The sequence below is a fragment of the Enhydra lutris genome, unplaced genomic scaffold (assembly GCF_002288905.1).
Source record: "Enhydra lutris kenyoni isolate GAN:26980312 unplaced genomic scaffold, ASM228890v2 scaffoldscaffold33, whole genome shotgun sequence".
Lineage (NCBI taxonomy): Eukaryota > Metazoa > Chordata > Mammalia > Carnivora > Mustelidae > Enhydra > Enhydra lutris.
Window position 1 is genome coordinate 15144598 of NW_019154117.1, and position 144179 is coordinate 15288776.

The 144179-nt window shown below is 41.3% G+C and overlaps 1 protein-coding gene across 1 annotated transcript; it reads left to right on the forward strand.

Annotated features, from left to right (window-relative positions):
• The first annotated feature begins 9467 nt into the window (after nt 1-9467).
• Nucleotides 9468-116958, forward strand: LOC111153525 (RAR related orphan receptor B). The gene is made up of 10 exons (XM_022512579.1): nt 9468-9653; nt 64559-64759; nt 69166-69307; nt 77590-77991; nt 95327-95448; nt 96983-97115; nt 100609-100716; nt 102191-102301; nt 105541-105653; nt 116553-116958. Exons 1-10 carry the CDS (start codon nt 9468-9470, stop codon nt 116706-116708), a joined length of 1674 nt encoding a protein of 557 aa, XP_022368287.1. The 3' UTR covers nt 116709-116958.
• Nucleotides 116959-144179: the final 27221 nt, after the last annotated feature.

Sequence of the window (144179 nt, forward strand, 5' to 3'; positions counted from 1 at the left end):
AAACTGTGGCTTTCTGACTAGCAGCAAACATCCGGACATCTTTCTTCTTACATCTTCTCAGCGTGGTTTGAGTAAATATTGATTCACTAGCATCTTCAAGCACTGGTGACTCTTACAGAGAATATATTTTTAATGCCATGGGCACTTTTCAGATACATGAAAAGAAAATAAGGCATCTCTTTAAAATTTCCTATTTTATTTTTAAATCTCAGTGATGGTTCCAATTTATGTTACTTGAATCTGGTATTCAGTACCTAATGACATAAATACTAGATACCAGGATAATTCTTAGCACTCACCCTTTGCAAACACACACCACAATGTATGCACTCAGAAGAGAGCTTCCACAGCAAAATCCATTTATTCACACATTTGCACAAATAAATTTACTGTTTGAGAATTGCTAGAGAGAACCTTTGGATTACTCTTAACAATTCCTTCTTTGGCTTAACACTTAGAGACCTTGGGTAGGAGAAGAGTGAATTGTTGAGACGTATCCACATCAAAATCAGAATGTTGATTAAAATCACAGAAATGATGAATTTGGTTACTGTTTATTGCCCAGCTTTTGCTTTAGCTGGCTAATATCAGTGTCAGACTTTATCATAAGAACTCTGTATCTTACGGATCAATGTGATTTTGTTTATTTTTAGAGACACTCCACTTTGTGGGCACTCACATGACTTTTAAACAGTTTAATTTAGAGACTGTGAAGTCAAGATAAGGATTATTTATCTTTACATTTCTTCAAAAAGTACAATATAAAAACTTGTCTTAATATCTTAAAATATGCCCTTCTTTAAAAATCATCTTCTTTTTCATACATTTTTTGTTGAAGCTTTTCTGTTTGTGTGTTGACCATCTAGGTCTCTTTCGGGTTATATGTGGTTGACCCATGGCTACCCTGTCAGTGAGATCTCCTAGTTTTATTCTTTATACTTAGGGATAAGTCATATCCCCTCAGGACATTCTCTTATGTGCCTATCAGAATTGTGTAATTCAAATGAAACAGCCCTGATTAGGGGCAAGTGCTCTTTGAATAAGATCATCTGATGATCTCCAATCCTAAAACTCCCTGTTAAAAAGGTGCTGTAGAAATACTTCCTGCATCATAATCTTGCTTTCAAGCACTGAGAAAGTCTTAGTGAAAAAGACCATAATCATCATATATTTATTGCCTCTCGAGGGTGGGGATATAGTAACCTTCTCAGGGGTCAGTCTGCTGCTTTTTTCTTCTGTCCTTTACCAATACCCATCAGCTCAAATGTTGAAAGGAAGAGTGAAGAAATGATAAAAAATTCACGACCAGAAATGCATAAGCCAAAATACTCTTTCCATTAATGCCTTCACACCTCTCCAACCTTTCCCAGCTTTATGAAATCCAAACTTTTTAACTTAGAATCTCAAAAATAAAGCCCGCTCTATACAACCATTGGAAAATCATGATATGCTGCCTATGCATTTCTTGTCTTCTTTTAAGAACATGTTATTTCTGCTGTTTTCCACTATTTTATTAGTGGTGTTCATTTTGTTATCTTTGCCAATACTATTAACAACAGATTTATATTTCTACAGCAGTTCCTTATACTCCCTAAATCTTCATCTTTTATAAATCACTAAGGCTTCTGATGACCCCTTCCTAAGTTAGCGGTGGGAAGTGGGGTAAGATGTAAGGCTAATAGCCCCAATGAAAACAGAGAAATCATTAGTATTTCAGCAATGGAACCATATTCCTTGTCACTTGATGCGAATTATCTGCCTATGCAGGAACCTAAAATAACTTAGAAATTTCTGCTAAAAAGGAGTTTGATCTGTGGATTTTGGTTTTCCAAAAGCTGTTGCTTACCTGCCTCATTTGGGGCAGGAATGCCTTCTATTTGACAGGACCCTCTAGTCCTAGGAAAACTGGGTGCATTCCAAAGGAGATGAAGGAAGATTTGTATGAGACACATTGAATTGGACATTTATGTATTCTTTTGGTAATCAAGCTTACATAACCAAAATAGGAAAAAGGGGAGGAAGAGGAGGCAATGGCAAGGAAAAGTAGACTTCCCCAGTGCTGTGGCTCTCAAGAACAGGAACATGATAACCGTGGTGGGAAATGACAATCAGGATCTACACAGAAACCATAGTTTTGATGGGTACCATCTTTTCCAAAGCAATGACTCATATCAAATTTAATTCAACACCATAACCTCCCCTCTTTCCGAAACTTCACTGCCAATCTTAAGGAAAATGATCGCTCTCATGAATATAAAGACTCAGCAGTCTTATTTTCAATACTCTAAAACAGCCTATCTTCTTGAGTGAGCCAGTGCTTTTATTCAAATATATTGCAAATATCTGTGATTCCTTTGCAATGGAGTGCCATGAAAGAAAACACATTTTTACCAATTACAGAGCAAACATCAAGAACTGTCAGATGACTTGTCACAGAGCTTTTAAGCCTAGTGTCATTTTATTTTTACAATCCAGGGTTTTAACAACTCAGAGGCTTTCTATATGTTCCCTAATCATAAATCTGTAATTTTTTTTTACCCTTTGCATTTTTAAAAAAATTTTTATAAACATATAATCTATTCTTATCCCCAGGGGTACAGGTCTGTGAATCGCCAGGTTTACACTCTTCACAGCACTCACCATAGCACATACCCTCCCCAATGTCCATACCCCCACTCCCCTGTAAATCTGTAATTTAAACACACTAATTATCCTGTTTAATAATCGAACATATCATTTCCATTTATATTTTCCATTTCTTCCTGCTCTCAATACTCCAACTAGATCCAAATATTTCAAACTTTTATGACATCTTTCACGTGTTAAAAGTGCAGTTTTGCTGAACAAAACAAAATAAATAGAATTCAGCACTGGACAGCACTCCCCAAAGCTGCTTGGTTGACCTGAAAAGTATTCTGTTTCTATATTGGCTTGCGGCAAATATTTATGTAAATTTTCTGAAGCTAGAAATCCAGCAAAATTATTGTGAGTTTTTTAGGTCATTACATTGGGAATAAAGAAAGATCATCTAATAATAATTAAAATTAGCAAAAAAAATATTACTATGAGAGTAGTATTCATTTCTTCCCCCATCCCCCCAAAATCTAAGATGTTTGTCTTAAAAATGTTAGATTGATTTGAATAAGCACTTTCATCTAGATTAGATAAACAGTTAAAATCCAAATCTAAGATTGTATTTCTAAATATAAATATATATTAAAATATTTATAGTTTCTGTAGGATATTTACAGTTCACAATTCTGCAGCTATGAAAATCCCTCATCATAATTTTATCAAATATTGAAAATCATAAATGTCATAAAATTTCCATTACAAGAAATACTCTCCTAAGAACATGTAAAAGATATCCCCCTGCAATTATAGTGAATGTACCAGTAGTAATTGAGTTTGTTCCTAGAATGAGTGTAAACTATTGAGATGTTATCATATGAATAAAGCATATATCAGTCTACTTAAATCACAACACAACATGCAAGTGGGAAAAAATTTTAAGGGACCACAATAAAAGGAAATTTTTGTTAATGAATATAATGACCTATTTGCCATCACTTCAAGCTTTAGCTTATAAAGTTCATATTTATTTTTCTTAGTTTTTATAACTATGTAAGATTCATCTTTTTTTTGTCACTGAAAGGACTGTATTCACAGGAATTAGGAATGTACACAGATACCTACAGAAATATATAATATTGAATGTATACATACTAAAACAAATTATATAGTGTGGCCATAGTCAAGGTTTATTAGAAATGTCAGTGCTGGAGTTGCTTGGTGGCTCAGTTGGTTAAGCATCTAACTCTTGATCTCAGCTCAGGTCTTGATCCCAAGATTGTGAGTTCAAGCCCCATGTTGGACTCCAAGCTGGGTATAGAACTTACATAAGTATACATCATAATGAACTTTAGCAAAAAATAACATTGAGATAGATATATAGATTTATATATACATATATTTGTATATGTATGACAATTTATGATGATAAAATATGATAATTTAAAAAGTGAGGCCAATTCGAGAGTGTTTGTACCATACCAAAAAAAGGTAATAACTATTTACATTGTACTTTATGGTGTCTCTGAGGGTAAGATTATTTCATAAATTTGATGTATTGCATTGAAATATCCCATAAAGAGTCTACGGCCATACCACCCTGAACGCGCCCGATCTCGTCTGAAATATCCCATAAAGACAGTCACAGATACCTTGCCTCAAAGGTAAAATGTGTTCTGATTTTGAGGCCCAATTCATTCTTGAAACAACCTGGAGATCTCAAAAATGATCTACGAAATTTTAAAATTTTGGCATTTTTGTTTATTAAGTAAGTTAAAAATACCTCAGGGAACTTACAGAGAAAACTATGTACTACATTCTTCACAAATACGACTTTCTGACAACTATAACACAAATGCAAATTTCTCGTTCTTTGGCTTTATATAAATAAAGCCAAACATCCGGCACAGTCAATAAAAAATTCAGTTATATGTTTTGTCTGCCAAATATTTGGAAACATTTTAAATTTTTATTCCATCTTTTCAGATCTTATAGAAGTTTTTGATTAGGTCATCTTTTTAATTCCCCCTCCCTCTCCTGTATACCTTAAAAAGGAATAGTATATGCAATTCCAATAATTGAAAACTTCAGTTGATATTTTTTAGGGCTAATGAAACTGTATCAATCTTATAACACCAAAGTTCTTTCTTCCTCTGAAATCTTTTTGGGAATGACATAGAGAGTAATTAACAACAACAAAAAATATGATTCCCTAGAACTTAAAATTATTTTTAGTAAAAGAGATTTCTACTAAGTTTGTAAAATAGCTTTGTTCCATACTCCCTCACTTTTTAATACGTGCCCGTATTTGTTAAATTAATAGAAACGTGCATATAGGCATATATGTGCTGAATGTGTAAATGAATATGTATTTGTCATCTTTAATGTATTTGAATTTGGCTGATGTACCCATAAAAAAAATCCTCCAGCATATTTGCATAATTAAGCATAATATTATGATAAACCATTTCAAAGAAAAAAAGGAGGTTTTACCATCACAATATGTTTACTTCTTTTAACCTTGTATATTCAGAATCCGTCTCTGAAAACAATTGGAGGTAGAAAAGATTGGCTTTGCTTCATGAAGAGAAGTAAAATATTATTTTAATTACTCTTGTGTTATGCCAAAAAACATAATTATGTAATAAATATTAAACATGATTGGTACAATTTTAAGGGGTAAGATTATCCTATCCTTTCCAACTTTCACATAAAAATAGAATTCCAGAAGGCAGTATTGATTGAGATTACAGTATAATACAGCCGTGTGTGTGTGTGTGTGTGTATGTGTGTGTGTCATAAATGTGTCTATTTCTGAGTCACCAAAGGGCCTGATAGTCAGTGTTCAGTATGTACTCGTTGATCAATTCTTACTCATCCCTGAATTATATCATCATAACATATGTGAGGTTAATAAGAAAATAGATCTTTTGAAAAGAAATTTTAAAAATCTCATTATTAATATTTTAAAAATAAATTTAGAAATGTATAAATTCTGAGAACTACACTGTAGTTGTAAATTAATAATAATAAGAGAGTAATAGATCTTGAGTGTTTGTCGTTTGATGAATAGAAAGAAAATTCATGAACAAAATAGAAAATAATTTAACCTAGGAGGAAATGCATGCATTAAAGTTCTTCCCCAGAGCTCTAAGTTGGTACTGTAGTTATTGGTGACATCGTGTGGTTGATGTTGGTATCTACAGCAGTCAGAGAGTTTCCTAACAACAGTTAAATTACTCTTATTAGTAAATTTTGAACTCTACAACAGAGTGTTATCAACTGTAGTCACCATGTTATACGGCAAATAAGCAGATCTTATTTATCTGATAAGTGAAAATTTGTACCTTTTTACCAGCTTCTCCATATTTTCCCCACCCGTCAGCCCCTGGCAACCACTTTTCTACTCTGTTTCTGTGATTTAACTTAAATGTGCTCAACACACACACACACACACACACCCCACAAAAGGTAAGTACGTGAGATGACGAATGTGTTAATTAACTGAATGAGTGAATCCCTTCACAATGTATATGTCTATCAAATCCTCACCTTGGACACGGTAAATATAATTTTATTCATCATATATACCTAAGTAAAGCTGGACAGAATTGCTCCTAAGAAAAAACAGAGTTTAAATATATAGTATTCAAATTACATTGGAAACAAAGTACTTCACCTATATCATGACTAATAATTTGTCCTTCAAATGATACACTTCTTTTGGAGTAATGTAGTATGTAGCCACTTAGGAGAATTGATGAATTATATTATGACATACAGGGTACACAAGGGCAGTATTTTGTACTATAACGTTTGCTCCTGTCCATTTAAAAGAGCTAACATTTTTAATTACTAGAGTTGGACAGTAGCTGTTTTTCTCAAAAGAAGGTAGAATTCTCTATTCACTATCTCACCTCTTTATTTGAAAAGTGTTGCCAGTATTAAAAACACTTTAAACAATAAATTTATCCTGTTTTTTCACTTTAAAAATCTACAATGTTTTCATCAAACCTTACCATTTTGGGGGAACACCTAACATCGCCAAAATTTTAGATGTATTTTTGTCATAATTCCCTTTCCAGTTCATAATAGAAAGAAAAGTGATTTTCTTGTTAACTTTGAACTTAAAAGGTCCTTAAGTGAGAATGCTGATATCTAATAGAACTTTTGTCTCTACTGTGCCCTGTAGTTTAATGAAACAGGAGGTCGCAGATGTTAATGGAGCCCTCTGTTGCCTTGGAGGACAGGTGAGGCTGAAGTACAGGGTGACCAGCACAGGGACAGTAAATGTCGCGTGCTTTCTCCCCCTAGCAGAGTGAAGGGGGGCCCATTCCTTCAGTCAGCGTTCCAGCTTGTCCCATCCCTGCACCACTCCCTCCCACCTGCCGTTCTTGCCTCTTCGCACCTTACATTGTGTTGCCCGATACAAAGCCCTCTGGGAACCTTCTGTCCCTACCCAGCGAAGGACTTCTAAATTCTATCGTATCTCCCCCTGAGCTATCAATTTGCGACTTTTGCCAGGGTTTAGTGAAAGCGGGTTCCCCAGAGGAACTCTTCTGGTGCCATGCGATACGAAACGAAAACCTCCCTTTTGCTCTCTCTCTTTTAAAATTCAAGCTACAAAATTGCACAGGGAGGGGGAGAACAGATAACATTTATTCGTATAGGCGATTGTCACTGGTTTTAAAGAAGGATGGGAGTCATGGGTACTGGCGTTAGAGAAAATGTTATTGTCAGTTATGTCTCAAGGCCAAAGTCACAGGAAACACAGTCTTCAGTTGACTACGAAAGCATCTCAAAGAAAGCGCAGGGATGAACAGTTTCTTTCCCGAGCTTGGACGACGGAGAAATCTGGGATGCGCCTGGCATGGCAGTGCGGGCTATTTTTGGAGAAAGCCAAGACCTGAAGTTGCTTCTCATCGAGAGAGATGTCCCACAGTGATATCTGGTTATTGAACTGGTGGCATTGGCAATTGATGAGGCGATGGTATCGTCTGTTAAGTGCAGGTCACAGGAGGAAAACAGGGTGATCTTGAGGGCAACGAGATACAAACCCAGCAGAACCACACTGCCATTGCCTGGAGCTAAATGAGCACCGGTAAGGAAAACCCCTTGGAATATTTTTCCTTCTTCGCTTGGGGCCAGTCTTGGGACTAATTAGATAAAATCAGCTGAAATCTCCTTTTCCCTTGACAGAATTCACTTCATTACCTCATATATTCCCTCATCCGGGTGTACCGGGACAGGGTTAGGTTCAAACAGGTCCTGGTGCCACTTCCTAAGATATGGTCCCAATTTTCTTCTCCTGTATGTGGCACAAAGGACGAGAATTTCTAGAATGTGAGGAAATTGCTTATGAAATGATTGTCTAAAGATCAGCAAATTATAGCTGAAGTTCAGCGGGTAATTTTCACCCTTCAGAATCTTCTGACTATAGATAACTAAGATCTCACCTTTTTTTGTATTAAATTATTTTGGTAACTCATCAGGAAGCCCACCTTCCCACCCCATAAGACATATAACTTGAGGTAAAAGTAACAAAGGCTTCACTTGTATTTCAATTACTGAAAAGACTGGCAAGTTTTCAAATGTGCTTTTTCCACATCTTAACTCTATCAGTCTTGCTTTTTGAACAGAGTACGGGTGCCATTTTGAACATTTAATTAACTGGTACATCTTGTAAAAAATTCAAGTGCGATCTGTAACTGTTTTGAAGGAGCTCCCCACCAGATACTGACGAGGGGCCCATCAGCCACTTGTGTCACTTGTACAAGTGGATTTTCCCATTCAATTTTGGTTCCACTCTAAGTGATGACTTCAGCGCTTGCTTTTATTCCGTGGAAGGCCAGGAAAGCACTGTGTTCTCTAAGCCCGATGGGACAACCTTCCACCAAAGGCTGAACTTTTGTTGTCAGAAAAACTGGGCCTAATGATTGCAGCAAACAGGGCTGGGATTTTATTGGTGTCCTCTCTGTGACTGTGACAGTGTTGACATTAAATCAAATTCAATTAGCATGGGCTTGCTAATGACTTACCCTGCTTCAGAAAGTGGCAAGGACAAAGCAACTTGGCAAAAATTCTCCCGGTTACAGTCTGGTTTCCAGCTCCTTTTGGTCGCTTTTCAGTGCGATAGCGAACTGCCAGCTTGTCGCCATAGATGAATGTTAAAGACCTTCACTAATGAAACTCTTGACGGTATCTGTGTGCCTCGAGAGGGAAGGGGGAGGGAGGGCAGGGGCACCTCTGTCCTCAGGTGATCCTGAAGCAATGTGGACGCCCAGCGCGGAGCGCATGGAGAGAAACAGCTACTGCGTCCCTCGAGGGTAGCTTGGCGGGACAGGGTATCAAAGCTGCGAGTGGAAATAAGGTCTGGGGTGGGGATTGGGTTTCCGTAAAGCTAGAGGCGCCCTCTCCGAATGCGTGGGAGGCTGGCCCGTTATCTGAGCAGCATTTTAAAGGAACAGAGGAGCCATTCTGATCCCCGCACCACCCCAGCAAGACCAAGACGATGTCCATTCCAGATAGCCGCAGCTTTGATCGACTGCCTCCCCATTGTGGCTTCCCGGATCGGCCAGGCAGTGTCCTCATCACACCCGCCCCTCCCCCAGAAGGGGGCAAGGACAGCTTGCGTCCACATCCAGGCCTCCCACGACGCTGTCAGCAAACAGCCCCAGCGCTGAGTCACTCTCGGGAGTCCTCCGCAAACACAGTGTTGAGTAAATAAAGTACGATCTTAATTTAGAGAGTTTATGAGAGAAAAAGCCAATCTCCTACCATGCTGTTATGTCGTTTTAATATCCCAAGCCGGCTTCCTTGAATGTTTATCTTCAAATTATCTTCTCCTTTCGCCTCATAGACGTTTTCCCTTTGTAGCTTTTTCTCTGTTCATTTAAATGGACTCTTCATGGCAACTGCATAAAGAAGGAGCATTCCAGAGCTCTGAAACACAGCCCGTGTCCGGGGAGCGCACGCAGGTTTTCAGGTGGAGAACATCACCGTCCCCCTTGGAGCACAACCTGATGATTGTAAAGGAACGACAGTCGGAACTGTGCGAAAACTTGAGCCTTCCTGGATCTGTGGTAACTGACAGATAAATTTATCATGTAAAATTGCAGCTTGGAAAACCACAAGAAAGCCCCAAACTAGCGATACCCTTGTGAATCCACGGCTACCGTGAGGAAGAAATCTCTTCATTCTCGTGACTTCTAAGATCATAAACAAGGAGAAGAAGACGGAGCGCTGTGCTCCAGAAAGGAGCATTCTGTCAGGGAGAGCCCGTGCCAGCAGCGGCCTGCTCCTAAGCTTGTCTGGGACAGAAGCCTGGCACTGGTCGGGGTCAAAGGAGTATTTGTTCAGGAAGAATATAGAAGTAAAGAATTATAAGAAATTCAGACTACTCTAATTATGTCCCGATTCCTTTTAAAAGTTGACTGAGCCGTGTGTATAAGAGTCTGGACACCTCAAATATCCAGAACGGTACAGAAAGTATGGAAAGTACCCTTCACTGTTTAATAGCAGCAAGTGCAGAATGTCCTTTTTTACACCTCTGTTCTAAAAGAATCACCTTGTCTACTCTATAATTACCCAGAAAAAAATAGATATTCTTCCTCTTACTTTACAAACAAAGAAACTGAGGCTCGGCCTCGGGGGCAGCTCTAGAATTTCTCAGGGACAATGTCCACTTACAGGAGGCAGTTCACAGAGAAAGGGAGGGGCTTCATTTGCTTGACTGTCACTTTTCACTTAAGTTGGTTGTTCATGCTCCTCGCTTAGCACTTTTCCTCCCTTAACCAGAAAAGGTGAGAAACTTTTCAAAGTCTACCCGATAGTGGCAGAGCCAGGGTGATTATAGACTGCTTGCAAAATGCTCCTTCAATGGTAACTTTCTTGACTATTACAGGCTTCCACAATCATGGTGCACGCCTGGACATTCACCCAGGAATAGGCTAACTTTCCCAAAAGGTCTGATTTTTTTAAAGGTCTGACTGGGACCAGAAAATGTCTCCCCCTCTCCTGTCCACAAGTAAGGGGTCTGCCTCCCGCCAACGCATTAACTCAGTCTCCTGACTGAGTGATCCAGGGAATATTACATTCCACAGAGTAGGAAGGACAAATTGGACACAGAATTTTGTGAAGATCAAATGAGATAAGGCGCGCGGAAGCACTTTGCAAATGAAAAGTCACCGTGAAATGTAAGCTGGTGTTATTAATGATATTATCACACAGGATTTCTCTGCCTCCGTTCTTAATGGAATAATGGTCTTCTTCAAGGTCTCTAGAAGCCAGACCAAAGGAGTGTGTTTCCAGAGAAACAAAATGTAGAGGTAATTGTGGATGTTCAATAAATATTAAACAGCCTTGCTATTTATGGGATGCTTCAAGTACACGATTCAGCAGGTGATGGTAAAGGAAACCAGCATGATCTTTAATTATAAAATACTTGTTAGGTTTGATTCCAGCAAAATGCAATTACCCTTGAGACTTCCGGTTATATCTCACAAGAGGTTATGTTCTCGAGATGAAAGCTTTTGTGGGTGAATGTTAGACTCCATTGTTTGGGACCATCTACCCCAATCCTGGCTCCAGTCTGTAGCAGCTAATCACCGTTCACCTGGCGAGCCTTGCAGGAATTCCCAGTTGTGTGCCGGCCATTCTGTGGCCCGCCTTGAAGTATGGAAACATCACAGAAGTGAGGATAAGGGCAACAGTGGCATTAGCTAGGCTCAGGGAGAAAGGAACTTAAAGGGAATTCAAGATTTCATAGTGGACAAAGAAGACTCAGTAGGAGGTAGAAAATGGAATTGTGCTTGTACATGGCACCATGATTATAATGCAAACAAATATCTTTTTTTTTTTTTTCAAAGACTAGCAGGGAAACCTCTGGATTTCATTTTGGAAAACTATCCATCAGTCTGTAATACCTTCTGTTAAACTGAACATTTTAATCAGTGTCTGCAGTTGATAGACTAAGAAAGTGCTATTTTGAAAGCCTTTTTTAAGTTTCATACCAGTAGGGTTCCAAAAGCCTTTTTATTAAGAACACTGTATATAATAATAATAGCTAGCATTTAACTAGTGCTTGCAACATGCCATGTCCCGGCAAGTGCTTTATATATCGTTAACTCAGTACTCATAATGAACCCACGGGGAAACTGAGGCACGCTAATTGAACTCCTCTCCAGGCACAGCCTAAAATGGGAGGAGTCTGTTCCTGTGTCCAAGAGGACTGTGCTGTCCTTTGCCAAACCATACTGCCTCCCAGGCTAGTGCCACGGGGGTTCCAGGCATACACAGGTTATGGGAAGGGCTGTGTGTGTGTGTGTGTGTGTGTGTGTGCGCGCGCGCGCGCGCACGCGCGCGTGTCTACATGATCTTTGTGTCTTATGCATGGAGGCAATTGAATTTTGCTGTTTTCCTTCTCTTTATATTCCTCAGTTTCTTTCTGAAATTGATTCTGTCAGTTGGGTTTCATTTCTTCACTAGGTCAAAATGGTTCTGTAGAAGAGTCCCATCTACCTCTTGAGACTGGACTTGGAGTTTTTCCCTTTGCCTTGAGTCCTCTCTGTCCTAAATTAGAGTCAGGAGCTTTAATGCAGGGTGATCATAGTTCTACTTTTAGGAATCTACCTGGTTTCATTTGCCTCATCCTACATCTGCTCTAGAGAGCAATCGCAGGCATCACTGGACGTGAATCTTCATGTGGAACACGCTAGTTCATGGGCAAAGTAGTTAGTATATTTCCATTTGAGAGAAACTAGGTTCTACAGACTATGAGGTGAATGGTAGGTCACCTTCAAAATGAAGAGCAAACACTTCCTCAGAGGAAGTTCGAGAGGATGACACCCGTTCTGGGTGCAAAGTGAAATTGAACAGACTCAGAAACAAGACAAACCTGGGTTTAACTGACAGCTTTCCAACTTTCCAGGTATTTAGTCGCTCTGATCCTGTTTCCAACCCTGTAAGATGGGGGCAATAATACCGAACTAAAATTACAACTAAACAACTAAACACTACCTCCCTGGGCATTTTTCATTTCTCTTGCCTTTTTTTTTTTTCCTGTATTGAAAGTCTTAGGCCAGTAGGGATCAGCCAAGAGCAATCCTATGTCTAAATTTTTAGCCTTGTTTCCAACGACCACCAAGATCAGAAGATAAAAATACAGGTTGTAGGAAGGTCAGGGAAAGTATGGGTTATAGTAGGCCTTCGAATGCTCATGTGAGAGAGAACAGTGACAGTTTACAAGGGGTGACTCATGTGCAATCTGAACACATTCTTTGACGATGGTTCTTTTACCTTTTATTTGGGTCAGTGGAGTGTATTCAGGTTCAGGACATGAAGGACTCTAAGAAGTCAATTACAACAACCTGGTCATATGGGTGTCTTGCAAACGGATTCTTAAAACTGTGCCATAAAAATGTAGTGAAAAATATCTTATTTTGAATATTAGAAATTTACTTAAAGATTCTTTTAAAAATAACTGATCAGTGCTGGGTACCAGTGACTTAGCTGAAATGGTACAAGCCCTTAGTCTTTTCTGCACTATTTCCAAGTGAAGGTTGTTAGGGTTAAAATCACCACGGGGGCTCCATCTTTTCTCTGAAAGCCACCTAACTCATTTGCACAAGCTCCAATCACCAATCAAGCCCTCTGCCAATTGATGTGTTTCTGCATGTCCTTATCCCTTTCCTTCTGCCCTGCTTCAGCTCAGCAGTCAGCAATTGTCCACATGTGAAAAAAAGAACATATACATACATACATACATATATATACGAGTAATTGAGTATGTCTTCCTGGCAAGCCAGTTTGTATACTGTATTCATTTTATTTATAAATATATGCATGTTACATATAAATGAATATTTTATCTGATCATTAAGTTCTTATCTTTTTGTGATTTTTCTAATGCTTATTCCATTATTTCCTCATCTAAAATAGTAATTCACATTTAGTACATAATATTTCAGTTCTTTAAGACATTTTCAGTTTTGGGGCGCCTGGGTGGCTCAGTGGGTTAAAGCCTCTGCCTTCACTTGGGTCATGATCCCAGGGACCTGGGATCAAGCCCCACATCAGGCTCTCTGCTCAGCAGGGAGCCTGCTTCCTCCTCTCTCTGCCTGCCTCTCTGCCTACTTGTGATCTCTATCTGTCAAATAAATAAATAAAATCTTAAAAAAAAAAAAAAGATGTTTTCAGTTTTGACCTTCAGCAAGTCCAGTGCATGGACATGGAACTTACAATTAGTTAGATTTATTAAGTATTGGGTAGTAGCAAAACTACTATTTATTGTTTATACTTCAACAATAATTTGCATGTTGCAATTGTGTACTTTCACTTTTTTTCTGTTTAAGTTTCTTTCATTTATTTTTAGTTCTGTCCACTTTTTTTTTTTTTAAGAGAGGGAGAGAGGGTGCAAGTGGTGGGGGAGGAATAGAGGGAGACAGAGAATCTCAAGCGGGCCCCACATGGAGCCCAACACAGGGCTTGATCTCCTGACCCTGATATCATGACCTGAGCTGAAATCTAGAGCCGGCTTCTTTAACCAACTGAGCCCTGACAGCGTCTTCTAGCATTATTAAAGGGCTGAATTCCCAAAGGCTTTCCTCCCTGAGTCATATCAGGGCTAACTGGACCCTGAGGGGTGGGCCATGCTTCTTATCCAAAGCTACAGTGTTGTCATGCGCAGAAGTTGGATAGACATACAAGATTAAAGTATTGATGCTAAATAAATTGGTAAATGAATGAGAGATGGAAAAGAAGTTTCACTTGCTGAAGAATGTAAATTGCAACCCTGAACTTGAGACGCTCTTTTCTGATTGTTCACATCACCAGAATGGGTGTATCTTACAAAACATTAAGAATTTGAAAATACTAGATTTTGATTTCAGTTTGTACCAGTCAGCCTTGGCTCTCTTCTGTCCGCGGCCGGCTTGCATTCGCTTTGGGCAGACATATTTGTCCAGAGAACACTGGAAGGCATTTCAGAGTAGCTTTAAACAAGGGTTTTGTTTAGGAGGAGATGGAAATGACACGTGTAGTAAGCCTCAACAAGAATGTGACTGGAGGGATGAGGAAATCATCAGGCAGTTTAACATTAACTTCCCTGTCATACAGTCTCCAAAATATGCACGAAATACACTGGAGTGTTCTGTTTTCTGTTAATTTGCTAAGCCAATGTTATGTCATGCCAAGATTTGCGTGAATGTTTCAAAAAAGTGAAATGATTCTTCTGTTTTTGCCCCCTACCCATCCCCAGTTTTATTGAGAGATGAGTGACAGGTAACATTGGACAAGTTTAAGGTGTAAAATGCGATGACTTCATACACATATACATTGCAAAATGATTATCACAATAAGGTTAGTTAACGCATCCTTCACCCCAGATAATTACCGTTTTGTTGTTTTTGTTGTGAAGAGAACAGTTAAGGTCTTTCTTAGCAATGTTCACATATATGATACGGTACTGTTAACTATAGTCATCATGGTGTACGTTAGGTCCCCACAACTTACTCATTTTGTAGCTGTAAGTTTATATCATTTCACCAAAATTCTCATTTCCCATTCCCATCAGCCTCTGGCAACCATCATTCTACTCTGTGCTTCTATGAGTTCAGCTTTTTTAGATTCCACATATAAGTGAGGCCACACAGTTTCTGTCTTTCTCTGACTTACTTCTCTGATCTTGCCCCTTGGTTGGGATCCAGAATCATCTTTCCAAGAATTACTGCCAGCAAGACAGTGTAAGACACTGAAGTGTTTTTGGTATACTAATTAATGGTAGCTTTGGAAAAATTAGAAAATGGCATTTCTCTTACCTGTTACTGCAGCTCCCCAAGAAGAATTCTATAATGATTTTTAAGGAATATACTGTTTTTCCAAGGAAGGAATTGAGGCCACTAAAATTTATGCATAAGGGGTGGTAGATCAAATAACTAGTTGTAGCTCCCCCTGGGGGTCCAAGGAAGCTGCTGTTCCCAAGTAACTCACAGAAACCAGTCCAATTTAGTGGCAAGAACACTCTAGGTATCCATTACTTATAATTGTATCGCTTTACCTTGGGCTGGTCACTGAAATAAACCATGCCTCAAGTTCAAGTCCCTGACATTGGTAGCAGAGAACCCAGGAGACCCTACAGAACTCCTTTGGGTCCCAAAGTAGAAGTAAGAGTTCCTAGTTTCTCTCTTCCCTTATAAAAATTCACCAGCACCTCGAGAACCCCAGCTCATACCTTCTTAAAGATCCAGAGCCCCAGAGAACAGGCTTACGCATCTCAGGGACTGAAAATGTGACCATTCCTTAGAAAACTGATCATGGTCGAAGGTGGGGCATGAAATAGGATCCAGAAGGTTTCCTTTCTCTTGAGCTATAAACAGACATTTTTCTATGTGCTTTCACTCCTGCAGTAGTGGATGAATAAAACTCACGCTAGTTTCAGGATCGAGATAAGGATCTCTGTTTGTTTGGTGTTTCCCTCTCTTATCTCAGGAACTTAAGAACAAAGGCAGACTTAGCAAGCCAGGTTTGCCAGCAATGAATTGATAGGAAATACCTCCATCTGCTTGAGAGGGCAAAGTGTGTAGAGTTCAAATCAGAATGCAAAGGAGCTAGAGGCATTAATGATAAAATGTGAGGCTACAGCCCCCTCTTCCAATACTCCACTGTCCCTACAGATGTATCTGTATCAATCTATTCAGAGGCCCCACTGTGTCTAACCTGCCGTGAAATTCTCTCATGATGAAGTAATCCTCCCAAGAGCCAACATTGTTTGGTGTTGAATTCATGACTACCAGTAGGCGTTAGGGCTTAGGACCTTCCTCTGGTGGGTTATTTGATAATATATTTTATGCTATTTCTCTAGAGCTTTAGAAACTCAGACACCTGCTACACACTTTATACATGTGTAGGTTGTTATTTTGCATATTTTTATTTTTTTTAAAGATTTTATTTATTTATTTATTTGACATAGAGAGAAAGAGAGAGACATCACAAGTAGACAGAGAGGCAGGCAGAGAGAGAGAGGCAGGCAGAGAGCCTGGTGTGGGACTCGATCCCAGGACCCTGAGATCATGACCTGAGCCAAAGGCAGAGGGTTAACCCACTAAGCCACCCAGGCGCCCCATATTCTGCATATTTTTAAAAAATAGCATTATTATTTTTGTTCTGAAAGTCCATACTCATGAAGTGAGATAAAGAATTCCTACCCATATCAATCAGTTCAAAGAAAAATCAGATTCCTTGGATTTATGGTGACAATATAAATATTCTATCATCTATCCAGTGTCTGTGTATATCTCTTCTTGAAATTCCCAGCATGGGTGAGATATTGCATTCTGTCAGAAGAAATAGCACCCCAAACAGCATTACATTGTATATGAAAAATTTGATGACCGGTTTACTTAGTTTATTAGGCCATGACATTAATAAGAACAAGGTTTGGAGTTGAAATTATGAGCTTGTTAGCCATTCTGTGGTAATTTACTCCCTACTTTCTGACATCAGTTTCCAGCTGGCTTTTACTATGTGTACAAAAAAGAATTTAGCCAAGAGGTTAAGTGGACCAGGGGAAGTTGTCATCAATATTAGAAAAATGGCTCAGAGCCTACAGCCTGTGAATGGCAGGTGAGGAATGTCAGTGTCACTTAAAAATGTGAAAAAAAATGGGGTGCCTGGGTGGCTCAGTCGTTAAGCATCTGCCTTCGGCTCAGGCCCTGATCCTAGGGTCCTGGGATCAAGTCCTGCATCAGGCTCCCTGCTCAGCAGGGAGTCTGCTTCCCCCTCTCCCACTCCCCCTGCTTGTGTTCCCTCTCTCACTGTGTCTCTCTCTGTCAAATAAATAAAATTTTTTCTTTAAGATTTTATTTATTTATTTGACAGACAGAGATCACAAGTAGGCAGAGAGGCAGGCAGAGAGAGAGAGGAGGAAGCAGGATCCCGGCTGAGCAGAGAGCCCTATGTGGGGCTCGATCCCAGGACTCTGAGATCATGACCTGAGCTGAAGGCAGAGGTTTTAACCCACTGAGCCACCCAGGCGCCCCTAAATAAAATCTTTTTTTAAAAAGTGAACAAATTATTAAACTGAAAAGGACCCAACAAAAGTTACAAATTGAAAGCCTGTTTGCAAAATACATGCAACAATTTTATTTTGTTTGACCCCCAACAGTATTTAAAAATACCCAAATCGTTACCAATGTGAAGCGAACTGGAAGATGTCACTCAAAATTTGGGGTACTCCTTGTATCTAGATTTTTGCTTCACAGCAGTCAGCTAGATGTGAGCAGCAGCTGCTCCTTTGGAAAGAGTGTGTGCCTAACAGTTCACCACAGCCCCCCCCCCCAACCATGCCCTGTTGTCTTGTGCTCCCCTCCCTTCAGCCACATATGTTACCCACCCAAGCCCGAAAAAGTACCGGAGCTTGCAACCTCCTGATGATCACATACGCATAAGATAGAGTTGTGGGATCGAAGTAGTTGATCTTTGGGCGGGGGGGGAACATCCACTCTTTGGAAGATGTCAAAATTTGCTTCCAACAGATAGTAAAGTGAAAGTTGCTATATCTTCGAGAAAGAGTAAAGATCTTACACCACTTGTGCAGATCTCTGCATGGAATTGTGTTTCCTAACGGCTCCGCCGATGCGTGAGGCAGTCATGTGGCATGTGGACTGGACCAGTGTGTAAAAATGGAAAGATAGGGAATGCATACCTAGCTTCCTCAAAAGTCTGCAAGTCTGGCCACTTCAAGAACTGACACTGACCTAGTTTCCTAATTCTAGGACTCATGAAAATGCTTCTCTTTAGAAATTTACTGTTGCCTAAGTGGATGATTTATAAAGCAGTTTATGGACTAAAGAAGACCTGTCATAGACACATACAGGCCGTTCCCAAAGTTTCACCTGCCCCAAGCATCATCTTTCCTGAACATCCAGACAGTCTGCATTGAGCCATTTCCTATTCAGGGTCCTGGCAATTCTGCAAAACAAAGGCCCCCTTTCCTCCCTCTTCAGGATTGTTTATATTTCCAGATATTTATTATCTGTGTTTTATTTGGTACGGGCAATTATTTGCCAAATCATTGTTTTGTCTAGTCACACAGACTTCCAGAAGTTGTGCCCAGGCTGCCAATCTGGCAGTTACAGAGGACAGACAGTTCAGACTCTACACCAGCTTCCTCCTTCCTAAATGCGAGAGCATGGGCTCACGGTTGAGATACAGCTTCTAAGGAGTAAATGCTACTTAGCTCTGAACCTCTCAAACGTTTGAGACGGAGCGCTGAACCCAAAGACGCTCTGTGTGCGTTCTGAGGGGCAGTCTACAAGTCAGACGTGTCTCTTCCCTCTCCAAGGCGGCATTCAGCATTTGTCCTACCAGAAAATAAATTCACTAGGAAACAGGCTCCGAATTTTGTTGGCTTTGTTCAAGTTTACGCAAATGTTATCTTTGGGTAGAGCTGGGACAAATTGAAACTTTCCCGTGAGGGCTTCTGTGATGGTGAGAAACCATTTCAGAGGATTTAGCTTGTACCGTCTCTCTGCACGCTAGTCCAGATGATGAACATTCTCTCCAATTTTGAGACACTGGCTGGACAGACTGAAAGTTAAAGACCACGGATATCGTTCAATGGGCTATGTCTGGTAGTCTCTGTGTCGCAAATCATACAGAATTTTATTCCCATCCCTATGCAACCTTATAAATTATATGAGTTTTGTCTTTTGCTTTTGCTTTTTTTTTTTTTAATACAACTCTGTCATCTCTGCAGCACTGTAGACAGTTTAATGAAGCGGCGGAGAGGTCCTTTGGAGCCAGTCTGTCTGTGTTGTTCTGGTGGCATGACCTTGGGCAAAATATTTATCTTCTCTCTGCCTCCGTTTCCTTGTGCAAAATGAGTATTGTGATAATAGAACCATCTGTGGGGTTGTTGTGAGGCTTAAGTGAGATGCTCTAGGAAACAAGACTTACTGTAATGACTGGCATGTAGCAAACACTTACTGAAATGTTAATTTCTTCTTATTCCTCCGGGCGGTGTAGCATGCTGGGCTTTCAGAGTAGTCTGGGACGTTCACAGTGCCAGTCATTGCGCTGGAAAGGTTATCTCTTTATGCAAGAGTCTCCTGTTCTTCACGCCAGCTCTGTATCGCAGAGGATAGAAGCCACGAAGAACACATTTAGCTAGACATGAGTTTATTCTATTTAAACTCATTGTTCGTTGGTCATGGAGACACGTGCTCTGCCAACAGTTGCAATTCTCTCTTCGGTGACTATGTGGCAGACCCTTAGACTAAGGGAGCTGTAAGCAGAAGCAAAGCAGACATAGAATGAATCTGGAGGCTGCCTTCAAAGTTAGATCACCAGCTAAATGCTCTAAGGCTTCTGGCAGTGGGACTGACTGTCAATGGGTGTAAAGTTGTGTTGTCACATACAGAACAACTGTCCATAATGTAATGCTGTGGGACGATATCCCCAGGGCTCTGGTGGACGAAGTCTCCATTCTCCCTTTCAATCTCAGCACCAGTGCGGTGGTCTAACCAGAGACCCTCGGGGTAACGGCAGAGCCATCCAATCTATATGTGCACCAAAGTGTTGCCTGAGGCTAAAAAATGTTATCTAGTACGGATACATGTGACCGTTTTTCAAAGGTAGATGCTGTACTGAGGGTATCGGTAGCATTTTATAACTGTGACTCTTCCCCATCAAGAGACTCTTCCCAGTTAGGATAGATCCGAAAATCTGCCCACTGTAAGTAAGCCTTGTTATTCCAAATTGTAGAAGCCACTCCTCCTAGCCTAATTTCAAAAAATATCAGGGACAAAAAGAGTAATGTACGAAAATACAAAAGTTAATGGAGTTCTCCAAGGGTTAAATTACCATGTTCTATATGGAGTTTTTGTAAAGAATATAAGCAAGGGTCTGCTCTCAGATTTTTCAGCAATTTCATAAATTATTCAAGGTTTGTCAAACTAAAGAGCTGTTGCTTTTCAGCGATCTTGCTAAGTCCTCTTCCTCGGTTAGAATTTTTAATGTTAGAATGCAGATGGCGACCATAGTCTGTCTACCCTTTGTTTGTCCTGACCATCAGGTTATGAAGAAGAGTAACTTCATTGGTACTACAGTAGCCCACCTTTTCCATGGTTTTGATTTCCATAGTTTCCGTTACCCGTGGTCAGCCACCCTCTGGAAGCAGACCATCCTTCTGAAGTATTGTCAGAAGGTCAACATTGTTCTAACGTTACGTCCCAATACCTGCGCCATTCCCTTCACTTCATCTCTTCATGTAGGCATTTCATTATCTCACGTCATCACAAGAAGGGTGAATAAGGTCCGATAAGGTATTTTGAGAGATAACTTTTATTACAGCATGTTGTTAAAATTTTACTTTATCATTAGTTATTGTTGTTAATCTCTTCATGTGCCTAATTTATAAGCTAAACTTTATTACATTTATGTATTTATATATTAAAAAAATAGTATGTATAAGTTTTGGACTCTCTGCAGTTTCCAGTATCCACTGGGGGTCTCAGAACGTATTCCCCACAGATAAGGGGGAACTAGTGTGTGCTGCCAGTTGGTCCCTTTTCTCTCCCCCATAAAAAGCTATTCAGATGCAGCTTTCAACTCATACTTTCAGACTTGTGCATCTTATCACTTAGTTCTCACCCACTCTAAGTTTATGAACACTTAGATATACTTTTAAAGATCTACACAGCAGTTCTTTGAGACATTATTTTTAGACTTTATTTAGAGCAGTTTTAAGTTCACAGTAAAACTGAGAGGAACGTACAGAGACTTCCCATGTACTCCCTGCCCCTACATACATAGCCTCCCCCACCATCAGCATCACTTACAGGATGCTACGTTATTTAACAAGGATGAGCCTGCACTGACTCATCACAAGCACCCAAAGTCCACAGTTCACTGTAGGGTTCAGTCCTGGTACTATACATTCTCTAGGTTTGGATAAATGTATAATGACATGTGCCCATTATTATCATAGGATACGAAGCATTTCCCTGCCCTAAAACTCCTCCATGCTCTGACTATTCACCCCGCCCTTGCCCAGAGCACTCTTTTTCACAGAAGATATTAACACGGAATATGTCCGTAATTTACCAAAGTGCTAATGGTCCATAGATGCCAACAGCATATGAAAGTCTGGAGCGAACAGGTAGCTTATATTGTAAAGAAATATATTTCATTTATTTTTATTTGTATTTATTGATTCAGGAAAAATAAAATTGTGTGTGTGTGAGTGTGTCTGTGTGTGTGTGTGTGTGTGTGTTGGGGTGTGTGTGTGTGTGTGTGTGTGTGTGCGTGTGTTTTCAGAGTATTTTATTTTCGGAATTCTTATTTTTGCTTCTGTGTTATACGACTCCACATGGACAGAGTTGGATCTTTTCTCGGAGGCTGGCAAATGTTTTTATTTGCGTTTTGCCATGTTCTTGAATTTCGAGTAGAGAAGAGATTGTGGGAGAAGTGCTAGCAATGGGTCCTAGCATCACTCAGGAGATTGGTCAGACTGAGCACAATGTTTAACTTTGGTTTAATTGTAAAATTAACAGCATAGCCCTCTCCTACCTATGGCAAACTAAATGCATTTTTCAATTTCAGTATCTAATGCTCCATATTTAAAAGTCATGTCTGATAGGCTCCTAACCAATGTATGCGTTTTCTTTGTACCAATATTAGCTGGAAATTCCTTGCAGAACAGACGGTTTAACTTTGGCTTCACTTTCTCCATAAATAAAATTAACAACTTCGTCTAAATGGACAGTGCTGTGATAAATTATGGGAATACTTAGAAAGTAATAAAGATAAAATAATTAAAGGAGTTCAGTCTACGTTGGCCCACAGTGCTCTGTAGGGATGGTTTGGTTTGGGATTTGGATTTGAATCCATTGGAGCTTCCTTTCAGTAAGAATCAATCTCTTCACCAAAAAACTGAGGGATTTGGGCTAAGCCTGCTTCTGACTCTGATAGTCTACAACACAGAGTGTCCAGAATATGTATAACCGTATAAAACTTGATTCTGTGCTTCAGTAAACATATGGATATATTGCTCTATGAGGAAAATATTGACCTTGGCAAACCTGAGTCAATAAATTTTGATGTTTGCCTTAAAAAAAAAAAATCAATACCCACTTTTTTATCTCCACATAAAATAGTGCTTTCAAGAGCCAAAGCTAGTGATGGAAATGAGTTTACCTCTCATCCTAATAAATGCATTATATACAATGTAATATTATTATAGATCATCATTTATTATGGTTGGGTATTCTTTGATTTAGAACAAGGATATTATACTCTTAATTCATCATTCAATTAACTTTCCTTCTGAAGGAAAGATAAAAAAATATCTCTCCTTCTTTTGGGGCCATTAGTACATGAAATAGTATATTCATTACATAAGAATACTCGGAGCTTTTAGGCTATCAATGGAATCTTGTTTAGTCAGCTAAAGTACATGTATTACCTTGTTGTATGGGTACAGAGCGATTCAAAGCAAGATATCTTTTAATCCTCTGAGGAAAACAGTTGTATATTTCTCTGGCCTGCTTTCCCTGTTAACGTTTCTTATTTTTTCTGATTTTCCTTTGGATTTGGCTCTGACCATTAGATGAGTTTTTTTTTTTTTTAAACAAGAAACCCAGAAATAGAAAGCGAAGGCTTTACATGCATGCTTGACAAAAGAATGGTTGTATCTATCATTTTTCTTTAAAATGAAACACTGGGGGCACCTGGGTGGATCAGTCAGTTAAGTGTCTGCCTTTGCCTCAGGTCATGATCCCAGGGTCCTGGGATCCAGTCCCACATGGGGGCTTCCTGCTCAGCAGGAACCCTGCTTCTCCCTCTCCCTCTGCGTGCTGCCCCCCCAGCTCCACTTGTGATCTCTCTCTCTCTGTCAAATAAATAAATAAAATCTTAAAAAAAAAAAAAAAGAAAGAAACACCATGTTGACATTTAGAGAGCAGTGTAGGTTGGACATCCCATTATAGAACATTTTTAAAAATCCCTTTCAAAAACTTATCCATCATTTTCCCACAGTTAGATTCATTCTGAGAGTTCAGTAATTTTGCACATAGGATGGGCAGAAAGTAGAAGGAAGGAGGAACTTCAGTGATCAAATGAAAGAAAAGACACCACAGGTCCCCCCCCCACCCCCCACAAACACACACACACTCCATGATTAGAGTTTTCTCTTCCAACAGGGTCTGCATGGTTCAGGGATAAGAGCCAGGACTGGCCTGGCTTCAAAACCCGACTTCGTCACCTACGTGCTCTGGGACTATGGGCAAGTTGCTTTGGAAGCCTCTGTTTTCCCATTCTTTCAATGGTTTCAAGACCTGTCTCGCACGACCCGTACAAGAATTAAACACCTTTTATTGTATGGGATGCATCTAGCAAAGTACCCTAACTCAATAAATAACTGGTTTTCTTTTTCACATCTCATCTCCACATCTGAAACTAAATTGAAAAGGAAAAGGAAAACCATAGGAAGGACATCACAGAGGTTCTCACCTGCCCCCTGCACAGACCATTCTCTCCCCTCCTCTGCTCTCTCCAGCCTCAGGGGGAGCTGGCCCTCTCTGCACTCTGCCCCAAACTGCAAGCCTCCAGTCTTCCTCAGAGAAGTAGATGAGCTTGGGTGTCCAGTTACGCAACCTTATTCTTCGCTGCGATTTGCTCCCTTGTGGTTAATTCCTTATGTAGCATTATATATAAATGGTGTTACTAAATTCAGTCGTGACAGTGACTGGCTTTCTGTGGTGGCCAACAAACGTGGACTCTGGGGTCAGGCTGTCTGAGTTCTAACTCTGGCTCCTCCACTTGATACTTGTGTGACCTTGGGCACATTACGTAATACTTCTGTGCCTCAGTTTCCTCCTCTGTAACATAAAGATGACACTATCACCCATCTCAAGGAGATGATAGAGAGAGAGCATTTAATATCATGCCTGACCTAGAGCAAGCTCTGAGTCACGGTAGCAGCCACGGAAGTAGGAGTAGTAGCACTAATCACTGATCCTAGCGCTAGGCGTTCTCGAAGCACGGGGAGTAGCAGCACGCCCTGCTAGACTGAAAGGCCTATGTCTGTGGTTCAGCACAGTCCTCAGGGCCCACGTTTGGGTCTGCCACACAGGAGGCACTCAGATATGTTTGTTGACAGACTGATGACTTTTGGAGAAATTATGAGTCAGCCTTCTGAAATATCATATACATTGTTAGTCATATAATAATAGTATTTGCTAATAGTCTGGGTTATAGTCTAAGAGTTGTAGTGCTTGGGGCGCCTGGGTGGCTCAGCGGGTTAAAGCCTCTGCCTTCGGCTCAGGTCAGGATCTCAGAGTCCTAGGATCGAGCCCCGCATCGGGTTCTCTGCTCGGTGGGGAGCCTGCTTCCCCCTCTCTCTCTGCCTGCCTCTCTGCCTACTTGTGATCGCTGTCTGTCAAATAGATAAACAAAATCCTTAAAAAAAAAAAAAAAAAAAGAGTTGTAGTGCTGGAGTGTAGTTCTATACTCTGACCTCAAACAGACCTTAGTTCAAGTCCTGATTCTGCACTTGACTTTGGGAAACTTATGTGCCCCCATCATCTTAGTTTCCTCACCTGTAAATGGGAATTGTCATGAGGATTAAATAAGATAATATATATAAAGTGTTATGCATACTGACTTACACACTCTAAGGCTCTTTCCACGATTTGCTGTCAGGCTGAGTGAGCTCTCTGACCCATCCAGCTTGTCCCTCACAAGGCACCCAGGGGTACTTTGTGAGTATGTTACTGCTTGTTAGGAACTATTTGTATTTTCTCATTGGAAAATTTCCTAATCTGAGCAATTTGCTTAATTTAAAGGAAATTTTCAGAGCCCATTGAATGGCAGGTGGAAAGGGGGAATGATGAAGACATCTTCAACCAAATACTAGAAAACCCTGAAATTTCTAGCCAAATTGAGTTCTTGTAAAATGAACTTTAATACACACTGAACTTCTATAATTTAACTAACCTTATGTTGCCTTTAAAAAGTGACCCCGATCTTGAATTGAGACCATGATAATCTGTGTATGTGAATGAATGGCTTTCCATGGTGGGAGTCAGTGTCTAGGCAACAGGCAACCCATCATGGTCTTCTCATTAATTCTCATTGTAAGAAGTCGCTTAGCTCTAAAAATATTTTAGGAGAACACAAAAGTTACACATACTCTAGTTACCAAGAAAAGAAAATTTCAGATTTATAGCAAATAAATGTAGAGAAGACATAGTCATAAACATTCTAATTTAAGGCAGGTAGCTGATACTAAATGGACATAGATCATAAAGTGCTGGTGACTGATCTGATTATTCCTTTAACTGCTCTGGAGAGACAGGCTTCAGATAACAAACAGGTGCTTTCATGGAATTTGAAATCGTTTTTCACATAAAGCATGTTTTTCTCAAGGTTGGATTTTCCTAAATTCATTGACAGCTGGGAGCCAAATGCATTCCCATTAAACTGTTTACATCACAGGGATTCCAGTGGATAAACTACACTTCATTTATTAATGTACATCAAATAGAAGAGGCCCTAACTCCTACGTTTAACCAAAGAGGTTTCTCATCATTTCTAATGCCCAGAACGTTACTGAGATATTCTGTGCGTGCGTGCGTGTGTGTGTGTGTGTGTGTGTGTGTGTGTGATGTGAGATGATGGTCGATTTTTTGTTTTGACGGTGTACCATTATTTTTGTTTTCTGTTTAGTTTAGCAAAATGGGAAGTGGATGACTATCTAGAGTGGCTCAGACTTTGATAGTTCAGAAACTGACCATAGATGTCCATATTCACTTTCCCAGGAACCCTCAATCTCCTGCTTCCTGCTGTATTTCCTGGAAACTAAATGGTGGGAATGTAGAACTTCAGGAATGACAAGATGAGAGCTTGCTTTCTTACTAGAGAAAATAAAATTCCCAAAGAAGGATTTATTAGAAAGGCAGACTCTCAAGTCCTTCCCAGACCCCCTGAACCAGGATCTGCACTCTCAAAATATTTGTATGTACATTAAGGCTTAGGAAACCCTGCCCTGGGAGGTCCCCCATACTGCTGGATACCTCCAACCCCCAGGTTTTTTTTGGAATATCCTCATGACATCGCTGTACAATTTGTAGAACTGGAGAAAAAGAAACAGCCAAGGGCCTCGAGAAAACGTGATTCTGTCACCACTCACTGCTGGGCCAGTTTTCTAGGAATAGGTGATTTAAGGGCTGGTGAACGTGTAGAAAATGAAGGACCTCGAAAAGGAAGGCAGATACTGCCAGTATGTCATACGAGAATCCAGACCCCAAGCTGGCTAGTGGTCATCAATATCATGTCTCCAAACCTGCAGGAGGTACTTTGGGCCTGTGAAGGATGCTCCAAAAGCCACGATTCAGGGCAAAGGGAGATAGGGCACTAGGGAACGCCAGTAGTGACAGGCCTGTGAAGAGTGTGCTGAACCTTAGGAAGGTCTTCCTTGTGTCTCTAGACTGTTTCTCGAGCTGATGAGGTCACAACAGTTCAAGGGCCTGCCCAGATTCGTACAGTTGCCTCAGTATAGCCCTTCATCGATCTGTAACTCAACTACTGGCAATGTCATTTCCCCAGATGGCACATCAGAAATTTAGTTTCATTTGATTTTACAAATATTGATTGATCGCATGTGTCAGGCACCGTACTCACGACTCAATTTTTTTAATTAAAAAAAAAAAATTGCAAGTAACCAAAATAGGCAACAAATTCATTGCTTAAGTTCATGTAGCTCATTCTTCCATGTAGAATCAGGATGGACCAATTCTGAGTCTATTTTTATTTAACCAGTTTAGGCTACTTTACACACAATTCCTGCAAACTCGGTTATCTGGTTTTCAAGTCCTCCATAGAATACGTAAATGGCGCAGATGGAGAGGAAGATGCTGTTCCTCCAGGAAAATGCACCAATTCAGCCAGAAGGGCCATAGATTGTCCTTAAATAAAGAGGCGGAGATCTGCAAATAGAAGACCAGAGCTCAGAAGGCACAGCCATCTGAAGCCATCTTTGTGTAGAGACCAATATTTCCACGTACCTCTCTAGATCTGGGCCATGGTGTGCTACATCAGTGCACTGGATCCTTAAAAGGGAGTTGAACATTTACCAAAAAAAAAAAAAAAAAAAAAAAAAAGAATCATGTTCAGAATACTAGTTTAAAGAAAAATAAAACTTATGTAACATATTTTAGAAGGCTCTTCATGAAAAGAGGCTCCAGTAGAAAAATCATGATGCTTGAAAGAGCAGCTGCTCATTTTAGGGGAATTTGCAAAGGCTCAAGCTAGAAAATTCTGGGTATGTGAGGCTTTAGTGTGTTTTTAAAGGGAGAAAACTTACTTGGCATGACATCAACAAATTGAAATTAGGAACACTCTCTTAGATGGATCCTAATTTATTCTACATGCCTTTTGCATGAATGAAGCCTTTTTACCAGCTGTACATTTATGAACATGGCATAGCATTTGCCCATGACACATGTGAGGACTCAGAGCTGTCAGCACAACCCTTCTTATATTTCAAACCCCATTTCCAGGTTCTTGAGGATCATTTCAGTTCAACTTCAAACAAAAGAACCACAACTCTTATTTGCCTGCTCCTTAGGAAATATGCAGAAATAGGGATATCTGAGTATCAAGGATCATGGAAATTATATGTACAATTTGTACATAACTTGTTGATATAGTTTATTTAACACAAATATATATTTTATATTATCACACATATATATATGAGAGAGAGAGAGAGAGAGATGGGAATATGCCAGGAAAAAGTTCATAAAAAATACACTCAAAACAGTGGGTTTTAGCAGTGGTTTTTCTCTGGGAAATAAGATTAATTGTGTTTACTTTCTTCTTTATATCTCTGCGTTTTGTGAAGTTTTATAAAGAACACACACACATACACATGCAGTCATACCTTTCTATATATAAATTACCAGTATTTCCATTTGGAAGGAAAGGGAGAAAGAAAGGGAAGGAAAGAAGAAGAAAGGAAGGAAGGAAAGAAGGGAGGGAGAAAAGGTGGAAAAGAGGACTGGGAGAATGAGCAAGTCAGTTCTTTGATCTGCTGAATGCTACTGAGTCAGCTTCCCTTCATCCTTCTTCATTCTGAGCTATCCTGTCCTTTTTTTTTTTTTTTTTAAAGATTTTATTTTGTTTCACTTGACAGATAGAGATCACAAGTAGGCAGAGAGGCAGGCAGAGAGAGAGGGAGGAGGAAGCAGGCTCCCTGCTGAGCAGAGAGCCCGATGTGGGGCTTGATCCCAGGACCCTGGGATCATGAGCTGAGCCGAAGGCAGAGGCTTTAACCCACTGAGCCACCCAGGTGCCCCTCCTGTCCTTTTTATTGTATGGGGCTTCCCTGTCATTGCCACAGATCATTCTGCATACCCAGTCCCTGAGAATGTCCCTTTTGGGTAGATGATAAAAACCAGCCTGAAGTCTCAAGGCCAGACATGGGTACAGCCAAAGATTGGGGACCCTCCCTCAGTTGAGTCTCTCCCAGCCCCACAAGGCTCTCTGTGATGCTCTCTTTCTGTCCCATATGCAGTCTGGTTATCTTCCTCTTCAGAAACACATCTATGAACCAAAAAAAAAACAATCCTTGGCTCAAAATGACAGTCACCCTGTCATGGGTTGATGAATATTAGGACAGGCTGGAGAAAGAGAAGACTTTGGGTACAGGCAGCCTCTTCTGGGTAGAGTCATTGCTCAGCCAACTAAGCAGGGCATAACTCATCTAAGGAGGTAGTTTTATTTTTTCTCTCCAGCATGCCCTTTCTTTATATGCTGTTTAAGACTAAAGAGTATAAAATGGGATTGACATTATGTAATTACTTGCCTTTTACACTGTGCTAACTTAATTTGCTTTTCATTCTCAGGTATTTAAGAGATCATTATTTTCCCATCAGACTTTACTGTCTGCCAATTAAAGTGTTAGATGGATGAGGTAGACCATTGTTCGGGAAGGTTTCAGGTGGATATGGTGAAAACAACAACTTTGTATCACTTTCCTTTGGTCAAAGACAGAATTATTTTGCCAGCCTATCAGTTTACATGATACTCTCTGTGCATTACTTGGTGGTTTTTTGGTTCTACTTACAAATAAAAATGGCGTGGCCATCATATGAGTTCTAGCATTTACAACTAGATACACATTAAGTCTCCTATCTCTGGGAAGAATAAGCAGATGGGGACCGGGTTCAGGAGCTGGAGTTGTCCTGAGGTCACTCTGAGTCCCTTGGCTGCGTCTGTGTTATGAAGCACGTTGCGATGAAACCCAATGGTGCGGGGAGCTGTGCTGTCCCTCTGTTTCGCCTGGTCCACTTCATCAGAAACCACATCCCGGTTCCACAGGACCCACTTTAGTCACATGATCAAACAGGACTCATGTCCAGGGAATCATGGGATCTAAGTTGGTTTAAGAAAGGTGTGTTGGGGCACTTGGGTGGCTCAGTGGGTTAAGCCTCTGCCTTCAGCTCAGGTCATGATCTCAGGGTCCTGGGATGGAGCCCCACATCGGGCTCTCTGCTCAGCAGGGAGCTTTCTTCCTCTTCTCTCTCTCTGCCTGCCTCTCTGCCTACTTGTAATCTCTCTCTCTCTGTCAAATAAATAAATAAATAAATAAATAAATAAATAAATAAAATCTTAAAAAAAAAAAAAAGAAAAAAGAAAGGTGTGATGAGGGGCACCTGGGTGGCTCAGTGGATTAAAGCCTCTGCCTTCTGCTCAGGTCATGATCCCAGGGTCCTGGGATTGATCCCTGCATCGAGCTTTCTGCTCAGTGAGGAGCTTGCTTCCCTCTCTCTCTCTCTACCTGCCTCTCTGCCTACTTGTGATCTCTGTCTGTCAAATAAATAAATAAACTCTAAAAAAAAACACCAAAAAAAAAACCTTTAAATTAAAAAAAAAAAGAAAGCTGTGATGATTTGAACAACAACAACAACAAAAAATCTAAGCCACTTTTCTTCTCATCCTCTCTCATTTTAGGTAATAAAAGCCATAGCACCAAGGATTTTTCATCTTAGTACCTGAAAACACAGTCATTTTCTTTTTCTCTCTGTCTTATGGAAAACGCTTGTGCTTTGGAAGTGTAAGGAGACCATAGTAATTGCTCAAGAACTGCGCAAGGAGAAAGGGTCCAGAATAAAGGTGGGGACATTTGTCAGCTCCAGAAAGCACTTTTCAGAAAAGAGAAGTAACAAATAAGAAAGGTCACTGTAAGCACAGCCAGATTGCCTGGACCATTAAAAAATTAATAGACTGTCAGTTATGATAACTCAAGGGCCAAAGGAAGAGAACAGCTTGTGCAGTCATTAATTACAAAATAAGATTATGGTGTCATGGCCTCCTGGTCAGAATCTGTGGTTCTACTTTGGACCTGGAAAAATAAGCCCTTGGGTCTTGATCAAGCGGAGGGCTACAGTTTGTTTTGATTACCATAATCCTGGGTTTAGAACACACACGGGTTGAGTGAATCCACTTCATCTCTCTTCTAAGAGAGTAGCCCTGGAGAAGGCAGGGCTGTTGCCTATCAGATTCTACCTCCGAGTTAACCCTGAGCTCACTCCAGGTTTGGGTCAGTGATCCTGCACAGTTACTGAACCCCATGCCTGTCTGTAAGAGAGGCTCATTAGATAACGACTAGCCACATGTGGCTAACTAAATTTAAGTTCAAGGTAAGTAAAATTAAATAGAATTTAAAACCTAATTCCTTGGGGCACCTGGGTGGCTCAGTGGGTTAGAGCCTCTGCCTTCGGCTCAGGTCATGATCCCGGTGTCCTGGGATCGAGTCCCACATCGGGCTGTCTGCTCTGCAGGGAGCCTGCTTCCACCTCTCTCTCTGTCTGCCTCTCTGCTTGCTTGTGATCTCTGTCTGTCAAATAAATGAATAAAATCTTAAAAAAAAAAAACCTAATTCCTTATTTGCACTTGCTACGTCTCAAGTGGTAGTGGCCATGTGGCTGGTGGCTGCCATATTGGACAGTGCAGAAAGTTCTGTTGGACAGAATTGTAGATTAGAAGCTCTTGTTGTCTTGGCACGCCCCCTCCCCCCTACCATGGAAAACCTTTAGACCTATCGTAGTAGTGTTCAAGCTTGAACATGAATCTGAATCACCAGGAGGGTGTGAAAACACAGATTGCTGGGCCCTACCGCCAGAATTTCTGACACAGTAGGTCTAGGAGGTGTCCCTCAGATTTGCATTTTTAACAAGTTCCCAGGTGATGCAGATGCTGCCATTCACTGGACCATACTTTGAGAACCATGCTCTGTATGTAGCAGGAGTCATACCAGCTTAAGGACAGGGCTACAAATATCAAGCCTCAATTCTGGAACTGAAAAGGAGTGTTTCTGGAGCTGCAGTGTCCCATAAAGCAGCCACTGGCCACATGTGGCTCATGAGCCTGGAAATAAGCACCTAAAAATGAAATGTTAATGCTATTTAACTTGGATTAATTATAATTTAAATATTAAAACAGCGTAAAATGTTTTTCCATTTATTTTAGCTATCTTGTTTTGGCAGAACTATATTTAACTTAAACCATTAAAAATGTAACATCCAGATTGAGATGTATGTGTAAAGTGCATATCAGATGTTGAAGATTTCATATGGGAAGAAAGGGTAAACTATCCCACTAATAATTTGTATACTGATTACATAAGGAAATGATAATGTTTGGTACCTATTATGTTAAAGAAAACATATTGAAACTAGGTTTACCTGTTTCCTGTTACTTTTTAATGTGGCTACTAAAAAAAATTTAAGTTATATATGTGGTTTGCATTATATTTCTGTTGGGCTGTGCTTACCTAGAACTTATTCACTCTCTTGAACTATTAATTACCTACCAGTTCTTTGTAGTTGTAGGTTGGAGGGGAGGAGTGGTAGGTTGGTGATCTCCAAAGTCCCTATAATACTCTAAAATTCTGCAGTTCCTACAAGATGAACTGCCGGGAGATCATCTTTCTCCCCTGCAAAACACTGGGCTCCCAACTCCAAAAATTCTTTCCATCAGACACAAAAGCCCATGAATTGAAATGCCAGCTATTATTCAATGTCCTCCAAGGTCAAAAATAGGGAATTTACTTCTACCACATGTACATGAAAATTTTTTTTTAAGATTTTATTTATTTATTTGACAGAGATCACAAGGAGGCAGAGAGGCAGGCAGAGAGAGAGGAAGGGAAGCAGGCTCCCCACTGAGCAGAGAGCCCGATTCGGGGCTCGATCCCAGGAACCTGGGATCATGACCTGAGCTGAAGGCAGAGGCTTTAACCCACTGAGCCAGCCAGGCACCCCATGTACATGAAATTTTTAAAAATGAAATCAATATACCATGTTCATAATAGCCCTATTCAAATAGCCAAAAGGTGGAAGTTACCCTAACATCCACCTATAGATGAATGGGTAAATGAAGTGTGCTATATACACACAATGGAATATTATTCAATCTTTAAAAGGAAGAAAATTCTGACTACGGTTGGATCTTGAAGATACTGTGTTAAATGAAATAAGCTGGTCATAAAAGGACAGATGGTATTTGAGAGGTATAGAGGACCTAGAGAACCAAATTTATAGAGACATACAGAGGGGTGGCTTCCAGAGGACCCCCCCCCTTTGTGTTGTAAGTACTATAGCTACATCGAGAATTAAGATTCAGTGATATGCCCAGGTCATAATGGTGGGTTGTAGCAGAGCCAGGATTCTGCACCATCTGGGGTCCTACTAGCTGCCCGGTGATCATCTCTGAGCTAGACCATGCCAAGCAAACTTCAAACATCCCAGAAACCCAAGCTACTTTAGAAACTACTAGTATGGAACTTCCCCAGACCAGTTAAAGACTAGGACCAGCCCTAGACAAATTGTGGAGGGGTTGAATTTTTTTCTTTAACAAATATCTGATTTCACTTATCCTGACATCTCCTGGCTGGTCTCCTGTCATCTCATAAGGTAGCCAACTTTGCCACTGCTTCCTAAAGACTACTTTTCAGCGATGGCCCTTGGGGAAGCTCTAAACACATCCCTCAGCCCTTGTCCATTAAAATTTACCCATACTGGGTCTCCTTCACTTGGAGCTTTGCTGAGCTCCTGACCCGTGAACCATTAGTTCACATTCAGAATCACAGTGGCCCTTAGAGGTGGTTTTATTCTTAAAAGTAATTCCTTAGAGATAGCAGTGTCTTCAACAAAGAAATAAGTGATCAAATGGGAAGTTTCAGACACAAGGGAGACCAGAAATGAAGTATTTTCAGACTTTTGGTGGTGTCCTTAGTCAAATTATGGGAATTGTCTATCTATAGGTGAAGGTTGTATTCAGAGTTAGTTAAAGTAAATCTCCCTGTTCACCACTGAAATGCTTTGCCCATCTACCCTAAAGTTAGTCAGGATACAGAAACCTTCACAAAGGCCCTCCTGAGGATCCTTGGTGTCCCTGAGATCACTAATGGACCAGGCAGACTGTCACTCATGGTCATTTCAGATCATCCCCTGAACTACAGATAGTCAAAAACCTGTCATATGGGGGCTCCTGGGTGGCTCAGTGGGTTAAGGACTCTGCTTTCGGCTCAGGTCATGATCCCGGGGTCCTGGAATCGAGCCCCACATAGGGCTCTCTGCTCAGCGGGGAGCCTGCTTCCTCCTCTCTCTCTGCCTGCCTCTCTGCCTACTTGTGACCTCTGTCAAATAAATAAATAAAATCTAAACAAACAAACAAACAAAAAACACCTGTCATTTGGTGCAACATGAACTGAACCAGCTCCAAGATCTCCTGTCGGCTCTGGTAGAGTTTTCTCATTGAGATAGACTCAGATGTTAAGATAGTAAAAGATTCCAAAGATGAATTCCAGAGCTAGAAACATCCATAAATGAAAATCTTCTGTTGAAGTACAATCCTATTGTATAGTACAGTATCGTATGCATTGCTTATCCAGTGAAGAACTAAAATTGTGCAGACTTTACCAAAATCATGGGAAACCTAAAGACTATTTCTAGCCAGGCTTAACCAGACTTCCTTTAAAAATTATAATTGTCTTAAAAAAATAAAGTAAAAATAAAATTATCATTTTCTTAGGCTAATGCTTTTAGTAATTTGCATTCCTTAGATACAAAACATATAAGAACCAAAATTTCATGTTAAATAGTACATAGAAGTCATTCTAGGGTAAATATTTACTGTATTATAACCCTGAGATATCGAGAGGCCATTTTTAACCTATTCCATTAGCAATTACTGTTTTGAAATATTAATAATATTATCAGAAAGAGTATAAGGAGATAGGCATGCTCATAACATGCTCACTGTTTCAAAGAACCTTTAAAATCATTATGCACTTTTTCTTAGCTGGTCCTTTAATGGGAGTCTAAAAGAAGTAAGCAGAAATATGCATTTTATTTTAGGGAAAAAGTCTTAGAAACAACTTAAATACCCACTTATGATAAAATCGAATGAATTAAGGCAAACTATATGAAGAAGTACTACATATCTACTAAAAAATTAATGTTTATGTGAGAATTTTTTTAAAAGCTTTTTTTTATCTATTTGACAGAGAGAGATCATAAGTAGGCAGAGAGGCAGGCAGAGAGAAAGGGGGAAGCAGGTGCACTGCCAAGCAGAGAGCCCAATGCGGGGCTCGATCCCAGGACCCTGAGATCATGACCTGAGCCGAAGGCAGAGGCTTAACACACTGAGCCACTCAGGCACCTTATCTGAGAATGTCTTAACAACTGTTTGGGTTTTATTTTATTTTTTTTTAAAGATTTTATTTATTTATTTGACAGAGAGAGAGCAATCACAAGTAGAGAGAGATGCAGGCAGAGAGAGAGGAGGAAGCAGGCTCCCTGCCGAGCAGAGAGCCCAATGCGGGACTTGGTCCCACCACCCTGGGATCATGACCTGAGCTGAAGGCAGAGGCTTAACCCACTGAGCCACCCAGGCGCCCTGTTTGGATTTTATTTTAAATTTTAATTGAATTTAATTTTGCACAGGAATATCTGAGTAATATATACACAATATTTTAATGGTTCAAAAGGTATTCTGCTAAGTGCCCCCTCCACCTCTAACCATCTCCCCAGAAACAAACAGTAATACCAGTTTCTCATTTATCACATCAGAGATATTTTATGCATATACGAGTTCTAACAAGTGTGAATAAAATGTTTATTTTCCCTTGAGGACACTCATGTTAAATTTGTAGCTTTAAAAGAGATTACTTCTCAACTCTAAGTATCTCAAGTCTTACTATAAAGCTTCCTATGAGATTTCCAAAAGTTATTGTAGAAGAAGGACTTAATATCATGTCACATTGCTAGAAATCCTATTTACCCACATCTCTATAGAGACCGGTGATCAAGAGCAAAAACATAAGGAGTTGTATTCCTGCAGGCACTTTCCCTCCGGACTCCCAATAACCTATTATAGTTCGGTGGGAGAATGAGAGTGGATGAGTTTTCTTTCTCAAGCCCAGGTTATGGCCACCGGAAGACTATATGTTTAGTGTAAATGTGCAATTAACCGCCCCCCAATCTTGGCACAAGCTATAGTGACAAGGAAGAAGCATATTGTCCCCTTAGAAGCAGGACTAGACCTTGAACTTGGCTTCGCTCATGGTCAGCAGTATGCTGGCCACCCAGCACCAAGTACTCCTGCTCCACGTCACGCCGACCAGGATCTAGTTCCATCATCACAGCACATCTGACTCCCAGCCTGGCCTTCCGTCAGTGCCACCACCCTCCCTGTGCCTACAGGAAACCCCAGAGCCTAGAGAGCAATCCTCCCCATTGTTTTTCCAGGCAGAATAAAATATCTTCCATCGTGGCTTTATGCTGAGACGTTGTGCTTTTCCCTCAGATTAAAATCAGAAGATAGAAAACTTGTTCTATAAGCTGTTGGTTGAATTCCTGAGCCCAGCACAAAGAAGCATTCAATAATTTTTCAAAGAGATGCCTAAATGAATGAATCTTGTATTGTTTCAAAGAATACTGTTTTTAAGAGGCATGCATGATGCCTTTTGGCACTGTATATTATGTTAAATAAAAACAGTGTGGGGGGAAGTTCTGGTGGCAAGAAAAGAACCTGTTCTGTTGTGCTTGAGAAAGATTTGTTGCAGCATTTGGTTCAAAGGCCTTAATGATGACAGGATGCACAACGTGGCGACAAGTGTTGGCCCACCCTTTGCAGCTGGCCTTATTAACAGGCTGTTGGGGCCCCAAGCTGTTTCATCTGAACCAAGCCAGCCATGCAGAGGGGTAAAAATGGATGATCCCGGTATTACCTAGCACCTTTTGTGTGTGTGTCTGAACAACTCCACTGTTCAGGCAATAATTCCTTTCCCCATATCTGGTTATTTAATACCTTTCCTCCTGTTTTGCCAAGAAATTATTCATGATGTAAATTAGTTTCGTTTATAAATGGTGAACATTTTCAAATTTTAAAATGCACATAGAAATGTACATAAAAATGTGCCATATAAAGTATTGTTATTTATGGTAACTATTATTGCTGTTATAATTAGTGTAAGAGTGATAGTGTTTATAATGTTCTCCCAAAATAACAGGCAACTTGTTCACTGCATAACTAGAGAGTGTAAATGAGTACTGGCCTAGGCAGTTAGTATGCATTTGGTAGGAATTTATTGCTGAATTAATCAGTAGGTGTAATTTTTCTTGTCAGGGGATTATAGGGAGTAAGAGCTAGCTTGGGAGGTGAGGTCCCGCCCTCGGAGGGAGGAATGCATGGTCTGTGGGACAGCTCTTCTTGAAGTATGATGTGCCAAGTCATAAGAGTTTCTCAAGTATCCAACCCTCAAACATACGTGTCCCCAGTGGTGGCCCTCTGGGAGGACCCTCCATCTCCAACAGTAAGGAAGCTGCAGGTACTACCCAGCATGCCTTGGGTTGGAGCTCAGCTATGGGGTGGGCAGTTTTCATGCTTAGTAAGGACCACCATATGCTGACCACGTTCTGTGTGCCAAGCATGGACCAATGACCTTACTGCAGGATATCATTTTATTCTTTCAGCAACCCTATGAGGTAGGAGTCATCACGCCAGTTTGGTAGCGGGAGACCTAGATGCAGAGAGGTCGGTCATCCTGACAAAGTATACATCTCCTGGGTGGACTAGGACGTGAGGGCAGGTCAGGACCCACGCTGCCAACCAGCGCGATCACACTCAGAGTGTGATCCTCGATTCGCTGGGAGGGCCAGCCTCGAGGCCAACCTCTAATTAAATATTACGGGGCCTTTTTATTTTCAGTTCTTGTAATAGGCAAATGACAAGTCCACAGCGCTACATTTTTACGTAAGACTAGTTACTCACTTAGTGGATCACAAGGAGCTGTCAAAATGTTGACACTCAAATTAATCGATTTTAAATTTTAAATAGTTCAATAAAAAAGACTATAGTGCATATAATATATAATAAATATATACAATATAAAAATAAAAATATTGAAATTTGGATATTCAGAAACTAAAATTAACATGTGATTAAGTACTTATAGATGGCTCTAATTTATTATTCTGTAAGAAATTCAGACTAACAGATCACGTTGTAAAGTTGCCACTTTACACATGTAACCACAAAGATGATCAGAAATCCACTGGAAAGTGGGAGAGGGTGGCATGGCCTAGGAGCCCTGAGGTATTGGTCTGGCCTAAGTGTGTTCCAGCTTAATAAGGCTCAGTACCACTGTCCTAACCGGTATACTAGCATGGAAAGGGAAAGAGGCATGTCAGTGCACGTGGGCGGCTATAATGAAGTACCATAGAGTTTGCTGGCCTAGAAACAACAGAAATTTGTTTCTCCAGGTTCTAGAAGCTGCAAGTCTGGGACCAAAGTGCCAGCATCATTGGATTCTGGTGCTGGCCCCTTTCTGGGTTGTAGACTTCTTGAATCCTCACATGGCAGAAAAAGAATGCTAGCTAGCTCTCCGGCCTCTTCTGCGAAGGACACTAATCCCATTCACAAGGATTCCACCCTCATGACCTCATGACCCCCTGAAGGCCCCACCTCCTCATACTACCACTATCATATTACCATCATCTCATATTACTATCATAACCTTATAGGAGGTTATGAATTTGGGGGAGACACAAATGTTCGGTCCATTGCAAAGAGTTCATTCCATTACATGTGACCAGAACAGAGCACGCTGGTATTATCTTCATATACATGGAATGTGAGCTGAAGCATCAGACGTTATTTTGTTGTTCACACATCCCTATCGTTTATGTAAGATAGGATCTTTTTTTTTTTTTTAAGATTTTATTTATTTACTTGACAGAGATCACAAGTAGGCAGAGAGGCAGGTGGGGGTGGGGGAAGGGAAGCAGGCTCCCTGCTGAGCAGAAAGCCTGATGCGAGGTTCGATCCCAGGACCCTGAGATCATGACCTGAGCCAAAGGCAGAGGCTTTAACCCACTGAGCCACCCAGGCGCCCCAAGATAGGATCCTTTTTTTAAAAAAGTCCCATTGTTATTTTCAAAACAAATGATCTGGAATCTCAAATAAGGCAGGACACATTCAGTACTGATGAGCTCTGTCTTAAGTCTCACATTGATTCTTTTTTTGAGTAAATGTTTGAATCCTTTCCTGTTTTAAGGTATCCTAACGATTCTGTGTCTTTCATACCCCAAGCAACATAAACTCTTCGGCTAGGCCATTTAGTCTCTTTACAGAAAGTCAGAATAAGCACTTTTCGGAAACATACCTAAGGCAGCTGCTTCTCCAACACATCTCCCATCAACTGCCTTTAGCAAACAAAAGATAATTTTTAGATTCCGAGCATTAACTATTCTTGGACCCATTAGCTGCAAGGGCATTGGTAAATTGGGTTATATTCACCCTATGAGCGTTTTTGTCACAAAGTTGAAGATCTGTATTGTCCTTTATTTATTGAAATGTCCCTGCAGCATTCATGCCCAACTCATCTGAAAAATTCCTTAGCCGTTGGGGGACAGTTTTTAATTTTCAGCCAATAAGACAATAATTCACTCTTCATTCCTAAAGATCACCCAGTCATTATTTGTTAGTAAGTGTGGTGGGAAACAGCAATTATTTCTACTTGGTGATTTTATCTCAACCCAGGAAAAAAAAAATTGCCTAAATAGGCAAGAAAAGAAGTCTTTAATTTTAAGTCTTTGATATGACATTTATCACTAAAAATTCCCCAGGCTTTGTTGACCTCCCAAACAGCAATATTTTGATAATGCTTTTCAAGCAGTTTAAAAATAACTGTAATTGACTACTTAATAGTGCTTGAGACAGCTACTTGCACACCTAATAAGTATTAAGGACAAAAAAATATATATAAATGAAATGGGAGGGCAGATGCTACTGCATTCACTAAGTGGTATCCCCATGCATTATTTTACCCTTTGTTGTGGCAGAACAGAGTAAGCCTACAAATTGTATACAGTAACCCTTTAATCCTAGGAAGCAAAGAAAGATCTTATCATAAACATGTATTGCTTTGTTTCCCTTTCTTTCTTCAGGGAGACTGGAGTTTAAATCTTCCTTTCACTCTTAAAGTAACATTCCGCAGGAAGTATAGTAAAGGTACTAATGATACTAAGTAAAAATAGTTGTGACAAAAGTGCCACCCCAGCCTAATATCATGATTAAAATGTAGAAAGAGAAAATAAGTCACAATTCTTTTCTCATTCAGACACACAGTTTGATGACAGGTTATCAAATTTCCTGAGGGCTAGGAGGATCCTAGATCATCTCTAGGACCGAAAGCTTAGCGCTACTGTTGGGTTAGTAAAACCTCCTATGGGCCAGTGAGCATTGTCCCCAAGAGAAACATTTTGTGGAATTTTAACCCTGACAATGGTGACATGCCCCGTTGTTCACATTGTGGGCACTGTATCTACCATGGCGATCGCCAGTTTGCCCCCAGCAAGAAGATAACCCCATGTCAGTTTGCTCCTTAAAAATAAAGAGGGGAAGGGTGCCTGGGTGGCTCAGTGGGTTAAGTCTCTATCTTCGGCTCAGGTCATGATCTCAGGGTCCTGGGATCGAGCCCCGCATCGGGCTCTCTGCTCAGCAGGGAGCCTGCCTCTTCCTCCCCCCACCCCTCTCTCTGCCTGCCTCTCTGCCTACTTGTGATCTCTGTCAAATAAATAAATAAAAATCTTTAAAAAAAAGAGAGGGGGGGAAGGCTTGCATAATGTGCAGCTTGTCCTTGTTCGGCGGAATCATCTAGGCCTACTGAAATTGCCAAGGCTGGAAACAGGCCTTCAGGCCTTCTTGAATAGAAGAAACAAGCAATGCTTAATACTTAACAGTAAAAAGTGTGTCTCAATTGTAGTGCTCCTAATATCACTCACCTTTGTGAACAAGCTTATAGCTTATGTATGTGATTTAGAGCATGGGCTTAAATGTCCAACCAGAAATGGACCCACCATTATTGGGCATGTAATATAAGCCATGGTCCTCAGATTTTAGCAGTCATTAAAATCAGCTGGAGGGCTCCCTAAAACACAGATTGGTATAATGTTCACTCCCGTAGTATTGGGAGCACACCTCAGGAGATCCAAGGTGTGCCAGAGAATGTGCATTTCTAAATACGTTACAGAATAATGTACAGAGGAATGGGAGGTAACACTGAGGCTAGCCGTCTGTGGACCACATTTTGAGACCACCACTGTAAGGTTCTCTTCCCAAGCCCCACTGTGCCTCAGTCTCCTCACCAGCTACCTGGCAGTACTCACGCCCACCTGCCATAGTTGTTGAGATGATAAATAAGATAATGCAGTTAAAGCTCTTTTTCTTTTTTTAAGATTTTATTTATTTATTTGACAGAGATCACAAGTAGGCAGAGAGGCAGGCAGAGAGAGAGGCGGGGAGAGGAGGGAAAAGCAGGCTCCCTGCTGAGCAGAGAGCCCGATGCAGGGCTTGATCCCAGGACCCTGAGCTCATGAGATCTGCTGAAGGCAGAGGCTTAACCCACTGAGCCACCCAGGCACCCCACAGTTAAAGCTCTTAACACGTGCCTAACATGAACTAAGGTCTCAGTCTATTCTAGGTGTTACTACATTTTACTTTTGGGGACCTTGGGGAGGGATTCTGCAAATGAAAACAGTGAATGGCTTCATATATTTGCCTTTCAAATAAAGATTTTATTTTTAAGTAATCATTATACCCAGTGTGGGGCTCGAACTCACAACCCTGAGATCAAGAGTGGCATGCCCTACCAAATGAGACAGCCCAAGCACCTCATTTATTTGCCTTTGATCACTCCTCTGGATTTTCTGCTTTTAACTTTAGATCAGACTAAACTGCTATTTTCACTTTGAAGTTAGGAAAGATTTTGTTCTTCAAAGATGCTAAATCTACTTTCAGTTTACCAACATGTGATTTGTTTATGTGGTTTCACACTCTCCATTTGTTTCTTATTCTGTTCAATAAAATATTCATGATCTGGTTGGCTGTAAGAAGTGTAAGGTGTCCCAGGATGAGTGAAGGAGAAGAACCATACACAGTTCTATCTTGTAGGATACTTTAGGGACAGATTTCTTTGTACGAATGCAAACTTGGATTGCACACAGAGATAATGCTATCATTCTTGGACTTTCTACATTTTTAAGTAAATTTGCTGTATCTGGTTGTTAAGCTGTCTCTTGGCGAATATGTTCCTTAGAAGATACGAGATGAGAAACTCAGCTCCTTTGCCGATTTTGGAGCAAAACTGAGTTGTCTTAGCTCTTGTGACTGTACCTGAATTCATGTAAATTACGATATCTTGTTGGTGCCTTTGTACAGAAAGGGGAAAAAAAGAAGAATCTAAACAATAGCGATACATGACAGAGCCTAGAGATATAGGGCTAAAGATCACTGATGTTTATAAAATTATTTTTTTTGATGACCACAGTGCAAGAAGACCAGGTTCTTAAGAAGTAAGGATGGTTTTGCTAGAAAATCCTGAGCTGCTGTGGACAAAGCCCATGGAAGAGTTCATAGTAATACAGGTCCCAGGTGCAGCAGCTGGTAGCCATGTGTCCTGGATTAAAATAATCAAAGCTCGTCCTCTGATGTTGCGTGTTCAGCAACATGCAGAATTACTGCTGTCTCTCATGGCACCAAGTAACGGTGGTCTCCATCACAGGCAGGCTTATGAGGGGGCTTATCTGAAGCCGACTTCCAAGTGATGATACCTTGGCAAACATTCTCATGGTATCAATCTTTTTTGCATATTTTTAAGAATGGTGTCTCTTCTACTCAGGAGAATGACTTTTAGATTGGAAGGAGGTACAAGAGTCAGGAAGGCAGAGTGGAAGCTCACCAGTGAATAGAAGGTTATGAGTGTGAAGTTTGCCACTTTAAGTAAGGACAAGTCTCCAGATGAATGCTATATTGGAGATTACAGATTGTTTCTTCTTTAGTGGTAATCTTTGAGATTCCTGGCAAACTAAAAAGCTTCCCAAAGATTAGAAATAACTCAAATGCCCCACATTCAGAAACAGGCAGAGGAAGACGAATTACATATAGGCAAGTATTTATACCATATAAGTATATGTATATAGATATGGATACTTGTATACGTATATATGCGTATATACACATATACACTGAAAACCCTCAGTAGCAAGAACTTAGAGCAAATGACAGAGTAGCAAGAACTTAGAGCAAGTGACAGAGTAGCAAGAACTTAGAGCAAATGACAGAGTAGAGCCGTAGAACTTGGGAGGTAAATCTGTATCACTGGCGTTCATATTGAGACACCAAAAATTAAGTAATGACATGCTAACTCCAAGCACTTTTTGATAGTGTTTATAACACTGATTAAGACCAACTGGACACCAGAGGAATCCTACTCATATTTATGCAAGGCTTGTGGACATCCTACAATATGTGGGCTTTAGGTAATCATGCTTGATTAATCAGCAGGAGAATGCAATCGTGAAAGTGGTCGTCTTGCAAAGTCCTGAACCTCCCATCATTGAACACCACCAAACAGGTGCCACGTGAGAACCAGGGAAATCTCTTGGCTCTTGCACCATTCGCTTACATACCAGGAGTTCATACGGGAAGGTATTCATTTCACTCAGTTAACCAGAATTTAGGATGCCCTCAACACATGTGTTTGCTGAATGAACAAATGTCAAAATGCAAGAAGTTGGATTTCAGCCGTATCCTCGCGTTCAAATGTCATCAACTCCTAAGGCTTGGATTTCTATTGAATTAGATAGTGTTTGCTTAATATCAAAAACATTAAAAGCAAAACAACGGAAGTAATAAAAAGATCAGAGGTTGCTTAAGGAAGGGAGGGGGAGATGAATAGGCAGAGCACAAAGGATTTTTAGGACAGTGAAAATATTCTGTGTGATATTCTAGACACACGTCATGATGCATTTATCCAAACCTCTACAATGTACACCACCAGGAGTGAACTCTAATGGAAATTACGGCCTTTGGGTGATTATGATGTGTCAATACAGGTTCATCTTTGTTTTAAAAAATGTACCATTCTGGCAAGGGATATTGATAATGGGGGAGGTTTTGCATGTGTGCGAGCAGTAGGTATGTTCAAAATCTCTTTCTTTCAATTTTATCGTAAATCGAAAATGGCTCTAAAAACATAGTCTTTTAAAAAAAATATTCAGCGCTTTTTTATGCAAAGAAAAAACTAGTTGTTCTCCAAAGTCTACCTTATGTATTTTATCGATCTAAGAAGTCCTATAATGAAAGGAATCTATTTTCCAGAATACCGGGAAGTTATTCCTGTTCATTTTCTCAAAGTTTAAAACATGATATTTTGGAAGGAAGCTTAGGAATGTGTCAGTGTATGAGCAACCAAGGCTCAGAATTTCTGCCAGTTTAGTTTTGCGTTCTGGGACCGATGTCATCATCCAGTAAGCATATTGCTAGTCTCTTTGTTTTTGATTCTACTGTCTATATAACTTCCCTTGAATGGAAAATAAATAGGAGCACTGTAGGGAAAATGCTTGGACATGTAAATGGTTTTTATAATACAGGTTTGAACCAAAATTAAATATTTACAAGCTCTGTCACCAGAATAATTTAGCTACTGATTAAAGCACTGATCACTACTGTACGGTGTCTAAAAAGGAAAGTGTTGAACTTTCTTAAATGGATTGTACAAGGTAAGCGTCTTCCAAGGGATATTGGGCAAGATTTGGAAACCCTTTTGACTGTGACAGCTAGAGGGTGATATTGGCATCTAGTGCATAGAGGCCAAGGATGTTTACAAGTAGCGTAAATACTGCATTTACAAAACCTTCAATAGGTTAACCATTCTTTTCACCTTCTGGAGAACGTATAGTTTGACTACACTAAAGTGTATATATTTTTAAGTGTGTACTTCAGAAACTTCATTTTGCAAATGCAACTTTGACAGAACAAAACGTCTTCATGACTGGAGAAACACTTTCCACTGTTTCCTTGTCAGTTTAGACAAAATGATGCCATTTGAAGTACACGCCCATAAAGACAGAGTCGATGCCCACCTTGTTTCCTACTAATGTGATTCCTACTTTACGGAACTAAATGTTTCTTGCATGCCTTCCGTATGCAAGATGGATATTGATGTATATGCTTTCACATTTTTGAAACAAATACGTGAAACGGTAACTATTTTCCCCACATTACAAAGGACAAAGCAGTGGTTTGAGAGGCTAAGTCACTTCTTAAAAATGCAGAGCAGCAAAAGGGTGGAACAACCCTGCTCCAATCCCGACAGGCTTCTGCTCTTCCCTCTGTCTTCTGCACCAGCTGTAGACCTTAACACGTATACAAGTATTTAGTCATTCTGGTTCATTACTCAGGGGACAGATTGATGAATGGATATACAGCTTGTATGTAAAGACTTCAAGCAAAGAGTTTTCTCAGGTTTTTTTGGCATCAAAATAAGACTATTGATATATCTGCATCAATATAACATAACACATGCACATGCCGTATATATGCATATATAAGAACATCACACACAGGCACGAATAAATGATAGCTGACATTTACTGAATACGTAGTATCTTAGTACGCATTCAGGGTACCTCAGCAAAGTGGCATGGACTGGTGGCTTATAAGCAACAAATAGCTCCCAGTCCTGGAGGCTGGAAGCCTGAGATCGGGGTCCCGGCAAGGTTGGATCCGGTGAGAGCTCCCATCCAGGCTGCAGACTGCTGACTTCGCATTGTATCCGCATATGAAGAGAGAACCAGAGAGCTCTCTGGGGTCCTTTGAGAAGGGCACAAATCCCATTCATGGGGATCTAGCTCATGACCTAATCCTTTCCCGAAGGTCCCATCTGTTATTACCATCACACTGGGAGTTAGGATCTCAGCATCTGAATTTGGGAGGACATAAACATTCCGACTATAACACCTACCACACTCTAGATACTGTTCTCAAGGCTTTAGATGCATTTTCTCTTCTGTCTTTGCACAGAATCACAGAACTCTGTGAGGTGGGTGTTATTATTACCTCCATTTCATAAGAGTAGAAACCGAGGCCCAGAGGGGTTGTAGCTTCCTCTGATCAGAGAGCTGTTAAATAATAAAGCCTGGGTCTGTGTCCAGACACTGAAACTCGAGAACTACAGTTATCAACTGGGGGCTACTTCGTCCCGCAGGGGATATTTGGCAACATTCGGAAACCTTTTTGGTTGTCACAGCTGATGGATGATACTGGCTTCTGGTGGACAGAGACAAGAATGTTTACAATTCACAGAAAAGCTCCCCAGAAAAAAAGAATTTTCCAGTCTAAAATGTCAGTAATGGCGTGCTCGCTTCGGCAGCACATATACTAAAATGTCAGTAATGGCAAGGTGGACTGCTCTAGAACCTATGTTTAAGCATTTCTCTAAACTTTTCTGCCAATGCACTGGGGCAAAATCATGGAAATAATGAATATGACATCTGACTTTACAGATGATTAATTTTTACCTGCATTTAATCTCACACCTCTTTTTCATGGCAATATTGAGTTTAATATATAACACTGTTTTACAGTGTATATCAGAATCATCTGGGACACCTGGGTGGCTCAGTTGGTTAAGTGTCTGCCTTGGGCTCAGGCCATGATCCCAGGATCGTGGGATCGAGCCCCACATCCGGCTCCCTGCTCATCAGGGAGCCTGCTTCTCCCTCTACCTGACGCTTCCCCGGCTTGTGCTCTCTTGCTCTCTGACAAATAAGTAAAATCTTTAAATAAAACAGAATCATCTGGGTATCTTCTGTGAAATAAAAGTAAAAATGCCTGATCTCACTTCCAAAACTTCTTACTGAATTAGTTTCCAGTGAGTCTCTTGGGAATCAGATATTTTTCTAAAAGTTTCCTCCAAGTGATTTTAATGTGCAGCTAGTTTCTGAGACAATTTGTAAAAACAAAGAGTGGCGCTTTTTAAAGTACAAAACCCTTCCCATTCTCCTCTAAAGTAGTAACAGAGCAAGGGCGCACAGTTACCGAGCGCTTATTTTGTGCTTGGGGACCAGGCTGAATATAGGAATCATCTCATTATCTCCCTTTAAATTCGTCCGCACTTCCCTTAGGTGAGTGTTCTCACGGCCATCTTACAAGTGATGCAGCCGAGGTTTTAGAAGACTTCGTAACTGGTCCGAACCACACAGCCAGTCTGGGACAGCCCGCAAATGACCTCTCCCTCCGCCTGATTGGAAAAGCCAGGCTGCACAGCCGTGGCTCTGAACAGGAGTGTGCCCAGGAGCACCTGGAGGGTTGTGAACACGTGGAATTCTGGACACCCCTCCCCCACACACGCCAGAGATTCTGATTGGGTAGATCTGGGCAAGGCCCAAGAGTTCGCGTTTCTAACAGGTTCCCAGGTGCTGCCGCTGATGCTGCTGGTCTGGGGAACCACACTTTGAGAACCACAAAGCTAAAGAGGGATAGTTGCGTATGAAATCAAGCCATTTCTCTTTTATGACACTTTTTTTGTTGAAGAAGCTTCATCTCTCACCTCCTCCCTGAATTTTGGGAATTGTCTTGTGTTTGTTTGTTTTGGGGGTTTGTTTGTTCTTTAAGATTTTATCTGAGAGCGCGTGAACGCATGTGCGCGTGCGCGGGGCTCATGGGCAGGGGGTAGGGGTAGAGGGAGACGCAGACTCGCCGCTGAGCAGGGAGCCCTATGCCGGACTCCATTGCAGGACCCTGGGATCATGACCCAAGCCGAAGGCAGACTCTTCACTGACTGAGCCACCCAGGTGACCTGTTTCTTTGTTTTTTAAGAACTTTTCTGTGCCACTAGCTTAATGTCTTGTGATACCAGGGACAGTCTAAGTACACGTTAGTGTGGCAGGCGTATAATGGCCTCTGCCTACCGTGGGGTGGGGTGGAGGGAGAGCCATCCGGGAGGAGAGGTCAATTAATGATAATACTTATAACCGGAGAAAAAGAGATCCACCAACGGGACAGAAGAAAGACGGAAACCAATGGGACAACGGTCCAAAGAGGCAATTAAATGTCAGATAGAGGGGATGAGGGGAAGAGTAGTAGATTAAGGGGAAAGAGGAAATTAAGAGAATTTGTTTGTCCCAACCTCCTTGCTCCTATGCTGAGAACCAGTTGTGAGTAAATAAAGAACAAAAAGAGGGAAACGCTTTTTCTTCTTAACCTTCTCTCATTTCCACAGAGGAGGAACAAGCAAATAAGCTCACTGTGGCCCAAAGATGAGCTAGAAAGGTGAAGGAAACGGTGGGAGTAGACAGACTTCTGTATGGTTCCCCTCTCCCCCGACGGTGGCTTGCTGCTGTCACTGATGGGCTCCATACATTTTATTGACTCTCTATGCTAGACACCTTGAAACGCACAGAGAGTCCTTATCCCTAAGGAGCTTATAGTCAAGGTGAAATGTAAGCACCTAAAAAGGATTAATGAAGAACACTAGTATCCATGAATGGTGGAGAAATAGGAACCCCGGGGTGGGATTCATGGTGGATGAAGTGGTCAGTGATCTAGTGGGTACGTGTTGTGATCTTATTTTACAGATATGCAACCTGAGGCACAAAAAACGTTAAGTAATTTACCCAAGAATTCAAAAGAGATGCTTTAATTCCAAGTCCAGGGTTTTCCCCAAACTAATTGTTGCAAATGCATGAGCACTTATTAGCATAGCTTCCCAAGCTCCTCTTCAGAAGATCCAGACTCAGTAATGGCAGGGAGTCAGGAATCTATACATTTAACATGTATCTCTGGTGACTCTGAGGAACATTCCAGGGGCTTCAGTCCTGGCTGCCCATTAGAATCACTCTAGAAATGTTAAAAATTCCAGATACCTTGGCCCCCACACTGAACAAATCAACGGGAGATAAGACAGAAATCCTTGGGCATTGATATTTTTAAGTTCTCCACATTATTCCAATGGGCATCCAAAGTTGGAAACCAGTGGGCTCAGCTCCATCACGAGTAATATCGACGGGCTTGGCCACAGCCTCCCCAATCCACCTGACCACTCCTTGCCTTTCTTCCCGCTGAAAAGCATTTTCCAGTACAGTGTGGGCCAAGAAAAAACACAGGTGCTTGAGAAAAGAGAGGAAGAGAAGGGAGGGAGATCAAGAAACCATTTGTGACAGGTGATTAGAGAAAAGAAAATGAGAGCCGTCCCAGGTGGTAGCAGGAGTTGACGGGTGAAGAGAAAGCATTGCAGTCCATCAGTGAATCCATATGGTAAACCTAAGCAAGGGTTAAATAAAACTGCCCCTCGGGAGAGCGTTTTGCTCATGCATAAAAATAGTGCTCTTTTCTGTAGGAGTTAAAGCAGTTTTTACCTAGCCATGATAGTCATGAAGTCAGAAATTTCTGTCCACGTGTCTTTGTCCTTCTTATTTTACAAGTGGGAGCACTGAGGCATGCGGGGAAAATGAAGTCACTTTAAAACCCAGGGTTGAGGTCAGGTTAGGGTTAGAACACACTGTTGCCACGGGCATGGTGTAGGGCACGTGTGTTTTCTTCTGTAAAATGCCTGTAGGCTGTTTTAAGTACTCCGTGGACAGCTGGGGTCCCGCATTTGGAAGAACAGGTCCATCCTTCATCCCTGGACCTCCAGAGAGGGTCTCAACTCATGCGAGCAAAGTAATTCCAAAGAAAATGTACATTATACTCTTATAATCACAGAGATGACCCTTGTTACATGCCATGGGCCTCTTGGATCAGCTTCCAAGCGGTTGAGAACGAAGGAGAATTTCAGTGCAGAATTAACAGTTCTGGGGGCTGGATGCAGGGGGGTGTGGGGAAGGATACGCAGCTCTTAAACTGTTGATCGTGATTTAGCAAACGCTGCCTTACCTCCTGACTAAGTAGTATCCGAAGGAAAAGCCAGTATTCTCCCTGCTGCCTCCCTTGCCTGGGCAGGCCTTCACCCTTCACTTAATGAAATGGAACAGTTGATACCTTTAACTCCCTCCTTCATGTAATCTCATTAATGCAGTCTGTTGGGATTCTAGTTGTGGAGTAACATCAGGGCGGTCCTCAGACCTCCTGGGAAAAGTGCAATATTTTTCAGTTAGCTTGTAATTGCTACGTCAGAATGTGTGAGAACGAGCCCAAGAGTAAAGCTGACGCTACTGGTGAGTTTTGCGTTTTCTTCTCTCTTCAGACGCTTAGCTGTACCAACTGTCCTTCAGGCAAACAGGAAGCGGGTAGAAGCTCTCGGCAAAATAAATTGATGGCTAAGGGTGGGAACAATACGTATTTTCTGACTTGAGAATGTCTGTAATAAAGTCACTCAGGCTTTATTTTCCCCTGGAGAACATATTTATATGTGAGTGTTACCATATCCTATATTACCAAATGCATAAGTTTTGAGAATGAATTCAGGTAGTCACATGACCCTAGCATGAGGTTAACTCTGGGAACAGCCTTGTCACAGTTTTGTGGCTCTGATTTTAGTCATTGGCATTACTACCGTTAGGACCATTTTACTTTCTCTGATTTTTAAAAAATTCACGTTATGGTTATATGATGCCAGGCAGTTTCTCATACGTAAGAAACCTAGTTTCCAAAAAAGGAAATCTATTTGGTTGAGTGATTACTAATAATAAGGTTAATCATATTTGAGTTTTTCTCCTAAATTTTTTTGTAAGTTAGTACCTCGTTCCCTGAATGCATATTATCTCATCGTGTTTTGAGATTGGTTTTGAGCATTTGTTTTAAAAACATATCAGGACAAATATGATGGATAATTTGCTGTACTTCTTTCCCTAGGACTAGAGAGCAATGAACAACAGTTGAAAATATGAAAATGTAAATTAACACAATTATTTGTTTCAAATAATACAAATCTTACCACCATGCAAAAAAAGTTACTAATCAAACTAAAAGTCCTTTGGATATTATGTAAACTGAAAATTACATCTTTGCCTGTCTATAGCTTCCTGGTGCTTGCAATTTTAGAAAAGAATGGATATTATTTTAAAGCAATTATTGACTGATTTCAAATGTATGTTTTTAAAGACCGTCTTGGTGAAAGAAGCCATTACAAGCAGATTGCAGTTCTGACATCAATGGATTCTTTAAACACTATTTATCCTTACTACTGACCGATTTACTCAGGATATTGTTGCTATTGTTGTTTAGAAATTAATAACAGTGGACATATTAACGTCTATGCACTTAATCCTCTTTGCGTCTGAATTAACAATTAGCAGCGGCTGACAGGTGAACAGAAACGTTCCTTTCTCTCCTGATTTGGTGGGGAAAAGAACAGTTTTCCCCTCTGTTGCAAAATTACAGAAAACACAGTGTTTGATTTTAAGAGTTTACGCGTGTGTTCACACACATTTTTTAAATAAATTATATGAGCAAATGTGTATTTACGTTCTGCAAAGAGAAACAAATATTTTACTTTCCTTTTCAATTTTAGTGGAATTAAAAGGAATATGCTAAATTAAATCTGCAGCTTCTTTTAAACGTTACTACCGTAGAATACTTAGTACTGTGCTCAGCAATCTGTAGTTTTCACCAGTCTCTTTCCTCTGTTATTCCCCCCCCCCCCAAATAAATATCTTTGCAGCTTCGAAGTAATTCAGACCTCTAAAGAAATGACAGGAAAAAGGAAACTTCCCTTTCTCCTACTGATTCAGTCCACTGATAGCCTCAAAAGGCCTAGGGTATAAATTAATGTATAAGAAACACAGCTAACAAACGGGCCGACCGTAAACATCTCCATGCAGACGCTGTCAAAAAACTATCAATGATTGTGAATCTTCTGGTTGTAGGAAAAGGAAAAAAAAGACAACAACAAAGGAAACTTGTTAAAGTGAAATTGGAAAATCACGGTATTTGTTCTTAGTACTTGGTCACCTTTGTTCCTACACTCCTTTTTGCCAGCTTACGTAAACACTGAGTAAAGCTGTGACAGATTACATGCAGCATGCTGGATCTGATGAGCTCAAAAATAAGATAGCTTGGGTCCTATAATATTTAGGATTATGCTGGTAATCTCTTTAGGGAAAGTGTGCAGTATCAGCAGAACGGGCATTCGGTCTTCGAGGGAGCTGGGCACTCCTAATTCTCCATTTGCTGGTCGCTAAACCTTTGCCTACATTGACAGAGGGCTTTTGTGATGTTTGGCGTAGGGGGAAGTTATTAGAGCTTCGAAAGTGACATCCTGAATTATCATTTGACCTCTAAAATAATTTCTGGTGTGGCGTGAAGATGCAAACTCCTTCCTTTAAAATCTGCATGTCTCCTTTTTTTGGAAAGGCTATTTATGTAAGGATGAAACTGAGCCTATACCTGCCTTGGCTAGGACATACATGATATGATGATGTAATTCTCAGCACAGAAACTTGCAGTACATTTTGCGATGGTAGCATTAGCTGTTAAAAACAAAGTCAGAGCTCTTGCAGAGAGGGCCTAAAATGAGGGCCTAAAATCCAAGTTCTTATAGAATATTCAGTGACGGCATTAAATGGTTCGAAGTGTTTATCCTATAAGCTAAAACTGCCTCATGTCATATTGGAGTGTCTCTTCAGACAAATTTTTCACCAAATCAACTGTCCAATGGCAAAGCAAGTCTTCGTATCGACAATTCCTTTTCCATTTCACTGTCTCTGCCTCTCTCTGACACACAAAACAGACATAAAACTCTCATGTATGTCCTAAAGTTTGCTTATGTAATAATTTGCTGTATTAACAGCTAGGGGAATATAAAAAAAGATATGTTTATAAATATGAAAGAGTTCAGTTTTGGGCCATCGAAGCAAATTGTAGCACATTATGAGCCAGTTAAATAAGATTATGGCACCAGGGGAAAAAAAAAGTTAATATAGTGCTAACATTCTGATCTTATGTGGACATTGTCTTCTTGCAGGACAATAATCCACCCAAATACCTTACAAGAGGATGACATGCCATTTTTATTTTATAAGGTTTCTCTTTTCCAGAGCAAAGGCATTGAAATTGGATTCTGATCACTGCCTTTTAGAATATAACCTAGTTCTTCTCCCTGTGGTCCTGCCTTGTCTCTTTTTAAACATACTTCAAGAGATTTAGCCTTTTTTTTTTTTTTTTTTGCCACCAAGCAGAGAAAGATGTATTTTTCTTCCTTTTGAACTCACTAAACAAGGGCTGAGAGCTTCCAGAATGGTCTCTCCTGCTTTACCAATGAAGAAAACGAGAAGTAGTATTGTGTGGTTTCCATCCCAAACTTCAGTTACTTGCAGGGGATGTGTGTCTTTCTGTCTGTGTTTAATTAGTTAGTGTTCCTGTTCCAACCTTTGAATCTTCTATCTTCAGATACACAATAGGTTGTCTTGATTTTCATATTCATCATGTATGTCCCTGTTAACTGGTCTCTCCAAGTATTGTTGAAAAGAAAGTAGCGTACAGACCACCTCTTAGAGCACTGAGCCATACTACACGAGCCATATGAAACTGCCAATCCTGCGTGCTCCCTTGCACACAAAAAAAGGGGCAATTTCGTGTAGTTCAACCAGATGCATGTGACTACAGATAGAAAGCCTAGCCGTATGATAGTTCTAAAAGCATTCTGTTCTACTGTTCACTTAACGCCAATAACTAAGCCCCCAAGAAAAGTTTAAATAGCTCATCTAGAATTTTACTCTCATAATTGGATTTTCCTCTTTCAATCTTTAGTCACCAATTTTAACTTTGACATTTTCCTACCTATTTACCACTTGAAGTTCTGTTCACTATCTAAACCACCTCACCCGCCAAACCTTCCCAAGCGTCTCCTACTTGAAATCAACATCTTCTACTCCATATTCTTCTAGCACTCTCTCAGTCTGCCTTGCATTCAAATTATTTAGACCTCTGTGAGGCTGTACAATCACTGGATTCATTCTGAAGATAGAAACTTGGACTTGCTTGTATTTGTGGCCAAAAACAAACAAATACTTGCAGAATTATTTTTAAAGTATTCCTTGCTTGTCTTTCTGGGGCTATCTCAGAGGATCCTGACCACCTCCATCAAAAGAAGTACTTTTGGGGGCACCTGGGTGGCTCAGTGGGTTAAAGCCTCTGCCTTCGGCTCAGGTCATGATCCCAGGGTCCTGGGATCGAGCCCCACATCGGGCTCTCTGCTCAGTGGGGAGCCTGCTTCCTCCTCTCTCTCTGCCTGTCTCTCTACCTACTTGTGATCTCTGTCAAATGAATAAATAAAAAAATCTTAAAAAAAAGAAGTACTTTTGTGTAATTCAATCATTTTTGATAATTAATAGAATTTTTAGTGCACTTACAGATGTGCAGAGCAGTTGAATAGAGTTCCATAGATGTACTGACCCCCTCACATGCAGTTTCCTCTTTATTAATGTCTTGCATGAGTGTGATGTATCCGTTACAAGTGATGAACCAATACTGATACATTGGTTTTTTTTTTCTTCCTTTTCTTTTTTTCTTTTTACTATTTTTAGATTTTTCTATTGTTAGTTTCAGAGGTAGAATGTAGTGATTCATCAGCTGCATGGAACACCAGTGCTCATTACATCAAGTGCCCTCCTTACTGCCCATCACCCAGTTACCCTCATCCCCTCACCTAGCTCCCCTCTAGCAACCCAGAGATTATTCCCTAGAGTTAAGTGTCTCTTTTGGTTTGCCTTCCTCTCTGTTTTTATCTTACTCTATTTTTTCCTTCCTTTACCCTATATACATAAGTTTTGTTTCTTAAGTTCCACATATGAGTGAAATCATATGGTATTTGTCTTTCTCTGACTGACTTACTTTGCTTAGAATAATACACTCTAGTTCCATCCACATCGTTATAAATGGCAAGATTTCATTCTTCTTGATGGCTGGGTTTTATTCCATTGTGTGTGTGTGTAAAGGTATATATATATCTATATACACCTACATACATACATACATACATACATATACATCTCATCTTCTTTATCCATTCATCTCTCAGTGGACACCTGGGTTCCTTCCATAGTTTGGCTGTTGTGGACATTGCTGCTATAAACACTGGGTTACCGGTGCCCCTTTGAATCACTATTTTTGTATCCTTAGGATAAATACCTAGTAGTGCATATTAGGTATGCACTATTACATAATTACGTAATATTATGTAATATGTAATATTACATATTATGCACTACCACTACATAGGGTAATTATATATTATGCTACATAATATATAGGGTAGCTCTATTTTTAAATTTTTGAGGACCTTCTGTACTGTTTTCCAGAGTGGCTGTACCAGTTTGCATTCCAACCAATAGTGTAAAAGGGCTCTCCTTTCTCTTCATCCTCACCAATATCTGTTGTTTCCTGAGTTATTAATTTTAGCCATTATGACTGGTGGTCTCTCACTGTGGTTTTGACTTGTATTTTCCTGATGATGAGTGATTTAAGCATTTTTTCATGTGTCTACTAGCCATTTGCATGTCTTTTTTTTTTTTTTTTCATTTTTATGTCTTCTTTGAAGAAGTTTCTGTTCATATCTATTCATATCTTCTTCCCTTTTCTTGACTGGATTTTTTTTATTTTTTTGGAGTGTTGAGTTTGAGAAGTTCCTTATAGATTTTGGATACTAGCCCTTAATCTGATATGTCATTTGCAAATATCTTCTACCATTCTGTAGGTTGTCTTTTAGTTTTGTTGATTGTTTCCTCCACTGTGCAGAAGGTTTTTTATCTTGAAGCCCCAATGGTTCATTTTTGCTTTTGTGTCCCTTGCGTCTGGAGGCGTGTTTAGTAAGAAGTTGAGGCAGCCCATACTGATACATGATTAACTACAGTCCATACTTTATATCAGGTTTACTCTTTGTGTTGTATCATTCTATGGGTGTTGACCAATGGATAGATATTTATGCATCATTAGAGCATGCATAATAATTTCACTAACCTAACAATTCTTTGTTTCACCTATTTATATTCCCCTTCATCCCCTGAATCTGTGGCAAGCACTGATTTTTTGTTTTTTTACTGTCTCTATTTTGCCTTTTTCAAAATGTAATATGGTTGGAATTACACTGCCTTCTTTCACTTACCTTATGCATATGTGATTCTTCCATGTCTTTTCATGGCTTCATAGCTCCCTTCTTTTTAATCACTGAATGATACTCCTTGTCTGGATGCAATGTAGTTGGTTTATCCACTCACCTATTAAAGAATATCTCATTTGTGGGGCAAGTATGAATAAAGTAGCCATCAACATTAATGCGAAGGTTTTTGTGTGGCTGTAGGTTGCCAATTCAGTTGCTGGGTCATATGGTCACACCATGTAGTTTTATAAGAAACTGCCAAACTTCCTTCCAAAGCTGCTGTCCCATTTTGCATTCCCACCAGCAACAAATAAGCATTCCTTTTGCTCTGCATCCTTGCCAGCATTTGGTATTATTATTTTGTTTTGTTTTTTAGATTTTAGTCATTCTGGTAAGTGTGTAGTGGCATCACATTGTTGTTTTAATTTGTAATTCCCTAATGACATACAACATTGAATATCTCCTCGTATGCTGATTTGCCATCCATACATCACTGCTGTGGTGTCTGTTCTGGCCTTTTGCCCTTTTTTTTTTTGAATTTTGAAAACTCTTTGAATATTTTGGTTAGAAGCCCTCGGTCACATTCTTGTTTTCTAATTTTTTTTTCTGTCTGTAATTTGTCTGTCTTAATGCAATTTGATATTTAACATAGAAAAGCTATATTTTTTTCATCTCCCAGAAAGAGGGGGTTTTGCTGTTTTTGAATTTTTATCAAGGGAATGAAGTCTGCCTGTTCTCTCTGAGTCATCTGTGTGACTTGGTGTGTGGAGTTCTCCATTCCTGTTCTCCTTCAGTGAAGGGGGTGCTGCATAAACATGAGCTTTCTGTTGAAGATTTCAGCTAAATGAAGACTAGAGAAAGAGGCTCAGGAACAAAAGAAGGAACCGCAGAGAGACTGGTTTTTCACTGAAGCAAAATAATCGCTGTTTTCTTCTTTATATAACTGAAAAAAATTAGCTCTCAAGAATACACATCTCCTTTTAAGTTTTTAAAATTTATTTAAGTAATTTCTACACTCCCATGTGGGAATCAAATTCATGACCCTGATATCAGGAGTCACATCCTCTTCCGACTGAGCCAGCCAGGGGCCCCATGTCTTTTTTTTTTTTTTTGAGATGAAAGTCTCCTCACATGGAGTTGTGGTTTAGGGGTAGACACTCTGAGAGTTAAATTGTAGAATACCTTCTCCTTCTTTCTTCCAGAACTTCTCAAATTTCACTGTGGGTATGAATCACGGAAACATTGTTACAGTGCAGATTCTGATTATCTTGGTCCAAGGTAGAAGCTAAGGCCTGAATTTCTAGCGAGCACCCAGGACATGCAGTGCTGCTGGTGAGGGACCACACTTTGGTGGTAGGGCTCAGGATAGCGTGATGATCGACGGGAGGAAGGCCGTGAGAAGCCATCATGACTACTGAGCTCTGTGTTAATGAATACGGCTCCTCCAGATGGGGTAGCTTTCCGAAGGTATCCTCTCCAGAATTACCACAGAGAGCTGAAATGAGTTCATCTCTTTGCAAATATTGTTTGACCTCCTTATCTCCACCAAAATGGAGTAAACTTTGTGTAATTAAAAATTTAAAATAGAAAAACTCCTTTTAAAAATCTCCTCAGAAGGCTTTTTTTGAAGAGCATCCAGTGAGTGAGCTAGTAGTGGTCAGACCCCAAAAACAGGTCCGCAGAAAGTGGGGGGAGGACATACTACCACACAGGGTTACAGTGGGAAGAGATGTAGACCCAGCTGACAATCGTTAAAATCTGTAAAGGAAACCCGGTACACCGAGTGTTAATTACAGTAATGCAAGATGTTTCTGGTCATACACTGGCTTCTCTTTCTTCTGCCTTGTCAATTAATGACAAGGGTTTTTGTAACAAACTCTTCGAGTGTCCTTCCTCCTGCCTTTTGAACAAAAGAGAAATACCTAACAGACAACAGCAGAAATTCCTTTGCCTGAGTCCCATAAACTTTTTAATTTCCCTTAATGCCAGAGAAATTAAAAATTCCATTAGTTCTCAGAATAGCTACAACTGTAATTGCCTGGACATCACCGGGCACTTCTTCTCAAACCTGAACGCTGTCCTAGGTAGTTTGTTAAAAAGCCAATTCTGATTCGGTTGGTCTTGGGAAAGTCTTGATTTGTGGCATTTCTGACATGCCCCCAGGTCATGCCAGTGCCACTGGTGTGCAGACCACACTGTGGGTGGTCACCAAAGACATGACTGCTTTTATCCTGAATGATGTCAGGTCCTACACACACATTATCTTGTTGTAATTAAAACTCTGATAGGGTAAGATGTAGCTAATGGGAATCAATTCATAAATAATGAGTTTAAAACCACTATAACTTCCAAGGGATAATACTCTAAGTAATTGCTCAGTAATTGCTGTTGATGATGACGCTAATTGCTCCTACTGTCCTTTGTTGGTCTCATTCTCGTTCTCTGTTGTTTCGGTCTTTTGAGGAGTTAGAGTCGGCAAGCAACTCTTTGGGGCTGAATGTTCCTTTGGAAGATAAATCAATGCCCTTCATGATCATCCTATAAATCAGGCCTTTGAAAAAAATCATTTTTTGCCATCCTCATATGACGGTCATTTTTTCTTACTCTTGCTCCTGGTGACATATGGGATATAATAACATAAAAATAAATGTTACCTGCAGGTCATTCAGAAGCTGTCTAAACTGAATGGAACCAAAGGCTCACACAGTCTACCACCCAGAATATTACAGAGGAGAGTTTAAGAAGAAAGGGAGATCCCAAATGCTGATAGAGGAATTAGAGGAATTCTAGTAGGAATTAGAGTGTACTGAGCTGCATGCACTGTATTTGGTATTTAAGCAGGAAGCTGGGATTAAAGATGCTGTGTGCCCCATTGAGACATACGTGAACGCATACCTGATCCGACGTCAGGAATCTTTTAGAGTCACCACATAGCGTGATGTAAAAGCTCAGAGACTTCTGCTTTTTTCCTAAGGGTCTCATTTTTCCACACTTCCGCTCTTTTCTGATAAATCAGAGTTGCAGTGAAACCAGATCTTAGAAATACTCACTTTATCTCGTAGGTTTGCTCTTATGTGACATCAGAAGATTGTATGCCTAATAGAGGTAGAAACTTATCAGTCTGCCAGTGAGAGAGGGAGAGACTACGAACAGGGATTTTTAATTAGGACTTGCCACAAACAGTAGGTAAGCTGCAACTTACACAGCTACTGAGACCATGTGCAAAAGGAATTTTAACCAAAATAGTCAACCTTATTGGAAGTTTTGTATGTGCAAATTTTGCTTCACTCCGACAGTAAGAGTTTTTCCTGCTCTACCCACTTTTAGCATAACTGTAAAATTCTGGGAAACAGAAACTGAGGGGTAAACCCAGTATCCAGGAATGGAAGTTATTGTAGATGGGGCAAATGTTTCTTATTTCCCTTCAGGTAAAGAAAAATGGGGGTGCATGGGTGGCTCAGTCCACTGGGCATCCAACTCTTAATTTCACCTCAGATCATGATCTCAGGGTCCTGGGATCGAGCCCTGACCCTGGCTTCACTCTCAGTGGGTCGTCTGCTTGAGATTCTCCCTCTCTCTCTGCCCCAGCCCCCCTCAAATAAATGAATAAATCTTTTTAAAAAGAAAAAGAAAAAAGGCAGAAAACAAAAGATACTAATAATATACCCCAAACCAAAGGTCAGCAAACAAATAGAAACTTCTTGGTCACTCCTTAGTAATTTCAGATTATAGGCTTGTCCCTGGGCTTTATTTCCTTTGCAGGTGGTTCACATGCTACAGAGAATTCCTAGTTCACAGATTGATTCATTTAATCCTCAATGGGAGGGAGCCTTACAGTAGCAGAATCACTTGCGGATCTATTCCAAAATATAGATCCACCCCAATCACAAGATTCTGATTACTTCTCTTCAAACATGGGAAATCTGTATTGCTTAAAGCCTTTTTTTTTTTTTTTTTAAGATTTTATTTATGTGAGAGAGAGAGAAAGAGAGAAGGAGAGCAGACTCTCCACTGAGCAGGGAGCCGATGTGGGGTTTGATCCCTGGATCCTGAGATCATGACCCAAGCTGAAGGCAAATACCTAACCAACTGAGCCATCCAGGCACCCCTGCTTAAAGCCTTTTATTTTATAAAAGGGAATATGTGGAATCTCTTGGTCGTACTGAAAGAAAGAAAATTAGGACTACTGCTTTTAGGACTTACACAAATGATCTTTGGTCTCAGTAGAAAATTTTTTTTTAAAAAGTCCTGAGGCACCTGGGTGACTCAGTCAGTTAAGCATCTGCCTTTGGCTCACGTCCTGATCCTAGGGTTCTGGGATCAAGCCCCATGTCGAGCTCTCTGCTGAGCAGGGACCCTGGTTCTCCCTCTCCCTCTGCCTGTCATTCCCCCTACTTGTGCTCTCTCTCCCTCTCTGTCAAATAAATATATATATATATAGAGAGAGAGAGAGAGATTTTTTTTTTTTTAACCTGGACACTCTCCTCCATGGACTTAAAATGCCCTGACGATAAAAATGGCCAGGTTGAGTTGTAGGAGTTGGAGTGGGGAACTGAGTGCCGCAAGAACATACTCAGTTTCCTTCAACCAGACAGTACCCGACAGTCCACTACTACTACCGTGCCTGGTGGATTCTTTTAAGAATGAAGGTATTTTGATGCATCAAAGTGATGCATTTCCTAGTGCATGCATTCGCTTGGATTAGTTAATCTAACTTCACACCTGCCTTCAGCAGCGGGGGGGTTCTGAGGGAGCAGAACAAAAGACACGTACATTTTGATCATCAGGAAGCACTGAACACACGGTGACTTCGTGCGATGCTGTAGTAAGGGGCTCTAAGCAAGGGAGAGCCTTTAGGAGGTACCGGGGGAAGGGGGGGAGAAGAGAGAACTGCCATCTTCAAAGAAGAGACCAACTGTGACTAGTTGATAGTTGTTGAATAGGACCAGCCTGCCAAATCAGGGGGTATTAAACTAATTGTACTTCCTAATGTGATCTTATATAAGGTAAAACATCAAATTCTTTCAAATCTTTCATGATATTCTTTGATATTGTACAAATATCATTTCCGAAATACTATCTAGGATTGCTTTTATAAACAAAAAGATCTAGTTGGTAAATAAAATTTTAACTTAAGTCTCCACAGAGGATTGCCAGTAGGAAAATGGAAGTGAGCAGAAGATGTAAGAAATGGGGAAACTGGGGCACCTGGGTGGCTCAGTGGATTAAAGCCTCTGCCTTCAGCTCAGGTCATGATCCCAGGGTCCTGGGATTGAGCCCCACATCAGGCTCTCTGCTCAGCAGGGAGCCTGTTTCCCCCTCTTTCTCTCTGCCTGCCTCTCTGCCTACTTATGATCTCTGTCAAATAAATAAAATCTTTAAAAAAAAAAAAAAGAAATGGGGAAACTGTGAAATGAGCACATCTCAAGCTGTCTCTCAGGGCATCTCAAACATTCCTCTGTGTTTGTCTCTCAGAAAACACTATTGTTGAATTAATCCTCGAGTCACACAAAAGCAGGACAGTTGAACTCCCCCTTCAGTTACCTTAGAGCGCCTTCACTGTCACAGCTGGTATGGTCCAAGCCAGCACATCCTCCCTGGACGTTCAGCTTGGACCCGTGATAAATAGCATGTCCGCAGATCTGCGTTCACTGCAAGACACGCTTTATAAAATACACAGTACGAGTTGTGATGTTGTAGCACAGAAGCAGTTTATTTTAAATGAAGGCAAAAGAATAGAATTAGTCCTTTAAATTATTTAAATTTATCTTTACCTATAATACGCCTCAGATGACCTGTTCTGCCATGATAGGTAAAAACGGTCCTAGGTTTTCCAAACTGATAATCCCTTCCCACACATAGCAACACACATATACCCTCTTCTTTCTCTTTAAAAATACTGTTAAAATGTTTATGGTTCTTCAGGATTACACGTTGAACTGGGATAATAAATATGTATAAATATGCAGATGCTCTATCGAATCACTCCTTCTCCCATTTGTATTTTCCAAGTTGTATAAGATAACCTTTGTGGCTTTCAAAAACATCTTCTCACACCCTGGGGGGCAAATTACCTCTATTTTCATTTCCTTTAGAGTTAGATCATTTTATAATTAAGAACTTATTGAAGCAGATTCTCCCCACGTGTAAGTTACTCCCTGGGGAGTAATTTATGCAAAGAGTGCCTCTGACTTAATATCATAGACGCCTAACAATTGTACAGTGGATACCTGTTATTTTTAGTCAGTTTTGTAATCATTATAAAGAGTCCCCTGTTTGAAAGGTTATCACTAAAAAAAAAAAAAAAGTACAAACAATGTATAGTGTCACTCTTTTGAGTTCCTTAAATAAGATTTTTTTAATAGAGGAATAATAACGTGGTCTGTCATAATTCTTGTCCAATAGCATTAGAAATACCAGCTAACAGTAATTCTGATGCTGATGAAGACATTTTGTAGTTCTTTACTCTTTGCAAGGCACTTCACATAAAATATCTCATTTAATCCTCACTGATCTATGACGTTTGTCAGCTAAACTTGATAAACCAAAGAACATGAATTTGGTCTTGGCCGTGGACCCAATCACTAACAGATTAAGGACAGGAATCCAGGAAAAGAGAATAGAGTTACATCAAATCTCACATTTTTCCCCCATCACAAAACCTTGAAAACAATTACCAGTTCATCTCATTTGAAAGCTAAAGGAACAGAACTAATATAAATACTTAGGCTAATAACTATTTTAGTTGACTTTGTCTCATCTCCTGATGTTTTTATCATTATCTCTTTGGCTGGTGCTATTGGACTAATATAGGAATTCAAAATTGCATTCATATCCGAACCGTGAGGTAGGCAGGGAAAGGGTTACTGAACAAAGTACTGGGAAAGCTGGCTAATTTCTAGTTGCCGTCTCCCAAACCAGCTCGAGGGCATCATTAACCACTTCAATCCTCAGTTTTCTCATATGAAAAATAGGGCCATAATGCCGAATTTTTTGCTCATAAAGATGACTTGAACTTACCATGAAATACTTGGTTTCAAAAAATTGAATACACTCTCCTAAAGCTAAGTATTCTCTTTTTAAAAAATGCAAAACAATAAGAGAAAGAGGGTTATGTCTTACATTTATCTGTTTTGTATATTCCAGGGTGAGAAACTGTAGAAAAGCATCCAAACGGCAGATTGATGTACAAAGCATTTTGAGGCATATTTTGCATAATTATTTTAAATTGGGAACAGGAATAGCAGCTCTTCCTGGTGTGTACAATTTTAACAGCACTTAGAATACTACCAGAGACATAGGAATTACTATATTCTAAATAAAGTTTATCTCATGGATTCATCCATAACCTCAATGCTGATGACTTAAGATCATCTTTCCAAAAGTTTCCATCTACAGGTGCCTACCCGTGCACACAGGCAAGTTGGAAATCCCATGCCCCGCCACATTCCACAAAGTAGTTGCCTTACCAGCAGCCCCATTTGTGTCAAACCTGCTGTTGAACCTGACCCTCAAGGGTGAAGCTGAAGTCACCTTTGATTCTCCATCCATCTCCACCTCTGTGTCCTTTCTTTTGTTGATCCTGATTGAAATTCCTATTTGCTTCTTCCTTTCCCTTTCTCCTGCCACTGATGTAATCCATACTTTGATCTCCTAACACCAGCTTTGGAATAGCCTTTGAATTGGTCTTCTGCTTCATTTTGTTCAGCTGGCTGAACCCATCCTTCTAAGGGACCCAAACCACCACTTCCAACATGTCTTCACCTTATTCCCTTCCTTGAATCCTTATGGCCAGTGGCATCAGGTGAAAATTCCTCTACTAACTCCCAGGAGCTCCATAATCTCATATCACTCCCTCTACCCAACCACATGGCCCACGTTTCCAGTAGAGCTGAGTTGTCTGTCCCAATGATCATGAGCCATTGTCACTCCAGACCTCTTCTGTTCCATTCTGCTGGCAGAAATGCCCTTTGCCCTTCACATCCGCCTAACCTCATCGTACACAATCTTCAAACTTGGCCCAGATGTCTTCAACCCCATGAAATTACTTTGTTTGTGTTAAAGTCATAGTAGCCACCTGTTTTTATCATTTTCCCCTGATTTCTCCATGGATTAATTTTGTTGTATTAGTGAAATTATTTGTGTCCTTAATTTATCATATCTTGTGTTGATAACTTTTATTAGTTTCGTGGTCATGTGGAGTATGATCAATAAATATTGTCACCGTTGACATTTTCACTGTAAACATCCAGTCACATCATGTATAAAGCCGCCATCCCTTCCAGTTTTGCTTTATTTACTTATTTAAAATGCTGTTGAAATGAGGCATGGGATAGCTCTCAGTGACCTCGTGTTTGAAGTGCAAAATAAGAAAACCAAAGCCACAGGTTCAAGGGATTTTTGAGTCAACTTAATAACCAGGTCAAGCTTAAAAAAGAGGAAGCAGTGAACTAAGTTTAGAAAACTTCTGATTCCTGCTTATATATTTCAGTTTTAGAAAAACAAAGCAAACGGTGGTAGATGGCTGCCCTTTCTCTCCGGTAGTGGTGGGCGACCCCACCCCAGTGTCCTCAAATCCTAAGGTCATGCTGGGAAGAGGAGGGGAGGGAGACAGGAGAGCAAAAGGATGAAACTCAAAATGTCTCTTTTCCCATTTCAGCACAAATTGAAGTGATACCATGCAAAATTTGTGGCGATAAGTCCTCCGGGATCCACTACGGAGTGATCACGTGTGAAGGCTGCAAGGTAGGGGACTTTAACACAGCACTGGCCAGGCATCGTGTTTGCCTCAGGCATTGGTGTACCTCCCCATGCACGTGGTGACATCTTTTCAAAGAGGGCTGAAGGATGCTTGTGCCTGCTGCTGACACATGGGAGTTTCTGCTTGGTGTGTGGCTGGGTTGGTTTTCTGTTCTTTGGCCTTCCAGCTTTTTCGCGGTTGCCTACCTGGTCAGCAGCTGCTTAAAAATGGATTGTTATTTAAAAGCTTGACTTAGTCACATTTACAGAGATAGAAATACAGCTTCTTCCTGTTTTAACAGTACTGTCTTCAGTAAACTCAAGGGTGTTGATTACTAGGTGAAACTACTAAAGGTTAAAGATTGCAAGCCAATGGCCTAGATTTATTAATCTGCTTGAGAAAGAAGTCACAGGTAACAGTTGCAGTATGCACAGGGACATCTTTTATTCTCACATTCCAGAAAAATAAAAGTAGAAGCATAGAATGTCAGAAGTATACCAGACTCTAAATTAGTTAAAAATTATCTGCCCCAACCTCCTCATTTTTCAATGAGTGAGGTATAAACAAGATCACGCCATTTGGCCAATGTCACTGATCTATTTAGTGACAGAGTATGGCCAAAAACACAGGATTTTTATTCTTAATCCAGTGTTCTTCTCCAAGGAGAGATTGAACCAACCCTTCCAAAGACAAATTCCTATGAGCAAGTTGCTCTTAAAATACAAAGTTGAAAATCGCAGTTAACACAGACCTAATCTGAAATAAGAGAAATTTGAAAGTTCACAGTAAGTTTTTAAAATTCTTCCTTAGAAGGGGGAAAAAAAAAAAAAAAGAGTGAGAGGCAAAACACCATGGAGGAAATAAAAAACAATTCTACACCTAATTTCAAAGGGCAAAGTGTCACCAGAACACAGAAAATGTAGCTACACTCTGCAAGTGAAAAATGATATGTTGGCAAAGTTATTGGCAAAAGCAATCATATTTTTGATCAAAGATGAAAGCAGAGAGACTCATTAATTAATTGAAGATTGGTAGACGGGGGCCCCTGGCTGGCTGAGTCGGTGGAGTACATGACTCTTGATCTCAGAGTTTTGAGCTCGAGCCCCACGTTGGGTAGAAAGATGACTTAAAAATTAAAAAAAAAATTTTTTAAATCTGTAGACTGAAGGAGAGATAGGTACCACAACCATAGATTCTAAGAACCAGCCTTAATCTTAACAGACTCAAAAACACGTGAAATGAAACTCACCGTAACTGTCAAATAGTCGTAGTATGTGAAAAACTGGCCATGTCTTCATAATAGTCTCAAAAAAGTATGATTCCTGGAACTGAAACTGGGACGAAGAAAAGAAAAATAAATAAATGAAAATAAAGTGGGAAAAGGATACAGAGAGGGGAGAATAACATGAATGCAACTAACCCGTCGATATACTGACCTGCTTTAAAAGTGGTTAGTGATGATCATATTTGAACGTCATGAGATGCTGCGTTCTGGTCCTCTGCAGACCTACAGCTGAGAACTGCATGTTACCCAACTTAATGCAGTTGTTTCCAGCTCATGAAAAGAAACAAGCAAAATTACAAATCAGCGATTTTTTATTCTCCTTAGACAAATAGTTTTCTTCGTAACATGTAACGCTAATAATTTGAGAATCTGAACCCTCCAGGGAAAGCATTCCCACCACTGTGCTGGTTTATTATGCAATTTTAAGGCCTCTGGTCTAGTTTACAAAGTAGCCACCACATACATTTTTTTTTTTTTTTTACCAGTGTCAAAGTGTGGATGTTTTGTGTTTCAACATATAAGCTCTATTAGGAAAACGCCTGATTTCAAAATATGAGTGTATGTTTATGTTAAAAAGCAAAACATTTTAAACAGTAATTTCCAGAAGATTTGACTCTGAAACAAATATATTCGAACAGGTCAATAGCCAGAAACAATTGTGTAGGTTCCTGTCATCTTTTCTGTTTAAAGGAAGAAGATCCAATACTAGAAACTACATTGCCATTCAGAACCATATTCTAAAGGTGTAGCCAGAATGACATTGTACACGACACTACTTTTTTTTTATGTCCTGGGAAAACCCACATGTGTCAATCTGCTGCATCTTTCTCCAAATAGAAAATTCAAGAAACTCTGCTTAGAATAAGATGTCGGAATCAGTACATTCACTATCAACCTCTGAATTTTCATAATACAGTTCTTGAGTCAACATAAACAACCCATTTCAAATAACATCAATTCAGCTTGTGCACTTATTCAAATTTCTCCTCATTCAATAAAATTTGAAACAGAATCTCTTTTTTATGCCAAAGACCTCATTTGCAGTAATGAGCAACAGATAAGCAAGAAATGCCTTGTAATTAATGTCAAATTGGTCTTAAATTAGGACTGTGGCTATGACTTCAAAAGTCTTCTCTGTCAGCTCTTTTGCTAAGTGGCACTAAAGCATCCAAAGATAAAAACCACCAATTCTTTCTTAAAATATAAATTCAAAGTCCTCTTTTATCAAGACTGATGGGCCGAAGTTATGGCTTCTGACTGCTTTGATGGTATATATCTTCCTCAACCTGCATAGGGGTTATGTCCCTACAAACTGAGGGTGAGTTGAAAATACCTGAAGTCAAAAATGCATTTAATACACTTAACCTACCAAACATCGAGGCTTAGCGTCACCCACCTTAAGTGTGCCCAGAACACTTACATTAGCTTATAGTTGGGTAAAGTCATCTAACACAAAGCCCACTTTATGATAAAGTGTCGAGTATCTTATGTAATTTATTGCATACCGTACTGAAAGTGAAAACCAGAATGGCTATGAGTATAGGAGATTGTTGGCCCTCGTGATTGCCAAGCTGACTGGGAGCTGGGGCCACGGTCCTGCGCAGCATCACAAGAGAGCACCATACTGCCTCTCACTAGCCTGGGAAAAGATCCAAATTCGAAGTATGGTTTCTACTGAACGCGCACTGCTTTCGCTCCACCTGTAAAGTCAAAAAATCATAAATTGAACCATTGTATGTCAGGAACCATTTGTGTAGGGAGTACATCATTTCGATCCCTGGGGATTGGATGTGAGCTCCATTTTAAAGGGCTCCATGAATTCATTCGAACTAGACAATTAGATAGCTCCTTCTGCCACCACTGGTCCATTATGTAAGCAATACACGTGGGCCTGTGGGCACCAAAGTCGTCCTTGTTTTGAATGACTTGGAGCTTACAACACAAAACTGGTTGGCATTTTTACTCTCTAAAAAGATACGGACCACACATCCATTTCTGAAGTTCTTCACAAGAGTGGCTGAGCTCTCTTCACGTGCCAGGCCACGCTGTATGAGAGCCCCAAACTGAAAGAAAATCGATAATCTTGATCCTCTTTAAACTTTTTGGGGCATTTTGCATTAATGTTGATTCTCAATATATTGTGTTAAAATATTACTTATCCTGATTAACAAGTTTTTTGGCTCCTCTTAAATTTTGTGGCCAAGATGGGTGCCTCACTAGTGGTGACCCTCGACCCAGCCCCACTCTATCCTGCTGTTGATAACTGAGGAAACACAGATTTTCCCCTGTAGGGTTTTCTAATTAAGGCAAGTGGTGTCCAAAGAATTTTTTAAATGATTAACTCAGCTGTGGATTTATTTAGAAGGGTTATGTGTAGTCCATGGCAGTTACGTTTGTACCAGAAAGACCAAGACCTACTTGTATGAAAACCTCCTACATCTCCCAAGCCTGAGGCCAAGCAAAGAGCACGTGTTCAGCTTTTATTTATTGCTGATTTTTAGTGAACAATGTATATACCATATTTCCTTTATTTAGAGATGAGGTTAATTATAAGGGACATCACTGGTATAAAAAAACAACCTTCCAGATGCATTCTGGCCAAATTTAAAATTTTTCAAATAGGTAAATGTGCATCTTAGGAACTATAGGAAGGTGATGATACACACTGGGCCCACCCTCCTCAGTACAGCTATTATGACCAACAGCCCAAGTTCTTTTCCCCGCCCCCCAGCACTTGCCATAAGGTTGCATTATTGTCCCCATCATGTTTTGTCACATTTGGCTTGGCAGTGACACTGTCCTTTGCCTCTCCTTCCCGACTCCCTCCTCTTTGAAGGAAAGAGCTCTGTTCTGTTTATCTTTGCAGAGATCAGTACAGGTCACAGACGTCTTAAGTAAACATTGATTAAATGAATGAATGAAAGACACCTTCATCTTTCTGCAGATAGTACACATTTTCCCCAGTGCAAACATCTGTAAGCTAACCAAGGAGAAGTGTCAAAAAAAATTTTTTTTTACTTAAACTCAGTTCCAGTCACTGTAGAAAACATAGCAAAGGTATATGTTAATTGTTTCCATTTTCCTTCTTATAGATCCACCTCCCTCCCTTTCTCTTTTTGCTTCTAGGGATTCTTTAGGAGGAGCCAACAAAACAATGCCTCTTACTCCTGCCCACGGCAGAGAAACTGTTTAATCGACAGAACCAACAGAAACCGTTGCCAGCACTGCCGACTGCAAAAGTGTCTTGCCCTAGGAATGTCGAGAGATGGTAAGACACTGTGTTCCTATTTCTTACTTAAAGGCTTTCACATGGATGCTTTGCTGGAGTCTGTTTAAGCCACCGGAAGGATTCTAGACAAAGGGAATTGGGGATAAAAGAAAAGAAAACCATGTGCTGGTTGTACATGAAGAAGATAAGAAAGTATAAAAAAACTGTATTGCCTCTGAAATAGGAAGAAAGGAAAGACTTTCCTGTTGTTCGTGGAGCAAACTGTGCTAACAAGGTTTGGTGAGAGCCACATAGGCCTAGGTTGGATCCTATCTAGGTTTGCCTGTGCAGGAACAGTTTCCTAGGATGTGAGATTTTCAGAGCCAAAACCAGGGACAGTTTCAGGCAAACCAGGACCATTAGGTCACTGGGTAAGTCTGACAGGTGCATAGGTTGCTTGGTACCTGCAGATGCTAAGGAACGGCCTGCGTGTCTGTAGGAAGCAAAGTTCTGCTGTTGGGCATGGACTTTGGGAAAGCATCATGAAAATTGCAAAGGCTGTAACAGAAGTCCAAGTCTTAAAAAAGGCCGTACGGGTGGTGTCCTTCTCATAAAACAGCCCAAATGGGGCAGGTGGGTCCCCAGCTAAATTCCACAGATTAATGAAACAGGACAAATAAACTCACACAAAGAATTTCATCTAGTATTGCTTTCATTTTTAAGCACTCATCTCAACTAATTATTTCCCCAGTGACATTGGCCACAGCACTCCTATATCAGGTTGTGAGCAACCCTGAGTCCTGGGGGCATTTCTCTCTTGTTCTCACTGTATCCTCGGAGTCTGGTTAAAAGCAGGCACCTAAATGTTTATTGAATGAACCATGGAATTCTCTTTTACCTAGAGCCTGACACACAGGCAGTTCCCTTGGTACTTATTCTCTGTGTGTGTGAATTGTTGTGGATTCTCTGCCTCTGGTCACACCTAATGAAGGTCAAGGTACTATGGAAGGAAGGGAGGGAGGAAGGCTTCCAGATTTTAAAGAAATACAGGTAACTGGCATGCACTGTCTGTTGGTATAAAGGGATTTTATGAGTTATTAAATCACCATGAGCCTTTTACTCATTTGGATGAAATCAGTTCTCCATGAGTCTTGGTATCTAAACATAAAAACTGCTCAGTTCTTAGCTTGCGTTCTCAAAATACTTATAATTTTTTGTTTATCTTTTTCTACTTCCCAGTACACCTAACTTTGCCTTGCATAAACATATACCTAGGAGACCAATTTGACCAAAAAAAAAAAAAAAAAGAATCTGACTTTGAGCCTTTCAGTTTATAGGTAGCTTCTAAAGTTGCAGAGATGTAAGTTTCCAAAACTCTTCTGTTAACTAACTGACTTTTTGTTTGTTTTTCTTGCTTTTTTTTTCTTGCTTTTGTTTGTTTTTCTTGTTTTTGCTTGTTTTACTTGCTAACTGTGTAGCTTACTCCTAGGGTAAATTGATTACACTGTGTACTTCCACATAACTAAAGTGAAGAAGGTAGAGGGTGGGGATTTAGTAGTTTTAAGGATTTATTTAGTGAAATTATATGGGAACTTGCGTTGATGATTTTATATTTTATTTTCACCATAGTGAGGCAACATATTAATTGATAGTGTATGAAGGAGAGCATATATTAATAATTGTGCAAAAAAAATAAGTCGTTAGTTATTTATCTTTGTTACTTCTTCCTACAATAAAAGAAAGTGCCTCTTTTGGAAGGCAGGTCTTAGGAGTCCATGGTGGTGAACAGAATTATGGGCAAGAAAAAGGCATATGGTCCAAAGTTCTCAAAATCTAGGAGATTGTCTGAATCCCATGGCATAAAAGAAATGTGTTGGGGGGAAGGGTTATTTAATGGATAAAGTCACAATCTACTCTCAAGGGGGAAGAAATTCACCACAGCACAAAAACTTGCAAGTAAAAGCAATACAATGAAAATGTCTTAAAGACACTGGGAATTCAGAATAACGATCCACCTTAATTTTAGGTCCAGAGACAATCCTGAGGCAGCCAGAGATGTCTTCAAAAAGATGTCCTAAACATGTTTTATGTCAAACTAATGATGAGGAGAAATGCTCGGGAGTGGGTATAGTGGTTGGGAATAAGGATAATTTTGAATGAGGCTCCAGCAGAAGCAAAAGATGATTCTTTCTAAGGGAAAACAATTCTTCTTGACTATGTTATATAGAGGAAGTTTCATCTGAACCTTGATTATAAAGGGTACTTTGTAGCAAATAAATTATATTAATACCAAAGTAGCTGACTAGGTTTAATCTCCTGTTGATATGTAATGCCTTGTTTGTGGATTTCAAAAGCCCCAAAGTTATAGTTGATTACCTATGTCTAGTAAGGACTCAAGAATGAGAAATGCCACTAATTTATTATACTTACCTTCTACTGATTAGGCAAGTACTTTCAAGGTCCTTTAGTGGTAGTACCAGTAGCCAAGGTAAGATGCCCTCACACCTAACTTCTTTCTGTATACACCTTGCCCATTTTCCTTCAGACAGAAAGTGCCATCTTCATTTTGATATTTGCGTTTGCTTTCTGTCAGTTATACATGGCACCAAGAATGTTTATTTCACCATACCTAGTCAGCAAAGCAACATGGCTATTTATGGATAGTTTGATATAACTGTTAAAATCACTGAATTTTCATTAATTCCTGAATTTCCATTCTATAATGGTTTAGCAGCCATGGCACATATATGAGTAGACAAAAAAACTCAGCAGGAACAAATTTGTTCAAATTTATTTGGGGTAAAGACTCAAAAATCCAATCCACTTGGCATGCACACACACGTGTTTCTGTGTCTAAAAAGGCGAGGGCACGCATGTTTATATGTGTGAGAGTTGATAGCATGTATACGCCCACCAAATCTTCTCCACATTCTTATTTATTTTTCTTTTTAATGGGCCCTTCACAAACGTTAGTTTCAGGAGTCTTCAGGATAAACTGTTTCCCATTATACTACTACAAACAAACAAACAAAACCCAGAAAAAAATGCTTGGTGTCAGCAGGAAGGTGTGGGGCCCCAAAGAAAAAGGATGATACTCACCTTGCAATAATTTGGGCGTGTGACCTCCTAAATGACATCCATCAATGAAAAAGCAGCAGCTGCCCTACAAGAACAGGCATCACAGATTAGGCTTCTCCTTCTCCAGAATGGCATTGTCCAATATCCAGAATGGTACCCACATGTCACTATTTAAGTTTAAATTTAAATTTGTTAAAATTAATTTTTAATTTATTTTAAAATTCACTTCTTCACTCACACGAGCTGTATTTCAAGTGCTCAGTAGCCACATGTGGCGTGTGGCTACCATCTTGGAAAGCATATAGAACATTCAGTCATCACAGGAAGTTCTGCTGGGAAAGGAGAGGGAGGAGAGAGAATATTTTTAAATTATGAATAGGGTTGGGTAGGTTGAATCTGATCTTTTCTACAAAGCTTAGAGCACTATAAAAAAGGCATATCCTTGAAATTAAAAAGAGTTAAATTAAGACCGGTTTCCTTGGTAAGCAGCAAGATGTAGGCATAGAGAACTTTACAACCAAAAGATTGTAAGATAAAATAATTTCCAAAATGACTATGGTAGTTCTACGATTGGGTTCTCTTGAAGCCAAAAACACATCTCTAGATGTCATGTGTTAGTAAATACAAATCTTCAAAGAATCGATGACTTTGTTTTATAATTATTCCAAAAACTTCTGTTCCATTTAGAATCCCACAGTCTGGGGCGCCTGGGTGGCTCACTCATTCAGCATCTGCCTTGGGCTCAGGTTGTGATCCCAGGGTCCTGGGATCGAGCCCCACATCAGGCTCCCTGCTTGGTGAGAAACCTGCTTCTCCCTCTGTCACTCCTCCTGCTTGAGTTCCCTCTCTCACTGTGTCTCTGTCAAATAAGTAAATAAAATCTTTAAAAAAAAAATCCCACAATCTAAATAAATATGAAAAGATTCCCAATATTTTGCATAAAATTATTCTTTGCTAGTATGGGATCAAAATGAGTGATAAGAGCATATCATAAGCAAATATCATCACTGAATATTTATAAAGCACTCTGATGTATACAGAATCGTGCGAGTTTGAGAGCTAGCAGTTTAACAAGTGGCTGCCTCTGTACTCAAGTGAAAATCATTAACAGAATAATTCAAGTTTGAGAGGGGCAAATGCTTAAAATATGTGCCATTCTGATTAATGAGTAGTGGTAAGAAAAATGCTAATACTTGAAAATATAATAGTAATTCAGCCTTTGTTAGAAATAGGCCTATGAATATAACAAACGCTTTTACAAATGGTGACAAGGAATTTTTTATATGTATAATATACATCTGTCTGTCAGGAAAGTTTTCAGTAGATTTACTTGTTCCATGTACTAGGATCATTTCCCCCAAATATAGCACGACTTTTGTTACAGGAAGGGGCACAAAACTGAAATACTAGCTCATCAGTGTTTCTGAAATAAATGGAAAATTTATTCTAAAATAGTATTATAGTAATTGTCAGCGAAGTTCTTGATTTAGGATGAAGCCAGATAATTCCAAAATGTAGGAGAGCTTTAAGTTGTCTCTGAAAATATTTCGGTTTGTTTGGTGACCTGGAAAGGGCATAACTATTCACCATTGGGTTTTCAGGTGTTTACTAGGGCAGAGGTCTGGACAGCATACTTACTTGACCTCATTCGCTTTGATTATGAGATCTGTGGTTAATAGCACATTTCTGAACCTAAAATTATTTAATGTAGGGTCTTAACTGGGTTCACTCATTCATCTGCCTCCAGCTATAGGTCAGTCTGTGCCTCTGCCAAAGGCAAACAGCCTTGTTTGGAAAGACCCAGAAGACTGGGGCGGGGCTTCGCAAAGCTTATCCTCTAGCAAGCTGGTTTAGGCACATCCTTTTCCTGGTGAGATGATTCAGTCACACAAGTACTTCTGAAGCCTCTGTTTGTCACATGTCAGTCTCCCATTGGCCCAAAGCAAGTCACATGACCCTGTGGCAAGTGGGTAGGGCAGGGCGGCCTTGCCCACAATGATAGGGTGGTGTGCATTTACCCTGGGAATAGGTATGAAGAATCAGGGTCATTAAAGCAATCAATCCACCCCAATGTATATTTCACCTAAAGGCAGAGTGTATGGAAATCTGAAGCAAGGTTTAAACAGAAAGGGTTTTAAAAAGAGACGTTGCATTTATGTCTCCGCAATGGAGGAGTTTCTCCCCAGTTTTTATTTTTTTTCCTCTATAGATCTTAAACACAAAAGTATTCTACTAAAGTAACTCAGAAAGTAGATATACTCCATGGGGCACCTGGGTGACTCAGTCGGTTAAGCAGCTGTATTCAGCTCAGGTTATGATCCCAGGGGTCCTGGGATCCAGCCCCATGGGATTCCCTGCCCAGGGAAATTCTGTCCCCAGAAAGCCTGCTTCTCCCTCTCCCTCTGACCCCCACCCTGCATGCTCTCTCCCGCTCTTCCTCTCTTTCTCTCTCAAATTAAAAAAAAATTAAAAAGGTAGATCTACTCCAGCCAAAATAAAATTTTAATCTACAACAATAGAAATTTTTTATCCATCTGCATAGCTCTGTAATAAATGCTATTCTGAACCTACATGAATGCAAAGCACAGGTTAGCAAATAAAGAAGGGTGTCACTTAATTTCTTGGGGGAAAAAGTTCTTCTTCCTGAATCCAGAGTTATCACGGTTTATTTTTTCTTAAACAAAAAAGTTTTTCCCAAAGGAATTTATATATTATATAAAATATATGAATTTATTAATAAATTTATGAAATTATAGTTAAAATGTTATATATATTATTTGTAAAGATACAGTATAAAGGTACACAGGATGCTTTCCCTAAAATTTTCTTTCGAATTTGGTCCATGGACAAACTGGAAATATAGCACATAAATGTATGTCTGAGATACAGAATCTAAAAAAGAGTGGTGTCTCTACCAACAAAATTAAGTGCAGTGATCTGAATGATTCCAGACTCTATAAAAATGACAGTTGAGGTGGAAAGGGGAATTTGGTGTGAATTAAACATGTGAATTGTCTTCAGTCAGAAAACTTACTGGGTACTTACCCCTTTGTTTTTCTGCTTAGGCAGCACCACAATTTAGTCTTTTAAGGAGGACTAAGGAGAAACAGGAAATTTGGGCTGCTCTAAATCCAGCCTTCGTAGCCACAACCTCCCAGCAGGCAGGAAGGAGGAAGACAGCATGTCCCCACTCTCAGAAGTACATGTAGCCTTTCCATTTACTTCCTGCCACCCAGAACTTAGTCACAGCAGCACCTGCCAGTGAGGGGGGCTGGGAAATGTGGTCTCCATTCTGAACAGCCAACGCTTAGATAGAATTTGGTAGCTCTGTAACCAACAGAAGGAGAAAATGAACATTGATGGAACATGGCAGGGGACGGGGGCGTTGTGAAATGGCAGCTCTTTCACAGCAGGTATCTCTCTGGGGACTCTCTGTTCTGGAGAGTTCTTAAGCACTTCCTTATTTAGTTTTTCTCAGAAATTATGTTCACCAGCACTAGTGACTAAATCCAGGAATTGGGCCTGCTTCTACCCTCCACTTTCTTCTTTCTACATTCCCTGGGCTTCCAGTACCAAAAGGTGATTGCGGGAGTGGGGTCTGGATGTCTCGGTCCATTAAGCATTTAACTCTTGGTTTCTGCTCAGGTCATGATCTCAGGGTGGTGAGATCAAGCCCCAAGTCGGTTCCACGCTCAGCAGGGAGTCTGCTTGTCCCTCTCCCTCTGCTTCTCTCCCTGCTCATTTGGGTTCTCTCTCTCTTTCTAAAATAAATTAATAAATAAAAATATTTTCTTTGAAAAAAGGTGATGGGAACATTGTTGGGAAAGAAAAGAAAATGGAAACTCAGAGAGGAACCTCCGTGTTTGTCACAGTCCCCACCATGAACACGAACTGAACGACACAGTGTCTGAGGATTCAGACAAGGTGGTCCCTTGGTTTCAAATACTCGCTTGTGAGGAAAACTGTCAATATCCCCAGCAGTTCAGGAGGTTAAGCTCTTCTAGTTAAGAAACCGTGAATTCAGATCAAAACACCCTCAGATCATTCTGTGACCGCTTACAGAGCCTCTTCCTTCTTTTTCCTTACAACGGCTCAGGGTTTTTCCTGAAGAGATAGGCAGTATAAAACCTGGGGGTGGTAGAACAAGAAAGGAAGGATAACGGTGGGCTCACTTGCCAAGCACTGGGTATACAAAACTTCTGTTTTCCAAAGACTGAATTTGGTCCCAAAAGCCAACTGAAGTCAAATGCTTACTTCAAATGGTGCTTATTATCCTTGGTCTCACCAACTGTGCTGTTTAGAAAATGTGAAATATGGGATGCCTGAGTGGCTCAGTCAGTTAAGCATCTGCTTCCAGCTTGGGTCATGATCCCCAGGTCCTGGGATCGAGTACCTCATCGGGCTCCCTGCTCGGTGGGGAACCTGCTTCTCCCTCTGCCCCACCCCTGCTTGTGCTCTTTCTCTCTCTCTCTCTGACAAATAAATAAAATATATTTTTTAAAAATGTGAAATAATAGGGTCTTCTCCAACAATCTAGTAACCCTAGTGCTTAGCCCAGGAAGCTAAGAAAGAATATTGGTTGACATTTTTTTTTTAATTTTATAAATTCTTTTTTTATTTTATTTTATTTATTAATTTGACAGAGATTGCAAGTAGGCAAGAGAGGTGGGCAGGGAGAGAGAGAAGGAAGCAGGCTCCCCGTGGAGCAGAGAGCCCGATGTGGGGCTCGTGACCTGAGCCGATCATGACCTGAGCCGAAGGCAGAGGCAGGCAGGAGGGAGAGGAGGAAGCAGGTTCCCCGCTAAGCAGAGAGCCGGATACGGGGCTTGATCCCAGGACCCTGGGATCATGACCTGAGCCAAAGGCAGAGGCTCTAACCCGCTGAGCCACTCAGGCGCCCCTTGGTTGACATTTTAAAAGCAGGCGCTATTTGGTAGCTTTTGGTTTGTGGATTTTCCCCTGCACAGAAGAAAGAACCAGGAACTATGCCTTCTAACTTCATGGCAATAAGAGATACATACGTAAGTTTGGACATTTCTTCGAAGCTTAGATTTATTTCTCACTATGCACATTTTAAACCAGGACGGACCCTCCCTAGTCTGACTTTTCCCCAGATGCGGGGGGCAGGTGAAGGCACTCTTGGGCGTCCGGGTGCTGGGATTCTGCACATCGATGTGGAGGGGACAAGGACCCAGGACCCCTTGGACTTGCCGAAATGATAACGCCAAGCCTCTCTCCTGCCTTTCTCTCACCCTCCCCCACAGCTGTGAAGTTCGGCAGGATGTCCAAGAAGCAGCGGGACAGCCTGTATGCGGAGGTGCAGAAGCACCAGCAGCGGCTGCAGGAGCAGCGGCAGCAGCAGAGCGGGGAGGCCGAGGCGCTGGCCAGGGTGTACGGCGGCGGCCTCAGCAACGGCCTTGGCAGCCTGAGCAGCGAGGCGGGGGGCACTTACGCCAATGGACACGTCATCGACCTGCCCAAGTCCGAGGGTTACTACAGCGTGGATTCCGGCCAGCCGTCCCCAGATCAATCTGGACTTGACATGACTGGAATCAAACAGATAAAGCAAGAACCCATCTATGACCTCACGTCTGTACCCAACTTGTTTACCTATAGCTCTTTCAACAACGGGCAGCTATCGCCAGGGATCACGATGACCGAAATCGGTAAGTGGGAGTCGCCTCCCAGCTCCTTTTTGGCAATTCTGCTCTGAAGTCCGTCGTCTTGGTCCTGCGTAGTGTGGTCATGGTTGCGGGTCTAGGTTCGATGGCTTGCGTGCATGGCTTCTAGTGAAAAACGCTATTTGAGTTAAAAATCTTTTTTGTGATAAATGTCATTGGTCTCCCAGTCCACAAAATTTGATGCTGGGCAAAGGAAGAAAGAGGACATGACCAACAGGAAGGTGCTGTGTATAAAGGTGCTCTCTGTTGAATTTGGGTTCATCACTGAAGGAAAAATGTTATTGGCATAAACGAGGATTTCAGCAAGTATTCAGAGTGATGCTATTTAAAATAAAATAGCTAAAGGATGTAGAAGCAGTTTGTAATACCTGAATGAACAGGGCTCCAACTCGTCCTGTAAGATAACTTGGGACAAACCAGAAGCAAACAGTACCTCCATTTCCTTCTTTTTAAAAGCAGAGGAGTAGACCAGAGACCTGCGTAAAGATCTGTGTCTCTTGTAAGTCTGAATTCAAGAATTCTGCATGGGAAGAGAGTCTGAATTCCTGGCGTGGAAAGAGGGGAGTCTGGAATGTTACAGAACGTATGAGCAGCCAGTAAGTTACCGGGAAGAGGGCGAGTTACAGGCACGGACCTCCTTCGGCTGCGGCTGCGATGATCTTTGATCCCTTAGGGAGTGGTCCTCGAAAGTGCGCTCTCCTAGCCATGCTCCCTTCTGACCTGTTACAACTTTGTTTTACCCTGTTAAGCTCAGGAGTCTATTAACCAGTGGATCTCGTTAACTAACTGCCATAGAAATATTGATGTAGGTTTCACATGAGCCTCCTGGGTCACGAAGTTGCCCGTTAACAGTAGCCTAGAAGAGCTACCCAGACAGTGGCTCCATCCGACTTTATTGTGGTCTTAGGTATGGGGGGTGGGAGGGAAGCAAGCTGGGCCTCTGGAGCCTTGGAGGAAACGCCTGCTCACGTCCTGCCTTGAGAGGGTCACTAAGCCCCAGGCCACCTGAGTTCCAGTGCTGACTCTGGCTTATTATTTAAGCTGGAGCAAGTTTCTGGATCCCAGTTTGCTCATCTTTATAAAGGGAAAAGTATTAGTTCCTAGATCACACGGTTGTAGTAAGAATTAAATGAGTTCATACTTGCAAAACAGAGCAATGTTCGACACTCAGCAAGTGTTCAATGGTTATTATTTGCATGCCAGTCACCTTCTCTGTCTAAACTATGAGTAGGAGCCCCAAGCCTACGAGTGTTTTAAATAAAGCTGATGTGCACACATAATGAAGTCCAGGCCATATGTATGTTGGCTACTTCCACCATCTGGTTGAGGAAGGAGCGATGTTACGCAGTTATAAAACCTGAAACCTTATCTCTCCTTTTAGCAGTTTAGCGTGTGACGGTAAGGAAGTTGTTGACAAAGCACCTGCAACGACATTCATAGCCGAGAGACACAGACGACTAAGCATCAGCCATCGTGACAAAAACCTTCACGATCATCGCCACCCTTAACCTTGGCTTTTTAACTGTGTCATAGGCACTTTACATGCATTTAATTTCCACAAACACCTCATAAGTAAAAATATGATTCCCATTTTACAGATGTGGAAACAGAGGCTTAGGGGTGTCTCGTGGCTTTTCCCAGGTTTTTCAGTTCCATCTAGGCAGTCTGATTCCAGTCCTTTTGCTTATCCATTACTCTGCTACCTGCTTGGGTTTAATATCCACAAACTGCACTGTCAGCCAGAAAGTCAGTCTTTCAAAGTGGAGTCACTCCAGGTGCTTGGGAGGCTCAGTCAGTTAAGCTTTTAACTCTGAATTTTGGCTCAGGTCATGATCTCAGGGTTGTGAGATTTAGCCCCACATCGGGCTCCACGCTGGGCATGGAGCCTGCTTAAGAATCTCTCTCTCTCTGCCCCTCTTCCTTTTCTCCCTTTCTGAAAAAAAATGTTAAAGTAAATAAAGTACAGTCACTCAGTCTTTCCAAGTCGACATATTAAAAAGAAAAAGAAATGGGCACCATTTTTTGCTTTTATCCTCCTTCATATCTAAGTATCTGAGTCTGGTCTTGATTTTGAACATACATATAAAACGTAGGTAAAAACTCTTTATTTTTGGGCAGTCCTCTGTCCCATACCCCCAAAGGAAAGGCTTCTAAGAATTCAGAAACCACAGTTCCTTTGTGGTTTAGAATCAGTCGGAAGTATTAGGGAAAGAGAACTACAGCCAGAGCCATCAAGTCTGGACCTCCGTCTCCCAGTAACTTTTCCTCTCTGGCCCTCTGTCTATTTATTTATGAACTGATGAGTTTGGACAAGATGATTGCAAAACTCATCCAGATTTTCTATAGATATCAACACCCAGATAAAAACTAGCATGTATTTTTTCTGATTATTTCTTGGTACCATTAGTCTTTAGAGATCTCTAGCCGAGCTGTAAAGTCGGGGGGTTCCTTCCATCAGACTTTCAGGGATCCACCTGGCTTGTCCTGCTGCTGTTGGCAAATTTATCAGGCCCCTGAACGGAAGTAGCGACTTGGTTCACATTTCATTAAAACAACAATGCCATCTAGTGGACGCATACTCCCGCTATGCGTGTCAAGTGCATATAACCTATGACAAGCCACAGTAAGGCGATACACTGTTCTTTCTTGCACCATCCAAAGAACTGTCCCTCATTTCACTAAAACACCGTGTCCACAGCATTCTCGTTGAGCAGAAAAGCATCTGTGGTATGGGATGGTGGTGAAGAATTCTTTCCAAAGCTGAATAGCCTGAGTTCAAATCCTAGTGTGCCTTTCCCGTACGCAATTGACCTGATCTCCTTGGGTCTCAGTTGTAAACCTGGAGCAGCAGTAGTCCCACCAGAGCGTGTTGATGAAATGAATTAATACTAGTAAGCTCTTAGATCGGCACCTACCAAGCGTAAGCTGTATTATTATTGTTATTAATGTAATTGATATTGCAATGTGATTCATATCGTTATAATTAATAATGTCAGTGGTTATTACAAGTAATATAAGTACCTTTTATTGAGCACCTACATTGTGCTGATCAATGTCCTCCATTTATTCTTATAACAATTGTATTATGCCTGTTACAGAAGTAGGCGTGTGTCCATTTTACAGATGAAAAAAAAGGCTCAGAAGTTACAAAATTTATAAAAAAGCAAAATAAGCATGTGAGCTCAGGTCTGAGTAACATCAGAAGCCATTCTTTGAACCATTATCCTGTATGTCCTCCCACCAAAGGGAACCCCTCACAAGGTCTTCGGCATTTGCACAGCAAAACATGCTTAGTGTTTGCTGCCTGCCTGCCGTCCTTCTAGTTGCTACAAAGGAGCACCCAGAGTGAGAAAGCTGACATTTTGACCTGCCTTGATGAATGAGCATCTATTCTAATGTGGCTGGTAGCAAGTTGTCACAGAGAGAACTCTGCGCAGACAAAATACAAAGTCTCATTTTAGCCACGTTCTCACTGGGTGAATTGAAAGTGATATGACACTGAAGAATTTTTGAGCATCACTCTTGGCTATTAGAAGCCCTGATCTGCTTCCCCTGGTTTCTGAAGGAATAATGAACTGCGTACAAGCACGACATTATTCTGGTATTGAATTTATCATAAAAGCAGCTTCTTCTTTTTTTTTTTTTTTAAACCAGTTTGGGGAATAGTTTGTGTAGAATATGGTCTTACAGCTTGGAGTTAATTTTTAAAAACCACATGTTTCAGAACCATGAAACAACTGTGTAAACAATAGCAGGGTCATCCCAAAAAGTGAGTTAAAGGAATGTCATGAGAGTCAGGAATATTCCCCAGAAAATCCAAGCTTGTCTTTCTAAAAATGTACCAAAGAAACTACAAACTTCTTAGGTTAAGGACCTAATAATAATAACTTACTTCATGGAGAGAAGTGTAGAAAATGCATGTTAGCCATTTTGATCCTCACACCAATGCCTTCAGCTGGATAGTGAAGAAATCCCATTTTGCAGATAAAGAAATTAAGGGATTTTCCTAGAGTAGAGTTAGTTAGGTGACAAAGTTTAAATTCTGACGTAGGTCCTCAACTGCCCTAGACTACCAGGCATTTTTTGAAAATATATTTTTGAAATATGCCTGGCCTTCAAGACCAGCAGACTGTGGCTCCTACCGTCATTTGCTAAGAGCAGACATGAAAACAAATGATAGTAATTCAGTGTGTCATACATTATAAGTCCTGGGCATGATGCTACCACAGACCCTCGGGGAGGTGAGGGAGGTGCGGGGGCAGGTATGCTTACTTTGAGCCATAGCTCTTAATAGGAATAGTTTATTCTCGTGGTCTTGGAAATAGAGAACAAAATGTGAGTAAACAAACAGAAAAATATGAAACGTTTCAAGAATTATATCCTTGGGTTTCTCAGAATCCCGTAGGAGAAAAAGCCGTGAAGTAAGACAAAGACGAAAGGAAGCAGCAAATTAATATTTAGGCAGGAGCATTAAGTGGGTTTAGTTGGAACTTTACTTCAGGCTGGCATAAGGCTGTGTAATATCTTTGGAGATAAAATTTTGCAGTGCTTGGTGGCAGGGAGAGGACGCTGGCTAACAGGTACCCAGCGAGCGAGAAAAGAAAGGAAGGGAGGCTTCTGTATGTGCTCTTCTCCGCAGCAGCTATCAGACGGGTTGGGGGACCCAATAGGGCCAGTACTCTTAAGGAAAGCTCATTTAAGCTCAAAGACGATTGACAACATATCTGCAAGGTACTAGACAACAAGACCGTTCAAATAGCCAAACAATATGCTTTTAAAATCGGGGGTGGGCGGGTGAGCATCCATCAAATTCGCTGTGAGACTAAGGGAACGAATTACCTTTTACACACACCGCCTGAATTTGCTGTTGCTTTTAGTAATTTTCCTCTCTAGATAAAGAAACGTGAATTCCTTGGTCTCCCTATATAATCTTAAATATAGATTTAGTTTCCTGTTTCTTGTGTGTTCCATTTATGGAGTTTGGAAATTTAAGCCTAAAAACTAGACATAAGCCTTTTTTTTTTTTAAAGTTACCTGTTCCAGAAGCTGAGTAGTAATAGAGGAGATTGCAAAGAGATTGGTATGAAAGTGATCTAGTCCCCTTCACTACTACTGATTCTATCAAGTCCACATAGAAACACAGAAGGTCTCACTAGCATGCTTTATTTGGGGGAAGTCTATCAATATTGGTGTTTCAGTTTTTACTTATTGAGAACCCAAAGCAGGTGCTACGGTCTTAAGGTGGCACGTTTAATGACATACGCTTCTGCAGATAAATCTTTTATAACTGCTTAAATCCTTCTATGCATATTCATATGTATATTTAATATACATTTCTCTGTATGTAATTAATGACTTATTTGGAAATGGTACAGAGAATAGAATTAGTTCTAGCTGCATATCTCCTTTGTCCCCCATTGGCACTGGTGGCAAACACAGGCAGGCATGTGATTTGAGAGCAACTGTCTAGTAAGTCACTGAAATAAATAGGAGTAGACCGAATTAGTGAGAAAAATCATTCAAGCAGCACGGGAAAAACAGACTTTTCCCAAAAGTCAGTGTCTTTTGTTCTCCCTTTCTTGCTTTGAGGGAAGACATCTTGGGAACTTCCACTGTCCTCCAGTACCTCTTGTTCCCTCCCCCCAACCACAGGCCCTTTGCAGGCAGTTTAGGGACCATATGTTGAGGTTGAGAATCCTTACTCCACATACCAGTTGTGTGAACTGAGGTTCAGTCTCTTTGTTCAGAAAAATAAAGTGGGTTGGATTAAATGACTTTGAAGGATTATGGTTCTCCCACCTCCTGTGGGAGGTTCAGCCCTCTGTACAAATACTCCCTCTGTTACAGCCACTCCCCCAAAGAGAAGGGTAGGGGGGTAGACAGGAGGGACTTGCAAGCAGCTAGGCTGTTCTACAAGGTGCTCAAGCTCTTGCCTGGGGCTGTAGCCAACTACACCTCCCTCATGAGGAGGGGGACCCATGTGCTGGGCTGACCCTAGTGGTGATAAAGTTGGGCTGACCCTAGTGGTGATAAAGTTAATAACCACAATTAGACCAGAACTCGGCACCAGCCTTTTCTCTCCCATCCACACTCCTGAAACAAAACAAAATAAAACACAAGAAACTAGGTTAAAATGAGCATCAAGGATAACCAGAGGCTCGAGAAGAGGGTGGCAAGTAATCTCCGAATACCGGAGTTCATGTTCATTCAGTATAAAGGATGGGATGCTGTGCAGATGCAAGTTCAGGGTAAATCCACCCACCCTCACTGGCCCACTCCAACCTGACTACCTCTCTGAGCCTCTCTTGCAGGAAGAGAGGAGACTATAAAATGAAGATATGTTCTTGACTGCTAAAGGGCCTTAGCCCTAGCCCCAGGCCTACCCAGTTACCTCAGGCACTGGAGAGAGTCTTACTTGACTCCTCTGAAATTTTTCACACCCCCTCGTTCTTTGCCACCTACAGAATTGGCTGCCATTTCTAGAATCCTGCTTTCTATCCCAAGAGAAATTTCCCAGATATGGGGACTGGTCTAACCAACTCCATTTGTCACATTTCCCGGATCTCTACCATGGCCACACTCTTGTGTTAACCAGTCCATGGCTGTGCATTCCTCTTGAGTGTCCTGGGACAAAGAACTACAGTTCTTTGCTAGGGTCATTCAAATCCGTATCCTCCTAGATATCCTTTAATAACCTCACAAAGATGTTCCAAAATCACCTAGTGATATGTTGTAGCCACTCTAGTATCAAGCTCTGTGCATTTAGTGGAGTCAATGGCATAATGTATACAGAAGCGCTCTGTGACCAGCAAGGCTCCAAACAAATACAAAGATGGCTTACATTATAAGCAATACAAAGGTATATGCTCAGTTCAAGTTCGTGTACATGTTTGCATATTTGTCACGACATGCTTTACCTCTCTATTAATACAGCTTTCCTAATGTGCTAGCATTCACTCCATTAGGTAAATATCTTAACTCACCTTTTCTGTTTTGACTTGAAATTGCACAAAACTGATCTTCCTCACTGGACTTTTCCTAGCAATACTAGTTCGGGATTAATTTTTGACTCAGAATTCACAACTTCGTAAGAAAACTCTAAAATTCACCAACCAAAAAAAAAAGAGAGAGAGAGAGAGAAAGAAATGCTGTTCAGAAGCTGTCAATTTCACTCAATTTCAAAAGCCATAGTAGATATGAAATATTCTGCAGTAAGGAAGAGGAAAGGATATTTCAAGAGGTTCTGCCTACAACTTGCCGAGAGGGGGAAATGTTTATGCTTATGAGATAACCTCTGAAACAGCCCCCATGGTCGAACAGCATTTTGAGTCATTGCAAAGCTTTGACACTGGCTCTTGGCAAGAGCCCTGAACTGCTTTTCCATGCACGCATCTTGGGAAGAGTGGGTTAGGGTCCAAGTACCACGTGGGTCGTCGTGGAACACAGAAGTGTCATTTGATGGCCAAATCACTGGAGGTTAATGCACTTCAGTGTTACTGGTGTAGGATACAACCAGCTTGAGAGGCTGTCCCTGTCAGTGAGCTCAAGATTGACTTCCATGACATTTATGAGTGTGGGGAGACCTGTGGGAAAAGTTCCTAGCTGGAAAGACTTTTTTCTTTATTTGTTTTCTTATTGTTTTGATTTTATTTTTAGGATCTAAACTTTCCTGAGGCAAAATACGTTCTACCTTAAGGAGAAAAAATGTGCTATTTAAATTTGAGCCATGTTTCTAAGGCCCATTGTCGAACTGCTTTCTTGTTCTCAGACAGGTTTGTTGTAGGTTGACTTAGAGCGAGACTATATAGAAAATACTTATTTTATTTTGTTTTTATTTATTAATTTTTTTTTAGAAAACACTTGTTTTAAAACAGTCCACTAAAGGTATTATTTAAGGAATCAAGTTACTTTCAAAAATTTGGATTTAATGTTTGGAAATGTTAAAAGTTTACCTCCCAAGATTTCCCTTGAAATAGTTCCTCCTTAAGGTCAGAAGTACATTGACTAAATTTCCAAAAGGGGGAGGGGGATTTCTTCAGTTTAAATTCACAGTCAATCCATAGGTCAACAAAATCCAAATAGTAAAAGTCAATGCTGATGATGGCCCTGAGCAATTTTCATAATTAGGTTTTCATCATTTGTGACCTGCTGATTGTCCTTCGGGTGGCGCGCAGAGGTGCCATCTTTTAAAGAGTGTAGGGAGAGATCTTAATGGGCTCTGGGTTGCATTGCTCTCGTCTTTTCCATCTGAGAACACCCTCTGTAACTCTGCGAGACTTCTCCCTCATGAGTCGGAACAAAGAGAAATTCCCATGTAGCCCCTCAGACTCAAGTCGCCATGCTTCACACAGTCCTTAGAATATGTCTCTCCTGCCAAATCCTTCTTTAGAAAGAAAATCAAACCCAAAGACACTAGGGCTTTAAGTGACACTAGGATGTTAAGTGACTTCCCAAAAGCCACAGAGTAAAAATCCAAAGGGGTCCATATTGGCTTCCTCTGTCTTAGAAGATAGCTCCCTTAGAATTCATCACTTCTAGGACATTGAAGTAAGTTGATGTTTCCTGATTGTTCTGTGAAAGAGGTCTTTCACTATGAAAGTTAATGTTGAAATGTTTTTCATAAGACTCTTTCTCGATTGTATTAACTAGTTTGAAGAAAGGGAGCTGTAATTTCCCAAAAGTTAGACTTATACACTATCGCAATAAAACAAAACACCTATGAGCCCAAATGGCTTTCCATTATTAAAGTATTAAGAAAGCACCCTCTTACATAGTTCATCTGTTTTGCTGCTTTGTGACGCTTTGTGGTTTGCCTTATACTCTGCTTAGATATGAATGCTATAGAGTTTCTTCCAGTTTTTCCTCTTTACATTCTGCTTTCTTACTTGTATTTAAAGTGCTTTTGGGGCACCTGGGTGGCTCAGTGGTTAAGCATCTGCCTTTGGCTCAGTTCATGATCCCAGGGTCCTGGGATGGAGCCCCGCATTGAGCTCCTTGCTCAGCAGGGAGTCTCCTTCTCCTACTCGCTCTCCCTCTGTGATCTCTCTCACTCCCTAATCTCTCTCACTCTCTCTCAAATAAATAAAATCTTTTAAAAAATTAAAAAAAATAAAGTGCTCTTACCTGAGCTTCCTAAAATTTGAGGAAATAGTAACCATTTTTATTAACCATCCATTCATTCAGTCTTTGCCCAGATAATATTATTACTGGAAGTAATAGTAATCTAATTTTTTCATTGTTTTACTGTGTTCATACTTCAACGAACTGTGTTGATCACATTTTCATCATTTTTTATAGTTAATTACATAGTCTCATATTTTGTTAATATTTTTCTGAAGAATTCTAAGAACATTTTGGTTCAGGTCTACATGAAGTAAAAATCTGTTATACCATTTTTTATATACTCATCAGCAGTAGAATTTGTATGAAAAGGAGACTGGAAGCTATGTTATTTCACTGGTGAGGGAGTAGTGAGTGGTTAGACCGTGAAACTGAGCCAACAAAGGAGTTATAGGTTATTTATGCCCCCAACTCCTTCTTAAAAGAATTTAAGAAACTTAAATGCTAAAAATATGCGACTTTCCTGTTGCGGTTATGCATCATTAAGAGATGGCTGTTCTAAGCTTAAATGTTATTGATGTTTTTATGCTGATAGCACAGCTCTATTTATGCTTAAAAAATGAGAAGCTCTAAATAGAGATTGGAAAAATCAGAAAGGTCTTGAAATTGATAGTCACCTATTAAACCCCAACCGGTGTACTTGTTCTATTCAGTGACAGGAAACTTACAAAACTAGTAGTCTGCGGTCAAAAAGACGAAATGCACACTTGGTTAAATGCTTCGCCTTTCAAGCGGTTGTTCTACTATATTATAGTTACTGCCTCAGAGCATGGATTCTGAGGAATCCTGATATTCTGAAAACCTAATGCAGGTACTTAAAACTTGCCTTGAGCAAGTCCGTGGAGATATCCTGGCATTAATTCAAAGTGAATCCCCTAAGAATTCCACTTTCACACCAGTAATACAAACGAAACAGAGACTTGAGTGGTTTTCTAGATCCTTAAGGCAAGCGATAAATTAAAAATTCATTAATCATTTTGATTGAGGCAGAGATATAGTATTTTAGGGAGAATACTTCCAAGTTTAAAAGAAATCCCTTGTGGAGGAAAATGAATAGAGGGTATAGTTCACCAGGAAGAAACCATCCTTTCTTATGGAGCAAAAAAAAGGGGGGGGGAAGAATTAGGAAGTTCAGATGCACTATATATAGCGTGGAGTCTCAGCTTTCTCTCCTTGGTACAGTTGGGCCACGGGTGCTCTTGGTAATAACACTGAAAGCAGCAGTTTTTAAAGATATACTCAACTTTCCCCGCTCCCAGGATGTGGGATTCTAATGAAACCACCTGTATAATCCGTGTCAGAGATGCTGCAGCCTTTGGAGAGCACCATTTGCTGAAATGTCTAGTGAGAGCTAAAATAAGCCCCTTTGGTGGAAAAAACCCGCTGAGTGGTTGAAATCAGAGCTGCAGAAGGTCACTTGCTATTTTAGAAGCTGCAAGCTGGTCCTCGTTTTATAGCATTACAGTTAAAAACAAGGAATTGTCACCTTACTTGTCAGTTTACTTATTTCTCACTGAAATATACACACATAACCTTTTTTTCTACATAGGATTAGGTAATTTGGATGACTTGTTTCCCAACCTCACTTTACTCTGTGGATCAGTACGTATGCAAAATTATTTTCCATGTACGTCTTTAAGCATTACTTCAAAATACTATTTTTACATTGGGCAACAGGACTGATCTTTAAAACTCTACTTACCTTTGTGAACTTTATCACACACGTCTCAACCGTTTCTAAATGCCTTAAGGAAGGAGTCCCTGCCTACTTCTTAGATTTATTCAGCAGATCACAGTGAAGATTGATGAGGATGGGGGAGGGGTGTGGAAGTCCTATAAGTCTCAGAGAATAGAGAGCCGGTTCACTTCTGAAATTACTTAGATACAGTCCATTTGGAAATGGAAGAAGGAGGTTAGTTCCAGTCCCAGGGTTCTATAACTTTTGCACACACTGTTGAGAATTGCCATCAATTTTATTCTAGATTTCCCTTCAAAAATTTAATTTTTCTCTTCTTAACGCCCATATCGTAAGTGGATTTAAGATTACCCCTAAGAGTTCCAGGGAAGTGTGACAATTTTAACAATATTATTTGGTTGTTTTTGTTTTTTCATCAAAAATGGTTAAGTAGGGACGCCTGGGTGGCTCAGTTGGTTGGGCAGCTGCCTTCGGCTCGGGTCATGATCCCAGCGTCCTGGGATCGAGTCCCACATCGGGCTCCTTGCTTGGCGGGGAGCCTGCTTCTCCCTCTGCCTCTGCCTGCCATTCTGTCTGCCTGTGCTTGCTCTCTCTCCCTCTCTCTCTGACAAATAAATTAAAAAAAAAAAATGGTTAAGTATATTTGCTTTATATCACTTATTTTCTAAGCCTCTTTATTGGGGTATGATTGGCATACAAAAAGCTATGCATACCATTAAATATACAGCTGAGTGAGTTTGGAGATAAGTGCAATCTGTTAGCCACAATCTGTGCCATAAATGTATCCCTGTATCAATTATTTAAAATTTTTCTGGGATTATGCTTTCACTTGTATTGGATCTTGTGTCTCATAAAGTTACTTGATATATGGAGTTACAAATTTTGCCAGTCAGTTATAAGTCTTGTGTTCCAACAAGCCTTCCTTCAAGAAAAGTATCAGAGTCAAAGTCCAAAAACAAAACATCAGTTTTATTGGGGGAGAGGGGCGTGGAGAGAAAGCAAGAACAAGAAGTTGCTTGTGAAATTAAGAAACAGAAAACAAGGCTCATAGACTTGACATTAACCTGTAATTACACACCCAGTTTTTCCTCACAGCATCAGTGTTTGTGTTTTACCTCATCGTGATTGAAAAGAAATGACTCGACGGAGCATGTAAGATTGTTTTTCTCATTCCTTGACATCACTTTATTAGCTATCAAAGCAGCTCGTGTGCTCAGAGAACTGGACAAACCTGTGTCTCGCTGAACATATATATACTGAGCCTTAACTCCTGAGAAAATGTAGCTGCGTCTTTACATCCACTTAAGAAACTTCCATCCTCATCCCTGATCTCAGGAAGAACAAGGTAGAGTTCAAGGACCTCGTCCCTAAAGGTGGGAGACCTTCCCCTCTGTCAGCCATCCGGGCCATATCCCCGTGGCAGCCCTTATCCCAGCTGGGCGCGGTGGGCTCCCGCTTGGACCTGTGCCGCCCGCGGCCCGGGCTGGTTAAAGAAGCGGACAGAAAGGAGGCTCCGACCAGCGAGCGCCGTCCCAGCCCGGGAAACGGATGAAGGGTGTGCGATTGCCCGGAGAGATTCCGTGTGCTCAGCTCCTTTACCTCAGTCTCTTTGTCCGGACTGCTCATGGGGTCGGTCCCTGGAGGGGACTGCGTTTACTCTCACCCTTTCTCTTTTTCCAGGCAAGGGCTCTTGAAAGTTCCTTTGGCTCCTAGCGGGAACGTCGCCTCCTGTATTCTTTGTCGCTCCCTTTGTCCCTTCTTCTGAAATCCTTCTCCCCTTTACACAACCGCAGACTCTCGGTCCGGGCAGAGCATCTCGTCTGACGGCCGCGTGCCTTTCTAATGGACAGCACGAGCCCTCGGGCCTGCTCCCTGGGGCAGAGTCTAGTGCACCCTGCGGTGTGGTGACCCGCGCCTCGAGGGGCCCACGGCGGGTCCTGCGCGCGGCTCACCTTTGCAGGGCGCGCCCGCGGGAGCGCGCGGAGCAGGGCCGCGCTGTGCCTTCGCCTCGCGGATATTCCTGACTCTTACGTCAGATTTACCTTTGATTTCTCACCGAAAGGGTGTGAGAGTAATGGCGCGCGTTCCATGTTTGACCTCAAAACCGCTGGGAGTGCTTAGGCTTTAAGATCCTCTAGCACGGGGACGCCTGGGTGGCTCAGTTGGTTAAGCGGCTGCCTTCGGCTCAGGTCATGATCCTGGGGTCCTGGGATCGAGTCCCACATCGGGCTCCTTGCTCGGCGGTGAGCCTGCTTCTCCCTCTGCCTCTGCCTGTGCTCACTCTCGCTCTCTCTCTCTCTGACAAATAAATAAATAAAATCTTAAAAAAAAAAAAAAAGATCCTCTAGCACGGGGTGGTATAAGCTCCCTAGTATCCTTTGTGAAATAATGTATCTTCCAGAAAATGGAAGACTAGTGAGCGGAGGGAGGGATGGAGGGATGGACGTTTTCAGCATTACCGTTACTAACTCAGCACTGGTTGAGTACTTTCCACATTGAATGCTCTGTCTCCCGTCCCTCTCTCTCTCGCTGCCACACCCCCGGGTCCCGTGCACCCTGCTTCGGAACTGTCCTGGAGCCAGAGCCTCCTGCTCTCTTGCTTGACTTCTCACCATGGTCTGATTAATCTTGGGTACACCCTCCTGCACCTGCCTCTTCTTTGCTATGGCCAAGGTCACCTTCATAAAAGAAGAACCCCACCAGGTCACTCTCTTGCTCCACAGCTTCCACTGGCTCCCAGTTGCTGTAACATAAAAAACCCATATTCTTTTTTTTTTTAATATTGTATTTATTTATTTGACAGAGAGACACAGCGAGAGAGGGAACACAAGCAGGGGGAGTGAGAGAGGGAGAAGCAGGCTTCCCACCAAGCTGGGAGCCCGATGCGGGGCTCGATCCCAGAATCCTGGGATCATGACCCGAGCCGAAGGCAGACGCTTAACGACTGAGCCACCCAGGTGCCCCAAAAACCCATATTCTTTAGCCCCGGCTCACTCCGCTCTTGGGTTCCTGGTGCCGGTTTCCATCCCAGCCTCGTTTCTCCCATCTCTCCGCGCACTCTCTGCTGCACGCGCTACAGAGCTCTTGCCAGGAAAGACAGACCTGATTTCAAATCACCATTTGCTGGCTCTATAAAAATGGCTCTAGAGGCACTCAGTCTCTCTCTTGGTAAAAGGGAAATTGGTGGTAAAAGGTAAGGCTTATAAGGAGCAGAAATTATTTATCTCCTAATAGCTTTCTATCTGTGCCTTTGTAAGGGCAGCCCCTCTCCCAGAGGTGTGTGCCTTTCTCTTCTCCCCATGACAAACCCCTGCTCAGACCCAGACCAACAGGCATCTTCTCTATGGCTATGTTTCTGCCTCCCCCAGACTGAGTCGGAGACATTCTCCTTCGGGCTCCCAGAACAACTCAAGGGCATTTATTACATTATGATATGATATGTTATGATGTATGATACTGTAAGACCCCTTAAAAAAGACAATGTCCTATTTTAAGAGATCTGTACCTTAACCTGGTATAAAATAGCTTTTCAAAAAATATTTCTTGAATGAGCGTGTGGAGGCACTCTGCTAGGCTCCGCTGTCCAGTTCTTGAAAAGCACACACACACAACCTCGAAAGGTCTGGAACAGACCCATCCACACAAATAACCACAATCCAAGTTTAAGTGGAACAGGGCTCTTCAGATGTGGAATCACGTGTAACAGCAGCCGACCCCTCCACCTGAGGACACAGGGAAGCGGGGAAACCTTTGCAGGGAGTGGACATCTGAGCATGTGTGTGGATTTTACTTCCGGTTTTGTTTAACCCGTCTATGTATTTATTATGCCCACCTCTCCTTATTCCCCATAGGACCCCAAGCTTTGGTGGCAGAAGGCTAGAGAGTTTTTAAACCTTGGCCAGTAGTTCCCAGGAGATGGCATAAAGGGACAGATAGAGTTTTCCATAATGCAATTTTGAGTGGCAGTTGCAGTTTTGCTTATAAACCCTGAAGCCTGTAAATTACTGACAAATCAGCATATCTTTGAAGATGAAGACAGACTACAGCAAGAAGATAAAGGTTTAAAAACTAGAAAGCCATAGAAACCTTATGTTTTCATCATATTCTTAGGAATAGATTTTTTTTTTTAGATTCTAAATAATTAGACTGCCCAAGTGAAATTGAAAAATGATGAACCGTGACATACCAATCTATTTTAATATGGTGTATAAAGTAATTCCTGCCTTTTTTATAACATCGGAGGATATTCAATAAAATTTTGAATATAGGATTTTTTTAAAGAAAGGATTTTAGAATATGATAAGCAATGGGAGTCTAGAAATTCATTCAGTTCAACTGCAGAGAATAACTGTGATCATAATTTAGCATTTTGTAGCATCTTCTACATCTAGCACTTAATGGTTCTGATTGGAAAACTCTAAGAAATATTGAAATATCTTCCTCCAGTGGCACTGATTGCGAAATAAAATCTCCCTGTTTGGTGTCCATTGGAGTCCTCACGTAGCTTCCCTGATGACAAATTCTATAGAGTGTCCTAATAATGATCAGTGTGGCTAGCATTTACTCAGTGTTTATAGTATACCAGGCAATGGGCTATACAAGGTTTTTTATTTGGAGAGCTCACTGGAGGCTCAAGCGTACATGTCTTTATTCTCTACATCACCAAAACTCAATATATTTCATGCCACGTGTCCCAGAAGCTTAGCGAGATAAAAAGAAGGTGCCTCAGCACCACTCTGGGAGTTATCCTGGAGGAATGAAATATGGCCATTTAGAAAGAACAGAAATTGCATCTGAAATTGCATAACCTGAGACACTAGAAAAATTCTATTCCTGTATGAGCCAAGAACAGTTATTATGTGGAAAAAAAGATTTGGTCATATTCATTCTACTCATCCCGCTTATATAGAATCCCTGGGTACTTGTGTTGCCGAGGTCTCATGCTATTCGTATGTTCAAATAGCTGAGGGGATTTTGAGGGAACCTCCTACCAGCTCTGTCTAGCTCTAGGAAACTTGTTGCAGGTTTTTAAGGAGATCTGTTATGTCTGGTTCTATTGTTCAACTGCCATACCTCCAAACCCAGAATGTTCGGTATTTAAGATACAATACCAGATACAGCTCATTTGAGATGAATGGCCCCAAAAGACTGCTTTTGTTTGTTCCTACTTTTTTTTTTTTTTCAAGAGTTTATTTATTTATTTGACACACAGAGAGAGATCACAAGTAGGCAGAGAGGCAGGCAGCGAGAGAGAGAGAAGCAGGCTCCCCACTGAGCAGAGAGCCCGATGCGGGGCTCGATCCCAGGACCCTGAGATCATGACCTGAGCAGAAGGCAGAGGTTTAACCCACTGAGCCACCCAGGCACCCTGTTCCTACTTTTTTATGAATGTAATCATCATCTCATTTTTAAAAGAAAAATTTCCTCTTATGAAAAATTAGAAAGGAGAATATAATCCTCACCATGGCCCAACTTCAATAATTATCACCTCAAGTCAATACTGTTTCATTTATATTCCCTCTGCCATTATTTATCATGTAAGATATTTATATGGTTCCAAAGTCCAATCTACAAAAATAATATCAGAGCATCTAGCCTCTACATTGTCCTTCTACTCTCTTCTCTTTTCTCAATAGAGAACTTATCTTTTTAGATTATTGTTTTATCTTCTCTTTAAAAATACAAGCCAATAACATTATATTTAAATCCCCCCTTTCTGAGATAAACAATTGGAGTCTGATGATTTTCAAAATATTTTTAAAGTCTTTGGAGTGAAATATCAAGCGTGTTACTGGTCTTCTAGGCCAAAAAGCAGGAAACATGGTCATTTGTATTTATTTTAAAAATAATTATTTGAACACTTTACAACTTGTAAAGCCCCGGGTTTGTGACCCAAAAGGGGGAGGGAGTAAAAGGCGGTATATCTTGATTAAAAGACTAGAAATTGAGGGATGCCTGGGTGGCTTAGTCAATTAAGTATCTGCTTTTGGCTCAGGTCATGATCTAAGGGCCCTGGGATCAAGTCCCGCGTTGGGCTTCCTTGCTTCTCCCTCTCCCTCTGCCTGCCGCTCCCCCTGCTTGTGCTTTCTCACTGTGTTCTCTCTCTCAATAAATAAAATCTTAAAAAAAAAAAAAAAGACAATAGTTAGGAGATACATAGATAGATAGTAGGGTTAAAGACACTAATACAGAGGCTCCTGGGTGGCTCAGTGGGTTAAAGCCTCTGCCTTCAGCTCAGGTCATGATCCCCGGGTCCTGGGATTGAGCCCCGCATCGGGCTCTCTGCTCGGCAAGAAGCCTGCTTCCTCCTCCCTCTCTCTCTGCCTGCCTCTCTGCCTACTTGTGATCTCTGTCAAATAAATAAATAAAATCTTAAAAAAAAAAAAAGACACTAATACAATTGGAGTGTCTCCAAAGGGATTCCTGTAGTAAACAGTAACAGCTAGTTTCTTTGCAGAGCGGGAACTTACTCACAGACCCTCTAACTGATCTTCCTTCTCACAGATCGAATTGCACAGAACATCATCAAGTCCCATCTGGAGACGTGTCAGTACACCATGGAGGAGCTACACCAGCTGGCGTGGCAGACCCACACCTATGAAGAAATTAAAGCCTATCAGAGCAAGGTACTCTAGGAAATCATGAGACCATTTTTCTTGGGATTTCTCGATTTCTGGCTTTCTTGAACCTCAGCATTACTGACAATTAGGGCCGGATAATTCTTTGTGTAGGGACTGTCCTGCACGCTGGTGGATGCATAGCGTCATCCCTGGTCTCTGCCCACCAGATGCCAGTAGCCGTCCCCTTACACCGTCATGGCAATCAGCTGCCTCCAGATACCGCCAGATGTTCCCTGGGAGCCCAAACCACCCCAATTAAAAAACACTGCCCTATTCAAGGGACCAGGGAGACTGTGCCCACATCAGATGACTTTAAGACCTCTCATGGTGGCTTCCTGGGGCCAGGCAAGGAAGAGAAACAATTGAGAAATTGTAGCAGTAATAATAGTTGCAAATTTACACTATAAAGATATGCCATAAAGCATCCTAAATGTTTTTTCTTGTCCTACATGTTAAAAAGGACCAAAGAAAAAAAAGGACAACTCACCTCGTGTTATAATAATTTATTATTATTATTATTATCATTATTATTACTTTGTATCCACTAGAGAAGTTTTTAAGAGAAGGAATTTGCTATTGTTATATAGTCACATCACTTTTCTTTGGGATGGAGATCTACAATTACAAGATCTACCAGTAAATGAGATTTTAAATAAAATACATAAATGGGTCTATATCTAAACATATGAGGGTCGCCTGGCTTGGTCAGTCAGTAGAGCATGCTTGATCTCAGGATCGTGATCTTGATCTTGGGATTTTGAGTTCGAGTCCCATGTCAGGTGCAGAGATCACTTAAAATCTAAAAAAAAATATGTATAAGTCAATAAATACATTATTATAACATTGGTTTTTCTCCACTGGCATAATTAAATCTTACCCCTTTTATATAAATAAGACAAAATCATAGCTATTGTTATGATCAATAAAAAGCAGAATTCACACACTTGGATTTATGTCTCCTGTTCCAAGGAAGATAATGCAAGGGTCAAAAATACATTTCGGAGATTCTAAATTACTTAAAAGAGTGACTTGATGGTTTGAGGTCTTTCCCCATGAAATTCTTTTTATAGCAAACAGCACTCTCCTTAAGTTCTGGAAAAAGAACACAATGTAAAAATCTTACAAGTTCAGTGTTCAGTGTTCCTTAGGTGCCCACGAACATGACCAAATAGAAGCCTGGGAACGAAATCACTGCTCCTCAGTGCGAGAGTTTTTTTTTTCCCAAAACGGACTAAGAGCCCAAGTTTGTTTAGGGGAAGAGGAGGGGAAAAGAGCAAAGAAACTAAACATCTATCTTTACACCTTAGTGCAATGCTTCTATTATTTTCGTCTCAGTACATTAATCATGTATCAGGGTTCGAACAGGTCAGAACAATATGTCAGAAAATATTGTCATTGTCTACCTCTTTCAAAGGAATTGGGTACATTCTGGCCTTGGGCCCCCCGTGACAGGGGAGCACCAGGAAGGAAACCCTGACTACGTCACTGACTCTCCACATTGCTCTGGGCCCCACATTCATTCCGTGGTTCTCTCTTGAAGTCCAGGGAAGCGCTGTGGCAACAGTGCGCCATCCAGATCACTCACGCCATCCAGTACGTGGTGGAGTTCGCGAAGCGGATCACGGGCTTCATGGAGCTCTGTCAGAACGACCAGATTCTACTTCTCAAGTCAGGTAGGCCGGGAGGAGATTCATGGGGGCCTGTTGGCAACCAGGACGCTGTCAACCCTTGGCTCAGTGTTGGTTCTGGAAGACCTTCCTTCCAGGGTGTAGTTCGTATTTACCACCCACACGGTCGGCCAACTCCCAGAGGAGACTCCCGGTAATGGAAGTGCCCTGAGACTCGTTCCGTTCCCCTTTGAAGTCAGATACAATTTTGCTTATTGAAAGTGGAGCTATTAATTGCGGAGGTTGAGATTCCCCAGCCTGACAGGCCAAGCAAGTCATGAGCGTGTCAAGGCGGCTGAACTGCTGAGCTGCTCTCAGACGCGCCACGTGCCTTCTCTCTGGGGGAGACACCCAGGCTAGCAGTGCGTTGCCTCTGTGGTCACTCCGCGTCATTTTAATGAGGATAGCCTGCAGCCAGTCTACACCCGGAGAAACCCCCTGAGCTCTAATCTCCCGTCCCCTACTCTCATACCTGCTCTCTGACTCGCGCAGTCACCTAGGAACGTCTGCGCGCGACGGACTTCCCAGATGCCGTTACCCAAACAGGAAACGAATTTGCCTTCTTGACCCCTGCCCCCCTTTCAAAATAGAAAATAGGAACCATCATGGTGTATGTTAACCTTCCTGGACCTGGGCCGTAATAATGATTATATATACGTGTGTGTCATAACATACTTTACGTATGTTCATGTTTACTCACGACATCTCACTTGGTCTGGGGACATTGGTATTAATTCCCTCTTAGAGGAGGAGGGGAAGATTCAGGAAATGAAGGGCTGCGTTCAATGCCCCAAAGCCAGTGTATGGTCGAGCTGACCAGATAGAATAGTTATAACATCATTGATGTTGCTCCCAAAGCTACCATGTGAGCGGGTCTCAGCTAGGGACGGCTTGTCTCTTTCTCCATGTGGGGTTCACTGAAGCGACTTGGCTGAGGACAGGAGGATCCCCTCCCTTGGCTGCCAGTGTGGGCTGGTTGAGTCCAGAGTTCGGCCAAGGCTCTGGACTGTAGGCCCCAGTTCCTATGCATGCATGTCAGCCTCTCAACAGAGCGCTTGGACTTTCTCGCAGCATGCTCGCTAGTTTCAGAAGCTAGCACTCCAAACGCCCAAGGCCACAGTGCATGACATTTTTCTGGCTTAGCTGTGTTATTTCCTCCTCACCGTGTTAGTCAGGGCAGCCATGACCGCGCACCAGGACTCAAGGGTAGAAGACATGAATCCTTCTTCTTGATGGGGGAGTGGTAAGGCCCTTGAAAAGCATGTGGGATGGAAGATATTTTTGTGACTCTCTGAAAAAAAAAAAAAATCTGCCACATTTGATATGTGACCTTGAGCTAGCCTCTTGAGATGGCAGTTTCCTCATTTGCAAAATAAAGAGATGGAGTAGAAATAATGAATTCCAAACTTCCAGTTGCACTGCAGCATTGGAGGAGCTCACTGACTGTTCTGAGTCGTGGGCGTCATCCGAGGCCCACAGATCTGAGTCTTTGAGAAGGGAACCCAGGTCACTGCATTTCTAAGTCTCAGGTATAACGAGTCCATAGACTGATACTGGAGAACCACTCTACCATATGACCTTCTAACATCTCTGCCTGCTGTAAAAACATTGACTCTAGTATAAAGGGCAGACAGAGTACTTAACCCCTTAAGTCTCCCGTAACTCACCCCTAAAAAAAAAAAGGGCTAATCAGACTCACCTGAAATGGTATTGTAAGGAACAAATAAAATAACAAATGTCAGGGGCCAAGGAATGTGCCTTCCCCCTTATAGATACTCAATAAATGGTACCTATTATTATTTTTGTCAGAAAAACACACTGTTTTGGGGGGTTTTGTTTTGTTTTTAAAGTTGTTATTTGACAGTGACAGCAGAGAGAGGGATCACAAGCGGGGGGGGGCGGGGGGCGGCAGGCAGAGGGAGAAGCAGACCCCTGCTGAGCAGGGAGCGGGATGCGGGCTTGATCCTGGGCCCCTGGGACCATAACCTGCCTTCCCCAAAGGCTGCCGCTTAACGATTGGTACCCCAGAAAAACCACTGTTTTAATTAAGATTTACAAATCCCCTTCTATGTGTAAGCCCCTATGCTGGGTGACATATAAGGGAAAGCAGAGAGAAATCAGCAGACCAAAAAAAAAAAGTAAGACACAGACATAAATATTCAGTGGCAAGTAAGAAAGGCACCACAGATACCCTGGGGAAACCATGGGCTTAGCCGATTCACCTGTACGGTGGTTCCTCAGAATGTCCATAAATGTTCAGAGGGCAAAACAAAGGCAGCAAACTAGTTCATTCAACAAATATTTAGAGGCGCCTGGGGGGCTCAGTCAGTTAAGTGTCTGACTCTTGGTTTCCGCTCAGGTCATGATCTCATGGGTCATGGGATGGAGCAGCGTGCAGGGCTCCTCATTGAGCAGTGAGTCTGCCTGAAGTTTCTCTCCCTCTGCCCTCCCCCCCCACCCGCATACTCTCTTCCTCTCTCAAATAAAGAAAACTTTACAGAAATAATAAAAATAAGTAGTTAGTAAGCCCCTACTAGGTGCCAGGAACTTTTTTAGGTCCTGGAGATGTAATAGTGAATAAAGTAACCACGACTCCCTAATGTCTGCAGACACAGGTCCTGCCCTCTCTGGGCCAACATTGAAGTCATAGAAACGCTAGTATCAAGGCTGAACAAGTTCCTTCATGTTGAGGCTTCCCCAGGCCTTTGACTTATGAATGCTGATTGTAACTCGGAAGTGAGATCATATTCAGCATTTTGCCAAAACTCATTTGACCAAGAAAACCTCATTTCAAAGACATCGGACGTCTGTGGTGCCCTTCAGAAACACCCTGAAGGGGTCCCTATGTAAAGTCGTCCTGTGCTGAAACCTAACATAGACTATGGTAGAAATTGAGGCCCCTGCGGAACTTCTGCAAAAGGGAACAGGTTGGACTTGCCTGCTGCAAAGCTCCTTGTGGATTCAGGAGTTGGAACCACCTATAATATTAGTAAAAGAGAGAAGGAAGGAAGGAGAAAGAAGAAAGAAAAGAGGGGCGCCTGGGTGGCTCAGTGGGTTAGGCCGCTGCCTTCGGCTCAGGTCGTGATCTCAGGGTCCTGGGATCGAGTCCCGCATCGGGCTCTCTGCTCGGCAGAGAGCCTGCTTCTCTCTCTCTCTCTCTCTGCCTGCTTCTCTGCCTACTTGTGATCTCTGTCAAATAAATAAAATCTTTAAAAAAAAAAAAAAGAAAAATTATGCTTCCCAAAAACCATATTGTTGCTGCCTTCCATTTTAACCTCCTTTAAGGTCTATTTTATCTTTAATTCCTCACACAAGCACGAAGAGAGCTATTTTTTTTACTCGGGAAGAGATCCTGAGGTATTTCTGAATGGGTGCAGCTATGTGCCTGCGTATATGTGTGTGTGTTTTCAAGGTTTTTTTGGAAGTCCCCAGCCTTTATAATAATAACTTCTTTATTATTGCACATATACACATATTTCCTTTATTTTTTTATTCATAGGTTGCTTGGAAGTGGTTTTAGTGAGAATGTGCCGTGCCTTCAACCCATTAAACAACACTGTTCTGTTTGAAGGAAAATATGGAGGAATGCAGATGTTCAAGGCCTTAGGTGAGTTTACCTTTGATGATGACACAATTTTCTTAGCTGCCATCAGTTTCTCCACTGAGAAGTTGGTAAATGAAATGCCTTGATTCTTGAATTTGAACTAGCATCTCACTTGACAGGGGCTGGACCAGTGTTATCTAGGATCTTAAGAGTTGTGCATCCTAATATGAAAGGTGGGAGAGAACCACAGACCCCTTTGAGATCAACCACACCTCATTCAGAAATCAATGGAGACCGGTTCCGAAAGAACTGAGAGACATTCTAGATTATTCTTTGTAAGATCAACTTTTATTTTCCCTTCTAGCTTACTGCCTCACAAAGTACATTAGGTATACCACTGGTGGTCCATGGGTGAGTGATCTCTTGGTGTCTTCTGTAAATGCATAATCGTTAAGATATTTAATGAAAAGAAGAGCTCCTTCACTTGCTTCTCTCCCATAACACTGACTTTCTCCCTGTTAATCCATGAAGTTCTGGTGGGAGCACAGGAAGAGTGGGTGCCAACCTGCCTTCCCATGACCCCCAGACCTTTCCTGTGGGGGGGCACACACAGAGGCAGTCTTTGTAAGTGCTGGGTCTCATTCACATCCGGCATCGGTCGCAGAGCAGATAAGAATGTTAGCGAAGATGGGCCGATGCCAGGAAAGGTTTTAACGATTGGCAGTGCCATTTGTTCCATACGTGGCCACTGGACATCACAGAGGCCAGTGCCCTTTCACCTTCTGTGCTGTCAGTTGATAGGGCGACGAACGGCACGTCCGTCTGGCTGGCATTGTTTGCCTTCTGCCGCTGATACACATCCATGTCCTCTACAAGGCTAGACTTTCAAGAAAGGAGGAAAAGCCTTGGCAGGCAACTTGGGTATATTTCCAGCCTCATAAAATAAACATTTACCAGGGATCAGTGTAGGGACGAAGCATTCTTTTGCCAAAATTCACCATTGCTAAGCAACTGACCTACAAGGGATCCGTGAGAAGGTAAAAATAAATGAATGCCTGCCCCTCAGTAAGATTTTCAGGGAAGTTACCCACTTGAAAGCTACCTCCTCTTCGTTCTGTAAGAAGTTTGGAACATCTCAGTTTGAGGTTCCGGGGCCACTAAGACCGATAGCCCTTATGCGTGATGTTTTTGGTTTTCTGTGTATGTTCTCTCTCTACTGAAGGATCCCCAAAATCACTTATTTAAATATTTTTAGATGCAACTAATTTCAGACTTCCAAGATTATTTTTAGTTTCTATAGTCCCAGTTGAATACTACAGTGGGCACACACCATCCCCATTGGCCCCTCATTGGTGTAACGTTAATTTTCAGTGCTTGATTGAGATGTTGCCCAATTTCCTCATTCTGTAATTACTAGGAACTTGGAAAAATTTTTGCCTAGTGTGCAAATCCCTGAACACCGTCTGGATTATGGGGCTTTCCTTACTATTGCCCCATTCCATTCAATTATTCTCATTTAATTGGCCTTCTTTTATAGGTTCCGATGACCTAGTGAATGAAGCATTTGACTTTGCAAAGAATTTGTGTTCCTTGCAGCTGACTGAGGAGGAGATTGCTTTGTTCTCATCTGCTGTTCTGATATCTCCAGGTAAGGAGGTCTGAAGTCTTGTCTTAAAAAAAAAAAAAAAATTTTCTGTCTTTAACATGAATTACATCTACCCAAGCCTATGTACTCAGGAGAAATTTAAATTTCCTTAAGCAAACTTGTGATATTTTTGGACAATTCAAAAGAAAGTAGCCTTAAATTAATTAAAATGAGCCATTTCGCCCCACAAGCAAGAGAAGGGTGTGTGGTAAGGCTTACTCCAGATTTAGATAAGCGAAAGTATTCCTTAACAGATTAATGAGGGCGGATGGTGGCTTGAGTTACAGCTAAGTTCTATTTCGTAAGTTCTATTTCGATTGTAAGAATAAAGGAGGTTGAAAACAAATGTCCATCAAGGTGAGACTTAGTAGAAATATATTTAAATGAAAGATCCAGCATGAGGACAAAAGGAAATAAAATGTACAACCTTCTCTTTAAACACCTCCTTTGTTGGCTCTTCCACCAAGATTACCAATATGAGGGGCTTTGAAAAGCCCCAATATGAGGACAGCAGAGGGAAAAATGATTCCCACTAAAGACTGAGAAAGGGAGAATCTCCAATGTGGACGCAGACATTCCCATAGGAGGACGTGTCATCACTTCTGTGACCTTAAACACTTGACACCCCCCCCAGAGCTTTAGTCTCCTCATTTATAAAGTAATAAGTGTGGACTTCATTATACTAAAGATCGTGGGGTACCTGGGTGGTTCAATCAGTTAAGTGTCCAACTCTTGATTTCAGTTCAGGTCATGATGTCAGGGTCATGAGATCAAGCCCCGTGCCGGGCTCACACTCCACTTGCTCGGAGTCTGCTTCAATTCTCTCCCTCTCCCTCTGCCCCTTCCCTACCCAGCATGCTCTGTCTCTCTCAAATAAATAAATAAATCTTAGAAAAAAATGAAGATCATGTCTAGCTCTAAAATGCAATAACATACCAAAATTTTCAAAGACGATAAGGTGTAATGTTTATAGATCCAATAGAACTCTAGCAGCTGAAATGCTGTTTAAAATATATGGCAGCTTGAGAATGTCTAGAATCCTAGTAAGTACATGGCTCCTTCTTCAACCAGAATGAACTCAGAGTCACTCAGCTGTCTGCTCGGTTAGATTTTGGGTGAAAGGATACCGGTGTCATTTATAGTTCTCTGCTAATAATTTTCATGGCCACGAGACTCATTCTTTCTATAAAATTCATCCTAGGGACTAGAGCTCTTTTTATTCCCTAACATAGTTTTCAGTGGGACTGTAAGAAATTAATCTTACCTGTGATTGCACACACTGACATGTCATTCCAGCTGTATCTACCAATAACACCAGTCTCTATACTTTTTATTTGATCTTATCTGGGAGGGAGAGTGAGCAGAGGGAGAGAGAATCTTAAGCAGGCTCCATGCTGGGCACTGAGCTTGGAGTGGGACTTGATCTCAAGACTCTGAGATCATGACCTGAGCTGAAATCAAGAGTCCAACACTTAACCAACTGAGCCATCCAGGTGTCCCTTAGCCTCTACGTTTTTTATCAGTGAGGCTTTATCTTTTTATTGTTAAATTTTATGAAGACTTTTAAATTTGCTTCTCTTTTTTATTTAACCATGTTATCAAAAATAGAAATTATCACTTGGCATGTTATTACTAACAGTTTCTTCTGTGGCTCTGTCTACAATCAAGTTTTTCCTCTAGGCCTTTTTTGTTGTTGTTTTTTGTTTTGTTTTAAACCCTCCAAAGTTTCCCAGGCCTGGAAGCACAAAGATAAATGGGAGAAGTGACAAGAAATAGTTATTTCTGATAGCAACCACATGCCAGATAATTTTCCTCCTACCATTTTCTCATCGCATTTGACACTTTTCTTGGAATATAGTTAAATAGAAGACTCGTTCTAAGCCTGTGGGTCTAGGATGAGGGAGGAGATTTCACTCTGCTTCCTACTTGCTCAAAGGAAGTTTTGCAAAATACACTGTGCTTATTAGGAATGTCTGTGGTAAGTGAGTACATTCCTAGCAGCGAATACGTAAGACATGGCATAACTCACCTAAACTATCTATGAAGGTAACTGCCCAGACCTAAGGTAAGCCTGTTGTTTATGGATCAGAAATCAGCTGAACTGTGAGCCTATAGCCATCAGATTCTGCAGAGTTTGGAAGCATGACATTTGGCTTTGTCTACCTAGCAAAGAATCTTCCAGCCCAACTCAGGGGCTTCTGCAGCTCCAGATACTTTGTTTGCCATCCTGGCCTAGTGCCATATTCAGAAAAGAGAGGAAAGACAGATGTCCAGCCTCTGCAGGCTCTGTTCATGCCAGACCCCACCCTTGAACCCCCAGATCTTGTCATAAAAGCCACGGTCTGTTCAGCTCCAGATAGATAGAGAAGGGAGAGGGAGAGAAACCTAATTTATTCGGATTGACAATTGTCACTGAAGGCTTTTGTGCTCACTTACGTAAGGGTTTTGCTTAACCAGTGGCTAGACTTGTCCTTACTCTGTCTAAGATTACAGAATTGAGTTTCTCACCTGACCTGAACCGTGTTCAGATGGACCATTTCCAAGTTCTTTTCCATGAGTATTTGTTCAGCATTTGGAGACTCTAGATGTCTCTTCATGGAAGCTCCCACCTGAGGCATTGATGCTGGGCTGCATTTTTGTCACCAGACATAAAGCTTCTAGGAAGGAAGGGGGTGGTGAAGAGAGAGATATAGGAAGGAAAAAAAAGAAAATGTAGGATAGGGGAAAGGAAAGGAGGGATTGTCCTACCCACCACTTAAAAATTCCATGTAGAAAAAGAGCACACAGGATTAAATTTTTAGAATCGATTCATGTTTATGCTTTGCATTACAGCTTAGCTTATAAAAGGGAAGGGGCATCCTGAATACCAAAAATATTCCTGTGCAATAGATTTTCTTCTAGAATTCATTTTCTTCACAAGTCATAAACTTAGATTCTTTCAAAGTAGAAGTTGAAGTCCAAAAAAAAAAAAGAGAAAAAAAGATATGTAAGTTGTCACAGATAATACGAAACATGCTGGTGTTTACTAGAACCATTGGGTTCTTCCCTCCATCCTTCTTTCCTGGGTCAGTGTATCTGGCATTACTCTCATCAGGGTATTTCTTTCAAAGTATTCGTGTTTTATATAAATAACTATATGTCTTCGGAAGCAATGAAATGGGTCTGAAACTCAGCACCTATAAATGCGGTGAAAGCTAACATTCCCCCCCCCCCACGCTTACCTAATTCTTTTCCTTTGTCAGACCGAGCCTGGCTGATAGAACCAAGGAAGGTCCAGAAGCTTCAGGAAAAAATTTATTTTGCACTTCAACATGTGATTCAGAAGAATCACCTGGATGATGAGACTTTGGCAAAGGTATGTCCTGGGAGAACAGACCTAATGTCACTGGAAAAACACAGTGACTAGTTAGAAAGCAAGGGCATTTCTCAGCAGTATCAGTTTTTGGAATTTACCAAAGATGTATAAAAGTTGAGATGCTGCTTTAAAAAGGAGATCAGTAAATTATAACAGATTGAGAGGAGAATGACTTTGTGCTGGAAGGGGTATTGACAGATCTCAACCTCAGGCACGAAAAGACCAGGGAAAGAAACGAAGGGTGTTTTATACGAAGAACAAAAGCTTAAAGCAAGGAATCAAGTCTTCAGAATTGACAGGTGATGAACGAAGAGACTTTGTGGCACTTCAGAAGTCAGATGTGGGCCAACCTTAAGAGTAGGGAGATTTGTATTTAAACTCAGAAAGAACCGTAAAATAAGAATTGCTGTACAAAGGTGTACACCATTGTGAGGTAGTGAGCTCCCCGGCATTTGTTGTATTCTAGTAGACACTGCTTGGTTTTTTGTCAGATGTTTTGTAAATCAGAGTCCTTCCCAGAGTAGAAGATTAGACTGATTACCGGTAAATTTTCCTTCAATTCTAATCTTTTCATACACGATTTATCCAGGGGTTCCTTCAAAATAGTAAAGTTTCCCTAGGCCAAAATGTGTGCAACCTGCCATCAGTGTCTTTGTTCAGCTTACTTAAGAATAGTGATCTTTAAGAAGAGTTCTGAGAAGAGATGTTTACCAGAGTAAAATGCTTATAGGGGGAAGAAGTAATTTCCTAATGATTGAAACTAAGCATTATTTTAGATCTTGAAGTATCTTGGATTTCTTAAGAACTGGAATTTTTTAGAGGGCAAGCAACTGGCAAATGAAGCATATTCTCAGTTGAAGACAAGAGGAATCATAGTCTGTTTATAATCATTAAAACCTTCCCACTGCTTTTAAAGTTCCTTATTTTTTTAAAAGGGGAAAATTCTGTCGGAGGTATTACCACATACTACTTTGCAAATACAGAAACTCCTATCTATAAAAAAAAAATCTATAAATTACATATGCTGTTTCATGATGGTAACATTTTTGTTAGGATGAAGGCCTCACTAGGAGGGACATTTTTACACTATAGAGGGATAATTCTCTGGTAGAAATTGGTACTTTTTATATGGCCCAGGACAAACCACTTGCTCTCTGTACCTCGGTTTTCTCCCAGTCAAGACAAAACTTCTGCATGCTTTCAGATACACTGGGCAGAAGAGATGGTTATGGAAACATACACCTCTATAATTGCTCTGCAGAATATACAATAAATACATCTGGTCAGTTAATGCAGGGGGGGTGTTTCCTGCATTTTGGATCTCCCAAAGACCTTGTCCCCATATCTGCCATCCTAAAATTGAGGTAGGATAATGAGGATTATCTTTTTTTTTTTTTTGGCATCTGTATGGTTGTTTTGAGGTTCAAATGAGATCCACAGTACATAAATTCTCCTGCCTACACCATTTCTACCTCCTGGTGTCCTGAGGGTGGCCATCAGAAGTGTTTGGGGTAGAAAGGAAACAAGAGAAAGTGTTAAAAGAGGATTGTTTCTTGTATAGAACTCCCTGGAGCCAGATGACGAGCATTGCTACCCTGGGTTGCGGGTGGATGTAGGTTTCTTGTGTGGACCCCTGCTTGTAAGCCAGCATTTCCTAGGATGCTCTGTGAAGTAAGGGGGAGGGACCATGAAAGAGAATGAGCTCTGGACTCTAGTCAATCCCAGCCCTGAACTGCGTGGCTTTCGATGAGTCACTCTATTTGTTTTAGATCCTAAACTGTCAAGTGCTGGAGATGGAGGGGTGGGAATGGGCAAGTATCTCGAGTTCCCAACCACTTTAACACAGAAGGACAATGGTGCCATCGACATACAGGCACTCTCTCTCACGAAGCCCTTACCCCCTGAAAGGAATCATTTCATTTGTATCCAGCAAACACTCTTCTATCCCACCACAGACTCTCATCTTTTCAGAAATGCTCCTTCTGCCCCCATAGTCACAGAGCTCGTCTGCCTCTACGATGCCTCTCAAACAGTGGCAGCCATTCTTAATACTTGTAATTTATAGACCCCTCGGGGAATCTGGCAGACATCCTGAAACCTCCCTCTAGAAGAGCGGGCACACACCCGACTGTGGTATTCAAGTCCAGGGGCGCAGGTAAATCTGCGGTCCGTGGGGTGGATCTGCCTTCTGGGTAACGCGCAGGGACTATTTATAGTGTGACCAATTTGCCCCTGAACGAGTGGAATGGACATCAGGTGAGAGGGGTGGGGCTCAGACACAGTCACTGGACTTGATCCTGAAAGAACAGGCTCCAGCACACTTCCGCCATGCCTACTTCCTGAAATTGAAGTCCAAGCCTTGTACTTTTGACCAAATTTGGATGTGCGGAAGGTGTGAAGATTAGGAATTCTGTATCCATTAACTAGAAGATTTCAAACCCAATATATGAACCTGTTTATTTTTTAAAGCCTTATTAAAGATTCTGGTTTCCTTTCCTCATAGCATCGTGATAATACGTAGCATATTTATAATAATCATCAGAACCACTTCCTAGCTGAGTGACCGTGGAAAAGTGACTTACCCTCTCTGTGCTTAGGTTTCCTCATTTGTAAAGGGTGACTGAAGACAATGTCGAGGTTCTGTGATTATGTTGAGGATGAAATGGTTTCGGTATCAGCGAGCGGCGTACTCTGTAAGGGGTCTAGTATGTGAGTGCTGCTGTTGTGGACAGAAGTGCATTTCGGCAGGGAAATTTGATCCAAAAGGTGGTATATTTGAGTTAATCACTAATGGATGAGAACTATTTCAAAAAAAGGAAGTTGGAGGGCTGAGGAGATGGAGTGTGGCCTTCCAAGTGATGGAGGAAATGATAAGAGGTAAGGAAGTATAAGGTATATTTGAGCTACGAATAACAGGGTGGGTGTATATTTGAACCGCCACGACTGGCGACAGTCTGGTTCTCTGGCGTATGGACTTCCTTTATCACCAGTCCAAGAATCTGTTCTTCCTGTTGCTCTGGCCAGAGGACAGAGGGCAAAGGAGAAAAAGGAGTCAATCTAGATCGGGCCGGGGAGGGGCAGCATACTCACGACTGAGGGCAAATCTTGGATCTAGACATCTTGCTCACATCCCAGGCCTTCCTTCAGTGCAAGCTCTGGGCCAGGGCCACAGCTGGAGGCCTGTCTGATAAAGTCTTCTCCAGCCTGTCCCCTCCTGTCGCAGCTCTTGGATAATCAGAGTCGTGAAATTTTGGTAGCTAGTCTATTTATTTGTTCCTAGCCCTCCTGCAAATACATGCGACCCTCCTGAGTTCTTACCCAAATCTTTACTGAGAAGTTTAAAAGTAGCAAACTCCATACTGACCCATACCTGACAGGAAGGCCTGGAGGACCCGTGGTGGGAGTCGGACCACCAGCTGCTCGCTCCACCATATGCAGAGACTAGAGCGAGTGCTGGTACTTATTTTACTACAACCGGAACACTTCAGGGAGTACCGAGCCTTTAATCCATTTCTCCAAACTATTCAATTGCTTGTGCCTGGCCGTGCACTACAGATGGGCCACACCACCCTTCCAGGTGTTTGTAAACACACAGTTCTGTGCTAGTGGAAATTCGAATTCTTCTAGATATGGAGGAGTCTAGGGATTATGCCGAAGCTCAGACTCTCTCTCACGCTTCTCTTTCCTCTTATTCCTGGATGGCCAGAGGGTTATTACTTGTCCCCTATGGCTCTCTCTCTTCAGGTCACTTTTTTTAAATTTTTCTATTTAAATTCAATTTAATTAACATATACTGTATTATTAGTTTCAGAGGTAGAGTTTAGTGATTCATCAGTTGCATAGAACACTCGGTGCTCATTACTTCGAGTGCCCTCCCTAATGCCCATCCCCCAGCCACCGTTCCCACATCCACCTCCCCTCCAGCAACCCTGTTTGTTCCCTAGAGCTAAGAGTTTATGGTTTGTCTCCCTCTTTTCAGCTTATTTTATTTTTTCTTCCCTTCTCCTATGATCCTCTGTTTTGTTTCTTAAATTCCGCATGTGAGTGAAATCATATGGTATCTGTCTTTCTCTGACTTCTTTTGCTTAGCATAATACCCTCTAGCTCCTTCCACATCATTGTAAATGGCAAGATTTCATTCTTTTTGATGGTTGAGTAATATTCCTCTGTGTGTGTGTGTGTGTGTGTACACACACATCCCTCTCCCCACATCTTTATCCGTTCATCTGTCTATTGACAACTGGGCTCTTTCCATATTTTGGCTATTGTGGGCATTGCTGTTATAAACATTGGGGTATATGTGTCCCTTTGAGTCACTATGTTTGTGTCCTTTGGGTAAATACCTAAATAGTGCAGCTTCTGGGTCATAGGGTAGTTCTATCTGTAACTTTTTGAGGCACCTCTCTCCTGTTTTCCAGAGGGGCTGCACCAGCTTGCATTCCCACTAACAGTGTAGGAGGGGTCCCCTTTCTCTGCATCCTCGCCAACACCTGCTGTTTCCTGACTTGTTAATTTTAGCCAGGCGGCCAGTCACTCTTTCTAAGCCTTTGCTGCCTGTGAAGATGTCACACCACATCCCTTCGTCCATAAGTATTACTCTAAAGTTGTACCATGTTAATGAAAACACGGTGGAGAACTCAAGTCAGGTGTGAAAAGAGACTGTCCTAGGCAAGAAAAATGGCTGCACCGTGTGGTGACAAATCTGGTTCTTTGAGGTTCATCTCCTTAGCTCTGGAAGCTTCCGGCCTTCCCCAGGGAAACTGTGATGGGTTGAGCTGGGAGAAGTACAAGCCAACTGATACACTAACTTCTTCATTCCTAAGTCCGTTTCTAGCGTAACAGTAGCAAAAATGTCTCATCGACAGAGAGGGAAGTTTCTTCTGTTATTAACAGAACCAAGTTACTAAATGGAGGCTTACAAAATGTAAGGCTTAGACGGCCCTATTTCACATGCTAATAAATTGAAATTTTACTGGAAAGAAACCAGCCCTGGTCACTGTGACATTAATGGTGCTCTTTTGATACAGATTTAGAAGAAAAAAAAAAAAAACTCACCCTGTTGATTTTCTGATGGACCCTGGAGAGCAGATACTGACCAAGGGATCCGTGGAAAGGGCACAGGGTCATCTCCATTGATCTTCATTGCTTTCTCAATGAGGTCAAAATAGGCTATGTCCCGATTAGCAATGGAATGTTTAGTCTAAAGCCCGCTTTCTTGCAAGACACTGGGTGTCATACTAGAATTCTCAGTAGGTGGCCTGTAGGGCTGTGGAGTCCACTGTGAGTGCTCCAAGAGCCCCTGCCCAGGTGATGAGCCTCCCCATAATTGGTTTCATACTTCAAACTTGCTATGCTTTTCAAAAGCAGAACTCATGCTGAAGAGTTCTTAAAGGGTAAGTAGATAGACTGCTCCAAGAATGATCACAGAGTTAACATAGCCACTGTCCCGATGAAGCTGGGCCCCTGGAGCCCCACTCAGGCTTCTCGGGCTTCCTCATAATGGTGTTTATGCTTTAAAATCATTCAAGGAGAGGCAGAACTATAGAAAACAATTCAGCATGTCACCCACATTTATAAGTTCCGAGTCCATACCCAAGAAGCATAGCTTTGTCCTGGGGCCGTTTCCTACTTCAACTCAGGTTTCTGGTGGAGTGTAAGCTCTGTGCCAGATGCGAGGGGGAGATGGTGGTCCCATATGGTCTGGGCCAGTTTCCTTTTAGAGTTACTGTGAAAGACGAGATTATTTTGGTTCATTTTAGCTGCTCCAAGTTTGCTGGCATACACTGCATGTCCACCACCCAGAAATTCCAAGGGTTCTCCATCAGACTGATGGTCTGTAAGTAAGAAGAGAGGTCTTGGGGTGCCTGGGTGGCTCAGTTAAGCATCTGCCTTCGGCTCAGGTCATGATCCCGGGGCCCTGGGATGGAGCCCCACATCATGGTCCCCGCTCAGCAGGAAGTCTGCTTCTCCCTCTCTCTCCCTGGCTTGTGCTCTCTAATAAATTTAAAAAGAAAAAGAGAGACCTTGATGTCACTCCTCATGCCTCAAGTCAGAAGTCGATGTCATCGTTAGAACTCTTTGGTAACAAGTAAAAGGAACCAATTCACACTAGCATAAGCAAAAAGAAAAAAGAATGGAGAGAGATCTCCTGGAACCTAAGGATGAAAATGCAGCCACCATTCAGGAAGGCACTAGGACAGGAATCAAGACACCTTCCTAATTTTCCATCTCACGTTTCTCTCTCTTTAGGCATCTCCTTAACTCTTCTCCCTCCCTGAATACCAGCCAACCCTGCTTCCCTGGTCCATGTGGTGAAATATGGCTAGCGCGTAACTTCTCCAACTACATTCTTCAAGTGTAGTTTCTACTAGATTTAAAAAGTAACCTGTTGGCTCTCAGTCCAGTCCCAGCTTCCAGCCTTGGCTAAATCCATGTGCACTCCCCCTGTACCCAGTGGTTCAGCATGGATGCCAAGGATGGGGTCGGGGTGGTAGGCTCACAACCAGACAGATATCTCAAGTTCAGTATTACAATTCTAACCCAAGTGTCCCGAGTTTAGCCAGACAAACCCCCGAAAAAGAAAAGTGAATAGGCATGCAAACTAGGTGTAATTGGCCTCACTTGATGTGCCCGGTTTTTATCAGTGCTTCTGAAGTTTCCTCCACTTCGGTCAAACCGTTGCTGGCTTCCTGCCTCAGGTTAGAGGGCATCTGGATGTCCTGGAAGCCTCTGTGAACAAGATCACTCGTCTTACCCTCTGCATGTTCCATTTTTCCACATCAAACGTACTCGTTACAAAATTGTGGATTTTCTCATAAAACCACCTTCTGGAAAGAAGCATTGGATTATTAGCTCTTCTCCAACAGCTGCTTTTTCTTCTCGTAGACCCCTGTAGGTATAAGCTAAAGCTTCCTTCTTATAAGAAATGCTTGTCATAAGAGAGAGATGAATGTGAAAGTGCCTTTTTCTGGACCCTCTGTCTACTGCTAGGGGGATTATTTAAACATGAAGAAATTTCATGATGGTTTGAAATCGACTACCCCCTCCATCTCCAAGTGCTTCTGGATCACTTCCCCAGCTGTTTAAAAAGTTGTTGAGCCATTAACTGCCGCTGAGGCTGCTCTGAGCTCCCTTTGAAATAGGGGTCCCCCAGCTGCAGTACATAATATTAATGAGCAGTAAGTGCCTGCTGCTTCCTCCACCAACCCCTTCTGGGCTCTGACTAGCGCTGTTGCTGCCTCTGCATGCCCTCCTGGCCCTTCGTGCCTCCCAACTGATGGATGCCCCTGTCAGCATTTCTGTTTCCACTGACTGGGTGGCTTTAAATCAGCCTCCTCCAAGAGCACACAGGTTAGGGAAGCTCCTTGCCTTCCTTGGTGCCCTTTGCTCATGCGGCCCCAGTGTTCTTCACAAAAAGCAGTTCTCATCATCTGACCCATTGTACAGATGAGCAGCAGGGACAGGATCCAAATCCCATAAAAGAGGGAAGAAGTAGGTCCTGAGTCCTTAAACCTCAGTTTGCAGCGGGAAAGAAGCAAGGGTCCATATTCACTCCCTCTAAAACAAACACATAATTAAGTATTCCCAAGGCAAATAAGCAACTACAGAAGGGTTGTCCTCTTATGCATTTAATGACAAGTAAATGCATGAGAGGACATTTCCTCCCCTTCCCAAAAGGAGCAAAAAAAAAAAAAAAGCTTTAAGAATTGTAGTGTATAGGATTCTACTTTATAAATCAGTTTCCTAAGTGAGCAGGTTACTTTAATTGCTATAAGAAAATGAAAATATGATTTTGCTTTTTCATTTCAACAAAAGGAAGTGGCTGATTTCCGCAGCATTAACACATGACCCAGTTTCCAGTGCTTGGTTAAGGGTTAAGTTGGGATCTTGCCCCCTGGGTCGTTGGGTTGAACAAGCGTGGCCTTGACTCTTCCTCTCCTTGAAGGAAGCATTATATGGGAATGGAAGCATAACACCTAACACCTGTATTGCCACCATGTGCCAGGCACTGCTCTTGACAGCTTGTGTCGACGCAGTTAATTAACCCTCACACAACCCTCTGAGGGAGGGACCATCTGATGAATAACGAAGCTGAGAAGTGACTTGCCCAAGATCACACAGCTGTAAAAATAGCAGGTGCAGAATTCAGACCCAGGCAGTAGGGATCTAAAACCCATAGGTTTAGTTTTGTTGTTGTTGTTGTTGTTTTTTAAATCACTAGGTGGATCCTCTCTATGGTGCATTTGTGTCCCATAGGGAACTAGGAATTCTACTTCTTGTCCCCCACTACGCTAACAGAGCTAAGCAGATGGAACGTCTCCTCTCTGAGGATGACCAATTCTGTCTCTATCTCCTGAAAAGGAGCTAACCTTCCACCCAGCTCCCAGGACTGTTTCAGAGAACGTACCGAATTTGCGTTGCAACTCATAAATGCAAAAAATTTGAACCTCCACGGCCGCGGTCCCTCAGCCTCCCGAAGGATGTTTTCTCCAGCATGGAGGCTGATAGGCCACCTAGACTTATGGACACAGACTCCTTAAGGGTAGATCCCAGGAATCTGGATTTCTAGGAAGCGCCCTGGTGATTGTTACACAGAGGAGAGGTTGACAGGCATTACGGATTGCAGCTGGAAGTTTTCGGAGCTCCGAGGTAGCATCCGCTGAGTTGCAGGCGATCACAGAAAGCCTTCAGAGCCTCTCTGCGTTCAGTTGCTCTTTCAGGGAGGCTGTAATATGTAAGAAGTGCTCCAATTTGCTGTAGCCTCCATCTTTGTGAACCAGCTGGTTGAGAGAGCTTGGATAATTTCCCAAGGGACTTTAGGGAAGTGGACCCTGGTACACCCTTTACCTATGAAAACGTAGAAGACACATTGTTTTCCACCCTGGACCCAAAGTGACTCTTTCAGAATGTGACTCTGATCATCTCTTTTGCTGAAAACCCTTCCAAAGAGCCTTAACATCAACTTGTATCTACTGGCCATGCCCATCCCTCCCGCTTTTCCGTCAGACATGCTCACTCACCGCTCCATTCTTCCTATGCACCAAGTACCGCAGCATCATTCCACGTGGCTCCGGGGCAAATCCTGTACCCCAGCATCTGATCAGCTCCCACTCTTCCTTCAGAGCTCAGCTTAAGTGGCGCTTTCTCAAGGAAGCCTTGAGAACAGAACGTTCTGTTCTCTAGCACTTCTAGCCCATTTCTGCATGGCACCCACCACGGTTTTCCAGTCTCCTTTTGACAGTGGGATGCCGTTATTCAAGTCCGTCTTCGCAAGCAGGTGATAAGCAAGAACCATACTGCCTTGTGCACTTTGGTGTCTAGCAGAGCGTCTGCTGCAAGTTCAAGTAACATCCTGTAGGAAAGAAGGTCTTGATTCTCAGTCTAAAATTTAACATGCATTCTATAAACAAAGATGTCCCATTTTTCATTTCTACCCCTGTCATTAAACAGCCATGGAAATGGAATGTCTGAACCCCAATCTTCGTGTGTTCTAGATCCCTTTAATGAATGTGTCAACAGCTCTCATCCTGATGCTATTTTTGAATTGCTCCTAGCGTGGTTATACAGTCATTAGTTGTTAAAGGGAAACTTAATGAAAGTGGAAATTTCTCATTTTGAAGAGCCACAAAGTAACTAATTATTTATTTTCTCTTTTACTTCAAAGGCTGAGATGGTTTCTTTTCTTTTTTTTTTTTTTTTTTTTTCCTGAGATGGTTTCTTACTTTTGAGTAGGATAAGGAGCACATGAACCGAACTGGTGATTCGATGGGTTTTATTTAATTTTATTTTATCATCACTTTCAAGTGTACCTTTGGTCAGCTCTATGAACTATCGGGCTTATCTTTTATGAAACACACCTTATTCCAACAGTGATTTGATCATGATGACGTTTGGTTTTAAGCTAATTTTGACATGAGATGATAAATTCTAGGTGTCCCCACATTACAAATCTGTTAAAAGCTAGAATTGTTCATCTCCTAAGACCTACGTAGCATTTCACAAACTGTGGACATTTTAAATTATTATAAAACCCTGTTTTCTGGGTATTTGAACTAAAAAAAAAAAATGACATCCCACATGATACATATATGTCAAAATCTAGCAATTATAAGTGGCTGTTTCCCCACGAGTTTCTTTAAATGCCTCCCTGAAGAAGCTAGTGCCAGTGACCTCCCAGGTTCTCTCCTGATGAAACAGAGTCTCATTTTATGCATTAGAGCAGAAAAGAACGAGAAGGATTCAGGCAGGCTAGTGAGCAAAGCAGCCCCGAGGATTATGGATCACGCCTCATACAGTTTAGATCACACCTTCCTCGCGTGGTCGCCTTCCAAAAACCAAAAATCTCACAGTCATATCAGATAAATCTGTGGGAAACGATAGATAATATTAGCTAACAATGGCGTTTCATGCCTACACTATTCTTACCACTTTTATATGAATTACCTCCGTCCACACAACAAGCCAAGGAACTAGGAACTGTGAGTAAGCCCACTTTACACACGAGAAAAACCAAGACAGAGTTTATCCCAGCCACACGGCCGTTGAGCTATTTTGGAACCAGGATTCTGACTCAGTCGGCCTGGCGCAAAGCACCCACTCCTACCGATCAAAGTCGACTACCTCCCAAACACAGTTTTATTTAAAAGCAGTGAAATCAGGAAGCTTGGCCCTGCCTGCGTGCTTTCTCTCTTTCCCCTTTGGAGGATGGGGGTGGGAGGCACATTTTGTTTTGTTTTGTCAGAAAGAAGAAGCTGAAAGTGAGCCTGCTCTCTTCCCGAACGTCTTTTCCCAAAGCCATTGCCTTCGTCGGAGGCCAGGAAGGACACTGATTCAGAAGACAGAGCACTAATGAGCTTCCTTCCCGCTTTGTCCCTTCCCCTGTCTCTCCCCACTCTGCAGTTAATAGCCAAGATCCCCACCATCACGGCGGTCTGCAACTTGCACGGGGAGAAGCTGCAGGTATTCAAACAATCACATCCAGACATAGTGAACACCCTCTTTCCTCCATTATACAAGGAGCTCTTTAATCCTGACTGTGCCACCGTCTGCAAATGAAGGCGACCAGAGGACTATCTCCTAGTCACGGAATGCATCACCATTAAGACAAAAGCAATGTGTTCATGAAGACTTAAGAAAAATGTCTACTGCAACATTAGGAATGTCCTGCACTTAATAGAATTATTTTTCACCGCTACAGTTTGAAGAATGTAAATATGCACCTGAGTGGGGCTCTTTTATTTGTTTGTTTTTGAAATGACCATAAATATACAACTAGAGGACACTGGGTGTTATCTTTTTTTTTTTTTTAATTTTATTTTATTCGGGTATGTTTTGGGAGACAACTGTTTATAGAATTTTATTGTAGATATATACGAGAACAGAGCGGTACTTTACATGATTACTTTTCCTGTTAATTGTTCAAATATAATTTAAGAAAACTCCACTGAATAGGTTTACCTATTTCTATGTTTTTAGATAGTTGATGCATGTGAAAATGTGTAGCTGTCTTGGAAAGCACTGTGCAGGTATGTAATAAGTATATAATATCCGAGAATATTATATATGATTATTACTTACACCTGCATGTGCACTGTGGCTTAAAACACCATACCCACTAGTGAAGGAGGTTCAGTCAGGCTCCCTCTTATTATTTCCCTTCTGTGTTATCTTTATGTTAGACAATCAGGATTTTGTTTTCCCAGCCAGCTATCGTCTACAGCAGGATGGTACCGATTCAGAGATAAGTCTGTGAAGGAACAAACGTAACACCCAGCCTCTGAGTAAGAACTCTAGCTCTCTCAGTGACATCAAAGCCTTGTCAGGATGGTAAATATTGTGGGGGGGAGGGGGGGGAAAGGAAGTATTTGGAGCCATTTTCCTGTTGTAAGAATTAGGCCACAGATAATATTGTGGAGTCCAGAACTTTTTTTAACCAAACAATCACTGTTTCCTATTTTTCACCAAGACACGCAAAACACTTTTTTCTTTGGATTTTAGGCTGGGAAAGAAACTGATTTTGGTGCTCATTATATCTTCAGCAGAGAAACACAGTCTGTAGGTTTGATCACCAGCAATTTTTTCTAATAAAATTAGAGTCAAGGCAGAAATCAGAAGCCAGGGTCCAGATGCCATTTCATGTCAACATGTCCTCTCTAACCTGTTTTGGTTTGCGTTTTTTGGGGCGGTTTAGGTTTTTTGTTTTTTGGGGTTTTTTTTTTTTTTTGGTGTGTTGTTTTTTTGGTTTTGGCAAAGAAGAGGTAGAAAGAGCACCTACAAAGTATAGAAGTATTTCTTTATATGCATTCCCTTTGCCAAGTTTGTTAGAAAAAGCAGCAATAAAGGGGGAGGCAGGATTTTATATGTCCTAGTGTGGGGCCTCTAATTTCTCAACTCCAAAATGCTACACTGTAGGCACAGAGCAAGAACTTGACAGATAAGGAAAACACATCTGAGTTATTCTGTACAACTAATACACCCCAAAGCCAAAACTATTTCCCATGTGGTTTGAAATCGCATCATCCATCTAGCCTGGGCTTAACTTTTTTTTTTTTTTTTTAAGCAATTTGTGCAAAGCACAGAGTGCAAGAGGCAAGACGAAGCTTAGTGAATTCAGACTTCCTAGGACAAGCCTCCCCTCTCCACCTGCTCTCCAGCCGAGTACCAGGAAAGCATAAACCCCAAGCAGCTTGTTCGGCTTGGGCTCTGGAGGCCGGATGTCTTGGGTCTTAGTGGATCCAAAACAATAGTTCTTAAAAAGGAAGCTAGAACTAAGCTTTGTGTAAAAGACAATGACACGCACCATGTCCCGGAAGCATAGCGCAGCTGCCCGCTCTCGAGGCCCCGCCCTCTCCTCCTCGGCAAACGCACCCGCACGCATGCGCGCACACCTGCTTTGAAAAGTTTCCATCAGTGGAAACTTTGATTTCCTTTTCACCTCCGACGCTCTCCTAAAGTTACACGGGCTTGAGAGCCATCTCCGCGATGCCACCGCACCCCTCCTTGATGATCAGACAGTAGCGCTAGTCTTTTCTTCTAGAAAACAGAGCCTTTTCCCACCTCATGATTGATGAATTCCAAACCAATGGGGAAAAACAAAAAGGCTTTAAAATAATGCCTCTCTTTCTCAACTACTGTTATATTCAATTAATTTAACTACATTGAACCAAATTACCTTCGGTGTCTAAGAAGACAGCTGCGCACTGCGTGTTATGCTGCTGCGGGGACTTGGTTGTTTCTGGTGTAAATGTCACTCCTGCTAGCTCTTTGTATAAAGAATTAATTCCAAGAGTCATATTTCCTTCTAATGGAAAGATTACTTTACTGATTGCTAGGAAAACAGGGTAATGGAAGGCACTCAATTAAACCAAGCCGTTTCCAAATGCAATGTATGTTTTATGATTGGCTTGTGATAGGCAACGCTTAATGTATCTACTTGGTGTTTCCCTTTGAGCTTTGAACTTATGTCAAACTTTGCTTTCATCGTTCTGTCGGCCTCGTGTTTTCCGTTGTTGGCCTGTAATTCCTGCTCCGTTGCAAAGGGAATCATTTGTTTCCTCCGGTCTACCTTCGAGGATTTAAATTGGCTCAATTGATGAAGTGGCTGAGAATTTTTTCCTCCCTCGTCCCATGGGCGATGTAGGAAAAGGATTATTTCCCACATGTGCCTCAGGAGGTACCAGATTTGAATTTGTTTGTCATTTCTACCAGTGCGAGCATTTCACTGGGACAGCAGGAACCTTTTGAAGTGAGGGCACAGGAAACAGCAAGCGACTGAACGAGAACAAAACAGTGGCAACCAGTACACGCTCAGGCCACTTCAGCTGAGAAGAGAGATTTCCATTTTGCGCCCCAGTTGCCAAATCTGTCCCTGAAAAGAGAACCAGGTCGTATCTTCGGTGGCGACATAGGCCTTTCCAAGCTGCCTTTTGAACATCTCCTATGACCACATCTCAAGGTATTTTGAAATTTGGTTGAGAACAACTTTGTGTACCACATGCAATTTTTGTCCCTTCCCTGTGAAGACGCGCAGGGGTCCCCACCACCTTCATGATACAATGCACACTGGACCAGAGAACCCACGATCTGTACTCTTCACTTCATGCTTCGTAAATGACAATCACTGCTTGGTGCAAATAGTGCACTGTACCCACTCAGGGATGTTTCATTAAAAAAAAAAAAATACATCACGAGGTGGGGGGGAGTAAAACAGGAAAATGACAACAAAATGTAAACGGCATAAATTAAATATGCCAATAAGAGAACCTCTCTGACAAGGCTTTCAGAACAATAAGCAGTAACTTCGTGTCGTTAACTGTGGACTTGCTGGAAAGTTGCGCACGAATAAGGACAACTTGGTCTCATTTTCTAAAATCTGCTAAGAGCCAAATAATCGAGCTGCCCTGTTAATAGGAATATGTGTCTCCCGAGCAAACCCAAGTTTCCTACACAGGTCCTGAGTGGGGAGAATACAGAAATCTAAGTGGCGTTAGCGGACTCTGCCAGGGGAGGTAAAGCTGTGCGAATTCAAATTCCAGCATATCTGTGATCTGGAAGAGGAAAGGCAAATTTTGGAGGGAATATAGGAAAAGAAAGAGTTCCAGATCTGGCTTAGTCCACCACACATACTCCTACTGTCCACAACTTGGGTCATCTTAGTATCCCTAATTCTGTGCCCCCCGCCCCGCCCCAGAGAATGAAAGCTGAGGGTAGAGATGTACTATGTTCTCTCTACAAACATACCCCTTCTGGATTTCCCTCATTTGAAAACTGTCTTCAGAGCTCTGGAATAAAGGAGCACTGTGTAGGTATAAACAGAATATAGTGGTCTCTAGGGTAATGCGACTTCTTGGGTGGAATCTGCGACACCTTAAATCACAGGGAACTCTGGACGTTAGTAGCAGGAGGTTCCAGGGACAAACCAGTACATTTCTCGCTGCCTTGTTCAACACCTAACTTCACAGCAGTCAAGCTAAACTGTCCGTAGAAAACCACACACATGGCTAGTCCACTCACGCTCACTGTCCACAATCCCATGTGTACCAGGCTTGAATGCAAAAGTGATTCTTTCGTCCCAAGGACAACCTAAAACGTAACCAGCTTTTTTCAAAAACATCAGATGCAAATGATGTCCGTTTTGTTGCATTTGCTTTGTTTCCATGTATTACAGAAGGAAAAATTCCACCGCCGTTGGAAATTAGAAGAAATAACTTTTTCCTGACTCTCTTTTCTCTGTAAACATTTGCTTCCAATGAAGTTGCCACAGTTGGCAGCAAATTCAGGCAAGGATGCCTGTGCCTGACAGAGCCGCCCTTCAACAGAACAGCAAGAGCTGGAAAGTTTGCGTCTGTAGTGAACCTTTGCACAGAGTCCCCTGGACCAGGAAGACCAGAGCACACCATCTGCTTTAGATGAAGCGGTATTTGATTTTTTTGTTTCTGACTGCCGATGAGAGCCACAGCCTGGTATGGAAAACCACGTGGGTCATTAGACGGAAGCTGACAACCTATTTTTTGGGAGGGGCGTGGGGACAGGTCTCGGGACCCAGAGGTACATGTTCATTTGAAGCAAGGGTTAAAAATTCCAAAGCCTAAAAGGGCCAGGGAGTTGATGCAAATGAGCGAAAGCAGTCCAGCCGCCAGCTGGCAAGGAAGTGCCCCATCTGAAAGGGGACATCCGATGGCCGGCTAAAGCCCAAGTGTCACTAACGCTTCTGAATCTTACAATATCTCTCTGGTTGGAAGGGATGTCACTTGACTCAGAGCTGAGAACAGACCAAACAAATACACCTCCGAGCAGAAGAGGGTCCACTTTATAACCTCTGGTTTAAAGCAAAATTGAATCTCGGGTCCTGTTTCCTGGAATAAGTTTGGCCAGACAGGACTCCGCATGAGAGGGGCGGGGGTGCGGAGCTCAGTGGGGTTTCCACATCTGACTGTCACTCCCAGCAAGAGTTCAGCTGGAAAAACAAAAGTAGTCGGAAAAATGCAAACGATCCCATTTAACGATGGCTCATAAGAGACATCTCTCTTTGTCTCGCCCAAACTCCTAGCTTCCTAGAGCCAGGTGGCTCGATCTCTCACCACTTTTTTCTGAACACCAAACGCACGATTTTTCCGCTTTTCAGTCTTGATGTGTCTCTTCTGATGTGTGGCTTCGATATCTGTGGCACGTTTTTACTTTCCCTTAGTTGTGTCTGCAGAATGTATTCATGGTCATGATCACGCAGTCCCCCGTGTTCTGAAGTGCGGGACCCGGGATTCCTATGCAGCAGGTGGAGGTCGTCTGTTTGTGCACTTTTTGCCTAAGCTGCTGAAAATTCTCCGAAGTGAATTGCCCATAGTAATCTTTGCCTCCTGCATGACCGTAAGCCCGACCTCCAGTGGATCAGAAAAAGCAGCTCAGTGATTGTTCTCATGGCCAAAACTAAAGCACAAGGGGACCGGCATTGAATAGACCCAGTTGAGGCAGGCGCAGGGTGTCCACACCCCAGCTGGGCAGCATGATCCTTCTCTTGAACCCTGTTCTTGTGGCGGTGGCCGTTGGAGGGCATCTGCATGGCTCTGTCACAACCACAAGCAGACACACGTTAGGTATGTCTGAAAAGCTACAGATCGCACATCCAAGCACAGTACTGTCTGCTTCATCTGAGGAACACACACACACACACACAGAGTGCAAACCACACCCACAGAAAACTGAGTACGTATTGTAGAAATGTAGAGGAAAAATAAAAATATTTTTTCAAATGTAATTACTTTTAATATATGCTTGTGGAAGGTCTAATACAATGTATGCTGTCTCTGTAATTTTTGCTGTAAATAACTGGAGACAGTGAATACACTGATTTTTCTATGTCTCTGTTTAAGCTTAAGACTTTGTAACAATTTTTTTAGAGGGGGAAAACCAACAAAGAGCAAATATGTACTTGCTTCCTTTCTGCGTGTTATGCGTGTTATGTACTTCTCAGAAACTGGTTGTTAACAGTTTAAGCATCTTGACGGGTCATTGGTGTTAAGTGTATGCTTCTTTTCGTAATACAGCTGACAAAGGGACAGGGCTGTCCATTAAATCTGCTCCAAAGAATTTGTATTGAAGATTGGCCCAAGACCTGCAAACACTATCTGAACTAGCCAATGTGAGGAAAGAAAGTTTAAAAAAAAAAAAAAAAAAAGAAAAAAAAAAAGAAAAAAAAAAAAAAAAAAAAAGAAGTTGCCTGAGTAAGTCATCTTTCCTTGTAGCAAGTGGCTTTGTCCAAATCCTTTCTGCATGGACTAGCTTAAGGAACACAAACTGCTTTCTGATGAACAAAATATTTTTGTACACGTTGATTTCTTATGAATAACCTGAGGTCAGATCACTCATTCGCTGAAGCCATAACTGACCTTCACCAAATAAATGTTGCAGAGAACCTGGGGGAGGGTTGGGGAGACACCGAGAGGGAGGAAGATCGAAGGTGTCCTGAGCTGTAACCACACAGGCAGGAGCAAGTCCGATGAACCTGATGCTTTTCCTGCATCCCAAATATGACTTTAAAAGGCTAGTATTTTATGATGATCGATTTATAATAAAAAAAAAAAGATATTTAGATTTAAATGAGACTTTCCAATATTTTTTAAGTCCCTGACAATGCTTCCCTGCTTTTAGGATTGAGAGAAATGATTTTCATCTACTTCCAACATTCAGAGATTTGATTTTTATGTTAGCTCCAGCCTACAAGTGTAAAGTGAAGAACGACTCCAGGTCCTCCAGTGGTTGGAACCATGGGCTGCCAGGGGCATGGGGTGGGGATGAGGGGTGGTGCTCAGCTGTGCCTACCAACCAGGGTTGCACCTGGAGGGGCAGCCGCAAAGTGCAGTTGATACGTCTTATTAGCATGCACAAATGTCGGCGACGCACAAAGGCTGCATGGCCAGACACATGTAAAATAAAAGCATTCACTCTAAGATGCTTTTTTAAAAGAATACTGCCTCCTATAGTCACCATGGATTTTTCTGGAGCTTAATCACATTACTGCCATGTATTATTATTGGCCCTATAGAGGCAAAAAGCAAACTACAAATAAACCCCATGACATCTAGTTTTAAAATCTACGATTTTTCTGATCTCTCTCTCCTTGTTTAATATATAAGCCCTAATTTCTGTGTACGTGAGTAAAACTGCAGCCTGAGTCATTTAGGAAGTAAGCATTGAGTTGTTTTTTATTATTATTATTATAAATATACTAGAATAAAACAGCACTCCCTAACAATTAAAAAAAAGAGTTTTATATTACTTTAGAATGTAATAGGTTTTTGTCCTTATTTTATGTCCTGTAAATTATTAGTTGAATACTGTTAGCATTCCCAGATAATGCACACATAATTTCTGAATGTTTTCTGTAAATGACAATCAATGTTTATGAAGTTCCCTCCTTTAATGCTGAACAAAATTAAAAGAAGAAAAAGAAAAAAGTCTTGCCTAATTGTTTTCTTTCCCTGGACAGGGAACCAGGAAGGGATGAAGGAGCTAGCCAGATTTGCCTTTGTAAACATTTTCGCAGGGGCTCTTACCTAGAGAATTGCCCTTTTCCAGGATCTAATGGATAACTCTTTTCCACAAATTCCTGTGTCCTCATGGACCTGGCCTGGGTTAGAAGTGCTCATTGAGACTTGAAAATGAGAAAAGACGCACCTTCACTGCAGCCCAACAACTCACTGAGTTGCAATTAAACTAGGAGCAGAAGCTCTCAAAGATGGTGGCTCTCCTTTTCTAGAACTTTCATAAAAGAAGACCGCAGCCAGCAGAGCCATAAGCAACGCCTCTGCAAACACGTTGTTGGAATAAGTTGCAGCAGGTCCGCAGAGAGATGTGATGATCCCTACATCTTGTGAAAGCTTTCAGATAATGAATAATTGATGATTAAGTCTCTAGGTCTGTTTTTTCTTTAACCAAGCAGCACCAAGCTGCTCCACCCCAAAATCAATGCCCACCATCATAGGAATACTCTTTTGAGTTTTATGTGAAGATGTAGTAGAAAGTCACTGAGGATCATCACAGACTCACAGAGACGCTAGAAAAGGGCAATTCTAAGAGAGGCTGGTGATTTTTTGCATGCTGGGAGGTCCTTGCGGGTTGGCATCCCTAGAGCTAAAATGCTCCACTAGGAGTCCAAAGCAAGATTTAACAGGTTTTAAAACTAAAAGCACTGGTCCACACAACACGATGAGTCTCACAAAGCCTTATGTAAAGTTCCTCCCAACTTCAGTCTTTGGAGCCAGTGGTGTTTCAGACATCCAGATCCCATGTGGCCCTGATCAGAGAGCACAGAAACAGAGAACTGCCACCATCTTTCTGTCAGAGCACCATTTACATCCCATGCTTTCTAACCAGGTCCTCAAATGACTGGTCAGAGACAGCAAATCTATGATCTCAACTTATCCTGGGCTCATGTCATTTGCCACCAACAACTGATCACAAAACCCTTGACTGTAAAATTATCTAATTTTTTTTTTCCCCAGAAACCTAGATCTAGGCAACACTGAAACATAGAACGAAACCACTTTTAAACTCTGGTTGGACCACAGAAGATGACAGTTATTAACCTTTGATAGGATTATCAAAAATCATGAATGAAGCCACTTTTATGCCCAAAGCATTGTTCCATTCCTAGATCCTCTTCCCTAAGAGTAAGAACTGGCAGCATGTTCCCATAATCACACCAAGCTAATGTGCATGAGACATTTCAGATATCGAAAGAGTACCCAGTGTTTGGCCCCACACTCCACGTGGCAAACCAGCTCCCTGACCCAATTAGGGAAGAGGTAGAAGTGAAGTAGACCCCCTAATGCTATCTTGGTGGAGGAGGGGAGTATCTCATAGGACCAAGCCTCTGTGCTATACAAGTTTTCTCTCACTGTTGCCTGCACTTGAACTTGTGAAGTTCAACTGGTTGAATAAATATTACTATAAAAAAGACACTATAAAATTCTTTATAGCTTTGTCTCACAGATCTTTAAACCTCCCAAGTTCATGAAGCAGGGCATGGCGTTGTATAAGTACTCAGTAAATGTATCAACTACATGTACTGAGATCCAGTCTCCTTTTGTAATTTGAGCTTCCCAACTAGCTGCTGTCATTTCACTGGTTTTACCCTGGACCCTCGTGAAGAGGCACCAGATCTAGACACGTCTTTTTACCATAGCAGTGAGAGGGGAAATGGATACCTCCTGGCAAAAGGCATGGGAAGAAGACTCTTTCCTTCTCTGCTCCAAAGATTTAGCCAAAAGCAATGAGAGAAGGAACCCGAGTGGTTAAACATCACTTTCTAGATTTTCACAGAAGACTCATCCAGGCAGGAAACAAAAAAATAGAGAAATTGGGGAGCTCAATTTATAAAACAAATTGGACATAAAAGTCTGGTCTTGACATATCCCTCTCAAATTCCCCGCCTGATCCGATCAAGTCCCAACGTCTCAGTCAAAAGAAAGAGCATCTGGAGAACTGATCGCTCCTTGTGCTATTTCACTGCTCAAGTAAGAAACTTTAGCGATGTTACTGCTTTTTAAGAGATGGAAGTTATTGGGACACCTGGGTGGCTCAGCGGGTTAAGCCGCTGCCTTCGGCTCGGGTCATGATCCCAGCGTCCTGGGATCAAGTCCCACATTGGGCTCCTTGTCCAGCAGGGAGCCTGCTTCTCTCTCTGCCTCTGCCTGCCACTCTGCCTGCTTGTGCTCTCTCTCTCTGACAAATAAATAAATAAAATCTTTAAAAAAAAAAAAAAAAAAAAAAGAGAGATGGAAGTTACGATAGTTGTACTCATGCATTCCTGATGCAACAGTCAAAATGGGGAGCCCAGTGTCATCGTACGTGTCACCTGGATACTTTGCATGTGGCCAGAGGATGAGACAAGCAAGAAAGAACATTTGAGTAGGTCTGGCCGGGGTAGCCTGATCCACCTCCCACCAGTCGGAAGTAACCCCATGATGCCACATAACAGCAAAGGTTATGGGAATTGTATAGTCCACTTGTGTGCCCACAGAGAAGAGACACCAGGTTTTTGGAAACACTTAGCAGTCCTCACACAAATGTGGAAACTCCGAGAAAGTCTGTAATTTCCTATCAGGTACAGTAACAAGCATTTATCCAACAAATAATTACTTCCGCTACATGCCAGGCACTGTTCAGGGAAATCCAAATCATGAAATATGACAGCTATAGACTCTGCTCTTATAGTCCAAGAAAGGTGGAGACACAAGAAGTCAAAGGCAAAGATAAGTTTTATTACAACCACTACACTAAGTACAAAAAATATTAGCTGTTCCTATACATGATCATTTATTCTCTACTTAACTCTACTCTTTGAACTCATTATCACTCATCATTCACCCATCATTGCTTATTCTGCTTTAAAAATTTTTTTTAATTTTTTTAAAAATTTAAAAAAATTTTAAATGTTAATTATTAAATGTTACTTATTATTATTAAATATATATATGTAAATATTAAAATATATAATATATATTTACTATATATTATATATTTAATATATTTAATATAAATATAAAATATATTAAAATATAACATTATTATTAAATGTTAACTATAATTAATTTCTTAATAGACAAAATCTTCCTCCACCTATCTTTTACACTGGTTCTAGCTGTTTCGGCTGGCTCATTGAGACTAAGCAGAGAAAGTGTGTGTCCAAACCTCTTTGTCCTGTCAACACCGTAAACAAAATCTATCTTGCACTCCTGACTCCCAGTCTCCCTTTTCACAAACTGAAAATTCTCAGTGATCCCAAACATCTCTGACCATGTAATCTGCTCACAGAGACCAGGATAGTTCATTTGAAGAACCTCTTCAGAACGACCAGCAACACAGATCGGTGACGTGAGGGGCGATTAGGGATCCTGTCTCTATCACCCATATCGGTCGTCTGCATTTAGGACATGTCTTTTACAGACACGTGTGTTTTTAAAACGTAGGTTTTGTTACTCTTCAAGTACAACGAGGCCGACAGACAGATCAGGAGGTGATTCCTACTGAAAGGAGTTTGCTGTGAACAGTTTCCAAGAGAGTGGGGGCACTCATGCAAGGCCACGTGGGGAAGCACCAGGTTGGTCAGGAGGCAGAAGGAGGGAGGGAGAAACCCAGGAAAGAACTTTTCTTGTGGTTTCCATGGTAAAGAAGGAACTAATGAGGTAAGGTAAGCAGGTTTAGGGTTGGCTAATTTGGGTAATTGGATTTGGATTATTTTAGTGGGCTCTGGGATTTAGGAAGTGTCTCCAGTCCTTCTCCATACCTGGCCCTGGAGTGGCTGGGTGGGGGGATAGTGAGCAGAGTGTGAGAGATCAATCAAGAACGGAAGAGGTTGGGACAGGGACTCTGCAGTGGTCACTATGCATTTGCAAGAGGTCGCTCAGGGGCTTCATTTACTGTCCTAGGAACTGGTAGCCCAGGGAGGGCGGGGGAGTCTTTAGTCTTTGCAGGGTCAGCAAGGCCCCGAATGCATCATAATAAAAAGACATGCTTAATATAAATTGATTTGTGCATATTGACCCACAAGGGAAAATGCTGGATCCCAAATCTTATATGTGAAGAACAGAACAATTTCCATCTTTTGTGGAAAGACATTTTTTGAGACAATCATCTGTGTTTTTCCATTTTCCCTCCTCTGGGTTCAGACTCACATCTTAGGTTTTTGTAATTCCTTCCTTCAAGGATTTTTACAGGGTCAAAAGCTGAGTCCCAGGCTCCTGAGTCCCAGTCCCAGCCAAGATTTTTTCTGTCTCACAGAGAGCACCAGAGAAGAGAATGATCATTTCCAAGGTTTAGATCATGAAGAAATATGCGGTGATAAGCTGATTGGAACACAGTCTCTAGGCACGACAGAGACCTCCCCTGGGAGGGGGACACCGTGATTCATTCATTCAGCTCTTACTTATTAAGCACCTACTGTGACCAGACAGCCTGTCAATCATGACAATAACAGTGTGCTAGGGCTCCTGTGAGAGAGTGCCCCCCCAAAACCGGGTGGTTTAATGACAGAAATGTATTGTCTCCCAGTTCTGGGGGCTAGAAGTCCAAGATCAACATGTAGGCAGGGTGGGTTCCCTCCAAGGGCTGTGGGTAAGAATCTGGTCTGTGCCTCTCACCTAACCTTTCAGGTTTTCTGGAAATCTTTGGTGTTTCTCCGCTTCTAGAAACACCATCCCGATTTCAGTGTGTGCATCTGTATCCAGATTTCTCCCTTTTAGAAGCCATATTGGATTAGGGCCCACCCTGATGAGCTTTACTGCTATAAAGCCCCTCTCTCTAAATAAGATCACATTCTGAGGAAGGAGGGGGTTAAGACACCAACCTGTCTTTTTCTTAAGGGACACAATTCAGCTAATAAAAACCAGGGAAAAAGTAATGAACAGACAGACAAGTTTCTTCTGCTCATATAGTGTACATTCCAGTGATCTTTGTAAATTCCCGGCCATTCAGCAAGAGGATACTCTAATGCAATCTCAAAAAAATAAAGGTTTGGGGCACCTGGGTGGCTCAGTGGGTTAAAGCCTCTGCCTTCAGCTCAGGTCATGATCCCAGGGTCCTGGGATCGAGCCCCGCATCGGGCTCTCTGCTCAGCAGGGAGCCTGCTTCCCCCCCCCCCCTCTCTGCCTACCTTGTGATCTGTCAAATAAATAAATAAAATCTTTTAAAAAAATAAAAAATAAAGGTTTTTCTCAAATGTCTATATGAACCAACGATACACACACCACACAACTTGTTCATAATGCAAAGGAAAGTGGTCAAAGCAGCATTAGAAAATAACGGGGCAGAAGGGAAGAGATAAAGTTGTCTAAAGAATGTTACAGGAGGTATTTAAGAGGTAAGTGAATTAAGTGGGAATGTGGAGATTGAAACACGGCCACCCAATTCCAAACCTGCCACCATCCCTCCAAGCACTTTTCCCGGAGAACAAATGTCCCACTTCTCATTTCAAACGTGAACTGAGAATTTATACTTTCCCACAGCCACCTAAGAATGTTTAACCAGGAGTGTGGAGAATGGAATTAACAATCCCTCTACAGCTCCACGTGGCCATAGACAGGATCTGCCAAGTGGCAGGGAGGTTTTACCGGAGCTGTGATCCATGCGGGTTCAACTTAGTATCATCTAGAAAGTGCTCCCCACTTCCTGCTTGGTACTTTCCATCCTCACTGCCCTTTACAAACCTAAAGCCCTGAAGTTTTCTAACACACTTGGGTAAAATGCCACTTTACTGACTAAGGATTGAGGTGAGGAAGCGGGGAAAGCAAAGTCAGGAAAGACTTTGCCAAAATAAACAGGAACTCTCACAACCCTCAGTCTGCAGAAACTTTCCTTCCACAGGCCCCAAGTCCACATCACTGGTCAGGGAATCCTGGTTCGTGTAGCCTGGAAACTCCCTGTGCACATACTAGACAAGATAGAAACATGACACGCGTGGAAACTGCTGCTTTTATTTGTTTGTTTTCTGCTTAAAGCCATTGAGCTCTAAGATGTTTCTAGTCTTGGGAGAAAAACTCAGAAAAATATTGGTTATTAAAAGAATACTCCCCTGCAGAAAATCCCTTGGTGTACATCTTAATTCTACATCATCCTGCTAAAAACAAAACAACACACACACACACACACACACACACACACACACACACACACTTCATCTTTATTGATTTTTTAAATTAAAATTATTCCAGGTTCGTGAGGGGGAAGGGGCTTTAAGTTTTCTCTCTCTAAATTCTCCTTTCCAAAACACCATCCTCCTGCCCTCCAGAAATTAAGAATTAAATTCCTGAAAGTAAGGTTACAGGAATATGTGGAGACTCATCCCTCAGATGGTTAAATGGCATCATGCTATGGGAAATACTCATCTAATTTTAGAATTTAAATCTCTTATCCAGACAGATTCAAGGTAGCAGTCAGGTTGCTCTTTCTAGTTCATGTTATGGAGAGGACACCCAGGTGTGATCTAGAAGGTTCCATCTTGTGTCCAGCTTTTACCTTACTCAATCCTTCCCCTTCACGCCACGAGACCAAATGCCTGTCCAACTGCCCTTAGTGGACTGTGCAGTGAAATATTCTTTAAAAATAAACTCTTCAGTGAAAGAGGCCAGATATTTGCTCAAAATGACCAATAAATTGTTTTTTCCACACGAGGTTTTCACAGACATGGTATTAGCTATTTTGCTTCTAGTCCCCAGAGGTCAGGGATAAGAACTGCCAAAAGGCAAGGCATTGTGATCAAATGTTAAAAACAAAAAACAAAAAACCAACAATCTGAACAATACAATAAGCAGATTGAAAGAAAGCCAAGCTCAGGCCCCACATCCTGAAGTCATGTCTGTCTCCCTCATCCATTCAACAAACACTGAGCGCCGGCTATGTGCTAAGCATTACACACCACACCGCAAGGATAAAAGACAGTTAACACAGTCCCGGTCCTCAAGGTTCTCACAGTGTAGCAGAGCCGGCAGAAGGGCAAACAAAGGCAGCCGTACATTTCAAAACAAGTATTTACAGAGAGGATTCTGATCACTGTGAAGAAGGAGTCACCTCTATTTGGAAATAGCTGCAGGAGGAAATGGGGAGATCTAGAGAAACAGCGCTGTGTGAACCGAGCCCTGAAGGGTGACAAGGTGTTTATCAGAAGGAGGAGCATTTCTGGCTGGGGAAGAGGCCGGAGCAAACAGAAGGCGACAAGTCTAGAACACGGAGCCCTGTGGCTGCATTCTGAGTGTCACCCCGGCCGTGTTTTGCTCGGGTGACACTTCATTAGTAAAATCTGTATAAAACTGGACTCTCCAGAGGCTTTTGCAAAAAAATAGAAGATCTAGCAACATTGTGCCCATATGCCCAGCTGGAAAAACTGTTGCTTTTAGACAAGACATGTTTTCTCTAGTTTGGCTCTTTTACTCCTTTCCTGCCCTGCCTGGCTCCTTAGACAAGTGAGTTCCCGGCAAGCAATGACGGACGATCAGTGGAGAAAAGTCAAAAGTAGGCCAGTTACAGAGGCTCTGGAATGCCTACCTGAGCAGCTTATTTTTAGCTCAGTGTTTCTATGACTTCCTCACAGAACTGGTCACCCACAAGCTGGATCAAATGGCTGATCTGTTTCTCCTTATAATTTTTTTTTTTTTTTTTTTTTTTTTTAAATATTGGGACTGGTTGCCACTCTTCTGTGCCGGTGTATTAGGAAAAAAATGTCTGTTACTTATAACCACAACTTCCTGCTCAGGGAGGCAGTTTCTATTAAACAGAAAACCCTCAAGAGAACTGAGTTTTTGGAGGATACAGACGTCCCAAGGCTCTCCGAGACAAAGGTAGGACACGAGGAAAGAGTGGGAGAAAAACACCAAGAAAGGAGTCAGTGAGACCATGAAGCTTGGGCACCAGTGGGCCAAAGGATCAATGAGAAACTCTCTGTGGCAGAATGTCCCAAACGGTTTTTAAAGCAGGGATGGTAAATGTATGGTTTCAGGTTAGTTGCTGCTCAATGAACAATGTGGGACACACATACCCCACCCCCTCCCATTGATGTGGCTTCTGATTTTCAGTAATGTCAACCTCAAAATGCTTATGTGGCCTTGAGGACTTAGCTATCCAGATACTCCCAGAAGTCATTAGAAGAAGTTTAGACTTCTTTAATTAGGTATTAGACAGACACATGGAATTGGCATGCTTTAAGCTAGATCTCAGAAAGGAAAAGCTCTGGCCAATACTAAGTTAATAGTAGAACTTAATCACTGATGAAATAATACTTAAAATAATGTTTTAAATTATGACTAATCTTAATATTTGATAAAAAATGTCTTATTTTTCTGTAAGGAGCAACATGAGTCCCAGCAGCTTGGACACCCGAACACATCTGCTAAGGATGAAGCAAAGACAAGACTCTCTAAGGCTCTCCCATTCCTGGTTGGGAGATGGTTCATGGAACTCAACCTAGGAGAAGCCAGAGGGTATTTTCTCCAAGTCTCCACTTTCCACAAGGGAAGATACTGCTCTTTTATGCAAATACCCTTGCCCTCGCAGGCAAGGTTCCTGCCAGCTTGCCTGATTGCCCTTTGCTCATGAGCCCAACTCTACCTGCACTGGACCCAAATCACGAAGTCTCACCAGCGGGTGAAACAGCTTTGGTCTTTAATTCACTTTGGCTCCTGGTCCTTGTGCCCAATGGATGCAAATCCCCATGCTACCCATTCCAAATGGTGCCTCTAGTCCAGCTTGGGTCTCACGGTAAATCATCAGCTGCAATGAATTGTGTCCTTTGGATTTCCCAGTCTGGAGACTCTTGACAAGACAACAAAGGCCTCTCAGGTGGTTGGGGCTCAAGCTTCTGCTCAGCTTTGTGTTTGACCAAAATGACCACAGGGGTGCACGTATTCCACAGATGTGTTGGCAGAACCAACAGAAAAAGGAGAAGGGGGGAAAAAAAAAGGACCCTAATGTCTGACTTTAAAAGGAAGCTTTATGGGCTGCCTGTGTGGCTCAGTGGGTTAAGCCTCTGCCTTCAGCTCAGGTCCTGATCTCAGGGTCCTGAGATCAAGTCCCACATCAGGCTCTCTGCTAGGCAGGGAGCCTGCCTCCTCCTCTCTCTCTCTCTCTACTTGTGATCTGTCAAATAAATAAAATCTTTTTAAAAAAAAAAAAAAGGAAGCTTTATGTGGTAATCCATTTCTAAATAAAAATTCCCACAGATCTCCTATGTTCCTGGACACAGGATCTCATATGCCTTTCAAAAATGGCACAGATAATTAAAAAAGGAAATATGTGGGAAAAGTGGCCAAGTTAGGGATCAAATTGAATCAGCACATTCAGACTGAGCACCCACTCTCTTAATAGTGCCCAACCACGGCAGAGTTCTTGACACCTTATGGTGCCTCTCACGTACGTTCTTCACTTGAGCATCACAACAGCCCATTATGCGGAAAATAGGCGTTACGGACAATCATCCTATATTTGTAATCAGTACTTGCAAAATTTAGCTACAGAATGCAAAATCATCCTTATAGTCTACATAGTATCTAGAAAATCCAAAAGACTACTTTTCTAAAATCTATTCAAATTAAAAACATAATTTCACTAGCTTCATGGATGATAAATATGCAACAACCTAAATTTTAAACTTCTATGTCAGTAAGAAATGAAATGGAAAAAAAAATCTCACTCACTACAGTACTACTTACTACAAAATTCAGTGAACAAATTAGCAACAAAAGTACAAAGCTCATATGAACAAAATTATGATCTTTCTCAATAAGGCAGAAAAAGGGATTCAACAACTGCATTCCTAGAGGAAGAATGAGGAAAGAAACAACAGAAGGCATATTTGTAGAAAACATAATAAAATGACTCAAAAAGAAGTTTGTGGTAGTAATAATTTATAAGAGATGTGTTAGTTCCCCTTTTTAAAGGTAGAGGCACAAATCAGGTTCTTGTAAAAATTTAAATATATTGTGTTTTAAGAGAGCTTTAAAACAAATTGACACAGGAATGTTGCAAATTTAAAAACTTAAAAAGATGCCCTAGATAATGCTGACAAAAAGATGATTTAAGGATGTAGAAATAGTAATTAAACAAAAAAGGATTCAAGAGCATTATAGTATGGACTACTTAGTGTTTTTTTTAAATTAAAAATTCACCTACAGGGGGCACCTGGGTGGCTCAGTGGGTTGAGCCGCTGCCTTTGGCTCAGGTCATGATCTCAGGGTCCTGGGATCGAGTCCCACGTCGGGCTCTCTGCTCGGCAGGGAGCCTGCTTCCCTTCCTCTCTCTCTGCCTGCCTCTCTGCCTACTTGTGATCTCTCTCTGTCAAATAAATAAATAAAATATTTTTAAAAATTCACCTACAATATTCAATAGTCATTTATTTTTTAATGTACCTATCAATGTAGTTTGGAAATATATACATCAAAATCTACTAGAGTTCCCAGCAGAAACTGAAAAAGCTACAGTGAACAGAAATCACACAGATCTCAGATCATACATCAGATTTTTTTTCAAGGAAATTTAGAGAAGATTTTAATAACACAGTTAACAACTTTGATCTAAGAGATAAATATTTAACTCTGTACACAATAAACAAAGAATGCACATTATTTTCAAAAACATGGAATAGTCATAAAAACAGACTATATTGAGTCACAAAGATACTCTCAATAAATTCCAAAAAGAAGAAAGTATACACCACAATGGAAAAAACTAGAAGCTAAATAACAAAATAAAGATACTACCACCACCAAGAAAGAAAGAAAGAAAGAAAATGAAAGCATGTAGAAATTTAAAAATAAACTTCTAAGTAATTCCTTGATAAAGAGGAAACCAAAACTTAAATTACAAATGGTTTAGAAATGAAAATAATCTAAGCTTTAAATATCAATATTTATGGGATGCTATAAAAAATATATATATGTAATATATATTATACATAATATGCTACATATCATAGAAAGCAATAAATACATATGTGGATATGTATTCATATGTTTTAAAAGACAAAACTAAGCTTTCAGCTCAAGAAATTAGAACAAAATAAAGTTGAAGGAAGAAATAATGCAGACAAAAGCAGAAATTAATCAAAATTTAGGAGAGTATATCAAGAAGACAAAGAAGTGACCCTAAAAAAAGCTATAAAACAGACAAACTCCAAGAGAGGCCTCTCTTGCCAATCCACCTACAGAAAGGAGCTCCTCCATGTCCCTCTCTATCCCCTTACCATGCTTTATTATTCCTCATTGCATTTACTGTATACATATTGGTGTGCAGTGAAGAATTAACCTCTCCCCTAAAAGAGGTCTGGATTTTGCCCTTGGCTACTGGGAGCTGAACAAGAGGGCCCTGTAATGTCCTAATAGGAATGTCTTTGTCTGGGGGTCCTGGTCCAGGGAAGGTCTAACATGGTGGGGGCTTTGCACTGTGCAGCATCAACCAACTTCCAGAAGCATAGAGTAGGAGCCCAACCTCCAGGAGGGGCTAGAGACTGAAAGACAGCAAGACAGGCTACATAGGCAATTGAGTCCAGTAAAAACTCTGGACACCAAAGTCTCAGGTGAGTCTCCTGGGTTGGCAGCACTCTGTGCAAATTGTCACACACTGTGGTCAGGAGGAGGTAATGCCACCATGACCCCCATGGAGAGAGGACAACCAGAAGTTTGTATCCCTCTAAGAATCTTCCCTATGTGTCTCTTCCTTTGGCTGGTTCTAATTTGTATCTTTTCCCTATAATAAATCATATCCATGAATACAATAGCCTTTAGCAAGTTCTGTGAGAACTTCCAGTGAATTATCAAATCTGAAAGTGGTTTTGTGAATACCCTAAATTTATAATCCGTCTAAGAAGCGAGAACAGTCTTTTTTTTTTTTTTTTAAGATTTTATTTATTTATTTGACAGAGAGAGAGATCAGAAGTAGGCAGAGAGGCAGACTGAGAGAGAGGGGGAAGCAGGCTCTCCGCCGAGCAGAGAACCTGATGTGGGGCTCGATCCCAGGACCCTGAGATCATGACCTGAGCTGAAGGCAGAGGCTTAACCCACTGAGCCACCCAGGTGCCCCGAAGCGAGAACAGTCTTATGGGAACTGTTCCCTCAGACCTTGGATTTTAGCCAGTTCTGGGTAATTTACTCAACTCTAGGTATTGTCTTCCTCCCAACCCATATTCCAACAAAGTTGTCAGCTTCACCAGCTTTGGTTCACTGTTATATACCCAAAGCACGTAACTATCTTATACATAGAAACAGCATAAGAAATATTTATTGAACTGACTAATTAATCTAAGAAGATAAAACAATTCACCTTCAAGGGACAAAAACTGCATTGACTTTTGCAACAATAAACGCTAGAAGACAGCAAAACACTATTTACTAGTTTTCAGGGGAAAAAAAATTATTATCCAAGATTCCCACTCCACCAATTTCTTGTTCCTATGAGATGCAAAAAAATAATATTCAAATATGCAAGATTGCCAAATAACAGTAACTATATACTTTTTCTAGATAAAGAAGAAGACACTTTCAAAACACATTTACCAAAACACTGGAAGATAAGCCAAACACAAAGAAAACAGAAGATAATAATAGTTAATAGTGCTTGCTATATGCTAGGCACTCTCTCCTTGGTCCATATAGTAATTCACTGAAGTCTTTTTGTGCAACCAGTGAGGTAACTATTACTATTATTCCCCATTTCCAGTGAGAACAATACATCGAGAGGTTCACTTTCCTGCTCAAAATCACAGTCAATAAGAAATGGTACCAGGATTTGAACGGCAGGATTCTGGATTTGAATTTCAAACTTACAGACTTTACACCTTACTGCTTTTAACAAGGCTGTGAACATGATCACAGAAGTTAATCTAAATATGTACTTCAGCTATTATTACAAAATTGAACACTAGAGAAAAAGCTTTTGTTTCAAATGATACAAATCATTTGAATGTACAGAATACAATGCAGAATCCCCCCCAAAATTAATGAAGATTAAAAAGTAGAGAACACATCTTTAAAACAAAGATACTAACTCTTGCCTATAAAGAAGAGTCAAAATTAACTGTTTTTGATTTTGATATTGATGACTGGATAGATACCGGCTTACAAATTTTCTTTTTTAGGGGCACCTGGCTGGCTCAGTCAGAGGAGCGTGTGACTCTTGATCTTGGAGTTGTGAGTTCAAGCCCCATATTGGGGGTAGAGATTACTTAAGTAAATAAATAAACCTAAAAAAATTTTTAAATGCGCTTTTTTAAAAACTTTGATGTAATCACTCATAAAGTATTTAAAAGAACGTCTACCTATGATTCAAATCAAACTTCCATGGAAGGCATCTGAAATGTTAAATAGCGGACAAGTCAGGAGCATCCGGACAGAAGGAACCCCTGGCCCAGGACCCCTGGAACGTGGGGACCAGACTGTCCTGTCTGGAGTAGAAGTGACTCAAAGATAAATCACTTAAGGTTCTCGTCCAGGATGGTGACATAGGAGGCTCCTGAACTCCCTTTCTTCCATGAACATACCAAGTGTACAGCTACACATAGAGCAAGCAAATTCCTTTGAAATAAATCCAAAAACTACGGAAGCAATACCTACACATCAAAACGGCAGCTGACTGCCATCCTTCCCAGAGACTGGGAAACCAGCAGATGCGTCCTCCACCTTCTCCCTCTAGCCCAGTCTAAATCACCAGTAACTACCTGGAAGGGGCTTAAACATATGTCTGTGCCCCAGCTTTTGCAGTTGCTGCCCAAAGGATGGGTCCCTGGATCTCCTGGCTTTGGTAGCCAAGGGGGCTTGCATTCACAAGTCCCACAATACTATAGCAAACAAAGAAGCTATTCTTTTTTTAATATTTTTTTATTTATTTAACAGAGATCACAAGTAGGCGGAGAGGCAGGCAGAGAGAGAGGGGGAAGCAGGCTCTCTGCTCAGCAGAGAGCCCTATGTGGGGCTCGATCCCAGGACCCTGAGACCATGACCCAAGCCGAAGGCAGAGGCTTAACCCACTGAGCCACCCAGGCGCCCCCAAAGAAGCTATTCTTAACAGGTATAGGATCATCCCCCCCCCCACAGCTCTCCACCCAGGCCAAGGAGAGACAAAGTAGGCAAAAATACCCACATCTCCCTATTTCTTCCTGGAAGGGGCTTAACACCATAATTTTCCAGCTATTGTTTAAGCTCCCAGCTTCTAATCAACTTGCATCTAGGTGCTCACTGCAATCCTCCCCTTTTGGACCCTGGAGGTCTTGGCACACCCTCAATAAGAACAAAGGAAGTGGCTTGGACAGTCACAAAGCTTTGTGCAGATAGCCAAGAGATAGTACCAAGCTGATTGACAAGGTTCATCTCCCACATGAAAACACTCTGTCAGGAATGAGAAAAGTGGCTGTCTTATCTAATGCATAGAAACCAACACAGAGAGGGAAAATAAAGAAACATAGGAATATATTCCAAGCAAAATAACAAGATAAAACTCCAGAAACAGACCTTAATGAAGAGAAATGATTTATCTGATAGAGGATTCAAAAGATGGTTATAAAGTTGCCCAGGAGAGCAATGCATAAGCAAAGTGAGAATTTCAACAAAGAGATAGAAAATATTAAAAAGTACCAAACAAAGTCGCAGGACTAAAGAACACAATAATTGAATTGAAAAATTCAATACAGGTGTTCAACAGCAGACTAGATCAAACTGAAAACAGGGTTGGCAAACACAAAGACAGGACTGCAGAATTCATCTGATCAGAGAAGCAAAAACTTAAAAAGAATAAAAAAGAGTGAACGTGGCTTAAGGGACTTATAGGACCATAAACTGGATCAGTATGTGCATTATATGAATCCTAGAAACAGAGCAGAGAAAGGGGCGGAAATCTTATTCAAAGAAACAATGGCTGAAAACTCCCCTATCCTGGGGGTAAAAAAGAGACATCCAGATCCAGGAATCCTAGAGAATTCCCAACAAGCTGAATCCAAAGAGACCCACCCTGAGACACGTTATAATTGTTAAAAGTTAAAGAAAAGGAGAGAATAGGGGCACCTGGGTGGCTCAGTGGGTTAAAGCCTCTGCCTTCGGTTCGGGTCATGATCCCAGGGTCCTGGGATTGAGCCCCACATCGGGCTCTCTGCTCAGCAGGGAGCCTGCTTCCTCCTTTCTCTCTGCCTGCTTCTCTGTGATCTCCGTCTGTCAAATAAATAAATAAAATCTTAAAAAAAAAAAAAAAGAAAAGAAAAGGAGAGAATCTTAAAAGCAGCAAGTGAAAAGCAACTTGACTATCAACATATTTTTCATCAGAAACTGTGCATGCCAGAAGGGAGTGGAATGATATATTCAAAGGGCTAAAAGAAAACACTGCCAACCAAGAATATTCTATCTGGAGAGACTGTCCTTCAGAATTGAAAGAGAGAGTTTTTTAGATAAGTCAAAATGCTAGATAAAAGACATAAGATGAACTGTAAGAATATCTGGCTAACAAATTATGACTAAAGATAAATAGGACTAAAAGACAGCTATATAAAGTGAAATTGACAAAAATAAAGTACTGGGACTTCATCAAAATAAAAGCTTCTGCACAGTGAAGGAAACACTCAACAAAACTAGAAGGCAACCTTCAGAATGGGAGAAGATATTTGCAAATGACATATCTGATAAAGGGTTAGTATCGAAGTCTATAAAGAACTTATAAAACTCAACACCCCAAAAAAGAATAGTCTAATTAAAAATGGGCAGAAGACACAAATAGATATCTTTTTCCAAAGACATCCAGATGCCAACAGACACATGAAAAGATGCTCATCATCCCTCATCCTCAGGGAGATGCACATCAAAATTGCAATGAGAGACCACCTCACATCTGTCAGAATGGCTAAAATCAACAATTCAAGAAACAACAGGTGTTGGTGAGGATGGGGAGAAAGGAGATCCCTCTTACACTGTTGCTAGGGATGCAAACTGGTGCAGCCACTCTGGAAAACAGTATGGAAGTTCCTCAAAATGTTAAAAATAGAGCTACCCTAAGACCCAGCAATCACACTACTAGGTATTTACCCAGAGAATATACAAATGCTAATTCAAAGCGATACATGCACTCTGATGTTTATAGCAGCATTTTCTACAATAGCCAGAACATGGAAGCAGCCCAAGTGTCCCCTGACTGATGAATAGATATAAAGATGTGGGATACACACATACACACACACACACACACACACACACACATATAATGGAATATTACTCAGACATAAAAAAGAATAAAATCTTGAAAAATCTTGCCATGTGCAACAACATGGATGGAGCTAGGGAATATTATGTTAAGCAAAATAAGTTGGTCAGAAAAAGACAAATACCAAGGATTTCACTCATAAGTATAATTTAAGAAACAAATGACCAAAGGGGAAGTAAGAGAGAGAGGGGGGGAGGCAAACCAAAAAACAGACTCCTGAAGCAGATGGGTGGTTCAGTCGGTTAAGTGCCTGACTCTTGCTTTCAGCTCAGGTCATGATCTCAGTGTTGTGGGATTGAGCCCCCTCCCCTCCCCCCAAATAAATAAATTAATAAATCTTTTAAAAACAAAAACAAAAAACAGACTCTTAACCATAGAGAGCAAACTGATGGTTCCCAGAGGAGAATGGGTGAAATAGATGATGGGGTTTAAGGAAGGCACTTAATTGTGATGAACACCAGGTGATTAAAATAAACTTAAAAAAAAAAAAAGGAAAGAAAAGAAAGAAAAAGAAGAAAAATGAAAGTAGATATTTAGGGGAAACAAACAAAAATAATCACACTCATGAGTCAAAATTCAGTAATGACAAAACATCAGCAAAATAAAATCAGAGATGAGGCATCTAATTCAATCTTGTTTGGGGAAGCAGGTAAAACTTTCTTTAAAAGTTACAATGTTTGCTTCCTGTTTGCTCATCTCCCCCACCCCAGTCCATTCTCCATCCTTCGCTGTGCCCAGTGAATACCTCTGTTAATTGAAATTTAAATGATTGCTTTTAAGCCCTTTTTAAACTCCTTTCACAAATGTAATTGCTGTCAGTACACACACACACACACACACTCATGCCAATACCCGAAAAAGTTTCACAAAACTGTACTTAACCTTACCATGTAGGAGTCTCTCTGATGCATTCTATGATAATTTGTTCTACTTGTGGTTCCTTTTTTTTTTTTTCTTTTAAATGTGGCTTACAACCAACAAAACTGATTTCATGACTCACCATTGGACTAAACCTGTAGTCTGTAAAACATTGGTGTAAAGGAGAAATAAGCCAGTATGCATCGGAAAAGATTTTTAACATCATTAGGTAGCAGGGAACTGCAAATTAAAACTATGAGATACCACTACATACAATATTCATGTCTAGCAAAAATACAATAAAACAAAACTCTTTATACACACAATCACACAGAAAAAAATCCCCCAAAACATGTTAAGCAGAACCAATCAGACACGAAAGGGTATATATCCTGTGATTTCATTTATAAAAAGTTCAAGATCCAGCAAAAAATCATCTACAGTAATAGAAATCAGTACCAAGGTAGGGGCTGGGAACTAACCGAAACAACACATGAGAAAGTTTCCTGGGGGGATGGAATTGTCCACTATATTGATCTAGATAATATGAGTAATTTGTCAAAAGTTCAGTCTGTACGCTTAAGATTCGTACATTTGACTACATGTCAATAAAGAAATATTAGGATTTTTGAAGGCTAAGTCTCAGCCATCAAAGAGAAGTTGGTGAGAGAAAGCTCCAGGCAGAAGGGGCAGCATAGCAAAGGCAAGAGGAAGGAAGGAAGCAGGAGGAAGACAACACGGTGACCTGCACCCAGAGAGGTAAAGGGGACTCGCGTGCGACATTAGGAAGATTGGGCATTATTACAGGTGCAGTAGAAACCCTTTGGTGGGCTAGAAGAATGGTATTAATAATATTGCCAGATTTCCATATGTGCTAAGTCAACCTGGTAACGATATGGGAGACTGAAATAAGGCATTGGGGAGGCCCGTCGAGTGTCTTGAATATGTGTTTGAGGAGGAGGTAGGGAGTGTGGGTTTAGGGAAGGATGGGCGTTTGCTGTAACCGAAGCATGGGACACAGCAAGGGCTTCAAGGTGTGTAGCCTAAAGAAGCTGGGTCACAATGTGAAGGTCTTCTGTGCCACGGGAAAGAGCGTGACACTATCCCAGTTAAATAAATGCACGGGAGCGTAAAAATAATTACAGAGCACCTACTGTGTGCCAGACTGTTGCTACGGAGTGTAAATTCTCTTAATTCTTCCTGAGAGTCCCAGAGGATAAACTTTCCTTACCTTGCTATACTGAAGAAGAACCCAAGAGACTCAGAAAATCAGAGTAAATTTCCTAAGGCCACGCAGCTAGTAACCATTATGACTAACATTCAAACAAAGGCCTATCTGGTGGTAAGTACCTGCTCTTTCCAAAACACCCCACTGTCACCATATTTCTGAAGGCCATAAAAGCAAGTGACATTCCTCAGAGGTAGAGTTTCATCACATTGCAATCGGGAGTCAGAGGGAACGACGTGCAGGCTACAGTAGTCATCCGGGTGAGCAGTGATGCTGGAGAGGGAGGGCAGTGATCATGGACTGAATATGTTTGTAGGCAGACCCTAGATCACGTGTCAGTAAACCGGATATGGGGTGAAACAAAGAAGAGGAATTAATGATGACTCCAGAATTTTTGACCTTGGCACCCAAAAGGATGGACGGCATTAACTGAGATGTGAGGGAATGCAGGAGAAATAGATTTGGGGGAAATCAGGGGTTTAGGTATTAAATCATTTAGGATGTCTGCTAGATTCCCAAGCTAGCACTCAGGGTCAAGAAAGCATTGAAACATAGGGGACTGATATTCTAGGGCATTTTTTAAAAATGGGTATGCTGTGTGTGTGTTAATTTTATATAAATGGGATCACATTTTCCACACCGTTCTAACATTAAGATTTGTGTATGGACACAAAATGAATGAATGACGCAAATCAATCGGGGCATATTGACAGAGAAGTCTGGGTAAACTTTTAATAATCAGAATCTGTAGGTGGTAAGATAGTGAGTGACTTGGACATTCTTTTTAGATTCTTCACTGCACTGTTTGAATTTTTTCTATAATGAGTATTAGACCATCCTTCCATACACAACAATGCTACTTTCAAAAGATACTAGAGGAAATTTACGTGTAATAAATCCTGAAAGTAAGTATGTTCTCTGACACAGAATGTACACAATAACTAAACCTTAGCTTTAGTTATTGAAACTAAACCTACTGAAACCTTCAGTTTCACACAAAGAGACAGAAAGAGGATGTAACGACGTGAGTTTTAAACAATGCAAATTACCCGTTTTCAGACTATGACCGGACCGGATGCCCTTTTTTGGCAATACTAAGTTAAGCCTGAGCCAGCCTGTGGAGTAGGTAGGTGGATATGCGTTATGTACGTAAGTTTCTACGCATGTCTGTGTGTGTGTCTGCAAATCTGCATCAGGACTTGGCAGGTGTCTTCCACACCCGTGCTAGAACGCTCCTTGCAAAAGAACCCTGCCTTTTAATGAGTTTACCATTAAAAAAAAAAAAAAATTGGGACACTGCCTAGTTCCTCAGTGTTAAATGAAAATAACATTTAGAGTTGAATTAATCTGATAGCATGGGATCTCTTCACCCCCCCCCCTTGCTGCAAATCAGAAGAGTTTTTCAGCTAACAAGGAGGGGTGCCCTACTTGAGCGGGCAGCGGGCGCCGCTGTGACTCAGAGCAGCACTGAGCGTGGCATTGCCATCATAACCTCCCCGGGCTCGCGGCAATGAAACCCCGGGAGTGGCAAAGTCAAATCAGTTCAATTGTCTGATTGTTCATACTCATAAAGTGGGGAAGCTGGCAGGGGTCCGGCATAAAACTTGGGAGCTCCGCGGCGGAGCTCCTTTAAGGTAATTCATTGCCCTCTGCAGTAGCTTAGATCAGAAGGGCCAGCTCGGTCACAGTCGCTGCAGTTCCCCACACTGCTTGAGAGCAATATCGCA

Coding starts and splice junctions, on each gene's coding strand:
- LOC111153525 (XM_022512579.1), top strand. CDS start 9,468: ATGGACTCTTCATGGCAACTGCATAAAGAAGGAGCATTCCAGAGCTCT. Junction 95,449..96,982: donor TTAAAGCCTATCAGAGCAAG/GTACTCTAGGAA, acceptor TCTCTCTTGAAG/TCCAGGGAAGCGCTGTGGCA. Junction 100,717..102,190: donor GCAGATGTTCAAGGCCTTAG/GTGAGTTTACCT, acceptor CTTCTTTTATAG/GTTCCGATGACCTAGTGAAT.